Source organism: Salvelinus fontinalis, chromosome 4, assembly GCF_029448725.1.
Source record: "Salvelinus fontinalis isolate EN_2023a chromosome 4, ASM2944872v1, whole genome shotgun sequence".
Taxonomy (NCBI): Eukaryota; Metazoa; Chordata; class Actinopteri; order Salmoniformes; family Salmonidae; genus Salvelinus; species Salvelinus fontinalis.
This window is the reverse complement of record NC_074668.1, coordinates 39,563,597-39,707,775: the sequence shown is the minus strand read 5'-3', so window position 1 is coordinate 39,707,775 and position 144,179 is coordinate 39,563,597. Positions and strand designations below refer to the sequence as shown.

Here is a 144,179-nt window from a genome sequence, read left to right as displayed (position 1 = left end):
TTGAGACTTGTCCCAAAGCAACTCCTGCGTTGTCTTGGCTGTGTGCTTAGGGTCGTTGTCCTGAGCGCTCTGGAGCAGGTTTTCATCAAGGATCTCTCTGTACTTTGTTCCGTTCATCTTTCCCTCGATCCTGACTAGCCTCCCAGTCCCTGCCGCTGAAGAAAATACCACAGCATGATGATGCCACCACCGTGTTTCACCGTAGGGATGGTGCCAGGTTTTCTCCAGACGTGACGCTTGGCATTCAGGCCAAAGAGTCCAATCTTGGTTTCATCATACCAGAGAATCTTGTTTCTCATGGTCTGAGAGTCCTTTAGGTGTCTTTTGTCAAACTCCAAGAGGGCTGTCATGTGCCTTTTACTGAGGAGTGGCTTCCATCTGGCCGTCTGGAAGATTCAACCATCTCCACAGAGGAACTCTGGAGCTCTGTCAGAGGGACCATCAGGTACTTGGTCACCTCCCTGACTAAGGCACTTCTCCCCCAATTGCGCAGTTTGGCCGGGCGGCCAGATCTAGGAAAAGTCTTGGTGGTTCCAATCTTCTTCCATTTAAGAATAATGGAGGCCATTGTGTTCTTGGGTACCCTTCCCTAGATCTTTGCCTTGACACAATCCTGTCTCGGAGCGCTACGGACAATTCCTTCGACCTCATGGCTTGTTTTTTCCTCTGACATGCACTGTCAGCTGTGGGACCTTATATAGACAGCTGTGTGCCTTTCCAAACCATGTCGAATCAATTGAATTTACCACAGGTGGACTCCAATTCAGTTGTAGAAACATGTCAAGGATGATCAAAGGAAACAGGATGCACCTGGGCTCAATTTTGAGTCTCATATCAAAGGGTCTGAATACTTATTCAAATAAACTATTTCTGTTTTGAATTATTAATTAAATTTCTAAAAACCTGTTTTTGCTCTGTCATTTTGCGGTATTGTGTGTAGATTGATGAGATTATTTATTTTTTTAATCCATTTTAGAATAAGGCTGTAATGTAACAAAATATGGAAAAAGGGAAGGGGTCTGAATACTTTCCAAATGCACTAGATAGTATGTGCAATGTATATGTAATAAGTCAAATGTACAGTATATAACAAAAAAAAATGTAAAAAACACCTGGGGGGGGTGGAGGATGGGTTAATATATATATACAGTGGAGCAACAAAAGTATTTAGTCAGCCACCAATTGTGCAAGTTCTCCCACTTAAAAAGATGAGAGAGGCCTGTAATTTTCATCATAGGTACACTTCAACTATGACAGACAAAATGAAAGAAAAAAATCCAGAAAATCACATTGTAGGATTTTTTTATTTATTAAAAAAAAAAAAAAAACATTTTATCCCATTTTCTCCCCAATTTTTGTGGTATCCAATCGCTAGTAATTACTATATTGTCTCATCGCTACAACTCCCGTACGGGCTCGGGAGAGAAGAAGGTCGAAAGCCATGCGTCCTCCGAAGCACAACCCAACCAAGCCGAACTGCTTCTTAACACAGCGCGCCTCCAACCCGGAAGCCAGCCGCACCAATGTGTCGGAGGAAACACCGTGTACCTGGCCCCCTTGGTTAGCGCACACTGCGCCTGGCCCGCCACAGGAGTCGCTGGAGCGCGATGAGACAAGGATATCCCCACCGGCCAAACCCTCCCTAACCCGGACGACGCTATGCCAATTACGCGTCGCCCCACGCGCCTCCCGGTCGCGGCCGGCTGCGACAGAGCCTGGGCGCGAACCCAGAGACTCTGGTGGCGCAGTTAGCACTGCGATGCAGTGCCCTAGACCACTGCGCCACCCTGGAGGCCCACATTGTAGGATTTTTAATGAATTTATTTGCAAATTATGGTGGAAAATAAGTATTTGGTCAATAACAAGAGTTTATCTCAATACTTTGTTATATACCCTTTGTTGGCAATGACAGAGGTCAAATGTTTTCTGTAAGTCTTCACAAGGTTTTCACACACTGTTGCTGGTGTTTTGGCCCATTCCTCCATGCAGATCTCAGTGATGTTTTGGGGCTGTTGCTGGGCAACACGGACTTTCAACTCCCTCCAAAGATTTTCTATGGGGTTGAGATCTGGAGACTGGCTAGGCCACTCCAGGACCTTGAAATGCTTCTTACGAAGCCACTCCTTCATTGGCCGGGCGGTGTGTTTGGGATCATTGTCATGCTGAAAGACCCAGCCACGTTTCATCTTCAATGCCCTTGCTGATGGAAGGAGGTTTTCACTCAAAATCTCACGATACATGGCCCCATTCATTCTTTCCTTTACACGGATCAGTCGTCCTGGTCCCTTTGCAGAAAAACAGCCCCAAAGCATGATGTTTCCACCCCATACTTCACAGTAGGTATGGTGTTCTTTGGATGCAACTCAGCATTCTTTGTCCTCCAAACAAGACGAATTGAGTTTTTACCAAAAAGTTATATTTTGGTTTCATCTGACCATATGACATTCTCCCAATCTTCTTCTGGATCATCCAAATGCTCTCTAGCAAACTTCAGACGGGCCTGGACATGTACTGGCTTAAGCAGGGGGACACGTCTGGCACTGCAGGATTTGAGTCCCTGGCGGCGTAGTGTGTTACTGATGGTAGGCTTTGTTACTTTGGTCCCAGCTCTCTGCAGGTCATTCACTAGGTCCCCCCGTGTGGTTCTGGGATTTTTGCTCACCGTTCTTGTGCTCATTTTGACCCCACAGGGTGAGATCTTGTGTGGCGCCCCAGATCGAGGGAGATTATCAGTGGTCTTGTATGTCTTCCATTTCCTAATAATTGCTCCCACAGTTGATTTCTTCAAACCAAGCTGCTTACCTATTGCAGATTCAGTCTTCCCAGCCTGGTGCAGGTCTACAATTTTGTTTCTGGTGTCCTTTGACAGCTCTTTGGTCTTGGCCATAGTGGAGTTTGGAGTGTGACTGTTTGAGGTTGTGGACAGGTGTCTTTTATACTGATAACAAGAGCAAACAGGTGTCATTAATACAGCTAACGAGTAGAGGACAGAGGAGCCTCTTAAAGAAGAAGTTACAGGTCTGTGAGAGCCAGAAATCTTGCTTGTTTGTAGGTGACCAAATACTTATTTTCCACCATAATTTGCAAATAAATTCATAAAAAATCCTACAATGTGATTTTCTGGATTTTTGTTTCTCATTTTGTCTGTCATAGTTGAAGTGTACCTATGATGAAAATTACAGGCCTCTCATCTTTTTAAGTGGGAGAACTTGCACAATTGGTGGCTGACAAAATACTTTTTTGCCCCACTGTATGCATACAGTATACACAATACTGATTATTATAATATGCTCTCTCTCCCTCTACAGCCCTCTCACACACTGAAGTCATTGATTTGTGGCTTCTCTAAAAAGCAATTGTACACAAGAGGGCTCCGTAAAAAAAGTTGCTTTACATAACCTCGAGTGTACAATTGCTTTTCTACAACGGGTCACCAATTGAATACGTAACTTCATTTTGATAAGTGTATTCATAGGTTACTATTTCATCCCTCAATAAAAATATAGGCCTAGTCCCGACACATCTACGGTTGCTAGCCAAGCCGGCTGGCCATTCGTTCTATAGGTTAGGTTGCCAGAGACGCGACCCAGTCGTGAACTCTTTTTGTTCTATATCTATGGACGTTACCCCAGTCGTTGGTTCTAAATGCTCCGTTGCCATGCTGGCTGGGAACGCTCTTATCCCTTTCTTGCTAGCTAACCAACTACAACTAATACAGTCAGGTCAAACAGTCCACCTAGAATAACATCAAAGTAGCTGCATTTGTGTTTGTTTAAGCTGTTCTGGATACATCCATAACAATGAGCTAATGAGGAGCGATTTCGCCTGGCATAGAAAATGTCCTCTCTCATCAGGACACTGTTCAGAGGAGCTAGCCAACTACACAGATAACTTAATCACTTCAAACTGAAGCTGATAAGACAGCAGACTAGCTGCCTTTCATGTTGTTTGACCAGTTTCTCTATTAACATCTATTTCTATATATCCATAAAAAATTATGCTGATTCATGATTTCAACTGGCTGAGAATGTCACGCCCTGACCGTAGAGATGTTTTTATGTCTCTATTTTGGTTTGGTCAGGGTGTGATTTGGGTGGGCATTCTATGTTCATTTTCTATGTTTTGTATTTCTTTGTGTTTGGCCGGGTGGGGTTCTCAATCAGAGGCAGCTATCTATTGTTGTCTCTGATTGAGAACCATACTTAGGTAGCTTTTCCCCACCGATTCTTTGTGGGTAGTTGTTTTCTGTTTTTGTGTCTTCGCCAGACAGAACTGTTTCGTGTTGTTACATTTTGTTATTTTGTCTCAGTGTTCAGTTTTTTAAAATAAATAATCATGAACACTTCCCACGCTGCGCTTTGGTCCACACCTTCTTCATATGACAACTGTTACAGAACTACCCACCACCAAAGGACCAAGCAGCGTTGGGACATGGGAGGAGATATTGGACGGTAAGGGACCCTGGAGACAGGCTGGGGAATATTGCCGTCCGAAAAAAAGAGCTGGAGGCAGCTAAAGCGGAGAGGCGGCGATATGAGGCAAGGCAGCGCAGCAGGCACGAGAGGCAGCCCCCCCAAAAAATTAGGGGGGGGGGGCACACGGGGAGATTGGCGGAGTCAGGCGATAGACCTGAGCCAACTCCCCGTGCTTACCGGAAGCAGCGTGGTACTGGTCAGGCACCGTGTTATGCGGTGAAGCGCACGGTGTCTCCAGTGCGCGCTCATAGCCCGGGGAGCTATATGCCAGCCCCCCGCAAGTGCCATGCGAGAGTGGGCATCCAGCCAGGGCAGATTGTGCCAGCTCAGCGCGTTTGGTCTCCGGTGCGCCGTTTTGGCCCAGGGTATCCTGCACCGGCTCTGCGTACTGTGTCTCTTCTCCGCCCATGCCGGGCAAAAGTGGGCATTAAGCCAAATGGAGAGGTGCGAGTGTTAAGCACCAGATCTCCAGTGCTCCCCCACAGCCCGGTTCAACCTGTGCCTGCACTCTGGAGGGGCCGGGCTAAAGTGGGCATTCAGCCTGGAGGAGTGGTGCCAAGGCTGCGCACCAGAGCTCCAGTGCTCCCCCACAGCCCGGTTCATCATTCTGTTTTTGTGTCTTCGCCAGGCAGAACTGTTTCGTGTTGTTACATTTTGTTATTTTGTCTCAGTGTTCAGTTTTTTAAATAAATAATCATGAACACTTCCCACGCTGCGCTTTGGTCCACACCTTCTTCATACGACAACCGTTACAGAGAACAGATGCCCGTCTCGTCCTGACACGTTGATTCTCAATAGGACAGTGGAGATCGAATTCCAGAAATATTCAATATATGTTGCAAAGGCTCGAGAGACAGACAGAAACATTTGTACAAACCCCCCATTTTTGCAAACAAAATGTTAGGCTAGAAGCAAGGGGAAATAATGTCTGGATGCTTTTTTACAGTGGAGATCAAGTTAATGCATTGGCTGGCTGGGCTGATGGGATCGTGGATGCTCAGGGATTTCTCATTTGGACGGATAACAAGATGCCCATTTTTGGTTCAAAGGCTTACCCGTGCTAAACCGTTTTTTTGAATATGGCTTAGAACGCGTCTCAACCAATCACAATGCTTGTTCTGGCTAACCCGTTGTAGAAATGTTAATAATGAATGGAGCGGACACGCAATAGTGTGAGGCTTTCCGTGTTTATTTATGTGTTGGAGTGAAACATGTTGCTACTCGACAGATTCCTCCTTGAATCCAATGAACAGGGTGTTAGACATTGGTTGTATCCCAAATGGCATCTGATGCACTACATAGCGCACTACTTTTGACCAGAACCTTGGGACACAGCCATCGACTCCTAAAGCATAAACTCAGAGAGAGAGAGAGTAATGGGGATTGGTTCACTGCATCTTTCAGATTGATGTGGGTGAACTTCCCCTTAAAAGCACCCAAATGTATAGACTCCTCTGGTGGTAGATCATGCCATTTTAGCATGAATATTCTCCTCTCATCACGACTGACTGCGTGGCATGATGTGATTTGTGGAAGGCTCCCCATCCTCTGAATGAGATTTGAATTCTCAACCTTCTTTGTTTGTCAGGAGTTATGTTGAAGATTTCACCAGATCGATATAGTTCTAACGGAGAGGTGGACACGCTGCCAGGACTGGAATTCACTCATTACTGAAACGTGGTTACAGGTGTGGTAGATCTATAGTAAAGGCTGCTATAAAAGAAGACAAGGGGCATTACAGAGGAAAGCTCATTCTCATAATGTACGCTATGAGATTTCATCTGTTTGCATGGTAAGCTATTCAATTGTACTGTACCATTATACAGTGCATGCAGTTAGTGGGCCCCATTTTACCAATACTTTGTCACTGAAAACATCCTGGATTAAGTTTAACTCCCAGTGAACCCCACAGCAAAACACTGAATGTCACCCAGGGATAAAACGTATTGTGTTGCTAAATCTGATTGACATTGTGAAACACTAGCTCGCCCATTGCAACCAGATCCCAGAGAAATGGCAATGTCAAATTAATTTCCCATGTGGTGCAGGACACTTGAGAGCGCAGGAACATGGCTTTTGTTTTGCTAGACGTCTACAGAGCCTGTATATGAGCTAAGAGCTAATTGATGAGAGCCTGTCACCAAGTGTAATATCTCTGCTGTAAAAGCATCTTTGTTTCCATAACCCCCTGACAGTTAATACTGCGTGCCAGGGGATACCTGTTGAATATTTGAAGCCTTTTTTTGCAGGCATCCTGTGGACTGAGATATATAAGTTATTTTAGCCCACTTGCTCTCAATTTTAAAAAGATGGCAACAAATGATAAAGCCATTAGATAATTTGTGACCAGAAGCCTATGTGTCATGTGTGTATGCAGAGTTTTGAAGATGAGCTGGGAATCATCAGACTTATCATATTGTACTGCATGTACACCTTTAGAATGGATCCCCTGCAAACTAGTTTCATTACACATCACGCCGTGTTACTGTTGCCAGGCCCAACAAGGCCCTGACTGGTGAACCACTGATCCATTCACAACACTTTATGTGTTTGCAATGTTAGGGACAGCAGAAACCATATTCACGTCTCAAATGGTGTGTATCCACCAATTCAAATTGTCAACTTAGTTGCACGTGATCAAACGCTACGTGATAGCTGTTCCCATTACATAACCTGGCACATTTATCCCTATGCTAGCCGGAGCAGGTTGCAGGGATTATTTCCTGTAACAAATTCTGCAAAGTAATTTCTACTTCCAAATTCAAGGTTGACTTTTATTCCACATGGTCTGTCACAATTCTAGTATGCCAATACTGCATGATACATCCTTTACTAGGCTACTATCTACTAACATTAAACAAAATTCACGTTTTCGCATATATGACAAAATCCCCAAAAGTTTTTGCTCATCCGTTTCACACACATCCATGTGCTTTTACAGAAAAAAAGATAAGCAGGTCTATACAACATTTAAAAGTCAAAGAGCCTTATGGTCTTGTCAAATAGCTGTCATGTACCGTCATCATCATTGCTTCCTGGTGGCACACACCACTAAAGGGTTGCCTCTAAAATGAGAGTGCACATTAACCATGGGTTCTTTCAGAAACTGTCAGATACAGCAAATGTCACTGTAAAAGTTTAAAACATTCTGACAACGCCTCCAGAGACATTTGATCAAGTTCACAATGTTTGTTTCTTTTAGAAAGGGCCTTGGCCTAATTCCAATACTTAAAAAGTATACAGCAAATAAGGGCTTTATTGTCACCATAAAAGGTGAATGATGGGCGTTTTTCATTTTAATGCTTTTTAATGCTTGTTCTCAGGACGAGTCTGATTTATAACGGGAAACATGTGTATGTACGGCGTGCACCAAGTTCATAAATCAATATATTTTTGAACGTGAGCAGTCTTCAGAAATGGCCCACGCAGACATTTAGTGTGAAATGTATGCAAATGTTATAAATGAGGCTCCTGGGATTTGAACTCACAACCTCTTGGTTCACGGCATTCCAATCTTCCTGCTATGACACCATGTCTGTATCAATGACAAATTTCACCTGTACTCCTACACTTCAAAGTAAATCTCAGCTCTCTTAAAAAATACACCCAAAACAAACAATTATATTTAGGGACAGATCACAATTTACTGGGGGGAGGTTTGGTCCAAAATAGGGGAGGGTTGCCAAACGTATTTGTTTGCTTTGGGGAGGGTTGTGTGGTCTTTTATTGGGCACAGGGAAGGGCATTACGTTTTTTTTCCTCTTTAACATTCGCTCTTTTGCAGTTTTTACAATATAATTTCTTCCATCCTTGCCAAATTTACTCATCTGCTTGCGTGTGCCTCCACTATATCAAGGTGTTGTGGTACTTCCCTTACGCACTGTGCTTTTCTGCGTGCTAAATTTTACTCTGTCACAGGTCAGTATAGTCTACCAGTCTAACAATCTATCTCACCCTTTATCCATCATTCATAGTGACAATAGTGCCAGGTGGATTGTTTGTCCAGATCTGCAATGATGTCCTGGTAACTTACAGGGAACTACACAAAGGTCCACCAGAGAACATTCCCTTGGGATCATCACTTGATGTGTCACGGCCGTTTAAAGGAGGGGACCAAGGCGCAGCGTTTTGAGCGTACATACTTGTTTATTTAACGATGTCGCCAACAAAACAATAAACGACCGACCGACCGACCGACCGACCGACCGACCGACCGACCGACCGACCGACCGACCGACCGACCGACCGACCGACCGACCGACCGACCGACTGATGCCGCCAACGTAGTGCTCACAGCAACTAAACATGGAGAACTACCCACAAAACCAACATGGAAAATGTCAACCTAAATAGGCTCCCCAATCAGAGACAACGATAAACAGCTGTCTCTGATTGGGAACCCGTTCAGGCCACCATAAAACTACATACCCCTAGACAATACAAAATTCCCATAGATAACCAAAAAACCCTAGACAAGTCAAAAAAAATAAACAAACCACCCTTGTCACACCCTGACCTAACCAAATAATAAAGAAAGCAAATATAACTAAAGATAGGGCGTGACATGATGTCCTACCATGCAAACAAAAATGAGTTGTGAGGACGTCCTCGGAACATCACAAAATGGTTGCCTGAAGTGCCAAGGAGTCAGGGCGTTGTGTCATTGTCCCCTGGATATGTTGTCTAGTTCCCGGTTTGTTCCGGGAACATCCCCAAGGACGTTTTTAGGACTAGACAAAAAGCCTCAACTAGACAAAACCTTCCAGGGGATGATGACACATTTTAAAAACGTCCTAATAACTTCCTTGGGGACGTCTCTGGAACCAAATGAGAACTACACAAAAACCTCCAGGGGACCATGACACAACATCCCAAGAACGTCCTAAAAATGTTCTCGGGGACGTCCCCGGAACAAACCGGGAACTAGACACAAGCTCCATGTTGTGACAAAGCTCTTAAAAGAAAAAGTGAAGAAAAAAACGAGAATGGAATGGACTGTACCTACCTACATGTGTACTTATCCTACTGTTTTCACCAAACAAATGTAAATTATTTGACAGCATAGTATCACTTGCGTCATGTCTCCAACATTGACGGACTGGAGAAATTCATGTTCATCCCATCACGTACCACATTAGGTCATCAGATGTCTCTGCAAAAACAAATGAATGCTAGCTAGGAAAAGACACCGCATTCATACGGATTTTCACCAAGTGGGCAGTTCGGATTTGTCACTTCAAGCCAAAATATATCATACTTTGACTAAAACAATGACTTATTGGCTTACATTGTTGCGCAACATCATGGGTAAGCTCTGGCCATTGTCTTTCACCTCGAAAAAAGTGGATTGCTGGGCATTTAAAGTGACCTAACGTTGCCTAATGTCCTTAGGACATCCCCTGTTTCCTAGGGGTCGACACCTCAGTCTACAGCAGAAAGAAACTCAAATAAAACATGATTCTCTGTCCTTATCCATGCCCAATGTCATACATTTTTTAAGAGAACTGTTTGGTCTCTCATACCCATATTGTGGCAAAGAAAGAACAACTAACTACATGCTACATACATGTAGCATGCGATGCAGACTTTTTCTGCAGATAATTGTCCTGCTTAGCTTCTGTTCTCCTCCTATGAATTCCCGAATGAGAGAAGGAGTGATGACAGATTGAAAAACATTGAGTGCCCTGAAGGCGGCAGTCCCTCGCTAAATGACAATGTCAGTGTGCGAGATCAGGCTGATAATGCAGACACCTGTCAAGTGAATGATTCTCTCAGCGGCTGAGGAATGTCAAAGTCACTGTCACTGGCCTCATTGTTGCCTGTGTTTCTTATCGTGCGGCTAAATCACCTGCCTAAAGATGTACAATCCCTTCAGCTATTTGTAGTACATTTATCCATCCTGTTGTTAATAGGGTACTGTATACCTAGTGGAATATGACAAGAAGTAGCCTAAACATGTATTGACTTCCTTTCAAATCACTATTGTGTCCCCTCCTGGCTCTGCACTTTAATCTCTGATGGATTTATTTTTGGCATTTTGAGGTGCTGGAGATTATCAGCGGCACATCAGCGATGACTATTGCAGAGGCGCAACTTCAACATTCCCTTATCGCCATTCTGCAGGGGGCATATAGTAATTGTGACGGTGCTAAGCAGATCTAACCAGGATTACTCAAACTCAGAGACCGTCCCAAATGCCTCCCTATTCCCTATATAACATACTACTTTTGACGAGAGCCCTATAGGTCCTATGGGTCCTATGGATCCTATGGGTCCTGGTCAAAAGTAGTGCACTATATAGGCAATAGGGAGGCATTCGGGACAGACTCTGAGTCTGAGTAATCCTGTTGAGCCTTCAGACTCAGAGCTATACACTCTTAACTGGCGGCCATCTCTTCATTTTTATAATATAACACTGTTCGGTTCTATCGAACCCGTGCTTACAATTTCATACAAATGTTTTTCAGACATCCATATGATCTTATCAGGGGGATAATGCCTGAAACAGAATTCCACTTACCTTTATAATTAATCAGCGGGGGTCTTAATTGTCATCTTCAGCAAAAAAAGTCACATATATTTTGAAGCAAGCCTTCCACTGGGGTCTGTATAGCTTTATTGTGGCATCACTCTTGAGAGTCTCAGAGAAGGTAAACACATGAATGTTTTACGGAAACATTTCATATGACAAATCTTTTGCTCTCTCATTAAGTTACTTTTAGTGCCAAAACCCAGGGCTGTCAAATAAAGCGTGGAGTTATTAAATTACACTAAGTATGCTTCCCACTGAGTTTTTAATCATAAAAGTGTTTATCGGATTACAACAAAAGCGATCTTTTTACAGGGGGGAAATGAAAATATGATTCAGTCCGAGAGGAGCGAAAATATATTCGATTCAGATAACTAATCAGAGCGCAGCGTGTGTACTAAGATGAATAGCACAATTGTCTTCTTGCCCACCACGACTCTCTGTAGATGTTTCTCTTAAAGTGAAGGGTGACTTACGTGTACATGTATGTAGACAATGTGGGTCCAATTTTTAACAATACAGTAACGGATGGTCCAGCTGTGACCGTTGTTGTTCATTTTTTATATTTTTATTTATTTTATTTTTTTTCTTTTGTTGTTCTATGCTTAGATAATTATGCACCTAACCCACTGGGCATATACTGGTTGAATCAACGTGGATTCCACATCATTTCAAGGAAATTACGTTGAACCAATGTGGAATAGACGTTGAATTGACGTCTGTGCCCAGTGGGAATTTAGCTCACATTTGCCTCTTGCATTTGTCCCTTTGCTCAATCAAGCACACACGGTACCATGCAGTACCACCAGTTATATTAATACTGCACCAGTCACTTTGGTCAACCCTGAAACATCCCGAAGAACAGACGACAGACACGCATGACAGTATGTTTTGCTCTGTTCATTTCCACAGACAGGATCAGGGATGTGACATTCTCCATATTCTCCCCCAGCCTAATTAAGTCCCACACCCCCTCCATGCGTGTTCTCCTTGTAAAGCAGCTCATTAAAGATGCATGAGATTTATCCGCCACTGGTGTGCCAAACTTGGCTACATGTGGTCTCTCCATCGTTCTTTCTCTTCATGCTTCTTACTCTCTCTTTCTCTCTCATCTTTCTCTCTCTCTTGCCTTCTTTCTCTATCCACATCTCGATCTCTCTTTCTCTCTGCCCCCTGGATGTCGTCATTCTGTGGGCCCAGGAGAATGAACCTGCTCTGCGCTCCTCTCTTCTCCCCCGAGTTCTCCCTCAGTCAAGCCGATCAAAGGTTTGAGCGACAACAATGTGAAACAGGCCCCAGGCATCCACCACACTGGGGAATTTCAACACCCTCTCTCTCTCTCTTTTCACATACAGTGCCACTATGCATTGATTGCCTTGTAAGAGTGAGAATTGGAGATGATGATCATTGATTAGTAGTGCCTGGCCTGTGTCTCATAATATTTCTGTTGTCACGAGAAGTGATTCAGAATAAAGACACGTTTTGTAGAGATCCTGCCTCTGTCTGGCAAATATGTCGGAAGGGGTAGTAGTTGATGGAGTTTGGTAGAAGGGTTTTGACGTGGGTGGTGATTGTGCTGAGCCTGCTGGCAGGGTCAGCTCCCAGCCGTAGGCCAAGGTTGTGCTGCTCCTCCTACAGGCAGGGATCAGGGTTGAGCTGGACCGCCACTGTGCAGGAAGCCTGAAGGGTGACTCAATGGGGAGGACGGGGTAGTGGGTCAAAGGATCAGCATAACCTGCAGTACGACTGTTTGTTGGGCAGAAGTACAAAGGAGTGAAGATGGATGCCGTTTATTAAATACTATGAGGGTGGTTGATTAGGCAAGGGGATTCAGGCGAGCGGGGGGGGGATTTTGCATCTTAAAACGACATGAACAGTGTTTCTTTTATGGTTAAGAAACAGGGACGTTTCTAAGTGAGTAACACATCCCACTGGGCACACCATTTGGGTAGTATTTGACTGAGACATTGATCAATGAGATTAACCTTTATTCACACACAAAGACAGACAGACGTTTGTTGAATATCCTATGTTTTATCACTATGCGTTCAACCTTCTAAAAGCACAACCAAATTCCAATGGAAAAACAATGTCAGAATTTTTGTTTAGTTGACATCTAAATGTGTTATCACTGTGCTTCATCTAATAACACAACCAAATGACCTGGATGGCAGTTGAGATTACATGAAAATGCAATGTGCAAGTGATCAATGTACAGATTATTAGAGCAACTGTGAAGATCTCCACAGACCTGCGACCTTTGCATGCTATATTGAACATGCACGCTTTCTATGATTACATAATCAGACATTTACAGTTCTAGTAACCTCAAAACGCGGCCACGGATGTGTTACTCATTTTAAGGTTAAATAAATACTGTTACATTAGCATGTATTATAGCCTTAACTTTAGGCTATCTACTGTATTACAAAAGTCATATTGAATTGTGTTTCATTGACAACCAAATACAAACATTTAAAGGAGATACCTAATGCTTGGATAGTTTCATTTGAGCCACTGGCTTAATCCTTTTCTTTAACTTACATTTTTGGTTTAGTTGGAGAAGATTTCAACAAAATATTTTTCCTTGTTTACTATATGTAACAGTATAACTTTAGTCCGTCCCCTCGCCCATACCCAGGCTCGAACCAGGGACCCTCTGCACACATCAACAACAGTCAGCCACGAAGCGTCGTTTCCCATCGCTCCACAAAGGCCGCGGCCCTTGCAGAGCAAGGGGCAACACTACTTCTAGGTTTCAGAGCAAGTGACGTAACTGATTGAAACGCTATTAGCGCGTACCCGCTAACTAGTTAGCCATTTCACATCCGTTACACTCACCCCCCTTTCAACCTCCTCCTTTTCCGCAGCAACCAGTGATCCGGGTCAACAGCATCAATGTAACAGTATAACTTTAGTACGTCCCCTCGCCCCGACCTCGGGCGCGAACCAGGGACCCTCTGCACACATCAACAACTGACACCCACGAAGCGTCGTTACCCATCGCTCGACAAAAGCCACGGCCCTTGCAGAGCAAGGGGAAACCCTACTTCAGGTCTCAGAGCAAGTGACGTAACCGATTGAAATGCTATTAGCGCGTACCCGCTAACTATTTCACATCCGTTACACTCACCCCCCTTTCAACCTCCTCCTTTTCCGCAGCAACCAGTGATCCGGGTCACGGCACCAATGTAACAGTATAACTTTTAAACCGTCCCCTCGCCCCGACACGGGCGCGAACCAGGGACCTTCTGCACACACCAACAACGGTCGCCCACGAAGCATCGTTACCCATCGCTCCACAAAGGCCACGGCCCTTGCAGAGCAAGGTGCAACACTACTTCTAGGTTTCAGAGCAAGTGACGTAACTGATTGAAACGCTATTAGCGCGTACCCGCTAACTAGCTAGCCATTTCACATCCGTTACATATACACTTTATTAGGTACACACAGTTTATTTGGTACCCCCATCTAATAATGGGTCAGAGCCCCCTTTGCCTCCAGAACAGCCTGAATTATTCAAGGGGAATGGTTTCTCAATTGGTATCAAGGGACATAACGTGTGCCAGGAAAACATGCCTGGCGCCGATGATCATACCACACTCAAAGTCGCTTAGGTCACTCGTTTTGCCCATTCCAATGTTCAATTGAACAGTAAGTGAATGCCTCAATGCCTGTCTGTGTCACGCCCTGACCTTAGAGAGCTTTTTATGTCTCTATTTTGGTTTGGTCAGGGTGTGATTTGGGTGGGCATTCTATGTTAATTTTTCTATGTTTTGGTATTTCTTTGTTTTGGCCGGGTATGGTTCTCAATTAGGGACAGCTGTCTACAGTTGTCTCTGATTGGGAACCATACTTAGGTAGCATTTTCCCACCTGTGTTTTGTGGGTAGTTATTTTCTGTTTAGTGTTTTCTGCACCTGACAGAACTGTTAGTTGTCGTTTCTCGTTTTGTTATTTTTGTTCTAGTGTTCAGTGTTAATAAAAATCCTGAACACTTACCACGCTGTGCTTTGGTCCGATCCTTCTTCATGCAACGATGACCGTTACAGTCTGCCTGCTTTATATAGCAAGCCATGGCCACGTGACTCAGTGTCTGTAGGAGCGTTCACTTTTTGTGAACATGGTGGTGTACCTAATAAACTGACTGTATATTTTATACTTGGAATAATACTGTGAAATTGTGAAAATTATGATAATGCCCTTATAGTGTAAGAGCTGTTTGAAAAGACTGACATTTCAGCTTGTTTTGGTGGGATGGAGTTTTGACCTGCCTGGTGACATCAACAGGTCATAAATTAGTTAATAGACCAATAAAAATTATTGCATGAGGAAATGTTCTTCGCTAAAAAGCTATTTTTGTTTCTTTTTGACAATTTCAATTGAAAACAATCACAGTTTAGGTACTTATTTGTTACCCAGAAATTATTTTGATATTAAGATAAAACCAGATGCATTGGACCTTTACCTTTTTGACAAGTTAATAGGGCATTTACTGTATTGCAAGAGTTATGTTTTTATTTAACCTTTATTTAACTAGGTAAGTCAGTTAAAGCACAAATTCTTATTTACAATGACGGCCTCGAAACAGTGGGGCAGAACGACAGATTTTTACCTTGTCAGCTCAGGGATACGATCAAGCAACCTTGTGGTTACTGGCCCCACCCTCTAACCACACTAGGCTACCTGCCGCCCCATGTTAAAGTGTGTTTGGTTGTCAACGCAACCAAAAATCAACATTTGAAGGAGATGTATCTTTTGTGCCACTGACTTAGTCCAGCTTTAATTCAGTTTGTCTAAAGAATATATATATAATTGACATGTTGGAATCACATCTCCATCTCAACCAGAAATGTTATTGGATTTTTTCTTCACAGAAGTAGTGCACTGGGCCTGCACAAACCACGTCTGCTATAGAGGGCTCTCAAGTTGATACCCAGGCCCAGGTCCAGCTTTCGTTTGAAATGCATGGAAGCTTATGAGCGTTATGACAAAATGGGACGTTTACATTAGCAAATATTTTAAATTGTTAAATCATTTAATGGTGCATTTGACCTGGAAAGCAACAGAGCCCAGGAAGACAGGGCTTGACAATGGGTGAATTGCTTTATTAAAGTGATTCCCTGGTACTTTTGTATACTTTTTAGCCAATAGTTCTAAAAGTAGCACTCACGAGACAGAACTAAAATGGTGAGGGAAAGTTACTTTCCCAGAAAAAGTTACTTTCAAACTAGGGATTTATTGGCTAATTGATGTAAGACTGTAATTCTGCTCATAGATTATGCATGTATGAACTATTGTACACATTGCCACATCCAGCCCAAAGCTGAAGGTATGAAAAAATACTTGGTGGTTTCCAATGTTCCGGAGCATGTCTTAAAATGTCAGTAAAACCTTTTTAACACATGAATAAACAATCATGGATAGAATTTTGAGATAGGCATTCAGTGCTTGCCAAATTGTGAGCCTACTAAGATCAAATCAAATCAAATGTTATTTGTCACATACACATGTTTAGCAGATGTTATTACGAGTGTAGTGAAATTGTCACGTTCCTGACCTTATTTCCTTTGTTTAGCCTTGTTTAGTTGGTCAGGATGTGAGCTGGGTGGGCATTCTATGTTATGTGTTTCTATGTTGGGTTCATTGTATTAGCCTGATATGGTTCTCAATCAGGGGGCAGGTGTTTTACGTTTCCTCTGATTGAGAACCATATTAAGGTAGGCTGTTCTCACTGTTTGTTTGTGGGTGATTGTTGCTGTGTCTGTGTTTGTTCACCACACGGTACTGTTTCGTTTCGTTCGTTCGTTTGTTCCTGTTCGTGCGTTCATGTTTTATGTGTTCTCAAGTTCAGGTCTGTTAACGTTGTTTATTATTTTGTAGTTTGTTCAAGTGTTTTTCGTCTTCGTTATTATTATTAAAATTATTATGTATTCAACCCACGCTGCGTTTTGGTCCGATCCTTGCTCCTCTTCAGACGAGGAGGAAGACGAGCGTTACAGAAATGCTTGTGTTTCTAGCTCCAACAGTGCACTAATATCTAACAATTCACAACATTATACACAATACACACAACCTAAAAGTAAAACAATGTAATTAAGAAATATATAAATATTAGGATGAGCAATGTCGAAGTGGCATTGACTAAAATACAGTAGAATAGAATACAGTATATACATATGAGATGAGTAAAGCAAAAATATGCAAACATTATTAAAGTGACTAGTGTTCCATGATTAAAGTGGCCAGTGATTTCAAGTTTATGTATATGGGGCAGGAGCCTCTAAGGTGCAGCGTTACGTAACCGGGTGGAATAATGGTTTATAATGGTTTATAATTGGTTGCTTGAATAATGGTTTATAATTGCACCTAAAATGGTCATAAGGCAACCTCTTATTTCATCAGGTAAACTTGCAAGGGTTTCACGGTTGAAGAACATTCTCACTTTTAGATGGGATGCATTGGTGCACGTATTTATTTAGCCCAAGAATTAAGGCATCAATCACATCAAGATCTGCCCATCTGTGCAACGCACTCGACTGGCTTTTCCATTTCAAGAAGCTTCAACGGTAAACTTGACCCCGCCCTTATAAAATCAAAATCAAATACAGGTGGAGAAGTATCACGTTATTCACTTAGCCTACCACAGAGATTAGAGATGAGAAGCGTTTTCCCCCCACTTTTTTATGGAAACCCAAAGGAGTCATACCTAACCGCCGAGTGGCTTTCCATAGCCCCCTACAGACACCGCGGCGCACCTTGTCCATTGTGCTGATGTAGCACAGTGGAGATACAGACTTCTCTGCTCACTTCAAGGCTAGCAACACTAAACCATGCATGAGAGCACCAGCTTTTTCCGGACGACTGTGTGATCACGCTCTCCTTGGCCGATGTGAGTAAGACCTTTAAACAGTTTAACATTCACAAGGCCACAGGGTCAGACAGATTACCAGGATGTGTACTAAGAGCATGCGCTGACCAGCTGGCAAGTGTCTTTGCTAACATTTTCAACTTCTCCCTGACCCAGTCTGTAATACCTGCATGTTTCAAGCACACTTTCACACTCTACATGTACATATTACCTCAATTACCTCGTACCCCTGCACATTGACTCCTTGTACTGTATATAGTCTCGTTATTGTATCGTGTTACTATTCCCTTTTTTATATTTAGCCATTTTTCATACTTTTTAACTCTGCATTGTTGGGAAAGGGTTCATAATTAAGCATTTCACGGTAGTCTACACCTGTTGTATTCTGCACATGTGACAAATCAAATTTGATTTGATATTGAAAATACTTTCCCTGCCTTGACAGCTAAAGTTAGCTAGCTAGCTACCTAAAGCGGGCAATTGTTTTGCGAGCTGGGCTCGATGATCTCTTCCTTGAACCTTGTTCTCAGGGTATCTGTACCCAAGAGTATTACGTGAGACACAACCAGCATGTTAACGTTAGCTAGCTAGCTACTTGTGTCAACACACCAATGAGTAGTTCATTTTCAATGTAAGCACTACCTAGCTTATTAACGTTGGCAAGCACTATTATTAGTATAATGTTAGCTGGATAACAACTAGGTAGCTAGGCCTTAAACGATAGAAATCATGATAATTATGATTACAGAGATGTTGGATGTCACGCAGTATAAAGGATTTGGAGACAGGCGCATGAATAATAGAGGTTTTTAATACACCCAAAACAAACAGGTATACAAAAACACTGGGCTGTACCCAAACAAAAGAGCGAGGGTAAACCTCATTGAACGACACGGGACGATACCCGTAATACACAATGTATAAAGCACGCAGCATACCAGCTGCACCAACGCATAGGTACTCACACGACCAATGGACATGGGAACAATAACCGAGAAAGACAGAGGGAACAGAGGGCACATATATAACATACTAATCAAGGGAAATGGCAACCAGGCGTGTGTAATCAGACAAGAGAGTCCGGGGTTGATTATGATGAATCCCGTTCAGTGAAGCCTAGAAAGCCAGTGACGTAGACCTCTGGAACTGGTGAACAGAATGAGCAGCAGTACCGGTGGGATCCGTGACATTAGAGGAAGTTCCCTATAATATATCTCATTATAGCTAGCCAGTAGGTTAATTTTAGAGTGTCCTTTCCTAAATTGTCAAACATTCTTCTACTTTACAGATTTCCACAAGGTTTCAGACTCCAGGATGGGAAAATGCTTACAAGAAAGAAACAGATAAAGACACAGATGTTGTTGATTTCCATTGTTACTAAGTAATGGTGTATAAAGGGGAGAACAAGACAATCCCATTTTCTCTGAATTAGCTAGCTAGCTACCAAGGCTACTCACCATAGGGCTGCAGATTTGAGTAAATATTTATTTTATGTTATTGAGTGGGCCTATGTCTTTGTTAATTCTAATTAATAATTTTTCTTATCCAACAATACAAATCCTTATTATTTTGTAAGGAATGTTTTTACATGTTGCAATAACATTGACTAAATTAGAAGCTCAGCTTTTCTTTTGTTTCCACTTTGTAATGAATAGTAAGTAAGCATATGATAATTACTCATAGGTAACTACAGTGCCTTGCAAAAGTATTCAGATCCCCTGTATTTCTTCACATTTTATTGTGTTACAAAGTGATGTTTTTTCTTCTACAAACTACACAAAATACTCTTTAATGTCAAAGTGAAAGATATCTATATTTTTTGACACATAAAACAAAATATATAGAACTAAAATATGGTCATTGCTCAAGTATGTAGACTCTTTGTTTAGGCAAGCCTCATAAAGAAGTGCAGTGATTAGTAGATGGGTAACAATAACAAATCAGACGGCAAAAAATAAACAGCAATGGAATAAACTTTTTGGCCTAAATGCGAAGTCTTATGTTTGGGGCAAATCCAACACATCACTGAGTAGTAAAATGCTGGGGAGTTTTTCAGGATAACAATAAATTGGATGGAGCTAATGTAACAGTATAACTTTACGTCGTCCCCTCGCCCCGACACGGGCGCAAACCAGGGACCCTCTGCACACATCAACAACAATCACCCACGAAGCAGCGTTACCCATCGCTCCACAAAAGCCGCGGCCCTTGCAGAGCAAGGGGCAACCCTACTTGAAGTCTCAGAGCAAGTGACGTAACTGATTGAAATGCTATTAGCGCGTACCCGCTAACTAGCTAGCCATTTCACATCCGTTACACTCACCCCCCTTTCAACCTCCTCCTTTTCCGCAGCAACCAGTGATCCGGGTCAACAGCATCAATGTAACAGTATAACTTTACGTCGTCCCCTCGCCCCGACACGGGCGCGAACCAGGGACCCTCTGCACACATCAACAGTCACCCACGAAGCGTCGTTACCCATCGCTCCACAAAAGCCGCGGCCCTTGCAGAGCAAGGGGCAACCCTACTTGAAGTCTCAGAGCAAGTGACGTAACTGATTGAAATGCTACTGGCGCGTACCCGCTAACTAGCTAGCCATTTCACATCCGTTACACTAAGCACAGGCAAAGTCCTAGAGGAAAACCTGCTTCAATCTGCTTTACACCAGAAACTGGGAGAGGAATTCACCTTTCAGCAGGACAATAATCTACAACACAAGGCCAAATCTACACTGGAGTTGGTTACCAAGAGGACAGTGAATATTCCTGTCTAGCCATGCTCCCCAACATCTTGACAGAACTTGAAGAATTTTGAAAAGAATAATTGGCAAATATTGCACAAGGTTTGCAAAGCTCTTAGAGACTTACCCAAGAAGACTCACAGCTGTAGTCAATACCAAAGGTGTTTCTAACATGTATTGACTCAGGGAGCTGCAACAACTATATTTTTGTTACAAAAGTTGTATCAATCAACAACAACAAAACTCTACCACTTTGACATCACAGATTATATTGTGTAGATTAGAGACAAAAAAATTACACTTCAATCAGTTTTAATCCCACTTTGTAGCACAATAAAATGTGAAGGAAGATAAAGGGACTGAATACTTTGCAAGGCACTGTATCAACAGTTTGTAGGTAATGTACTTACTTGTAAGGATAATTACAAGTACCCCTTACGATACAGTTCATTTTAAATTGTTAGTATCTACATTGTGCTTAGGCAGATATTACATGTACTGTGAGGTGTACTAGCGTGTTTATCTTCCCACTTGGATGGTGCTTCCAGAAGCCTTAAAATGAGAGCCAGGATGTAAGGATGAGTAATGTCTTATATAAGTACACACTTATTAAAAGTAAGTACCCCTCACGATACATTTAATTTGAACTTGCAAAATCTGTGTAACACCTAGTACTTATGCAGATATTACTTGTACTCTCTGGTGTACTAGTTGGTTTATCCTCCTGCTTGGATGGCAAGTAGGTTCAGGTTGTCATAATGGGCAACATAAACATTCAGTATAAGTACATGTTTAAATTATAATATTTAGTCAACTCAACCAAATGAACCCAGATTACTGCTACTGTAGCAACAACATTGAGTAGAGATTTTGAAGAGTGCACATTCACAGGTAGGTAATTAGAACCTATTGAGCCTCCAACCTTTATAATATTGGACACCCAGATCATCTGTCCACGAGAGATTACAACCTTGTGACAGTTGTTACTGAATCGGATGCAGCTCTGAGAAGAAACAAAAAACTAAATTGGTGATTTTATTGGGAACTTTCCCATTTGTAACAAGCATGGTAACACACATTTGTTGTTACAGTGTAACTATAAAATCTTACAATGAACTACAATACATGTTACAGTGTAATTCCATATGTAATTACACTGTAATAAAGACCCCTTAAAATGAAATGTTACCGAGATCTCTCAATAATCATTCTCATGATAGCACATTGGTAGTAGTCAGTGACATATTAAGCTTGGCTGGGCTTGGTGTAAACCCTGGATGGGAGTCCAAATGGATAGCTGTAGATATAACAACTCTCCAGTAGGAGGCGCTGCCCTCCCTGCCTACTGTTTTTTTAGATCTGACATTATTTCAATGGTACAAATTCAACATATTTTATACACGTTTGTTTATGTTGGAAATTGTTAACCATGATATCATAATGCTGTGGTTTCCTAATCGAATCCAAATTGACAAATTACGTTGAAACAACGTTGATTCAACCAGTTTGTGCCTAGTGGGGTGTCAACGTGAGAATTGGAATTCATGATCATTGATTAGTAATGCCTGGCCTATAAATTCCCATCTGTCACATGAAATGATTGAGATGGTGGTTGCTTCTAGAGAATGAAGACCACCCTCTAAACAACGCGATACAGCCTCTTCTTCTGTCTGATATGTTAAGAACATGTATGATAGCAATCTGAACCCACTGGGTGCAGAAGTCAGTTCAATGTCTAGTTTTGATTCACATTTGGCTGAGTTGTCAACTAATGTGAATTCAATGTCAAATCAACCAAAACGACCCTGTCATTGGATTTAGGTAAAAAATTGGGTGAAAAATACAAAATTCCCTTACGTTGATGACTTTTTGCAAATGCAATCAGTTTTTCACGTTGACTCAACATCATCACGTTGCATTTTTGGTTGAAATGACGTTGAACCGACATTGATTCAACCAGTTTTTGCCCAGTGGGAATGTACACGTATGTTAATGACGAGTGTCATGCAGCAGTCTTCTCATGGCCTCTATATGGCACAATAGGACCGGGCTTTAGATGTGTATTATCTGGTTGCATACAGTGCACATTCCATGACAATATTGTTGGCTCGGCTGAGTGGGTGTGTGTTGTTATTTTATCCCATTGCGTGTGTTAGTGAAGCTAAAAGCCTGGTGTGATTGAGGGTAGTAGCATGAGAACAAGCATAAGCGGTTGAGTGCATAGTGCCCTTGCAGGATGACCTGAGCCTGTAGGCGTTTGTGAGTTTTTGCTTCCTGTGGCTGATGGCTCCATGAGCGGCTCAGCATAATGGACTTAGACAGAAGCACTGCAGGGGGAGGCGCATGCGGGCAATCTTTTCTGAGTCAAATGTGAAATGAGGTCAGACTAGAGGACAAATTTGAGATTTGTTTTAATGTTACTGAGATACAGGGTGGATGTCTTGACTTGAAATGATCATCCCTCACTGCATGACATCTAAACTAACTGTTCTTCTACTACTGAGAAAAAAATCAATAATGTGTTAACATTACCCCATCTCCTGTTAGTTATATTCTATTCTATTCTATTCTAAGTTAGAACAATGTGTAGTGTCACGCGACAATGTTACAACAACTGTCAATACATATTACAGATTTAAAAAAACACATTGTAGACCACTCCGAGAGTTTAAGGCACTTTAATCCTGTTTCTACCTCCACAGAGAAGACAATGATAATCAAGATGTCTCTTAAAATGGGTGTTTCTTACAACAGCCATTGTTTCAGCTGAGCACTCACTCACGCAGAGGAAAACACTTTTCACCCCTCTTAACAATTCCCCCGAATCTTAAAAATGTGGATCAAGCGTCCACTATACAGACAGCATAATTATATCCATTTCCTCTGAGTGAATATCTGTGTTCACATCTGAGATCTGACAGTCACTATGCCTCATCTCCATACAGATGGCTTTGCTGGAGACTGCTGGAGACACAGGTCGCGTCACAATTGGCACCCTATTCCCTATATAGTGCACTAGTTTTGACCAGGTAGTGCATTATGTAGGGAACAGGGTGCCATTTGGGATGCACAAGCTCAGCTCTCCCATAGTGATTGGTCTCCACCACTAGGCAGGCGCAGCCTCTGGCAGCAAAACAGCAATTAAGGGAAAATAGCCATGTCAAATTAAATGACTATATTTCTGGTCGTCTTGATAATCATTTCATGTCTTGGAAAACCCCACAATTCCGCCTGCTCAGCAAAGAGGCCGTGTTGTTTCAGAGAGAGAAGTACTCGGAGAGGACAACAGGGAGATAAAGATAAATAAAGAACAGTCCAAATACTGTCATTAAATTACCAACAATAAATAAGACTTCAATATCTGTCCTCTATAGCATTACGATAGCTAGCCTCAGGCAGTGGGCCAACACTGTAAAACCACTGGTGAACATTGTCCACTTCCGAAATGGTATCCTATCCCCTAATATAGTGCACTACTTTCAACCAGAGAGACACCCTCCCTAGGCCCTCTGTTGCTCAGCTCTTCTATAAAGGTACCTTCCCTTTTTAAAGAGGGCACTTGCCCGCAGTTGTGTGTGTTCAGTAAACATTGTGAACAGCTGGCCTTTAGCTGGGGCCTTGAATGCACCGTGCCCTAGGGTACAGGAAGCAGTACAATGACCTAAACATTGTCCCAGCCCCAGTCCATGCCGTAGCCCTATAGCAGCAGCATATATGGTGAAAGTGTGTGTACATGTGTGATAGTGTGTGTGTAGGTGTGTGTGTGTGTGTGGCGTCAGCATGCGCGAGTGTGTGTGTGCGTTGTGTGTGACAGTGTAAGTGTTTGTGTGGGAGTGCGTGGATCGAGACCTGAGAGTGTGCATAGAGTCCGTGCAGATTTGATCAGTGCAGATGAGGGGATAGCAGCCATTGGTTAGCTATTCAACAGTCTGCTTGGAGACAGAAGCTGTCTCTGAGCCTGTTGGCCCGAGACCTGATGCTCTAGTACCCTTTTTTCTCTGTCTACTCTGTGACCTTTCACTATTTCATGTGTATTTCATTTTTTTCCAAATGTCAACATATTGTCATTGTCTATTAAGCCAGTTGTGCTAAACATGATCTGAAGTTCAAGTCACCTCTTGGGATCAAATAATGGATGTAGTGGACAATACATGTTTGTTAAGTAATCGTGACTCCCCCTCCCCCCTTTTGATAGGTTGAAGAAAACGAAGAAGAAGGCATGGTTGTTCCTATATCCTCTCCTGTGTATTAAAAGGGTGAGTCGCACGTGGAAGTTTTCATGCTCTTTCTTGGATACCTTGCTTCCGTATGCTAGGTATGTCATTGTCAAGTTCTAACCACAATGACCTTGTAACAGTGACCATTGAAAACAGCACCACAACATCTTGACTGAAGTGTAAAGTATGTGCAGCGTGTCAGAAACAGCCAATCAGAAATAGAGGAAATGTCATTCCCAGCTCTTCTGGGAACTTTGTTTATTGTCTTGCCCAAAGCCTGAAGTATGTGCTCAGAACAAGTGATGGGATATTATCGTCTGGATGCAGACTTTTGTTTTGTTTTTCAATGAATAAACTTCCATTCTTATTTCATAATAATATATGATCAAATGGTGTTAATATGTATGCTACTTCTGTACTGCACATGCCTGCTATTCCAATTCCTGTACATTGCAACTAAAGATGCAGTGTGCAGTTTGACCACAAGATGGAGGAATGGTGCAAAGAAAAATAAGTTGCAAATGGAGAAAACAGTACGTGGGAGGGAATGTAGCACAATCAATAGTTTTTTATTTATTTTATTTTTTATTTGACTTTTATTTACTATCAATGGTAGTGATATACATCCCATGGATTTCAACTTCCATTAGACATTGCCCTTTCATCTGTTTAGTATGTCAATTATTAATAGTTCATCAAAATCGGGTCAAAAATCACTAGAGATTTACATCGGAAGTCATCTGTAACACACAGTAACTGAACATACAATAACTGTGCATCCTTTTATAAATGCTCTGTAGATGAATGATGCTTTGACCTTTAGCCCTGCAACAATTACACAAAAACACCAAGGTTGTTTCCCAAACGGCCCTATATTCCCACTACTTTTGACTAGAGTAGTGCGCTATACAGGGAATAGGGTGCCATTTGGGACGCAGTAGCTGCTCTTTTCCGGGGAAATTATGAAGATAAGGACTGCATGCTGAAGAATGTGGACATTGTTATCATCTGGAGCTGCTGTCGTGCACTGGTTGATGGGATACATTAACTAATCAGGAACATATGGCAAAAACCTGCATGAATGAAAAGAACAGACTCAGAGGTATATGAATATGTACTATATAGCCTATATATATGAATACGTTAAAGAAAAAAGTTAGAGAAGATAGGTAGAGGTACTGGAGGTAGAGGTAGAGGATAAAGATGTCATACAGGACACACACACTGGGAGGGAAGGAGTGCCCGGGGTTCAGAGTTCATTGTAGCGTGTCCTGGTGACCTGAACTGGCAGGAGCACAATCTGTTCCGGCCGGGTGGACTCATTAAATCCAGCCAACTACTCGTTTGTTTACTTGTTTGTTCATTTAAACTACAATTCCATACAAAGGGTTTGTTTGTCCCCTAGTCTATCACCAGTAGAGGATGTTTTTCATTTTAAAACGGTAGCAAAGCAAGATACGCTAATACACAGATAGCGCTACGTTCTCCAAAAGTGCACTGACAGCATATTAGACTATAGATGGTGTGTGTGTGTGTGTGTGTGTGTGTGTGTGTGTGTGTGTGTGTGTGTGTGTGTGTGTGTGTGTGTGTGTGTGTGTGTTGTGTGTTGTGTGTTGTGTGTTGTGTGTGTTCTATATTGCTCTACAGTGTAGGGAAGGTAGCCTAGTGGTTAAGAGCGAGTGGTCCAGTAACCGAAAGGTCTTTGGCTCGAGTCCCCAAGCTCTGGGTGAAAAATCTGTCAATGTGCCCTTGAGAAAGACACTTAACTATGGATAAGATTGTCTGCTAAATGACTCAAATGTAAAATATATATATATATATAAAATGTGTAGGGGAAATGCATAATTTGGTCAGTAGATGGAGCTCTTGACATATAAAGTTTTGGTTGTGATTTCCCAGTCCAGTGCACTGCTATAAAAACTTGAACAAATACAATCAGGTGAAGTGAGTAAACACACACTCAGCAGAGCACAAGCAGACTGGCTCCGTTCCAAAGGGCCCTATATAGTGCACTACTTTTGAGCAAAGCCCTATGGGCCCTGGTCAAAAGTAGTGCACTACATAGGGTGCCATTTGGGATGCAAAAACTGTGACTGATGTTATCAAAGAGTCAATAGACATTTCTTTGTTTTCCAGTCCATTTTCCAGCCCGTGTTCGATAGTGTGGCAGGCTCTAGGATGTACTGTAAGAGACGTTGGTAGAATGTGTGGGCATGGAACAAAGCTCTGGTGCGTCAACAACAAGACAAAGCAAATGTCACAAATACACTGCAGAATCACACTGCCTTAGGCCTCTCTCTCTCTCTCTCTCTCTCTCTCTCTCTCTCTCTCTCTCTCTCTCTCTCTCTCTCTCTCTCTCTCTCTCTCTCTCTCTCTCTCTCTCTCTCTCTCTCTCTCTCTCTCTCTCTCTCTCTCTCTCTCTCTCTCTCTCTCTCTTCAGCCATATTTTTCTCTGCTGCAAACACACACACACACACACACAAATACACACAAACAAATTAAGGCAATTAGACTCTGTAGTCAAATGACACATGAACACTACTGGTTGTGGGTTTGTGAGGAGCCGTTGGGTGGGAGGAGAGATGCTACTACTTGGAGACAGTGTGCCCCTGTCTGGTGAGAGAGCTTGACTTTGACAAATAAAACAAGATAAGCAGGTCTGATTTAGCCTGCTGGAGGGTTCTGGGTCATTCCCCTAGTTGACAACAACCTCTGTGTGTTTACACAACAACAATACATGTAGTACACAGCAGCTCGATCTGTGTTGCTTTCTACCCAGACTGCTCTTCCATAGTGTGTGTATGCAGAGAGGTCTTTGGACTGCTCACTCCCTCGACTGATTGGCAATAAGTGGTGAAGTTTATACCCAGCCAGACCAGTGTTGTAAAATAACCCCCTGCCTGCCTGACTCGGGAAACCACCTGACTCCTCACTGTGAGCAATAAGCAGCTTAGCGTTTCCATCCATGCTCCTGTTACCTGTTGTTGTTTTTATTTACCCCATTTAAGAGTCATTTGAAAGATGAATCGTGCCCGCATTAACTTTCAGTCACACCTGTATCCATTTTATCCTTGGTATTTGGAGAAAAAGCTGATAGGAATTTGCAAGGATTGATCTGAGACTGACTCGGTCACAAGGTGCTTTTGGCATTGTTACGAGAGACACTGAATTGGATCTGCTCACCAGAGTGTGACAGAACAGCTTCCCTAAGCACATGTAGGACAAAAATACGATACGATACGGCTCTGCGTAGAAAACGAGCCAGAGCTTGAAATGAAATACGAGGTTACGCTTTTCTTAATGCATTAATGTTCTTAATGTCTTTATAATATTTAAATGTTATAAAATGTAAATGTTTTATTAAAATGGAATATGCACTGAGTAAAACCAACATTAGGAACACCTTCTTAATATTGAGTTGCACCACCCCCCTTTTCATTTCAGAACAGCCTCAATTCATCGGAGCATGGACTCTACAAGGTGTGGAAAGCGTTCCACAGGGATGATGGCCCATGTTGACTCCAATGCTTCCCACAGTTGTGTCAAATTGGCTGGATGTCAATTGGGTGGTGGACCATTCTTGATACACATAGGAAACTGTTGAGTGAGAAAATCCCAGCAGCTTTGAAGTTCTTGACTCAAACCGGTGCGTCTGCACCTACTACTACACCCCGTTCAAAGGCACTTAAATATTTTGTCTCGCCCATTCACCTTCTGAATGGCACACATACACAATCCATGTCTCAAGACTTAAAAATCCTCCTACACTGACTGAAGTGGATTCAACAAGTGACGTCAATAAGGGATCAAAGCTTTCACCTGGTCAGTCTAAGTCATGGAAAGAGTAGGTGTCCTTAATGTTTTGTACACTCAGTGTATAATGCATTGTAAGACCTCCTAAGCATGTATGACCCACTTATAATATACTATAATCATTTCGTAACGATCCTGATTAAATACTTTCCATTTTAAGTCAGTTGATATTTTGAAGGTGCTTAGCTAGATGGTAATTGTGTCACTGTACCACGATTTCACCTGCTGCAGTGAGTCATCTGTGTTTTGGTCAGGCATGGGTACGGCACGGTCATCCATCCTGGCAGGCTGACAGATGAGCTGCTTATGGGCTTTAAGTGTTAGGCTTCCGCCCGTAATAAGGTGGCCTGTCTAGCTGGCGTACTCTCTGACACAGCGCCCTCTCCAACTCACTCTGACTTGACTTGCTGTGTTAATCTGAACAGGTTTCAAACTGGTTCTTTGGCTGCGGTAACCAAGCTCAAGCAGCTCTGGTTCGGGTTTACCGACTGCTGCTACTACTTGGGCCAGATACAGTGTGATACGGTGTATGTTCTCTCTCTGCACAGCCAGATGTGTAGTTACTGTCTACTCAGCTCTGGGTGTCTGTGTCTTAGATGTTATTTAGACATCTGCTGGTCCTTTTCTAAGAAGCTCTCTGATGTTATTGTCTGTCAGACCCAGAGGTTATTCTGGGGTTTGTTATTTTAGCCATCCTCTCAAAAGCTTATCCAAATATCATCATTTCCAAAGTGTCTGTTATTTTGAACTCTTTCAAAACGTTGCCTTGTCACACAACCAATGTTGATGTGATGATGAACTCTACTCTAGTATTGACATGGCGTCATTGGGAGAAAAGTACTGAGGTGAATCCATTGTTTCTTCAATAAATGTGCAGAAACCAACATGTACTTTTTCATCGCAACACAGCAGGAGCCGCTGAAACAGTATAGGAGTGGGGAAACAAAGAGCAGTGAGACAGAAGAACTCAAATCGCCAGTGACATCTTTGCTCTCATTTATGGATTTAAAGTTGCCCTGGTTTGCACACAGCATGTAGACATATGGAGCTTTTACACTGACTCTACCCTTTTGTCCCCCTTGGCTGGAGTTCAGGTGTTAGTTTAGTGTTCGTGTTATATTGACGAGTGGGGGGCTGCATTGAGTTGAGTTGCATTGACCCAGCGTACTGAGCACTAACCCCTTTCCTCACAGTACTGTACGTTACCCGATGGGTGTGCCCCAAACGGCACCCTAGACTCTGATCGAAAGTAGTGCACGATAGGAAAAGGACTGACAGGGAAAGAGAGAGACTGTTTCTTTCGCTGTTTCCTGCATTACTGGTTCACTTCATGTAGACTGAGGATATACAGAAGAGGAAGTTCCTTCCCTGAATAGAAAGATCCTATAGTACAAAGAGTTCAGTAAATACTTGAGTTGTTTATTGTTCAGTCAGAGACATCATGTGATGATCAATATGGAGGCCCAGATAGTGTGTCCTGGATACGTGGCTGCATTATAGACCGCAAATCAATCCTATAGACACAAGGAACTTTGTTTTCCACTAAAATACCTTTCCATGTATGCAATGAATAGTAAACTAAACATACAAACGAACGACCCTTCATGTCCGCACAACAGATTAGGAAGCAGTCATTTACAGGCCTTAAAGATCTGACTATACGAGAGACAAGAGAGAGGCTAACGTTAGCCAGGCCTGAAACGGATCAAGCCGCGAAGCAATAGAGGCTTATCAGTTCCCCTTTCCCTTATCAAGTTCCTGTCTGAACTGATGGATGTGAGGCGAGTCTGCACAGGGAGAGAGCCATTGGGCTAGATTCTATCCGATTCATGCTAGCCGACACCCACATGGTGGTTGTTTTGGAAGTGTCGGAAGTGGAACTGCGTTAGAGCTGCCAAATCCACAAGCGGCTCCCGGGCATTATACCTAAAGCGGACATTGCCATTTGCTGTATGGAGTCACATTAAGAGAAATCCCATTCAGCCTTGTTTACAAGCGCGAACACTGGAATGTGAGAAGTGTAATCTACACCCCAATTAAAATGATAGAAATCGTCAATATTTTGTTCAATGATTTTCAAATTAAGCGTCATTATTTCTATATAGCCTATACTTTCTCGTTCCGAACTTCTAATGCGAGTGGGATGGGTGTGGCTTTGTGACAATGATCACAAGAGAATCTGCTCACTGATTTGACAGTGCAGTTACACCTCTGACACTGCCAAAACATCAGCTGTGCAGATGTTGGCTATCGCCGCCTTAACGCTTGATCTGATTGAATCTAGGCCAGGGATGGACAACTGTCCGCCAGTTCCCCCTTTTGTAGGCATGCGATTCATATTTTTTGGTCGAACTCAGTCAGGGTCTCAACTTAGTGTTGAGAGTTAAAATAGTAGAATACACAAGGTCAGGGGCGTCATGCACCCCAACAATCTGAGGGGGGCACAAAGTAGGTGTTGTTGTAGGGAGGTGGTCAGAGAATTTTGCCATAATCATTATACCGAATTGTTTGACATACAGTTGAAGTCGGAGGTTTACATACACCTTAGCCAAATACATTTAAACTCAGTTTTTCACAATTCCTGACATTTAATCCTAGTAAAACTTCCCTGTCTTAGGTCAGTTAGGATCACCACTTTATTTTAAGAATGTGAAATGTCAGAACACTAGAGAATTATTATTTCAGCTTTAATTTCTTTCATCACATTCCCAGTGGGTCAGAAGTTTTACATACAGTCGTGGCCAAAAGTTTTGAGAATGACACAAATATTAATTTTCACAAAGTCTGCTGCCTCAGTTTGTATGATGGCAATTTGCATATACTCCAGAATGTTATGAAGAGTGATCAGATGAATTGCAATTAATTGCAAAGTCCCTCTTTGCCATGAAAATGAACTGAAACCCCCAAAAACATTTCCACTGCATTTCATCCCTGCCACAAAAGGACCAGCTGACATCAAGTCAGTGATTCTCTCGTTAACACATGTGTGAGTGTTGACGAGGACAAGGCTGGAGATCACTCTGTCATGCTGATTGAGTTCGAATAACAGACTGGAAGCTTCAAAAGGAGGGTGGTGCTTGGAACCATTGTTCTTCCTCTGTTGACCATGGCTACCTGCAAGGAAACACATGCCGTCATCATTGCTTTGCACAGAAATAGCTTCACAGTCAATGATATTGCTGCCAGTAAGATTGCATCTAAATCAACCATTTATCAGATCATCAAGAACTTCAAAGAGAGAGGTTCAATTTTTGTGAAGAAGGATTCAGGGTGCCCAAGAAAGTCCAGCAAGCACCAGGACCGTCTCCTAAAGTTGATTCAGCTGCGGGATCGGGGCACCACCAGTACAGAGCTTGCTCAGGAATGGAAGCAGGCAGGTGTGAGTGCATCTGCATGCACAGTGAGGCAAAGACTTTTGGAGGATGGCCTGGTGTCAAGAAGGGCAGCAAAGAAGCCACTTCTCTCCAGGAAAAACATCAGGGACAGACTGATATTCTGCAAAAGGTGCAGGGATTGGACTGCTGATGACTGGGGTAAAGTCATTTTCTCTGATGAATCCCCTTTCCGATTGTTTGGGGCATCCGGAAAAAAGCTTGTCCGGAGAAGCTAAGGTGAGCTCTACCATCAGTCCTGTGTCATGCCAACAGTAAAGCATCCTGAGACCATTGATGTGTGGGGTTGCTTCTCAGCCAAGGGAGTGGGCTCAAAATTTTGCCTAAGAACAAAGCCATGAATAAAGAATGGTACCAACACATCCTCCGAGAGCAACTTCTCCCAACCATCTTGGAACAGTTTGGTGACAAACAATGCCTTTTCCAGCATGATGGAGAACCTTGCCATAAGGCAAAATTGATAACTAAGTGGCTCGGGGAACAAAACATCGATATTTTGGGTCCATGGCCAGGAAACTCCCCAGACCTTAATCCCATTGAGAACGTGTGATCAATCCTCAAGAGGCGGGTAGACAAACAAAAACCCACAAATTCTGACAAACTCCAAGTATTGATTATGCAAGAATGGGCTGCCATCAGTGAGGATGTGTCCCAGAAGTTAATTGACAGCATGCCAGGGCGGATTGCAGAGGTCTTGAAAAAGAAGGGTCAACACTGCAAATATTGACTCTTTGCATCAACTTCATGTAATTGTCAATAAATTCCTTTGACACTTATGAAATGCTTGTAATTATACTTCAGTGTTCCATAGTAACATCTCACAAAAATATCTAAAGACACTGAAGCAGCAAACTTTGTGGAAATTAATACTTGTGTCATTCTCAAAACGTTTGGCCACGACTGTACACTCAATTAGTATTTGGTAGCATTGCCTTTAAATTGTTTACCTTGTGTCAAATGTTTCGGGTAGCCTTTCACAAGTTTCCCACAATAAGTTGGGTGAATTTTGGCCCATTCCTCCTGACAGAGCTGGTGTAACAGACTCAGGTTTGTAGGCCTTGCTCGCACACGCTTTTTCAGTTCTGCCCACAATTATTCTATAGGTTTGAGGTCAGGGCTTTATTTTTCCACCAGCACAGGTTTCATAAATTCACAAATAGCGATTCAATATTCACTTCCTTTTTGAAAATCTTCCTCTGATTTGTCATCCAAAGGGTCCCAGCTATAACATGTAGTGTCATTTTGTTCGATAAAAAACATCTTTATATCCCAAAAAGTCTGTTTAGTTGGCGCCATCGATTTGAGTAATCCACTCGTTCAACATGCAGAGAAAGGAATACAAAAATCTACTGCTAAACTTTGTTAAAACAAGTCAAACTACGTTTCTATTGACTCCTCAGATACCCTAAAATGTAATCAAACTATAATATTTCATATGCAAAGAAGTATGTTCAATAGGAAAACCATATTAGCAGGTGCGTCTCCTCTTCGTCGCACACGCATACACGAATTTCCTAGACTGTGTCACTGTAGTAAAACTCATTATTCTTACTCGTTTTGGAAGAAACAAGACTGAAACCTTGAACATTGAGTGCTGACACCCAGTGGAAGCCATAGGAATTGCATACAGGGAGCTAGATTGAATTATTTCCCCATACTTTCCATTGTAAGAGCAAGGGCTCTCAAAACAAAGAAAATTCCGGTTGGTTTTTCTTTTGGATTTTCTCCTACCATATCTATTGTGTTATAGTCTTCTGCATTATTTTAACATTTGTACAAACTTCAAAGTGTTTTCTTTCCAACGATCCCAATTATATGCATATCCTGGCTTCAGGGCCTGAGCAACAGGCAGTTTACTTTGGGCACGTGAGTCAGGCGGAAATTGAGAAAAAAAGACCCTAGCCTGAAGTTAAGCCATTTTGCCACAACTTTGGAAGTATGGTTGGGGTCATTGTTCATTTGGAAGACCCATTTGCAACCAAGCTTTAACTTCCTGACTGATGTCTTGAGATGCTGCTTCAATATATACACATAATTTTCCTACCTCATGATGACATCTAGTTTATGAAGTGCACCAATCCCTCCTGCAGCAATGCACCCCCACAACATGATGCTGCCACCCCCGTGCTTCACGGTTGGGATGGTGTTCTTCGGCTTGCAAGCAGACCAGACCAGAGGACATTTTTCCAAAAAGTATGATCTTTGTCCCCATGTGCAGTTGCAAACCGTAGTCTGGCTTATTATTGCCGGTTTTTGAGCGGTGGCTTCTTTCTTGCTGAGCGGCCTTTCATGTTATGTCGATATAGGACTCATTTTACTGTGGCTATAGATACTTTTGTAACTGTTTCCTCCAACATCTTCACAAGGTCCTTTGCTGTTGTTCTGGGATTGATTTGCACTTTTCGCACCAAAGTAAGTTCATCTCTAGGAGACAGAACGCGTCTCCTTCCTGAGCGGTATGACGGCTGTGTGGTCCCATGGTGTTTATACCTGCGTACTATTATTTGTACAGATTAACCTGTTCGATTGCAATTTTATTAATGATCCACATATATTTTTAAGAACTGTAATGCCTTAGGAGTTTAGTAATACTGCCACACTGGTATATGGTATTATAACCCAAGAATGAAAGCAATTTTGTCAATTGTGTATAATTGTGTACATAGCCACAGGAAGTCGGAGTGCTGAGGGTGCTGCAGCAACCCCTGAAAAAAAAAATATATATATTTTTTTTTATTCTCACAAAAGTAATGGACTGGGCCTTTACAAATCCTGTATTAGCGGACTGATATAGCCGTTTGTAGAGCAGCCAACCCCGCCCCTCCCCCAAGCTTGATCAAATTAATTTACAAACATACAAACGAGTCCTGCCCATCACGTTCACCGACAGTTAAAATCAAATCAAATGAGGTAGGTCTCATTCTAGTCTACTACAAAGATGGTGGATAGTATACTTTTACTCTGTGAAGATAGTCAACTCAGGCCATTTACCAGTGAAGTTCCGGTCTACTTAACTTCTTATGGCTGGGGGCAGTATTGAGTAGCTTGGATGAATAGGGTGCCCAGAGTAAACAGCCTGCTACTCAGTCCCAGAAGCTAAGATATGCATATTATTAGTAGCTTTGGATAGAAAACACTCTGGAGTTTCTAAAACTGTTTGAGTGATGTCTGTGAGTATAGCAGAACTCATATGGCAGGCAAAAACCTGAGCAAAATCCAACCACGAAGTGGGAAATCTGAGGTTTGTAGGTTTGCCAATCCAATATACAGTGTCTTTGGGGTCATATTACACTTCCTAAGGCTTCCACTAGATGTCAACAGTCTTTAGAATCTTGTTTGATGCTTCTACTTTGAAGAATGAGGGAAGGATAGCTCTTTGAGTCAGGTGTCTGGCATGAGCTGGTCATGCGCGCTCCCGTGAGAGCGACCTGCGTTCCATCGCATTTCTGAAGACAAAGAATTCTCCGGTTGAAACATTATTGAAGATTTATGTTAAAAACATCCTAAAGATTGATTCTATACATCGTTTAACATGTTTCTACGAACTGTAAATGGAATTTTTTGACTTTTCGTCTGACCTGCGCGTCATCAATTTGGATTTTGGAACTAAACACGCGAACAAAAAGGAGGTATTTGGACATAAATGATGGACTTTATCGAATAAAACAAACATTTATTGTGGAACTGGGATTCCTGGGAGTGCATTCTGATGAAGATCATCAAAGGTAAGTGAATATTTATAGTACTATTTCTGACTTCTGTTGACTCATGCGGATATCTTCATGGCTTGTTTGGGCTCTGAGCGCTGTACTCAGATTATAGCATGGTGTGCTTTTTCCGTAAAGCTTTTTTGAAATCTGACAGAGCAGTTGCATTAAGGAGAAGTTTATCTAAAGTTCCATGTTTAATACTTGTATCTTTTATCAATGTTTATTATGAGTATTTCTGTAAATTTATGTGGCTCTCTGCAAAATCACCGGATGTTTTGGAGGCAAAACATTACTGAACATAACACGCCAATGTAAACTAAGATTTTTGGATATAAATATTAACTTTATCGAACAAAACATACATGTATTGTGTAACATGAAGTCCTATGAGTGTCATCTGATGAAGATCATCAAAGGTTAGTGATTAATTTTATCTCTATTTCTGCTTTTTGTGACTCCTCTCTGGCTGGAAAAAATGGCTGTGTTTTTCTGTGACTAGGTACTGACTTAACATAATCGTTTGGTGTGCTATCGTCGTAAAGCCTTTTTGAAATCGGACACTGTGGCTGGATTTACAACAAGTTTATTTTTAAAATGGTGTAAAATACTTGTATGTTTGAGTAATTTTAATTATGAGATTGAATTTGGCGCCCTGCACTTTCACTGGATGTTGTCAAGTCGATCCCGTTAACGGGATCTCAACCATAAGAAGTTTTAAGGGGAGTGCTCTCCCATAGACAATAATGAGATAGAGGCTGAGTCTGGTCAGACATGAAGAGGCGAAGCAAGAGGGATAACTGGGCCCAAAATCTTCTCCAGCAGGCATGACGCCTCTGCACGAGGTACAATTTCTACATTTGGCTGTGCATCAGCAGTTTTACTCTTGTTATGTCAGTCACTGACAATCACTGAATTAACACATGCCAGCTAACATTTTTGAATTGTTAAGTTAGTCTAGCCAGCTATCTAAACTTATAGTAACCATGGTCGAATTACCGATTGATTTTGTTGGTCACTCTCACTCAAATATCATTCTCAAAACTGCAAACATTTCTCTCCGCCCCATGACAAAATGTGTAGAAATAAAGAAAACTTGTTTTAAAACCCCACAACGCCTGGGTCAAGCACCCATTTGCCTATAACTCTATCAGTCTCTGTGTAGGCATTATCAGCTAAGCACTTTCGCCTGCATTATACGAAGTGTCAATTATGGGATCTGTCTGCCAATGTACTCGCCATATTCTCATAGCATGGATGTTATGTGTTATCTGTGGTGAAGATTGCACCTGACCAGCACTGATAACAATTGACCCTCGTAATGGCTCCAATATTCAGCCATTACATCAAAGCTACTGTAGCTTATGTTCACTTTCCAGGAAGAATGTTATAACATGTCAATCATGGTGGGTTTCGCTTTTCAAAGATCAAAGACAATCGAAAGACAGAAGTATCACAGTGTACCATATACAGTGTGTACGCCACAACCTAAGAAAAATGACATTGGGAAATTCCTGACACTGTTGGCCTTCTTCATCCACAGTGCAGTGGGGCAGAAAATACTTATCATTCACCTAAGAACCTTTTCATAACCCATCGTTACAAAATCTTCATCAGTGAGGACCTAAAAGTGATATATAAATAGAAGCTGGGATCTGCCATTGTCTATGTCTTGGCTTAGCTTCCTCCTCATGCCTATAGTCCAGCTGCACCTGCAGGGCCAGGGGCAGGGCAAGGTGGGGAAAGGGCACTGGGGGGTTGGCGTGAGGGGCGGAGGGGACAGGACGAGGGAGTGAAGGAGAGAACAATGGCAAGGCCGCATGGTGGAACTGGAGCGAGACAGCCAGTCTGCTTGGCCAGCCCCAGGAGGAACCTCAGCGCCACACAGGAAAAGGCTTCTCTGGAACAGCCCCCCCCCCCCCCCCCCCCCCACACACACACACACACACACACACACACATAGACAGACAGACAGGACAGACAGACAGACACACACACAGCCATCCCAGGTCTACAAGCCCGGCCCCGAACATAACTCCAGCTCCAGGGACTTAACGCACCCACCCGAAAGAACAGGAAGTCCTGTCAGAGAGGGAGGGGAGGAAGGGAGGAGAGAAATGGTTACGAAATGTTAGAAGAACTGCTCGGCATGGAGAGATCCCCCACTAAGCCCTGTGCGGCGTTGATGTAGTGCTGAGGTGTACAAGATTACTGCTCATATCAACACCCAATATCTGTGGGTTGAGAAAATAGTTATTCAACCCATTGTGTTAGGTTTAAAGGCCTAGCCTTTAATGGGGACAAGCACAGTGCTTGATTTGGGCAGGAGCTAACATTAGCTGAGTACTGGAACCTCAAATGTCTACTGCTTGTGCTCCTGTTCCTCTAGTAGAATATAAGCTCAAACGTATTGTGGAGCACCTGCACCTAAATATAAACAGTACCGGCACCTTTTTAAGTCCAAGTCAAGCACTTGACAAGCTGACCTGAATGGGACAACCTGGTTATGAAAATAAAAGTTAAATAAATAAAATACATGCAATTCAGTCTGAGGTCCTGAGCTCTCGGTAGCAGGTTTTCATCAAGGATCTCTCTGTACTTTGCTCCGTTCATCTTTCCCTCGATCCTGACTAGTCTCTGAGTGCCTGCCGCTGAAAAACATCCCCACAGCATGATGCTGTCACCACCATGCTGATGCCAGGTTTCCTCCAGACGTGACACTTGGTAGTCAGGGCAAATAGTTCAATCTTGGTTTCATCAGACCAGAGAATTTCTTATGGTCTGTGAGTCCTTTAGATGCCTTTTGGCAAACTCCAAGCGGGCTGTGCCTTTTACTGAGGAGTGGCTTCTGTCTTGCCACTCTATCATAAAGGCTTGATTGGTGGAGTGTTGCAGAGATGGTTGTCCTTCTGGAAGGTTCTCCCATCTCCACAGAGGAACTCTGGAGCTCTGTCAGAGTGACCATCAGGTTCTTTATCACCTCCCTGACCAATGCCCTTCTCCCCCAATTGCGCAGTTTGGCTGGGCGGCCAGCTCTAGGAAGAGTCTTGGTGGTTCCAAACTTATTTAATTTAAGAATGATGGAGGCCACTGTGTTCTTGGGGACCTTCAATGCTGCAGACATTTTTTGCTACCCTTCCCCAGATCTGTGCCTAGACACAATCCTGTCGCGGAGCTTTACCCGACAATTCCTTTGATCTCATGGCTTGGTTTTTGCTCTGACATGCACTGTCAACCGTGGAACCTTATATAGACAGGTGTGTGCCTTTCCAATGCATGTCAAATTCAATTGAATTTACAGGTGGACTCCAATCAATGGAAACTGTATGCACCTGAGCTCAATTTCGAGTCTCATACCAAAGGGTCTGAATGCTTATATAAATAAGGTACTTCTGTTTTTTATTTTTAATACATTTCTAAAAACCTGTTTTCACTTTGTCATTATGGAGTATTGTGTGTAGATTGATGATGAAAAAGTGTAATTTAATCCATATTAAAATAAGTTTTTAACATAAAAAAATGTGGAAAAAGTAAGGGGGTCTGAATACTTTCCAAATGCACTGTATGTGTCCCCACTGACAGATAATGGACTTTTCAAGTCAACACCCGTAATAAATCCATGGCAACAGGAAGAGACAGTAGAGTGATGCACAGCAGAAACGGACCAAATGTTTTGTTTGGGAAGTGAAAGAAGCATCAGTGTGTCTCCATGGTTCTCCTCTGGGCTCATGACGGGCCAGCAAGGGTCAGCTCAAACGGAACTGACTGACGCAACAAAAACACACACACACACACACACACACACACACACACACACACACACACACACACACACACACACACACACACACACACACACACACACACACACACACACACACACACACACACACACACACACACACACTGGCCTCAATCTACAGCCCTGCAGGACCAATCCTACACAAATTGCACCAAACACAACCAATACACTGATTCATCCAACAAGGCCCTCAGACTAGAGTTAGTTGTGTGTCGCTGTCTACGACATAATGCCAGTGATTAACAACCACAAGAATGTGCCAAATGCTAGGAATCCCCTCTCAGAGATTCCAGAACTGGAACCAAGTCATTTCTGTGTGATTCTATTGTGTTCCCTTTATGAGGTTGTCAGTACTGCTGATGCGCTTGGCTGGCTGGCCCCCTTTGGGAAAAATGAATGAGTCAGACTGTAAGACACACAAAGGAAAACTATTGGTCAGTTCCTGTTTGTCTTCGTCTTTACCTCTAGCAAATTCCTGTCTTTCCTGTATGGAGCCCACTTTTTCGTCCCATTTGACCTTTAGGAGGTCACTCTCTCTCTCTCTCTCTCTCTCTCTCTCTCTCTCTCTCTCTCTCTCTCTCTCTCTCTCTCTCTCTCTCTCTCTCTCTCTCTCTCTCTCTCTGCCAGCCAGCTGCTTTTGACACATAAGATTGACTGAGAAAGAAGAAAGGTTGGCCACAGCAACTGAGTGCTTAGGTCAGAACCATCAAAGTCAAGACGTGTGAGACTAAGAACTGAGTGGTATGAGCGAGTGAGTCAGTATTTAGGCTATTGAGAAAAAGGGGTGATTGAGTTTTAGAGCCGAGTGTGACATAGTTATTCACTGTCTGTTTTCAATTGTGTTTTATTAACCTCCTTTTCATTAGACGCCAGTAAATATGTAATTGCATTGTTGTGGGGAACACTTGAAACCAAATTAATTTTTCAGTAGATGGGATGCATGGTTCACAGAGTTACCAGAGCAAATACCAGAACAAACCAGCTTTTTCAATCCTTTATCAAGAGAGAAAATATGAGTCATGAGGGTAACTTGCGGCTGTTATAGATAGGATCTTCCCAGCTAATGCTGACTAATATTAACAGCCAGCTCACTCTTAGTTCCTCTTCTAAAGAGCATGATTAGAACCGGTCCACACTGGAATCAGAGGACAGTCCTTCTGATCATAAAATCCCGCCTCTGCTCCCCTCTCCCGCCTCTGCTCCCCTCTCACTCTCTCACTCTCTGTCACCGTGGCAATGGCACCAACACAGAGGCTAGACGGCTGTCTGCCATGAGTGTCTGTTGACATCAAAGCGATGCAGCACTGAGCTGTATAAAAGGGAGGAAGACGGCGGGAGAGGAGGACAGCCTGAGACTTAACATACAGTATCACCCAGCCACCAAGACAACCAAGAAAATTGGTTAAAATATGTAGTTTGCTTTTTCTAAACAAATGGATAGCCTTAAAAGGAATATAGGGAAATAAATTATGTTCTCTGCAAGATGATACACAGAGCAACCGAACCAGAGCAACTGTTTTGTAAAAACCCCAAAAATGTACTCTAAGTAATTTGAACATAAACCTATAACAATCATGTCAGGCACATTTTTTCAAACCGAGATGGCCAGTTACTTTTTAGTGTGTTTATGAAGCAAAGAGCTGTGTTTGATTTTCACAGGTTTTAAAAGCAGATCGCTCAGACACAAAGAACATGATCTAGTCAGTGCTCTATTTAATCCGTAGCGCTGAAGATCTGATTTATAGTGCGATTGACAATTCAAGTCAATGTTCCCACGGTTACGGAGACTGCATTTACAGTAAATGCTGCATATGTTAGCTCAATCGGAAATTACCTTTATATTTAAACGCAGATCCTCTGCGATACGTATGTGTGTGTGTGTGCATTTGTGTGTGGGTGAGAAAAAGAGATAGAGAGACAGAAAGAAAGAGTTTGTGTGGTGTGTTTTACGACGACCTAGCGTCACCGTGCCTGTAGGGTCTGGCACAGGTAGATATTTTCATGAGAAATCCCCGCCCTCAGGCTAGAGGCAGGGTTTCCTGTGTCTGTGGCAAGCGGCGGCCAGGTACAGTCAGATGTCAGACAAATCATCCCTCGCCTCTGGTTTGAACTGGTTTGAACCGGCAGAGAGACTACCAAAGCAATGAGATTAGCAGACTCTCACTGATCCCTATGACGCCAGCTAATCCAACCCGTAGCAAAACCCTGATAAAAATGACAGAACTGATTAAGACCCCAAAAGTGTGTGAAAAGATGTAAACTGTTATTAGACGTTTTAATAGGTGATATTGTCACTGATGAAAGACAGGTAAATGCAGCGTATTGTAGAACCTCTAACACAGCAGACCTAAACCCTGTAATACTAGTCAAACAAGCTCTTATCTGCAGAGCGGGGATGATGAGATACACCTTAGACAAACACTGCTGTGCACTGCAGCAAACCTCCCCAGCAGAACTGGTTTGCACCGGTCTGAAGTAAGCCACATCAGAGGGAAACCCGATGAAGGTTAATCACATCAAGCCATGTGTAAGTCCCCCCCCCCCCCCCCCCCCAGTGTATTTACAAACTAAGGTGAAAGCAGGCCTATCAGAGAGGCTTCAAACAAAGTAATGTGATGTGGAGTCATTTGAAATGAGAGCAAAGAGAATGGACATTATATTTCAATAATAATTTATTAAAGAAATTGCAAAAGGACATTTCATAAATGCATGTCATTATGTTGCTGTAACATTTGTGTTACAAATACATTTGTGACCACTAATAAACCGTGTTTATAGCAGGTATCACAAAGTTGAAATGATACAGAGACAAGGCATATGTTTTCACCGGAACAGACATTTTCAGGCAGTTTCTTCGGCAGTCTCTTCTTATAATTACAATGTACCAGCAAATAGGCACCTATAAGGTACACATTGAATGTGAAGCATTCGACAGAATGCATAGTCAGTCAGGGAGAGCATCATGTCTCCATGTTTCTTTGTTCGGGACAACAACCTTCGGTATTCCATTCCCTCCTTCTTTCTCCATCCAGCACGACGTATCCAAACGAACATACCATTACGCATGGAGTGCATCTTCATGGAATAGTCACACTTTGTTGCCTTCGAAGCAAGTGACTTGAATTTAGGCTAAATCCATTCGAGGACGTTTCTTCTCCATGACAGGTCGGCATTACCTGACCAACCGCTGCAGCGACATTCTTGGGCAATTCAATTCAACTCGTTCAGCAGAGCCGAAAGAGAATGTTCAACGCAGTTTCAGCATGTTGCGAACCAGGCCCACGATCTGGAAGAACTTGTCCTTCTTTCGCTGCTTGAGCGCCATCAGAGCTTTGGCCGTCTCCGCTGGGTCCTGCGTGAAGGAGAAGATGCTCCTCACCCTCTCCTCCGCTTTCTTGTCCCCGGTTTTCTCGAACAGCCTCATCACCGCGTCCTGGTTGACGTTCTCGAATATGTTGGGCACGGCCTTCTTGCGGTAGGCAGTGTCGAATTTGTTCCCGTGGACCGATGGGCTGACACGGCGAGAGTCGGAGGATACAATGTAGCTAGTCATCTTGATGACTCTCTTGTAACGGCTGCGGTGCAGTCTCCGAAACTGGTCCAGCAACTCCTTTGACTGGCGTTGTAGGAGAGGGAGAGAGAGCACTACTCGCCTGAGAGGGATTGTTGTGAGTGAGAGCTGTGAGCGCTGCCCGCGCTATTTAAAGGGATTGCAGGGAAGCTCATGCAGTCAAGCCCCAGTTACAGAAGTGACATCACTGGTTCCAGGGAACGACTGACTCTCTACGCCGACTGCAACAGTAAGCTACTTACAGTGCCTTCAGAAAGTATTCACACCCCTTGATTTTTTCCAAATTTTGTTCTGTTACAGCCTGAATTTTAAATGGATTCAATTGTGATTTACAATGTCACTGGCCTACACACAATACCCCATAATGGTAAAGTGGAATTGTGTTTCAGAAAGTTTTACAAATTAATAAAAAATGAAAAGCTGAAACGTCTTGAGTCAATAAGTATTCAACCCCTTTGTTATGGCAAGCCTGAATAAGTTCAGGAGTAAAAATGTGCTTAACCAGTCACATAATAAGATGATAATGACAACCTCCTCTCTGTACCCTGCACATACAATTTTCTGTAAGGTGCCTCAGTCGAGCAGTACATTTCAAACACAGATTCAACCACAAAGACCAGGGAGGTTTTCCAATGCCTTGTAAAAAAAGAAGCAGGCGCTGAATATCCCTTTGAGCATGGTGAAGTTATTAATTACACTTTGAATGGTATATCAATACACCCAGTCACTACAAAGATACAGGTGTCCTTCCTAACTCAGTTGCCGGAGAGGAAGGAAACCGCTCAGGAATTTCACCATGATGCCAATGGTGACTTTATTACAACAGTCGCAGAGTTGAATGGCTGTGATAGAAGAAAACTGAGGATGGATCAACAACATTGTAGTTTCTCCACCATACTAACCTAAATAACAGTGAAAAGAAGGGTGCATGTACAAATAAAAATATTCCAAACCATGCATCCTGTTTACAATAAGGCACTAAAGTAAAACTGCAAAAAATTTGGAAAATAAATTAACTTTATGTCCTGAATACACAGTGTTATATTTGGGGCAAATACAACATAACACATCACTGAGTACATCTCTTCATATTTTCAAGCATGGTGGTGGCTGCATCATGTTAAAGGTATGCTTGTTATCGGCAAGGACTAGGGAGTTGTTTAGGATAAAAATAAATGGAATGGAGCTAAGCACAGGCAAAATCCTAGAGGAAAACCTGCTTCACTCTGCTTTCCAACAGATACTAGAAGACAAATTCACCTTTCAGCAGGACAGTAACCTAAAACACAAGGCCAAATCTACAGTTGCTTACCAAGATGACATTAAATGTTCCTGTGTGGCCTAGTTACAGTTTTGACTTAAATCGGCTTGAAAATCTATGGCAAGACTTGAAAATGTCTGAATTTTACTCTTCCTGGGGTCCAAACAGGAAACAACACAACAAATAAAATACAAAATATACATAAATAAACATACATAGCACTGCATTTACATTACAATTTAGCCATTCAGCAGACGCTCCCTTCCAGAGCGACCCACAGCTAGTGAATCTTTTTTTAATTATATGGTTTTATTGCTAGTTTGAGTTACCTGGGGTGGCAGAGTTCAATTTAGTCATGGCTCTATTTAATATTGTGTGTTTCCCAGCCTTTGTTCTGGACCTAGGAACTGTGTAGAGACCTCTGGTTGCATGTCTTGTGTGATACCGATGAGTGTCCAATCTGTGTGCCAACTGCTTGAACAGACAGTTCGGTACCTTCAGTACATCAACACCTCGCACAAAGACCAAAAGTGATGCAGTCAATCTCTCCCCAACTTAGAGCCAGGAGAGATTGACATGCATGTCATTGACATTCACCCTCCATGTAAATCTATGTGCAATGCGTGCTGCTCTGTTTTGGAGCAACTACAATTTGCCTTTGTCCTTCTTTGCTGCAACTGACCACACAACTGGACAGTAGTCCAGGAGCGACAAAACTAGGACCTGTTGGACTTTTCTGATTGACTGAGATAGTAAGAAAGCCGAGCAACGCCTTATCAAGGACAGACCTCTTCCCATTTTAGTAACCATTGAGTCTATATGTTTGGACCATGATAGCTTGCTATCTAGGGTGACACCCAACAGTTCAGTCTCGTGATCTTATTACTGTTACTGTCAGTATTATTACTGCCTTTACGTTCTAAAATATAAAAACAGGTTACATTTAAACATTCCAGTTAGTAGCACTATAAACCCCCTTCGCTACGTTTTCCAAACCAGGGGGACGTTTTTTTTTGGGGACTGGCAGGTCTGACTGGGAGGAAGGGGAGCATCCTGAGAACCAGCTCCATGCTGATGATAACAGCGTGTGCATCCCAACTGGAACCTTATTCCCAATTGGCCCTGGTCAAAAGTAGTGTAGTATATAGGGAATAGGGTGGCATTTGGGACGGAGCCAGAGAAAGGCGTTCCTCTTAAAAACATTGGAATGTATAAACTCCACATACTACGCAAACGTCCAGGGCATATAGCTTGTAAATACTCACTGCGAATGTTCATTGAGCTTGAAGCCTCAAGCTGCACCCATTCCTTAGCATGTATGCCCTGCCTGGACTGAGGGAAAGTTCCCACTGCCCTTTGTTATGTAGTTCACTCCCCTCATTGATGTATACCCTCCCTTATATGGAAACAAAGGTTCGAGACTGTTACCTCTCTCAGCAATTGTTCTGCTATGTGTCTCTAGAGAAGTTGTTTAGAGAGTTGTGCCAAAGTATGGAATGCTGGTTATTTTGTCATTGTCTGTCTGTGCTGAGTGAAACAATGTACAATACATAACCCCTCACTTAAACTCTGTTTCTGTACTGAGGCCCCAGGGCTGTCTGTACACTGTCTCGCCACAGGATACATGCCTGTCTCGAGCTGGCATGAGAGTAATGACTGAGGACACAGAATATTAGCCAGCTTCCGGAAAGTTTGCGTCAGCAAAATGGCATATTTATGACCCAAAAGTACTTCAGAGCAGAGACACGGTCATGTGCACAAGTACAGTGAAATGCCTTTCTTGCGAGCTCTAAACCCAACAATGCAGTAATCAATATGAATATAGTACTAAAAATAACATGAGGTAGAACAAAATAGATAGAGGTAGATATGTATGTATAGGGGTAAGGTGACTAGGCATTGGGATATACGATAAACAGAGTAGCAGCAGCGTACATGATGATTGCATGTGAGTGTGTGTGCATGTGTATAAAATCAGTATAACTGTGTGTGCACGTTATGTGTGTGTGAGCAAATGAAGTGTGTGTGTGTGTGTGTGTGTGTGTGTGTGTGTGTGTGTGTGTGTGTGTGTGTGTGTGTGTGTGTGTGTGTGTGTGTGTGTGTGTGTGTGTGTGTGTGTGTGTGTGTGTGTGTGTGTGTGTGTGTGTGTGTGTGTGTGTGTGTGTGAGCGAGCGTGCGAGCATGTAGAGTCCTGTTAGTGTGCATAGAGACAGTGCCAAAATACAGTATGGTAAACTCAGATAGTCCGTGTAGCCATTTTGTTAGCTATGGCTTGGGGATAGAAGTTGTTCAGCAGCTTGTTGGTATCAGACTTGATGCACCGGTACGCTTGCCATGCGGAAGCAGAAAGAACAGCATATGGCTTGGGTGGCTGGAGTCTTTAACGATTTTCCAGGCCTTCCTTTCACACCGCCTGATATAGAGGTCCTGGATGGCAGGGAGCTTGTTCTCACCACCTTCTGTAGCGCCATGTGATCGAGGGCGTTGCTGTTGCCATATAAAGCAGTGATGCAGCCAGTCAAGATGCTCTCAATGGCGCAGATGTATATTTCTGGGAGGATTTGAGGGCCCATGCCAAACCTTTTCAACCTCCTGAGGGCGAAGAGGCGCTGTCGCACCTTCTTCATGACTGTGCGGGTGAGTGAGGAACATTTTAGACTGTGAGACACATTCACAGACAGCCAGCGCTGCACAATGAGAACTCTTGGTGCAGCCAGCGGGGAAACGGAAGTAGGAGGGTTCGGGCCATTTACCCCGTTCTCTGATGCAGACAAGTGTCCCCGTATTAATCACAACAAAAGGGCGCTAAATTTAGCGAGGGTCAAAGGTCTTGTCATCATTCTTCCCCTTGGGGTCAACTCTGTGGAGACAGTCTGTGGAGTCTCCTTTTCCAGACATAAACTGTCTCCGCTTGCTTGGCAGAACAGTTTGTTCCTGTCTGAATCATAAATGTGTACTAGACCAACACGGTCAATGTCCTTCTGTAGCTAACTCTATCCCCTATACCCATGTCTTGGTCTTGTCTGCATCTTGTTTTATGATGGTATCTAAGATGCACTATATGACAGTATATAGTGCCACTGATAACCACTATCTCCTCTATCACTAATATCAGTCAAATTCAATAATATGGCGTTATGGCCAGTGTTATGAGCTGGCATTCTGGTGGTTTAAATGAGGTAAACTGATTTTCTTTTAGTTCTTCTCCATCCTGTCTGTGTGTGCATGGCTTACCTAACTCTGTCACAGCTGGAGTTCGAGTTGCACCATTGTCGGATATTCTTGGAACTCTGTCTGGAGTGGATGATTTCATGCATTGTAGTTTGGGATATGATGTCAACCAGCCAGTTAACGTGGCCGTGTCTTATATTAATAATGTAGGGTGTGGGTGTTGACATTTCTATCCAGTATTATCTTAGTGAGGCTTTATGACAGAGTGAGCAGTCTAGGATCCCTCTGCGTCCCAAATGGCACCCCATTACCTATTTAGTGCAGGTTATTGCGTGTCACTCAGATAACTTTGTTAAATAATGGTCAAATAAGTATGTCAAGCTGTGTGTTGTTTACTCGGCTACTGTCATTCAGACGGGCACAGTTATTGTCACGTTGGTATGAATGATTCGGGAGACAGGCGCAGGAATGCGTAATATGTTTTTTTATTACACCCAAATTAAGGCGTGCCGTGTAAAGGCACGGGTACGAAGACCAAACAAACACTATACAAAACACAGGGTAGAAACCCAAAACAAAAGAGCGAGGAGTACCTCGAATAAATAACACAAGCGCACAATGATTAACACATGGGACGAGACCCGTAATCATCTGCGCAATCCACAATGGCACGAAAGCCAAAACACACAGCACTGTTACTCACATACACCAACGGACATTGTAACAATAATCGACAGGACAATGGTAAACCAAGGACACATTTATTCAATTACTAATCACTGGGAATTGGGGCCAGGTGTGTGTGAGATCAGGTTGTTCTGTACTGATTGACACAGTCCTCTTATCATATAGGGTGGGACAATTACAGTTCTGCTGTATTCACTGGGGGAGGGTTGCATTTTCATTATTGGACATAAAAAACTGTACGTAAGAACACCAGGATTTTAATTTTGGAAATCTGTTCCCAGGTATTTCCACGCATAATAGAGAGACACGTGATCATATACAAATGTAAGTAAGGTTTGAAATTATTATGTTTTAGTCAGATATTATATCTGTTTGGGCTTCTTGCAGTAAATGTGCCGTACACAAATGATTAGTAATTATGTTCCGGCCCCCCGACCATCCGCTCAAGAAGAAATCGTCCAGTGGCTGAATCTAGTTGATGATCCCTGCCTTACATGAATCTGTGGTGCAGGCAGAAATCATCCCATATCCATGACCCAATGCCACCTTATTACGTAATTCTGAGAAGGGAATTTGGGAGAGTGAATGGGAAGTCTCTTTCCATGGGCCCTGGCTGTGATTATAACAGATCTTACACATGGCACCTCTCCAATGGCAGTAGCAAGCCAGCATCTTTTTATTTTTATTTTTTATTTAACCTTTATTTAACTAGGAAAGTCAGTTATGAACAAATACTTATTTACAATGACGGCCTACCAAAAGGCAAAAGGCATCCTGCGGGGACGGATGCTGGGATTTTAAAAAAGTATATATTTTTTTAATATAGGACAAAACACACATAACGACAAGAGAGACACCACAACACTACATAAAGAGAGACCTAAGACAACAACATAGCATGGCAGTAACACATCAATTCCAATAGCATGAACCAGGCCAGGCCGGCATACCAGACATATTCCTGCTTCTAACTGGCAGTCTGGAAGGGGCTCAGAGGGATGGAACACGGAAACAGGGCACTGGAACACCGAAGCACTGCACTACCGAGGGATATAAACATTATCAGAGTTTAACCAACATTACTGGTGTGTGTGTGTGTGTGTGTGTGTGTGTGTGTGTGTGTGTGTGTGTGTGTGTGTGTGTGTGTGTGTGTGTGTGTGTGTGTGTGTGTGTGTGTGTGTGTGTGTGTGTGTCAGGCCTTTATCAGACCTCTTTCAGCATGAACTGACATGTTGTCCACCCGATCAAAGGATCAGAGAACTAATCTAGTATTGACTGCATAAACTACAGCTAGCTCGCACTGCAGTGCATAAAATGTGGTGAATTGTTGACTCAAAAAGAGAGAAAGACAATAGTTGAACAGTTTTGAAATAATGTATTTCTTAAAAAAATGAAGAAGCAAAAGAGAGAGAGCTAGCTGTATTTTCTTGTCTTTTTTTCACTTTCACTTACTTAGCTAGCGAATGCAGCTAGTCAGTTTAGCCTGCTCAAACATAGAGGGTTGCCATGTTAGCTAGCTGTCTATGGCTATCCAACACTGGTGCTTTTCCAAGATAAGCTTTTGGTTTTGTTAATTTATTGCTACCGAGGCCCGCCGGCGTAACTGCTAAACTACTTGACTGTACACTGTGCTGCATGATTGTAGCGGGTTTACTAACGCGTTAGTTCTAGTAGCTATGTTGACTATGGCGTTAGCTAATATGATGACAACGATGTAGGCTGTGTGAAGCGGTTACGATGGTTTGGCTTGCAAAGGTTTTTTCACCTGGTCACAGACAGCTGATGTGTTGTGCACTGAAGTCCACAAGCATTGGGGAAAAGGTGAGAGGAGGAGAGCGTGTAGATGCGAGAAGGAACACCTAGCGTCGATTTCTGCGGCCCCGTGGAAACCAATCAGCATAATAAAAAATTCACCTGAAAAAAGTGTCAGTTTAAGTTAGAGATATTGTTGTAACACCGCATCCGCCGATGTCTCATTTACGAATCTGAGGTGAAGGTAACAGAGCTAGAGCGGTGTTTGTCAGACTGTGAGACGAAAATCGATCTTCACACAAAATATATTGTAGCGTCCGAAAAGTTTGGCCTACAAACTATTGTGAACCCTCTATGGAAAGATGAGACTCTCACTAACACGATGGTGTTCTCAGTTCTCCACAAATGTCTTGGGATTGGTCTGAAGTTGGTACAGCCGATCTGCCAACTTCTGTCTGTAGCGTCCGAACAGTTTGGGCTACACACTAACCTTTCCACCCCTCTGTGGGAAGGTGAGACTCTCACGAATACATTGGTTGTTTTGCTCTAGGGCGCCCACAGGCCTCACAAGACTCGTATGAAGGTCTCCCCGTACCCGTTGAAAAGATTTATGGAAGTATATATGGAGACTATTTAGTGCCAAAAACAAGGGGTTACCAATATGTAACAAAAAAAATCATGATCTTTCTTATATCTCTCAGATATAGATATAGACACTCCCGAACAAACTTCCTTTCAATTTATTTGGGGGATTTTCTGTTATTCAATGGGTTTTTATGGGTCAAATAAAAAATGTTATCTCAACAACAAAAAATCTGATACTGTAAGGTGTTTTAAAATTCAAAATCAAAAGCTAAATTATCCTGAGTATGACCTTCTTAAAACAATTCCACACAGCTTAGTAGAACCCCCCTCCCCCAGCTTAGACAGGGCGCATACTGTAGAGGGATTTATTAACGAGCAAAGTGATCATGCTGTTTGTATGTGGCTGCTATGAAGGTTACAGTTAGTGTTAGGGTTAGAATTAGCTTTAGGGTTAGGGTTAGGAGCTAGGGTTAGATTTAAGGTTAGGGTTAGGAGCTAGTGTTAGGTTTAGGTTTAGGTTTAAGGTTAGGTTTTTGGGTTAAGGTTAGGGTTAGGGTAAGAGTGCAGGTTAGGGTTAGGTTTAGGGGTTCAGGAAAATATAATTTTGAATGGGACTGAATTGTGTGTGTCCACAAGGTTACCTGTACAAGACTATGTGTGTGTGTGTGTGTGTGTGTGTGTGTGTGTGTGTGTGTGTGTGTGTGTGTGTGTGTGTGTGTGTGTGTGTGTGTGTGTGTGTGTGTGTGTGTGTGTGTGTGTGTGTGTGTGTGTGTGTGTGCATGTGCGTGTGCTTGCGTGCGTGCGTGATCGCCTGACGGTAACACAGGTGCATTCATCAGTTCACTCATTGGCCTGTGACTGAAAAACACACAGCAACGCTTGACTGACTTTTAAAGCCTATTATAAAGAGGAGCTCTTCAAGGGGGGGCCGATCCAGTTTTAGTTTCAATACAAGTCTAATACCTACAGTTATGGGAAATCGGCTTAATAAATCATCCAGTGGAGTAGGGTTTACCAGAAAAGCTTTTGTGTTTTTGATGACAAAAATGGAAAAACAAAAACAAATAAGCTTTTTCAGTTTTTCTGGGATGAGTTTTATAACCCTCAGGGAGCCTGGCGCAGAAGGCAGGCAAGAGAGATCGGTGAACTTTTGGCCAGAGATTCTGGAGGCAGCACTGGCACGCACAGAGCAGGCAGAGCTATAGAGCTTGTGTTTCCTCTTTCTCTCTTTCTCCCTTTCTCTTCCTCTCCCCCAGGGACAGGCCTGAACATGCAGATTAAATGACTGTGCATCGCTCCCACACACAGCCTGGGCACACAGAACCGGCTCAAACCGGCCGCCGCCGGCTCGCCTCTACCTCTGATCACGGCTGGTTGCACTAAGACGGCCACTAGTGCCATGGCGCATCTGTCTTCACATCACTATCCAATCAGAGTCTGAACGCCAAAGACACATCAAGGAAACACATGATCAGGTACCTCATTAGGGTCACTGCATGGTCCTGGGGGGTCAAGGTGACATTCCAGACTAGGGCACCATCCCAAATGGCATCCTGTACCCTATATAGTGCACTACTTTGGACCAGAGCACCTGGTCTAAAGTAGTGCACTATGTAGGGAATAGGGTGCCATTTAGGATGCATCCTAGATACTACTGCCTACTGTAGTGTACTGTACTCTGTACCTTCCTTACTCAAGCTCAACACTCTGTCGAGTGCTCCAACTTCTTTTTACCTCAAGTTAGTCCTTTTGGAAGTTTTTCTTGGTAAGCCATTCTCATGAAATGTGTTAATGTTGTTGAGCAACCCTCCTTTCCTTTGTTTGCTGAAGCGCGAAGACCCACCTGAACTCTGCTAGGCATGTTCTACTTCTCCTTTGGGTCACCTTTCACCTCAATTCTCTTTATCAATCCCTCTTTCAATTGTTTGGGAAAAAAGGGAAGAATTTATATGAATTATACAGATCAGGAACATAAGAGTGTAATCCAGTGAGGAGGCTGAAAATATATGTGCCGATTCCTTTGTCTTACACAGAAGTCTAAACATAAACATGACCCTTGACTTTGTACAGTTGCCACCAGAGGAGGCTGGTGGGAGAAGCTATAGGAGGACGGGCTCATTGTAATGGCTGGAATGGAATCAATGGAACACATCAAACATATGGAAACCACGTTGGACTCCGTTTCATTTATTCCAATCCAGTCATTACAACGACCCTTCCAGAGGAGGCTCCTCCCACCAGACTCCTCTGGTTGCCACATAACCACTCAACCACGAATTATAGGTGTGAATATTGTAGGACTGTACCAAATCGGGTCAGAAGTTAAAAACAAAGTTGCTTTGTCTTGCATGGAACACACAAGAACATAAACAAGTATCAGTCAAACTTAATGTCTCTTGATATCGTACAGTTTCAGTTACAACATAATAACCACTAAAACCAGAACAAAAACGGACACATTGTTGCTGTCTATGAGTATCATTACAGATGTTCCGGTTTTCAGGGGAAATGGAAAGAGAGCCTGTGACGCGACTTTTGCTTATGGATGTTAACAAGGCGACACTCCATCTTAACTTGTCCTCCACATTTACTGGATTGGTTGAACTGTGCAGACGAGAACCTCCCCCAACATGTATTTTCTTCGCGTCAAGACCAGTATGTAGGGGATCTAGTTTCAGGCTTTTCTTTTACACCTGCTAAGTTAGGTTAGGTTACCTGTGACGAACACTGTTGTTGTGTCTTTGAGATCACCTGTGGGTCATGTGCCTTACTTACCATCTCCATGGCAATGCAGGGACACGAACAGGAAAGGTGAGGGGGAAGGGATTTCCAACACTACCCCACGCTGAGGTGACAACAAGATCAGGTGAATGGGGGAGAGGTGAGAGTGGGAGGGGGGAGGGGTGCGAGAGGGAGTAGGAGGGTAGGGTGAATGACATCAGCACGGTCGACTGTGTCACCAATCACCATAGTAATGCAGTCCCACTCACAACTTAGTCAGAATGGTTAGTACATTAGAATGTGGCTTCCTGTCACAGTGGCAAATGGTTTTGGCCATTTTGTCCAACCATATCAGAGGGATATGGCATCTCTTTCTACCCACTTATTATGTAAGTGGTTTTGGATAAGATGTTGGCAAGTGGGCGGTCACGTGTGTTTAAAAGGCAGAGGATCTGAGATCGAGTACCAGTAAGGACCTTTGAGGAAGGAAGCTATACTGTTAGGCACGCACAGGAACACCAGTTACAATAGCAATGGACACATTTACTTGAGTAACAATCAAACTGACAGCATAGGTCCTCCCAAGAACAATTTTATCTTGCATCTGTCCTATTGGCCCTGCCGACCTAACATTGAGCCTACAATCCCATGGGGAGTCGTTTGGACTGGCGCCAGGTGAAGGACAGGAAAGTTCCAGAGGAGAGCGGGAGAGGCTCTGGGAGGGACAGGCTCATTGTTCATCCTGGCTGGAGGACAAGGTCAGAGCAGGCAGACTTGAGGCTGGTGCTCCCTCCCCAGGGCTCAGTCTTGCCGACTCCCCTCTCTCCACCCCATGGCTGGGGCCTCCACACTCTCCACTCCTGGAGCTCCCTCCCCCTGTCCTCACGACTAGAGCCTCCCAACTCCTTATACTCTCCATTTCCCTCTCCCCACGGCTGGGGCCTTTGACTAGCTCCCTCCTCAGTGGTGTAAAGTCCTTAAGTAAAAATACTTTAAGTAGTTTTTGATGGTATCTGTACTTTACTATTTATATTTTGGACAACTTTTACTTTTACATCACTACATTCCTAAAGAAAATAATGTACTTTTTACTCCATACAGTTTCACTGACATCCAAAAGTACTCATTGCATTTTGAATGATTAAGCAGAACAGAATTTATTTCCAAATTCACACACTTATCAAGAGAACATCCCTGGTCATCTCTGCTTTGTTTGTAAATTATGTCTGAGTGTTGGAGAGTGCCCCTGGCTATCCGTAAATTTAAAAAACAAGACCATTGGGCCGTCTGGTTTGCTTAATATATGAAATTTGAAATTATTAATACTTTTACTTTTAATACTTAAGTATATTTTAACAATTACATTTACTTTTGATACTTAAGTATATTTAAAACCAAATACTTTTAGACTTTTACTCAAGTAGTATTTTACTGGGTGACTTTCACTTTTACGTGAGTAATTTTCTATTAAGGTATCTTTACTTTTACTCAAGTATGACTTTTGGGTACTTTTTCCACTACTGGTCATACATGGGGTGGCAGGTAGCCTAGTGGTTAGAGCTTTGGGCCAGTAACTGAAAGGTTGCTAGATCAAATCCCTGAGCTGTCGTTCTGCCCCTAAACAAGGCAGTTAACCCACTGCTCCTAGGCCGTCATTGTAAATAAGAATTTGTTCTTAACTGACTTTCCTAGTTTAAAACAAATACACTAAGTGTTTTGGCTGGGAAGAATGCAGATGCCTTTAATCAGCTGCTAGTGTCTGTGGTAGCCCTTACCTACTGAGAGCAGCAGAGTATGCTGTGTGCCAAAGGACACATTTGGACTGGGAGCATTGGGCCAAGGGCCCTAGAACCAACAGATTGGCTAAGGGACAACATTACAGCACTTATTTACAGTAACTATCTGGCAGACTTTGACGGAAACCCTGGCTAAAGCTTGGGATATCCACATCAGCACTTTCAATGGAAAAGCTAGCGCTTCTGAACTCTAAAGAGTAGTGTTGCCCGGTGCTACAAAACAAAACCAATGTGTGGTTTTCATTGGTGTAATGGGAAATGATTATGAATTATTTTCCTGTATGTGATTTACTGTTGATATGGATTGATATGTATTAAACATGAACGTATGTGCGGGAAGACGCAGACAGATGCATTCCCCTTGGGAGAAGGAAACCAGGAGTTAACCATTTATGTTTACGCACCATATTTAATTAAGTCGTTTTCACTTGTTAGTCTACAAAATCTTTGACCTTTGACCTGTTTAACTGCCAGTATCAAATGTCTGCCAGTGTTGAATGTTATGGTTAAAGTTTGACGCCAGACTGGATTCAAGGACACACTGATAATGTATCTGTGACAGTGTGTGATTCTGTAGCAGCTGATGTTGTGACTTCCTACAAGGCTGGTGTTTACAGAACATTTGGTACTGTGTGTTTAATATATAACGGTCTTCTCAGAGAAGGCTCGTTAGACATTTCCTCTGCTTCTGTTCTGGAGGTGTCTCCCTGTTGCAACTTGCAATAAACCAGATTTTTTTATTGATATTATCAGCGACTGCTCTTCTTGTCCACCTGAAAATCCCCTTTACAATCGGGCAATGATCAAAGTGGAGCAAACCTAGTGTAGTGGAGGTCAAGTTGCTAGTGTAGTGGAGGTCAAGGTACAGGTCAGACATTCTACAGCTGTTCTACAGCATAACGGAAAGTGTGACAAATGTTAGTGTCTGTATTGTTTCTATAAAGAACGAATGATTATGACCCACATTTATTACCATTCTCCACACAAAAATGTGATAATTATAGTAAATAGGTCATCCAACCAGACAGTACCTCATATTATACAACCTGCAGTGGGGTGCATTTATTCAAATGCAAATCCTACAAAACACCAATGAGATTTACACATAGTAATACGTAACAATACTCGAATAATAAAAACAGAAGGATTGACCACAACAGAGCTGTCTTGCGACTGGCCCCGCAGGAAACAGTGTGAGCTCAGAGAGGTTTTATTGTGCTTAGCGTGGCTGCTTGGATGAGGAACTGAGAGCCGACAGCTCGGCCAGGCACTAACCAGGGCCTAGTGCAGTCGGTTCTATGCTGGTTCAAACTGGTCAGCCGGAAAAAATAAACCAATCTTGCAGATGACTTAACTCACTTACAAGGCAGGGCTTTGGATATCCACCAGCATAGCATCAGCTCTGGGGCCAGATAATGGAGAAAGCAGGTCAGAGAGGTCCAGCAATATCAGTATCAGCAGCTCACCATGCAGAGAGAGACAGGCAGGGAATAACATTCAACCATACCAACAATTATTCTCCCGGGCATCTCAAGGATGATTAGAAAGTGCACAAGCTCTCCTGGAATTGTGTCATAGAATGACGGATGGTGAGGAAAGAGAAGAACAGAATTAGGTCAAACAGACATGACTCTCCAACTCCACAACGAGATGAATTCTATAAAACCATTCACGTGTGTTTTACTCTTTCTAAATGTAGCCGAGAAGACCGAAATGGTTTATTGTAAGAGATATGTGTTTTGGAGCAGAATAGACCATGTGTTGTTGTAGGCAACATTATCCCTGCTCTATTTTTTAAGTCCCACACGTGCAGTCGGCTACTCTAGCCCAGTGGATCATTCCAGTCTAGCGTGAACTGTCAATCTCTTAGCTGACTTCTGTTGTTTCCTTGTTCTGGAGTTCCTCCTTTTCAGCGATCTTGGTCGAGGCTGCATCTTCCAATCTGGTGACATTAGCAAAACTCCACAGTAACCGCATCTGCAGATCAGTACCACAGACAGACAGAGCCGAGCTGTGTTTGATAACATCCATTGTAGAATGGACGGATCGACAAATCACATGAGACTGAATAACATCTACAAAAACGCCACCTTGTATCCTCAATAACTCAATCACGTTTTGACAAAAGTCATGCTATCTGACGTAAGACAAAGCACCACAGAGCCTCGTTTGTTTTTTTTACTGCTCAGCCCACGGCCTCGTGTATTCTTGTTATACAAAAAGAAATAGACAGTGAATACAAATGAAGGCTCTACTGAGCTTCAGTCATATCATTAATAATCATGCAAATTCTGTAGGTTAAATTATAAATCCCCTAGTTTCATAGCTTTAAAAGGATGCTTAATCTAAGTTATTTATATTGAAGCTGTATTCTATTAAGAATTCAACCTGGACCACACATGCAAATGTTTTCTGCAGTGGCAGTTCCTCATTTGTATGGTTCCTCATAATGACTTTCAGCACCGCAGTCTGCACCAACACGTATTAAACCAAGCAGCAATAAAATACATGCATAGACAGCTCTCGTTTATCATGATAGCAATAACATAACATGGTAATCCGTTTTACAGGACAGGCTACAGCTTCAAAAGGCAGATTTAACCTCCTTCTGCAGAGCCAGGGAATCATGAATCATGCAACATGGTGCATATTGGAGAAAGAGTTCCACATAAAAAGATCCAATCACAAATTCGAGCATAATCTCCCTGTCTCCCAAAATTCTCTGAGATTTTTCTGATTTGTCTTTCTTTATTGGTGGCATGCATTGTAAATGGTGCATACAAATCCAATTATAAAACAGTGGTGCACAGTCCTGCCACACACTTTCCCTCTGTCATCAAGGACAAAAAAAAACAAAGAACAGATTGCCATGTCCCTGGCAAGGCTCCAACCACATAGATGAGCACACAAACCCAGCCAGCTGTCCTCTTTTTGCCCTGTGATCATATCTGCCCCGGGCAGGCAGGCAGGCAGAGCAGAGAGACAGGCAGAGAGGTAGGGAAGAAGGGAGGTAGGCAGAACAGAGCAGGCAGAGCAGAGACGACATGCAGAGGCAGGAAGAGCAGAGAGACAGGCAGAGAGGTAGGCAGAGCTACAAACTCTCACAGTCTCACGTCAGAATTAGACGTTCATCCATGTTTCTCAAACGTCAAATTTCAAAGTGGTTAAGGTTATGTTTAGGCATTATCTTCTAATTTGTAAAAGTGAATCATTCACTCTGAATGGTTATGGTAAGGGTTAAGGTTTGGGACAGGCTTAAAGCAAAAATATGAAAACAACTTTCTATCACTGGATTTGAACATGCAACCTTTGCTTGCACCCATCCTCCATCCCTGTCCGCAACGCCAAAACCTACTTGAAGGTAATGGCACCCACTGATGCCCCTAGTTGCTGAATTCCACATCAACTTCCGACGTCCTCAGACATGGATGGACGTCGAATACTGACTCGTATCACGGGTGACCTGCCTGGGCAGAGAGGCAGGCAGGGAGGCAGAGCAGGAAGAAAGGCAGGCAGAGCAGGCAGGCAGCTGAGCTGAGCTCCACTGTGGACTGCAGAGATTCACATGGCTTGAGAGTCTGAGGTATTATGAGGAGAGATTGCCCTCTTGTGGTGGTATATTTTATCACAATTTTGTATTTATTTTACTCTCAAAGGTTAGTTTCTCCTAACAGACAAAAACAGCTTACCGGAAGTCAGGACTCACATGAGTAAAATAATATAATAACATCTCAGGCTTTTGCTCTGAAATGAAGATGACTCAGTGATTGGTCAGTGTGATAAGTGGTGAATATTGCTTACAGGTAATTCAAATGTTCTGATTAAATGTGTCCGATGTTTTGAAAAATATATCGAGATAGATACCAAATCAAATGTCATTTGTCATACGAGCCAAATATATATATTCTCATTGTACCCTTAGTCACAACATTACAGAGATTAACTAAGTAAATACATTTGTTCATACAGTACCTTTCACTTTATGGTGCACTACTGGTCAAAAGTAGTGTACTTTATAGGGAATAGGGTGCCATTTGGGAAACACTGACACAGTAGCAAGTCATGTGTACACTAGCTATGACTAACAGGAAGTGGCCATGAAAACCACTGGACCATGAAAAACAAACTCCATCACTGACAGGCTGGGGCCGCCCAATAAGGTGTGGCCTGTAGATAGTATCACATGAGCATGCAAACAGGTAACCCATTAAGCCCCTCAGACCATCACTTGTGTTTCAGTAGCTGTCTGCACTTTGACAATGACACATAAACTTCTATTGTGGATCTTTACCCTAACTGCCTCCCACAATCTCTCAGGTAAGCCATTTGATACACCCGTCTCCTCACAGCACAATGACACAGCTTAAGCCCTAGTCAGCCATATTCAAAGGGCACTTTATTCAGACTAGTTGCACTAACAGTACAGTGAGTGTATAGATATAGAGAGAAAAATCGCTAAATTGCAATCGGGATTTTTCTTTACTGCTATATTGATAGTAAATGTTGCAATTGTATAACAAGGGTACAACATTCCCACCTTTTCATTGTCAATAATTCAATTTTGCCCATATTCTTGATGTTAATAAGCTCACTGGTTAGAGACCACAAATCAACCAAATCCGCTGAACAGCACTGCAAATAGCTCTATATTCAAAATACTGACTGAAGAAGAATTGTTCAGAGATTCAATTATTTCATCACTCTCTACTGTGTTTTTGTGGTTTAAGTGAATATTTTTTACTCAGACACCCTCAACCCATTCAAAACCTCCAAATCCACCAGTCAAGAATCACTGATTTATAGTCATAGATCCTTAGCTAAGTCGCATTCTCACAGCGACTATTGGGAAACATCCATTTAGTAGTGTTAGTAAGTGTTGACACACCAGGTACAGTGTGGATGGAATGACAAGGCAGAGATTATTGCATTATCTGGTCAACTCAAACTGATTGTGGTGGACATCGCCCATATGTCAAAACCTTGTGCTGTGGAAGTGTCTGGAAACGAGATGACCAATTTTAATGACATAATTCCCAATGTTCCTCTACGGCCCAATCATGGCTCAATGGGCCAAGGTCAAGTACAAATCAAACAGGCCTGACAGAGAACAAGAAAGGGTAATAAGGAAAGACAAAACAAAACATCTATCCACGTGTCAGCCCTTGATATACACTCTCTGACAAAACAGCACCTAGTATAATGATCACATACGAGGGTCAAACAGCCTGTGTTCATCATGTATCTGAGCTATTCATACTGTAGTTTTAATGAATTAATGAAATGCATTGAGTATAAGGAAAGCCGGGGTTATACTGCTGCGGTTCAAGGGTAAAACACTGCTATACTGCCATATGGTCCCGTGTGGCTCAGTTGGTAGAGCATGGCGCTTGCAACGCCAGGGTTGTGGGTTCAATTCCCACGGGGGGACCAGGGTTCAATTCCCATTGGGGGACCTGGTTGAATATGTATGAACTTTCCAATTTGTAAGTCGCTCTGGATAAGAGCGTCTGCTAAATGACTTAAATGTAAATGTAAATCTGACTGTTCCTTACCAACGGACCAGTCAATGCCTGAAAACAAAGTTCAGGTTTTGACACGTTTGGAATAGAATGGAGACAGACAAAGATGGTCCATTCTTGAATTCTCTCTATCCCTCATCGTTCTCTCTCCTTCTCTCCCCACAGTGAGTCATGGTCCTCTTGAAGGGGTGAGGGACTATGAGGTAGTCCGACCCATCAGACTACATACTCTGCAGAAAAGAGAAACCGAGGTAGATTCGTCTCCTGTTCTTCCTTCCTGCACAGGAGCTGTTTTGCTGTGAATTACTCTGTAGACATCAATGCCAACCTATTCTTTGTTAACAATTGTGTTTACTGCTTGTAACAAAGTGGTATAAGAGACCATGTTAATATACTGAGGAGAGATTATGTCTATGGTATCAACTAATCCTAATCCTCTCTCTCAGTCATCCAGGCCAGAAACGTTGAAGTATGCAATGAGAGTGGGTGGGAGAGACATTGAGATGCATCTGGAGAAGAATAGGTATGTACTCTGGCAAAAGACTCCTATCTCATTCTCCAAAATGTTAACTTCTCACACAAGTAGGCTTATCACATGCTTCTTCTTTCCCCTAAATAAGGAACGGCACTATGTGGAGAACTGTCTTTCCACAGTCTTATCTTAGTTCCCATTTGTAGCCACACACTGCATCCTCAAATATATATTTTAAAAAATCATGAATTTTGTTATCACCTCATGAATTCCTTTGAACATGTAGGTCAGTCTAAGGAAATGATGTAATAAATAACTTAATAAAAAAAAAATCCCCTCAGGGAATTATTCACGAAAGACTATAGTGAGACTTACTACACTGAGGATGGCACACCAGTCACCTCTACGCCTCAGGATATGGTAAGTGAGTAGAACATACCCTTGATAGGTAGGCTGTTTACAAGTGTCTTGATTGCGGCCCTTTAACCTCGCCTTCTACTTAATTCTCTTCTCCAGGATCACTGCTACTATCACGGCAGTATTGTGGATGACAGTGAGTCTACGGTCAGCATGAGCACCTGCGATGGACTCAGGCAGGCAGCCCTACATTTCTATTAGTCCACAGTGAAACACTATTTCATCCCCTAAATCGATTGTATAATGTCTATTATGTGTTTTTATTTTAGTGGATATTTCAGAACGGCCGCCCAAAGGTACCTGATTGAGCCCCTGTCAGGGGGGGATGATGGTGATCACGCAGTGCTGAAATACGAGGACCAGAGCCCCAAGCCTGTGGTGTGTGGAGTCACTAATACTACCTGGAACGAAGACTACCCTTCCATTACTGGCAGGAGCCGTTCTCGAGCCTCAGTAAGACATCCAATCTATGAATACACCTAAAATGTCCCTAGTTAAATATAGTCTGATATTCCCTAACAGGAAATGATGTGTTCTGATGAAGGCCATTGATGGCCGAAACAACACCTTTTTAACTTTGCGTGAATAAAACATTTGAGTTTTTAGTGGTGAGCGAGCGTTGAGCCTTTTCAATGATGATCCCAATAGTTTTTTGGTTGCACCTCAACTCACGTTGGTTTAGCGCCCTCCACTTCTAACCACAACGTTTTCCTGTTTACTAGGGTCCATCTATACTTCAACAGCAAAAATATGTTGAGCTTGTCCTCGTTGCAGACAACCGTGAGGTAAGAACTGACAATACACCAGAAACACAAGCGCCTCACCTCTACCCGAATCAACACAATAAACTTCAACATTTCATTCTTATCATTTATCTGGCCAATATTTTGACCAAATAATATTTAGGAAAGCAATGTAATATCTATAAAATAATTGTAATAATCATATCTAATTAGTGAGTAATGCATTGTGACAGGATGTCCGTTGTTCTCGTGCGAACACTAAAAACATATTGCATCCATCCCGTTTCAGTACAAGAAGATGGAGAGTAATCGGGGAGAGCTGCGTAAAAGGATATTTGAAGTGGTTAACTTTGTCAACATGGTGAGTCAGTCACATGGTGATGCCAGCTTTACATACCTATAAGATCCCCTTACAGCACCATGTCCCTGCTGGCCTGGTAACCGAATATCAAACACCTTCATATATAATCCGTTTCTCAGAACTCTTTTGTCTTCTGGCTCTGCTTGTACAGTACTTGTTTGCTTCTCTGCCTTAATGAAGGTCATTCAACTCAAACCTCTCTATTTTTTAATTGCTTTCCAATGAACTGTAATGGTTTCCAGGATACCGATTAGGAGTAGTTCTGGTAAACCACCTCTAATTGTTTTAATGCGGAGAGTCTAACCTAACCAGGAAACAAATTTGCCTGCAGGTGTATAAGCCTCTCAACACCTTTATTGCCCTGGTTGGTCTGGAGGTGTGGTCAGACAGCGATAAGATATCAGTGACCGCCCCTGCTGGTGCCACCCTGGACGCCTTTACCACGTGGAGGAACAACGACCTGGTCAAGACTAAGCCCCATGACAACGCACACCTCATCAGGTAGGCCATGACGGACACACCTTATTAGCTAGGCCCCAACACAAACCTCATCAGGTAAGCCATGACGGACACACCTTATTAGGTAGGCCCCAACACAAACCTCATCAGGTAAGCCCCAACTCACACCTCATTGGGTAGGCCTGGACATACACATGTCATCAGGTAGGCCACAACGCAAATCTAATCAGGTAACTATAGGACTCGGCCAAAGAAATTGAATTGTTGGGGGCCTCCCGGGTGGAGCAGTGGTCTAGGGCCAGAGTCTCTGGGTTCGCGCCCAGGCTCTGTCGCAGCCGGCCGCGACCGGGAGGTCCGAGGGGCGACGCACAATTGGGCTAGCATCGTCCGGGTTAGGGAGGGTTTGGCCGGTAGGGATATCTTTGTCTCATCGCGCTCCAGCGACTCCTGTGGCGGGCCGGGCGCAGTGCGCGCTAACCAAGGGGGCCAGGTGCACGGTGTTTCCTCCGACACATTGGTGCGGCTGGCTTCCGGGTTGGAGGCGCGCTGTGTTAAGAAGCAGTGCGGCTTGGTTGGGTTGTGCTTCGGAGGACGCGTGGCTTTCGACCTTCGTCTCTCCCGAGCCCGTACGGGAGTTGTAGCGATGAGACAAGATAGTAATTACTAGCGATTGGATCTCTGACTGGTTGAAATGTTTCATCTCTGTGAGGCACTCATAGTTGAGTATAAGGTAAACAGTGAATATAAAATAAGAGGCAGATAACATTCACTTTGAACATGAACGCAAGTCCTCCAATGTCTGCCAAACCATGAAATGTTTGGTTTGGGGACACTCTTTTCACGCCACTTCGACACAGCTACGACCGGAAGTGATTTTTGTAGCAGGTTAGGTGATCATTTTTTGCTGACTATAATTCTCCTAACCTGCTACAAAAAAGGTAACTTCTGGCCGTAGCGGTATCGAAGTGGCGTAAAAACAGTTTTTCTCATATAGTGTGTGCTTGTCAGACATCTTTATAGGGTCAGCTGATGGTCACCTGATTAGGCCATCTTGGTTTGGAACATTGTTATTCTTGATAGACTCATATTGAAGAATTCATAACATGGGTATTTGACATCAGAATCAGAATCTTCTTTATTCACCAAGTACATTAAAGCAATAAGGCCTGAGGACGGGTGGTATATGGCCAATATACCACGCCTTAAGGCTGTTCTAATGCACGACACAGTGCCTGCACACAGCTCTTAGCCGTGGTATATTGGCCATATACCACAAACCCCCTGAGGTGCCTAATTGCTATTATAAACTGCTTACCAACGTAATTAGAACAGTAAAAAATATATAGAATTGTCATACGCGTGGAATACGGTCTGATATACCACAGCTTTCAGCCAATCAGCATTCAGGGCTCGAACCACCCAGTACATAATTACACATACCCAGTCCACAGACATCCTACAGATACAATATCAGTATTTCGGTGACTGAGGACAAAAGTTTGTGAACAAAAACAGCTGGCAATGTGTCTCTAATATTCAGTAGCTCATCCTGAGTAAAAGTAATCCGCATTCGTCGCAAATCCATGAGTAAACAAACAAAAACAACGAATACATGGGCAGCACAAAAACACTGTGGCTGACATGTATACATACGTATGTGGGGTTGATATGTTTCTTGTTCCCTGTGTTTCAGTGGCATTGACTTTGAGGGATCGACGGTGGGTCTGGCCTTCATCGGGACTCTATGTTCAGGTCATTCAGCTGGGGTGGTGCAGGTAAAGTACATTCATTAGGTCTACATTTGCCTACACAATAAGCTGCCATTGTTTGAAATGTGGTAGTAGGATCGTTTTTGCTTGAGGAATTGAACAAGTAAAATGGGACAATGGAGAGGTTCTACCAAGTCTTCAAACTGTGACGTTTACAAAGCAGAAAGAGTGAAAGTTGAATTGCAAGATTAACTTCTTTAGAAAGTTCTCACATAGTTGTGAGAAAAATGGCATGGTAATGAAATGTACTTTACGGTCTCGTGTGGCTCAGTTGGTAGAGCATTGTTCTTGGGTTCAATTCCCACAGGAATACAAAAAAAGTACAAAAAATGTATGCACTCACTACTTTAAGTCGCTCTGGATAAGAGCGTCTGCTAAATGACTCATGTGAAAAAAATGTATGAAAAGTGTAATCATTAGCCCCAGAGAAGTCATTAAAGAGTTATCTGGGGCTAGTTAGGGACCATCAATAAATTACACAATGTAAATGGGACAATATTTTCATGTTGCACACCTTTAGTTGTCTCATTAAATGTTTTCAATAATTGTTTATGAATTTCTACAACTTATAGTTGGTTTGAGGTTTTTAAGTCATTGAAATTTGGAGCTATTGACATCATTTTTATTTCCCATGTACATTGTGTAATTTACTGATGGTCCCTAAATAGCCCCATAAGGATATCGAATGTCATTGGGCATTACGATCAGGTTGCATGCAGCTGCGCTATTAATTGATGATTACTTCAGTGCTGTGGGCATTTGGGCAGTATTTAAACAAACCCAATCCAAGGGGGGGAAAAGTACCCTTTATTCTGTGACATACAATTGTTTCATAAATCTCAGTTTTGGACGAGACTGATAATATGAGCAAAAGTATCCTATTTACACTTTGTAGTAAATTTTGACAGTAGAATAAATGTTTCTGACTCATATCAATGCAACGTAGGAATTTTCAAAAGGAGAAGTTGCCTTTTGCTTTTTAACTTATCTAATCAACCATCATGCAGAACAAGATGTCTAAATCAGAAAAATGAAGCTCGATTAGATCTTAGCACATTTTGAGAGAATGAGACAATGACAGTCATTCTATATCAATTTAATCTCTAATCTATTCATTCAGGTTAGTTTCACTGATAGAACATGTCATCAAACACAGTCAATTCTATTTCATGTTAACTATTTACTTCCTTACAGGATCACAACCCCAGGGCCATAGCTGTGGGGGCAACATTGGCCCATGAGATGGGCCACAATCTGGGCATGAACCACGATGACTCCAGTGCCTGTGCTTGTTCTGGGCATAGCTGTATAATGGCTGGGGCCCTCAGGTAAGGACTGTTATTATGAAACGTTTCAAGATATACAGTATAATGTTGTGACTAGATTGGAATGCTGTCAATGATAAACCATATGATTGATTGCGGTTTACAAGCAAGAGGGAACTTGTATTCAAGAATACTTACAGGCATTGTTTTCTCTGCTCATAACACACACAGAGCAGCCATACAGTACTGACCCCTTGGACAGCACAGTGGTTTGTATTACAGTGGTTATATTGAAAGTCAGTATATGACCTTATGGGTAACTTAATTGTTTTTTTCTTTCAGCTGGGATATCCCAAAGTCATTCAGTAGCTGCAGTAGTTCGAGCTATGACCAGTTCCTGAATAATCGTAACCCTGAGTGCCTACTGAACAAGCCAGACTACCGAAATGTGGAATCAACCCCAGTGTGTGGGAATGGCTTTCTGGAGAAAGGAGAGGAGTGTGATTGTGGCTCCCTGGAGGTGAATTAACCTTCTCATTCTATTCCATCGACCCACCATTTAGATCAACAATGTGGCAATCAAATCAGACCAAAGTTGGTTCTCGTGGAGTTAATACAAGTGTGTCAAGTGATTACATTGCTTTTCTGGGAATGGCATTTAAGTTTTACCTGCGTGGTCTTGCCTGTTTTCCTTAACTAGGGTCAAAATGGAGAATGCCTTTGACAAGCACAGGCCTATCCTGACATATCTAGTCATGGCTATATGGTGATCTGGTAGAGGAAACTTTGAAAGTAACAATCCATGAACACCTGTTTACATTCCAGTCAGAGGGAGTTAGGTGTGCAGAGCAGTCAAGTCAATCTGTCCAGACCTGTTAGTCAGTCGGAGAAGATACCATCTTTTTGTGTACCTGTCTTGCTAAACTACACCTCTCCTGCCAAGTCGTGTTTGATTCAGATGCTTGTAATTCCTATTTATAGCCTACTAAGGTACAATGTTGGTTTTACTTAGTTAGAGTGTCTTACTGCGGTATAATACTCTAGAGGTAAACATGGAGCGGGGAAACCCCTTGTTATCTAGTTAAAGCCTACACATACATAGTGGCTTGACTTTGAGACTTTTACACACTGGTACATTATGTTCTCATTCCTTACTAACTTTCTGATCTCGTCCTAGCATTATCATAATGACATGTAGGATGTTGATGTTATAGGAGTGTACAAACCCTTGCTGTAATGCCACCAGCTGCACACTGACCAAAGGCTCCGAGTGTGCTGCAGGAGAGTGCTGTGAAGACTGTAAGGTGAGACCCGACCACATATCAACCATGCCTCTGTCTGCTCTAGATATCCGTGTCAGGACCCGGTGAGAGAAACAGTCACTAATAGTTGGCAGAACCCAGAAGATGAGGCAGACTCAGCAGTACTAGAGATAATGATTTAATAAAAGGACAAGATCTTCAGGCAAAGAATATAAATCCACCACGTCCAAAATAAAGCCAAGAGGCACAAAAGGATATCCTCCAAAATACAAAGAAACTCCACAGTGGTAAAAACAGCAGGGAAAAACAAACCTCAAAAGACTACTCAAAAATACACAAGAACTAAACCAGAGAACCTCTGGAAAATCCAATAAGAGAAATATATGTTTCACACAAAAAGGCTTGGGCTGGGGCTGGGTGCTAACATACAAACACTGAGCAAAGAACTGAGGAACACACAGGGTTTAAATACAAACAAGGGAACGACACACAGGTGCAAACAATAATAGAGCAAGGAAAAAACAAAAGGTTCAAAAAAGGTGCAATGGGGACATCTAGTGACAAAAACCAGAACAGTCCTGGCCAAAACCTGACAATCCGGATGTGTTCCTTTGATACTACAGCCCTCTTGAGAACATGCAGCAGACACGTATAACTATGTCAAAGGGTTTTTATGACTCATGTGTATTGAAGACATTTCACTTGCATTCCTTTGTTTAATAAAACTTAAAAAGGAATGGAATTAGTGGAAGCAAAATATTTTCCATGTCATCACTTGAAAACAAATCCTCTTGAATGCGTATTTTGTTCAGAACTAGTCTGGCAAAAGCAACTTGCGGTGTACACGTGGATCTGCGCGTCAGCCAGGCAAAATGAATCTTCTATTTCGGCAATCTGAGTGGATTCAGAGTACAGATGCAGCCTCACACCTCCGTCACCAAGCTAATAGACTATACTGTAACGACCCTGGGTTTATAAGCACGGAAATCGACTCTCCCGCACGAGCATGCTTTTGCGGAAGAGTCGATAGCGCGCCGGACCTCGGGCTAGAAGGTCGAGGGTTGCTGTTTCATTACATTGGTGTCAGAAGTGATCGGACCTTGCATCCACGACGCGCTCTTTGAAAGGAGGGAGTAGTGTAACGACCCTGGGTTTATAAGCGCGGAAATCGACTCTGCGGCACAGTCGATCGCGCGCCCGACCTCGGGCTAGAAGGTCGAGGGTTCGAGTTTCATTACTGCTGTTTCATTACAATACATTCTATACTCATGACTGTCGGAAGACTAGCAAGCTAGTGATAGTGAACATAGCAACAACCACTCTCTCCACAGATCATGGCCTCGTCCACAGAGTGCAGAAGGAAACATGATGACTGTGACCTAGCGGAGTACTGTACAGGGAATTCAGCCGTCTGTCCTGAGGACGTCTTCTCCGTCAATGGGATCTCCTGTGACAGAGGGAGGGGCTACTGCCGCAACGGCCAGTGTCCACAGCATCACGACCAGTGTGTGAAAATGTATGGCCCATGTAAGTGTGAAAGCATTTCCCTCTGGCTCGTCATCACGGAGTCACCTCTCATCAGATCAGGTGATGTAGGTAGCTAGCTCTTCTGGTTCATCTTCTCATGCTGCAAACTTTCTGTTGCTTGTCTTTTTTTTTTTAGATCCATTTTCTGTCATGAAATGGTCAAGTCAAGTGTATTCTAATGCATGTTTAAAGTGTGGACACAATAGTCACTTTTGTTGTTGCAGCAATTTTGACACGTGATGATTCAGCCCAGAAGGGAAACACGAGCGTGGTCGTGTCAGCAGATTTTGCACCAATTTGATTCAAACTCTACTTACATGCTATTTAAATTTGACCAATTCTACAAATGCTTCTTCAATGCCGGATGTCATGCGCAACCATGCCCTGGTGTCTCTTGCTACCTTTGCTGCTGTAACTAGCTGTTACTCGCTATGCTTGCGGTTTCTGATATCCCACCGCCACCACCCCAGTCCACCCCCCCAGAACCTGTGGGTTCTGTTTCTTCCGTCGGGATATTTGATATAGCACATCGTGCTCATTGCCTGTAGTTATATTATCATCTTCATATGACGCTTCGCTCTGGCAGATACCCTGAAAGAGCAGAGCCCTAACGCCAAGACTATGCGTTGTAATATTTTCTAATACATGGTTAAACGTACACGTGGTGTTTCCTTTCCGAACTACTCTAATGCATTGTGTAACATTGGGTGTTATTCCCTCCTCAGCTGCTGAAAAGGCCACAACGTACTGCTATAACCAGAACACCAGAGGACTGTACTACGCCTACTGCAGACGGCCTTCACAGGACCAGTTCATCCCCTGCCAGAGCCAGTGAGGCCGAACAAGCAATACCATGTCATTTCAATAGGCTGCTTTTACTACTCAGATTGTGGTGTTGCTTATTTAAGCGGCATGTCACTGATAGACCTCCCTCCTGTGGCTCTCCTCTGTAGAGATGTGCAGTGTGGGAAACTCTTCTGCAAGAACGGTAACGATGACCCCAACTATGGTCGCATGGTGAAATTCTCCGACTGCAAAGCCACATTCTACGGTGATCACACCAGTGACTTTGGACAGGTGAACACGGGGACCAAGTGTAATGATGGGAAGGTAAGGTTACTTTTTGTCTGTTGCTGCTGGGGCTACCTCTAGTTTTTGTCTGTTGCTGCTGGGGCTACCTCTAGTTTTTGGAAATTAAATCAAATTGAATGTGCGCCGTGTTATTTTCTCTTTTATTCTTGTGCCCATTCCTGTCTTCTATTCTAAGGTGTGCAGCAAGAACGAGTGTGTGGATCTTGAGACAGCCTACGGACCCAAAGCCACCAATTGCTCAGCCCGGTGCAAAGGACATGCTGTGAGTACAGCACCCCCGGTCTCTGGTTTGGTATTTGTGAGCTCAGGATGAAACACTGCTATAAGGAGCATAGGCTCGGTTTGAGGCAAGATTCGGTTTGAGGCAAGATTTTCCAGGCCTCACCAGTTGAGGCTGCTTTCTGTCATCTCTGCTAGGACGTCTCCCCTCCAAGTGTTTCTTGGTTGCGCTTTCTTTTTTTTCTCTTGGGGATGAAAACTGGTAAAAAGGCAAACTCATTTTGAATTACATACCTACTGTAGGAAAAAAAAGGATAATATTTTCTTTCTAATGATGTCAACTTTTTAATTCTCAACTCCAAATATTGAGCAAATTACACTCATTGGAGCCAATTGCACTCACTGGATTATTTGACATAGGCTTTGAAAACGCACCCGTGAATAGGCTACCGTTACGGCAATTTGCTGCTGGTAAGCTTTCTTGACTTGGACATACATTTTTTCCAACACATGGCTAACCTTTGTTTAACCAGCTAAACAGCTGCTCTTAGCAAAAATGTGTTTGGGGTCACCTTTAATGCTAGTGTTTGATGTTAGAGTTTACACTTCCTCTTCCAATTTGTATGTGGGAAGGTCAAAATAACAAAACTATCTACCAAATCTATTCATTTTAAAATATTGATTACTTCGTCTTCCCATTATCATTCACCTTTTTGTTAATGCATTATGGGGTTGCCGGTTTGCCCGGGAGGGGGTTCCCTAGGCAAGTAAAGGTTGAAGACCCCTGCCTTTATTATAATGTATGCATTTCTGTGTTGTGACACTGCAGGAGTGTAATCACAGAATGGAGTGCCAGTGTGAACCTGGATGGTCACAGCCAGGCTGTGATACAAAGGATGGAAGCTTCACGGGCCTCTCCAGAGGTAAAGACATAAATCAGAAAATTGTGTTTAAAAAAAAAATACAGTTTCAATTGATACAAGGGATAAGCCTTTACTTTATTTACATGTTACTACAATATTGCTAGAGTAATTAGTGTTACTACAGGTATTTGAGCATCGTTATGTAACGTTTTGCCAATAGGTATGGTCTGTGTTTTCATTGTATTCAACTTCTGTATAGACCTTTCCTTAACCTTGCCAACCTCTCTATGTGTGATTGTAGAAGGAGTGATTGGCATTGCAGTGACAGTCTCTCTGCTGCTCCTGGCTGCTATTGCTGGGGCAGTGGCTGTGTTCCTAAAGAAGAGACGACAGTCCCCCACTCTGCCTAGGTTAGTCCACCACGTGGGGCATATATAAACATTCACTGCCAAGATTATTCTTTGATAAATTAAGATGTACTCAATTGTCAGGTCTCCATTGTAAAATACGTATTCTGACATCAATGGGACTTCCTGGATAAAAATAGAAATCTGTCTGCTCATCCACCAGCCACCATACCCAGAAGAAAATCCATGAAGTGGACAACCACATCCATAACCAACTGCCAATCCCCAGCCAAAACAAAGCTATGCCACAGCAGGTAATGAAATACCTTTTGATTTATACAGTATCATCTCAATGTTGGTCTTGGTTGATAAGATTCTTGTGTCCGTGGACTGTTGCCTATTTATTAATCGCTTTACTATTTCCAGCCCAAGCGACCAAAAGTAGCTCCGCCCCCACCCCCTCCAGCTGCTAACCAATCACAAGCCCCGGTCTATGACTTCAGGGCCGTACGACAGGTAAGAGACTATTAGCATAATTTCAGATATTACAAATGGCACATAGGTGAATTAATCCATTTAGATATGAACGGGAATAACATTTAGTATTAAGTAAATATTTCTCTCTCTCTCAGGCTCTGAGACCACCACCACCACGTGTCTGATGTCAACATCTAAAGGAGAAGAGTGGAAACAGGAGGATCTCAAACCTTACCAAGACCTCAAATGTAGGGTCACAACTGCCAGGCCAGCCAGAGCACAGTCAGTCCAGAGACCTCACTTCTTTGGGATCATTTTACAGAACCCAAGACTAGAGACAAGTTGGCTCTGCCACCACTTCTGAAAAAGCCTGGTCCCAGATCTCTTTGTTCTCTGGCCAACTCCATTGCTCATTGTTTGGCATGACAATGAGTGACAAGGAATTGGCATGATGGCACAAACAGACTGGCACTCAGGCTACCTATGAAGCTCAAGGAATGTGTTTGTGCCAATGATGTGCAAACTCAGTATAGTGACAAATATGGAATGGACTGAAGAGTCCTCTTTTTATGAGGAACGTCTTAAAAAAATTACACTTTTTAGTATTAATTTTATACCTGTAATTTATTTGTCACTGCCATGTGAGGGAGTGAGTGTTCAGTATGTGATAATATGCCATTTATTTTTGTACTATTACATTTGTCAATGGTGACTGTTTATTCCCGACTTTGGCTGAGTACTGAGTCTACAGTAAATATTTTTTATTAATTCAAAGTATTACTGAGGACAGCCATTGCTGACTAAAGTTCTGTATAAAAAAAAAAAATACACATGCTCAATACTGATAAAGTTCCTGAATTTTAGATTGAGTAAGTCTAGTGAGCAAGAATTTACATTTTATTTAAAAAAATAATAATAAATAAATATATATATATTTTTGGGGGGAGGGGACATTCTTAAATGCTGCACAACTAACTGCAACTCTGCAGCCACAGTCTGTGACTGAGAATACAACTGCAAAACTATTCAGACCCCTTGGATTTTGTCACAAAGTGGGATTAAAATTGATTTGTCATTTTGGCAATCAATGTATTTCTTAAGATTAATAAAAATGTAACTAAAATAGTCATTGCATAAGTATTCAGCTCCCTGAGTCAATACATGGTAGAAAAACCTTTGGCATAGATTACAGCTGTCAGTCTTCTTGGGGAAGTCTAAGATATTTACACACCTGGACGACTATGTATCTAGGTGATTTAATACAAAAATCCACAGCATTATATTAACCATGTTTAAAGAGATATTCAATGTCTGGTAGATGGGTAACAAACAAATCAATCACTGCCCTTCTTTTAAGCTTTTTAAAAGCTTCCTGGTCTCTGTAGTTGAATCTGTGCTCGGAATTCAATACTTGACTGAGGGACCTTAAATGTATGAATGAGGAAGGAGGAAGGGTTAGTCATTCCAAAATCATGTCAACCCCTATTATTGTAACTTGTGATTTGTTAAGCCAAAATGTACTCCTGAACTAATTTAGGCTTGACTAAACAAAAGGGGTTGAATACTTATGCAACAATATTTTAGTACTGAATTTATAAAAAATAAAAAAGTGTTCTGAAATCCAAGGGGTCTGAATACTTTTGCAAGGCACTGTATCGGTGTGTGAAAATGTCTGATTACTTGAACAGCATTTCCTGTAATCACAATCTCTCGGATTGTAAAAAGGTGCCACCTGATTACCATGTCAGGCATGTTCTTTAAATATTTTTGACACGACTGTCCTGCTTATGTAGAACTTTGACATTTATAAAACAACTATTCGGTGCTCAACATTTAGACACTGAAGTCTACCAGAGTACATGCATCCACCCATTCAACCAGACGTGTAGAGAATATATTAGCAACATGTAGTATAATTCAGATCAAGAGAGACCTAGAATGTAGGCCTAACACGAGCAATTGAAGCGAGAAAGCATCTGGCACGCCATCCTCAATTCTGCAGAGCTAAAAACTCCAGACAGCCACGACAGGGAGAACAAGAAACATTGCATTTCAATTTTATTTTTTAAGTGATACATCTACATAGATTTCATGGCCTCGCATGACAAGCACTGTACTTGACAAAATTATTTTTCTCACCCTTTTTACAGCTATTAAGAGACTTTAATTACAAATATCATTGTACATTCGAGATATGTTTAGAAACTGACAAGTGGTGAGAAAAACGGCCCTCCCACGGGGCCTGTACTTGCTCTAACTCGGAGCACAATACAGTGAAGAGAAACAAATCACATGTTTAAATACAAACAAAAGCATCTGGGCCATGACACAACTCAGATGAACCTGACCCATGTTGAGTTGAAACAGGCTCCAAGATCTCTCCATGACCACTGCTGAACACAAGAATGGGACATTCTGATTTCCCTTCTCCTCACCAGTCACACACAGGTGTCGGCGTGTGTTTTGGTAGTGGCATGGCACATAGAATGCAACTCGTTTAAAAGCCTTACAATATATATTATAAAAGGGAAAATTCACATGAGAATAAAAATCTTAAAAGCTTTTCTTGAATGATAAAACAAAATAGAATAACTACATGTGGCGCGACGGGAGGAGTGTCAGACAAGCAGTTGTAGCCCCCAAAAATCTAGAGCTAAAACTAAGCACCGGTTCATCGAGTCACAAGTCCTAAAGAATCAAGTCAACCCATAAAGGGTTGAGAGTGGGTGTTATAAAAGTAGTGTCAGTTCCTGCCATGGAGGAACAATTACTATGTACCAAAAAGGTGTTAAGACCATATAATGCTCACAATCAAATTCATTCAGAAGAACCATCAGACATTACTACATGATCAATGTAGAGACACTGTAGGTCCTCAGCTTTGCTCTACCACAGATAGTGAACACTGTGTCATAGGGAGCGATAACTCATGATGGACAAAGAGCCACTAAAGAGAATGGAAATTCCGATAACATCAAATCTTCACAGCGTCACACTGAAAGACTCAATCCACTCCTCTTCAGGGTACTGCTTTCCTCAAACCGCTAGCAACTAAAACACTGAATTGGAGCCATTTTGGAGGCCAGGTTTCCCTCACGTTAACAACATTGGAGTCTTTCGAACGCATCTGCATCAAATCAACAGTAGATGGAGACATTGACACAGCTTTTGCCAAGAAACGCCCCAAATATTCATTTATGTAGCGTTGACAAGAAAAGCAGTATGAAATCAAACTAAGCGGCGTTATTATTTCAACAGAGAAATCTTATCTAAAACATAAAATAATGAACGCGCTGAAGCTTCAGTTCATTTTGGGACATATCTGTGGCGTTACCATTTGCTCCGTGGGAAAGATTTCTCCACCATCTTGTCACGGAGGGCATTGAGAAGACGACACCACTGGTTGCTCTTCCCTTGTGTTTAGTATGTTTCTTCACCATGAACCATGATGACTTTCTTCCTTCCACATTCAGCACATCACTCTCAAGAAGAGTAGGCCGCTCCCCGCTCAATGTCCCAGAAAAGCTAACCAAATGGGGGCACAACACACCCAAGGTACTGGTGGCTGTCTTCAATACATACCGTCGGCCTATATCCCTTTTGAATCAGACTTTGGTTTTGCAGAATATCTACACCGAGTGTACAAAACATTAAGAACACCTGCTCTTTCCATTACATAAACTGACCAGGTGAATGCTATGATCCTTTATTGACGTCACTTGTACACCCACTTCAAATTAGTGTAGATGAAGGGGAGGAGGCAGGTTAAAGAAGGATCTTTAAGCCTCGAGACAACGGAGACATGGATTGAACGAAGTATGGTAGTAGGTGCCAAGCGCACCGGCTTGAGTGGGTCAAGAACTGCAACACTGCTGGGTTTTTTCATCCTCAACCCGTTTCTCGTGTGTATCAACAATGGTCCACCACCCAAAGGACATCCAGCTAACTTGACACAACTGTGGGAAGCATTGGGGTCAACATGGGCCTGCATCCCTGTGGAAGGCTTTCAACACCTTGTAGAGTCCATGCCCCGACGAATTGAGGCTGCTTTGAGGGCAAAAGGGGTGCAACTCAATATTAGGAAGGTGTTCCTAATATTTTGTACACACAGTGTATATATTATATAACCCCCCCCCCCCCAAACTGACCTCAGTTAAACACACTGGTAGTAACTGTCGGTTAGTGACAGCTTGCAAACAACTATCAAAACACTATGCAGAACACCTAACACTAGAAAAACGAATCACCGTCCAATGATACATCACATCAATGATCGTAGCAAACTAGGATCAATTCTTCCATAGTCTTTTTTTCCATTCTTTGACAAATCATTTGGAAATTCTGGGCAGTTGCTCAAGGGTTGACTAAAGGCTGTCAAATTAAATCCCGTTTAACCTACCTATAAAATAGAGGAGCAACAAGTTGACCCAAAGCAGCAGAAATAGCATTCAGTGGTTTCAAGGTTTTTACCAAAGAAATTGGACAAAAGAACAAAACAGTTCTACTGAAATTCTGCTGGAGGTATAAAATAATCTTCTGCAATGGTGTCAAATCGTTCCCTTCATTATTTTCTCTCTACATAACACACATAATATTTTTTTAAATGGACAAACATGTATGAGAGCACACAAACTGTAGATAACTGTAGATTCAGTCAACTTTCCCTTGCAAAGCACATAAAATAACAATAGAAACACTTTAATTGACTAATAAAGGATAAGGTCTCCTTTACTAGCTACCTCAATCATCAACTCAAATTTACAAAATGGTCTTTATCTTTGACATTTACCATAGTTATATGCTTATTTGAACATCTTAGAAATGTATGCTTTCACTCAATTGTAGCCTTACATAATATACCTAATATACTTCATTTAATAAATAAAATCGTTTTTTTGGTTTATTTTCATGGTTGTACTCTGTGGTGGCTGAAACCATTCTCCCAGTGTGGTGGAGTCTTCCCTACCTACATGTCATGTGCTTGTCCAACTATAGGCCAGCTGGGTGAAGAGTCACAATGGGACAGAGAGAGAGAGAGAGAGAAATAAAGAAAGATAGAGGGAGATATAGAGAGAGGGAGAGATAGAGAGAATGAGGGAGATAGAAAACAGAGAGCGAGAGGAGATAGTTTTGGTGTATGAGACAGGGCCATGGCCTGGGTCTGGTGGGGATGAGAGAGGGGTCACTCTCCGGGCCTAGTCTGTGCCATTCTTGGGGGCGTTTGGGTTGACCGGCTGCTGGCCATCCTTGCGTGGGGGCATCCTCTCGTTGACTTTGTCCAGGCTCTGCGCCTCCGCAAAGTCCTTGATCTTCCTCGTGGGAGAGAAGCCTTGAATAGCTGGAAGGAAGAAAAGAGGGGAGAAATTAGAAATCACAGGGAAAAAATGGTTTGAATGCTTCAACTTGAAATGTTTGTGAAAAATAGTTAGCCATCTCTTTTAAGGATCTGCAATAAAGATCTTCAGGTAAAACCTGCAAAATTAACCCATTAGTTTTGCCTTTATTGTGTCAAATTGTATGTCCTTAGTAAACTCCAGTTTCTTATGCTTACAAATGCAGGTAATAGCTGACAGTCCTTAGACAAACAGTGCAGACATACAACAGCTGTACGTACGGTGAATACACAGTCCTAGTACTGTTGACAAAACCACAGCACAAGCTACAGTACAACACCTCACAGTGAATGTGGGACTTACTGTAAAATTCCAAGTGCCAAGTAAAAACCACAAAGAAAACATGGGCAAACGAGAGATATACTGTAAGTAACTATTCAACAACAACAAAAAAACAATAAGGCAAACATTTAGAATAAGAGGAAAATATGGACGTTTTACAGTTGACAATAGGAGAATGTGATCAATGAAACTGCACTCATAGAAAACAGATCTGCAATTTTAAATAACATCTTAAGTTAGTTGGTCTGTTAATGAGAAATGGATCATTGCAAGGCAAACATTAGTTGTAGTTGAAGGTGGACTACGCAGAAATCTGAAATTGCAAAAATTCTAATAGTCGCCTAATTTCCGTGGCAAAACAAGCAAGTATATTGTAGAGAATCATTGTACCATCTAAACTGTTGTGAAATATCTCTTCCATAAACGAAAATATAGTATTTTCAGCTGATGTACAAAACCGAAGGTAAAACACGCAAAAAAATTAATCTGGAAGCCTAGATATAGGTCACCTAGAACAAATCTACCGCTTCTTAGACTTGCTTTCAATGAGATAGAAATGTGAGTTATGGATCTGTCAATGTGAATTTGGTCAACTTGCCCAAAAAGCTACATATTGCAGCTTTAATAGGTGGCTATAAATCAGGGGTCTTCCCCAATCCGGCCCGCGGGTGGTTTGAGTAAAAAAAAAGACAATAATTTAACTACATTCATACAGTTTCTTGACCATGTCCAGCTCGCTAATAATCATCTAAATGAAAGTCAGACAGTCAGGGAGCATCGGAAATTCTAAAATCCATATGGCTAGAGGACTTTCTTCAGAACATGTTTACAGAGAGGAAATAAACTTTCAGTGCGGCCCTCCGGAACCTCGTTGAAGATTGAATGTGGGCCCCGGGCCAAAATGAGTTCGATACCCCTGCTATTAAACATGCTCTGACATCAACAAAATATATTTTGACAGAAACCAAACGACCTATTACTAGTCCAAACGTGTATGCGATCAAAGAGGGTATCTGAATGCTAGAACAGTAACATGCCAACAGAAGCAGACAGTGACAGAGTAGCAACAGCCAAGCAGCGTAACAGGATTAGACTCTGAATATATCCCTGGATAGCCAGGAGGAGGAGGGAGGTGCTCCCTAGGCTAGCAGAGTCTTAGCTGGCTTTGCTCAGGGACGAGCTGCCTGCAGCAGTGGCAAGGAATCTAGCTCTCACCCATGTGACCTCTGCCTACAGCTGTTTGTTAACAAGTCTGTTCTAAACATGTCACTGCTAGGCCAAATGCCTGACTCTCTGTATCGGTATCTATATCTGTAGCCTATCGGTGAAGACTGTGTTTAGGCTTTGCCCTTATGTTATCATTATCAACATAGTGTAAATAGGACCCAGGAACCCAGGAATAATGTAACTATACAGTGCATGTTGAGGTTCAAGCTAAAGTCCTTCCTGCCAAATGGAGTGCCCACTGCTTGGGCATTTAAGTCCTATCATGCATGTACAGTAGTAGCAGGAACTGGTAATGCAAGAGCAGCAATTTTGCAAAGTGAAGTACACCAATCCATGACAAAACTCAAACACACACAGTGAATATACAACAATAACAAAAGGAACATTTAAAAAGGGGACAACAGGGGTGCATAAAGAATGAGGGCCCTGTTGGAAGGGTTAAAAGTAACAACACACTGAGGGAGGGATCCGGGGACCGCTTGCGTACCTTTTGCCTCCGCTGCCTCAGCGGCGGCTATGTAAATGTGAGTAGTGGTGAGAAGGAGAAAAGTGAGTCATCAATGCAAAGAACCAGAGATCATCAACCACAGAACAGACAGTCCGAATCATCCAAACAACCAATCATAGATGAGATCCCCCATTATCACCATCACAAATCAGAGAAAACAGGCAGGCAGGAGAAAAACATCCCTGACAAACAGACAGGAATAATAATAATAATAATAATAATAATATAGAATTAGGTCGTGCTTACAGTCTATTCGGAAAGTATTCAGACCCCTTGACTTTTTCCACATTTTGTTATGTTACAGCCTTATTCTAAAATTGATTGAATATTTTTTCCCCCTCATCAATCTACACACACAATACCCCCTAAATGACAAAGCAAAAACAGGTTTTTAGAAAATTTTGCAAAAAACAAAATGATATCCTTTACTCTGTACTTTGTTGAAGCACATTTGGCAGCGATTACAGCCGAGTCTTCTTGAGTATGACGCTGCACCAACCTGTATTTGGTGAGTTTTTCCAATTTTTCTCTGCAGATCCTCTCAAGCTCTGTCAGGTGTTTGATGTTTGATTGGGTTCAAGTCTGGTCTCTGGCTGGGCAATTCAGAGACTTGTCCCGAAGCCACTCCTGCGTAGTCTTGGCTGTGTGCTTTGGGTCATTGTCCTGTTGGAAGTTGAACCTTCGCACCAGTCTGAGGCCCTGAGCGCTCTGGAGCAGGTTTTCATCAAGGATCTCTCTGTACTTTGCTCCATATATATTTTCCTTGATCCTGACTAGATTCTCAGTCCCTGTAGCTAAAACACATCCCCACAGCATGATGCTGCCACCATCATGCTTCACTGTATGGATGGTGCCAGGTTTCCTAAAGACGTGACGCTTGGCATTCAGGACAATCTTGGTTTCATCAGACCAGAGAATCTTGTTTGTCATGGTCTGAGTCTTTAGGTGCCTTTTGGCAAACTCCAAGCGGGCTGTCATGTGCCTTTTACTGAGCAGTAGTTTCCGTCTGGCCACTCTACCATAAATACCTGATTGGTGGAGTGCTGCAGAGATGGTTGTCCCTCTGAAAGGTTCTCCTATCTCCACAGAGGAACTCTGGAGCTCTGTCAGTGACCATTTGGTTCTTTGTCATCTCCCTGACCAAGGCCCTTCTCCCCTGATTCCTCAGTTTGGCCGAGCATGCAAGCTCTAGGAAGAGTCTTGGTGGTTCCAAATTTCTTCCATTTAAGAATGACGGAGGCCACTGTGTTCTTGGGGACCTTCAATTCTGCTGAAATTTCTGGGAACCCTTCCCCAGATCTGTGCCTCGACACAATCCTGTCTGAGCTCTACGGACAATTCCTTCGACCTCATGGCTTGGTTTTTGCTCTGGCATGCACTATCAACTGTAGTACCTTATATAGACAGGTGTGTGCATGTCCAATCAATTGAATTTACCACAGATGGACTCCAATCTTGTTGTAAAAACATCAAGGATGATCAATGGAAACAGGATGCACCTGAGATCGATTTCAAATCTCATAGCAAAGTGTCTGAATACTTACGTAAATAAGATTTGTTTTTTATTTGTAATACATTTGCCAAAATGTCTAAACCTGTTTTTGCTTTGTCATTATGGGGTATTGTGTGTAAATTGAAGGGAACTGATTTCCTATGAAGTCAATAAAGGCGCCTCACTACGTCTCACATTGTCATAATGAAGTGTGTTTAGGCTCAGGTTTCAAGGGAACACATACATGTGATGAAGACAGATGAGAACTGTGGTGAGATGACAGCTTTAATCTTTCTATTCGAGTTGTTCTTAATGAGGTGCTTTGTTACTGGTGTCAGTCACAGAATAACTGGTGGTGAATCCAGCTATAAGACCGTCTTTCATTTGTTATAGTCATACAGGCAGCAGGTAGCCTAGCGGTTAGAGCTAGGGGGGTGCAAAGTACGGCCCGCCGGGCACTTCAATCCGGCCCGCGAGACATCATTTTATCCTTTTTTCACCCCAATTTCGTGGTATATTATTGGTAGTTACAGTCTTGTCCGTACGGGAGTTGCAGCGATGGGACTCGGGAGAGGCGAAGGTCGAGAGCGGTGCGTCCTCTGAAACACGAACAAGCCAAGCCGCACTGCTTCTTGACACAATGCCCACTTAACCCGGAAGCCAGCCGTACCAACGTGTCGGAGGAAACACCGTGCACCTGGCGACCGTATCAGTGTGCATGCGCCCAGCCCGCCACAGGAGTCGCTAGAACGCAATGGGACAAGGAAATCTCTGCCTGCCAAACCCTCTCCTAACCCGGACGACGCTGGGCCAATTGTGCGCCGCCTCATGGGTCTCCCAGTCACGGCCAGATGTAACACAGCCTAGGATCGAACTCTGGTCTTTAGTGATGCCTCAAGCACTGCAATGCAGTGCCTTAGACCGCTGCGACACTCGGGTGGCCCCCGCAAATTGATTTAACAAACAATTAGTCCCTCAAAAAATGTGGCCCTCCGTTGAATTTCAAAATCAGCAACCGAAAAGTCGCTGGTTCTAATACCCAAGCTGACAAGGTGAAAATTTTAAAAATGAAATACAAATCAATAAAAATCAGTTGATGTGCCCTTGAGCAAGGCATATTTCGATGCAGCTATCCGGTGTGTGTGACAATAAAACATCTTAGAAGGAGTGGAATAGAAATAGCTCGGCTAAGGCATTTCCCTTAATTTGGCACGGCAGGTTTTTAAAGAGCACTGCAGTCAAAACTGGACAGCGTACCCCTAAAATGTCACTAGAGCAGTGCTAAGAAGCAGTGAAGAGAAACAACAAACAGGGGATGTAATGAACCAGAGCACACATCTGACTGGAGGGGCTGACAGACACAGGGTGCGTCCCCGAAATGGCACCCTATTCTATATATAATGCAATACCTTTGACCATTGCCTATAGGGCTCTGGTCAAAAGTCGTGCACTCTATTGTGAATAGGATGCCATTTAGGACGCAAACACAGACAATGTCATTCTGGTAAAGGTCATGTCATGTGGTTTCCGTCCCAATGCTTACAGCTCTAATCCTATACGCTACACCTCTGCCTCGCCTGGGAGGAGACCAGCCCCCAAACCCCAGCATTCCCTTCTCTCCTCCCTGCTGACAAACCAGGTCCTCCTGCGCCGTGTGTGTATTCCCCCAGCTGGCTGGGCTGGTTGACCTTTAGATGGGCTGGTTGACCACATCAGTGACAGGCCTCTTCGGTCTAGCCCCCCTCCAACCGCACGCCCACAGCTCAGTCCCCCTCCTCTTCTACCCAACTAGTCTCGAAAACCTGACCCTAGGCAATACAGTGACTAGGGTCTGGTTTCAATTACTCTTTTGGCAAAGAAAAACTACGACACTGCCTTCGTTACTACTTTATCGGCTTTAATAAAATACTAAATAGTAGCTAGCAAGATGGAGAACAAAGAGGTAATTTTTTTACGAGTGCATTAAGTGGCTAGTTCGCATTAAATCAAATTTGTCACATGCGCTGAATACAACAGGTACAACACCTTACAGTGAAACGCTTACTTACAAGCCCTTAACCAACAACGCAGTTTTATGAATATACCCCCAAAAAAGAAATAAGAACAACAAATAATTAAAGAACAGCAGTAAATAACAATTGCGGGGCTATATACAGGTGTACCGGTACAGAGTCAATGTGCAGGGGCACCGGTGTCGAGGTAATTGAGGTAATATGTCCATGTAGGTAGAGTTATTAAAGTGACTCTGCATAGATAATAACAGAGTAGCAGCAGCGTAGAAGAGGGGGTGGGGGGGCAATGCAATAATCTGGGTAGCCATTTGACTAGATGGCACATCAGCTACAACTAAAACCACAACAAAGGTTTTGCCTGCAAACTTTGGCTTTGAATCGCGATGCTCTGGCATGTCTGCTTCGTGATTTGTCGGGAAGATTCCCTGTATTTTAGGCAGTGACGTAGTTCCTCTATGCCAAAAGAGTCCGTCATTGAAACCATTCTCTGTTGCCTCGGGTCGGGTTTTCGAGACTACTACCCAAAGTGGACGGCTGGCTTGACAGAGCCCCAGACAGACAAAGGCTGCGTCCCATATGTAGGCTTCAGTGGCATTGATAGTTTCCCTCTCGACTGCATAATTGAAAACGGAACGCAGAGGAGCAGGGTCTATGATTTGTTTTCCATAACGAAATGTAAAAATGGCAAAACGTTCAGTGAAGCGTACATCCTTCAGTTTACCGTGCGGTTGGGCTAAGCCTGTGTTAGCGCAGGGAGAATGGCACAGTGTTAAACGGCACCCCAAGGCCCTACTAGGGCATGGGGGACAGGGGGAGAGGGGGACATCAAAGAGATAGAGCAAGACAGCGACAGCAGGGTGGGGGAGGAGAGGGGAGTTTGAGGGGGTGAGAGACACGTACCGGTATGCAAGGTCTCTTTGCCCCCTGACAACACTCCTAGAGGCAGCGACCCAGTGGGGGTCAGTCCTTTGAGTGTCAGCACACTCTCACTCTCCTCCCTGAAGAAAGAGAGGGGAGAAAGAGGGAGCGAGAGACACAAACACCTTAGAGATCTAACAAAGCTTTTAGGAACTAAACTCAGCAAAAAAAGAAACATCCCTTTATCAGGACCATGTCTTTCAAAGACAATTTGTAAAAATCCAAATAACTTCACAGATCTTCATTGTAAAGGGTTTAAACACTGTTTCCCATGCTTGTTCAATGAACCATAAACAATTAATGAACATGCACCTGTGAAACACTCGTTAAGACACTAACAGCTTACAGACAGTAGGAAATTAAGGTCACCGTTATGAAAACATAGGACACTAAAGAAGCCTTCTACTGACTGAAAAAGACCAAAAGAAAGATGCCCAGGGTCCCTGCTCATCTGCGTGAACGTGCCTTATGCATGCTGTAAGGAGGCATGAGGACTGCAGATGTGGCCTGGGCAATATATTGCAATGTCCGTACTGTGAGGCGCCTAAGACAGCGCTACAGGGAGACAGGACGGACAGCTGATCGTCCTTGCAGTGGCAGATCACGTGTAACAACACCTGCACAGGATCGGTACATCCGAACATCACACCTGCGGGACAGGTACAGGATGGCAACAACAACTGACGAGTTACACCAGGAACGCACAATCCCTCCATCAGTGCTCAGACTATCCGCAATAGGCTGAGAGAGGCTGGACTGAGGGCTTGTAGGCCTGTTGTAAGGCAGGTCCTCACCAGACATCACCGGCAACAATGGGACTATGGGCACAAACCCACCGTCGCTGGACCAGACAGGATTGGCAAAAGGTGCTCTTCACAGACGAGTCTCAGTTTTGTCTCACCAGAGGTGATGGTCGGATTCGCGTTTATCATCGAAAGAATGAGCGTTACACCGAGGCCTGAACTCTGGAGTGGGACCGATTTGGAGGAGGAGGGTCCGTCATGGTCTGGGGCGGTGTGTCACAGCATCATCGGACTGAGCTTGTTGTCATTGAAGGCAATCTCAACGCTGTGCGTTACAGGGAAAACATCCTCCTCCCTCATGTGGTACCCTTCCTGCAGGCTCATCCTAACATGACCCTCCAGCATGACAATGCCACCAGCCATACTGCTCGTTCTATGTGTGATTTCCTGCAAGACAGGAATGTCAGTGTTTTTCCACGGCCATGAAGAGCCCGGATCTCAATCCCATTGAGCACATCTGGGACCTGTTGGATTGGAGGGTGAAGGCTAGGGCCATTCCCCCCAGAAATGTCCGGGAACTTGCAGGTGCCTTGGTGGAAGAGTGGGGTAACATCTCACAGCAAGAACTGGCAAATCTGGTGCAGTCCATGAGGAGATGCACTGCAGTACTTAATGCAGCTGGTGGCCACACCAGATAGTGACTGTTACTTTTGATTTTGACCCCCCCTTTGTTCAGGCACACATTATTCCATTTCTGTTAGTCACATGTCTGTGGAACTTGTTCAGTTTATGTCTCAGTTGTTGAATCTTATGTTCATACAAATATTTACACATGTTAAGTTTGCTGAAAATAAACGCAGTTGACAATGAGAGGACGTTTATTTTTTTGCTGAGTTTACATATGTTAAAACACTCATAATTTCTGCTCATACAGAGCTGTGGCAGCTGCAGCATCCCATAATATCTCTGTATATGGGCCACTGTGGAAGACAGCCTGCTCTATATAGAAATAGGCCTACTTCTAGAACAGACTTGAATTATAGGATCTCTGTGCTGATCTACATATCTCCCCATTGCAGTTGTGTGGCAGGCTAATCACAGAGACAGCATCAATCTGGAATCATGTCTAATGGCATTATGCAGCCTCACCGTGTGCTGCCTCGTGACTCACTGTTGCCTGTTCATTCATCCTTATCGAAAAGCAGCACTGGGTTTTCAAACATGAAGTCATTGTGCACTTTCAAACTGACTTCACTCATTTCATAAACTAGACTCATTCTAGTCTCAACTAAAAATAGAGACTCCAGTCTATTCCCATCCCTCTCTGCTCCATTCCCTCCAAGTCTGACTTTCCCTTTTCAGTATGGTTGTGTCCAAAATGGCAACCTATTCCCTGTATAGTGCACAACTTTTGACCAGAGCCCTATGGACCCTGGTCAAACGCAGTGCACTATATAGGGAATAGTGTGCCATTTAGTTCAGCTTTTATGCTGTCGTGTGTGATGACGAGACAGAGAGAGCGAAAGGCTTTTTCACCTGAGAACAGAGAAGACTCTGGCCATTTTCCCGATGGCTCGGATCTTGTTCCGAATCACCTCCTTGCGCACTGCTGGGATTCCACCGTCTTCTCATAAAACACAACAATAAAATATTCTAAGCATTTGGTTGGGCATTATAATGCTTTCTACTGCTTGAAATAGTCTGTCAACATCATAGAGCAGAGGAAGGTGGAAAAAAATGAGAAAAGTAAGGGAACAGAGGGAAGAAAGGAGAGTAAAGAGGAGAAAAGGAAGGAAGTAGAGGGGAACAGAGGAGGCGGAGGACAGGGAGCGGAGGGGAGAGGAGTAAAGGAGAGGAGCGTACAGTGGAATGTCGTGTTGAGCTCCGTCAGATCTCTAGTGACTCCTGAGATGTTCTAGATGATCTCCAGACATGAGACTGCGTGTGTTTGTCTGACAGAGCTGTTATGACACGCTGTGGATGAACCAGCTGTAATGAAAAATGAAGCTACCAGCTTTACCTTCTTAACACTCGTGATAATGTGGAGTTAGGAGGGGTGCTGGGGACTTAAACGTGCCTCATTAAATCCTGGCTGTTCCTCTTACCTCCACACAGGTCGTCTCCTTCGGACATGAGTTCATCATCTGAGCAGATGTTCAACACGTTCACCAGCATCTCTGTCACTGTGCGGAGAAGGGAGGTAATGCCACAACTCAGTTAGCACCACCACCAAAAAACTCTTTGCTACATCTTTAAGGGTGCAGACCTAGTACTGTTTTTTTTTTGTAGTTGCATTTTTAGCACCAAAACACACCCCTCTCTCATGCTAGAATGTTCCAATGCTCATTCCTGGAATTCTACTGGCACGTTCTTAACTCTGACAAAAACACTGATTATGGACAGGGAGCACATTACATACCTTTCTCTCCAACAAAGGGCAGAGACCAGGTGAAGACGTCCATGAAGTTGGGCAGCCAGTAGGGGTGGGGGGAGCAGTTGAACTGCCGAATGTTCATCACATTGTTCTCATACTTTAACACAGCAGCTGGAAGTTGGAGTGAGATGTAAAGAACAAAAGAATGATCAAGTTAGCCATTCTGACGAACAGACTAAATGTGTCACCTGCAAACAATACGAGCCAAGTGTTGTCATATTTTGGGGACAGCCCAAGTGGACCTGGAGGGGCGGAAAGGTCAGAGAAGGGAAGGGAATCAAAATCACAGACTTGTGAAACCTGAACCCGTGGTTGTATGCCAGCCAGCAGACAACAGCTATAGACCCATTTCCCGGCCCCGTCATGAATAGTTGGCCACACGTGTGCATCAGAAAGTTTGTTTACGTGGAAGAGGATACGATCACATGCAACTTCAAATTCAGTTCGCGCAAGTTAACAAACATGTAATCAGATGGTTATCATCTACAACATCGCAGATGTCGTCAAAAGGGTTGATTACCTAGCAAGCCAGCAACGCAAAGTAAACTATCACAAATAGAGCTAGATAAAGCCAGAAGAATAATATACTTGTTGAACATAGCTGGTGGCTAACCAGTCTTGCATGTTTTCATTGTCTTCACTCACTCACTGGAAGTTTGTCAAGGTCCCGACATCAACGTTAGCTATCCTGTCACAGAGATTTTTGATGTAGGGATAGGCGCCTCACTCGAACGTGACGTTTGATGGTAAACAGAAATTGGCTCTTTACAACAGCAGAAAGGCACGTACTACACTATGCATATAACACATCACAGTCTTGATATAAAGAGTACACGAACCTTTGTTGTTGTATACATCTAGGTAATTTGGTGCTGAGAAGATTGTAATTAATGAAGGAAAGCCTGTAGTCTGGCTTTTTCTGTACATCCGATACCTGGGATGAGAGACAAAATTACCTTAGTTTGAGAAATAAAATGGTGAAGAGAGAGCAACATTTTTTTGTAAGGCCATACAAATGTAATGCACTGTACAACAGATGCTTCACATTTCTCAAAATAGTAAAAAAAAAAATATATATATATATATATATAAAATTGAGCGAATCATTTAATTAATATGACTCGATTCTTAACAATTCTTTTTGAGAAATCGAAAGATTCGCTTTGCCATTGTAATAGTTAGAGTTCTGTTCAGTCGAGGTGAATCAAATAATTTGTGAATCGCAAACGGTAAAAGGAAAACATGTTAGCTGTAGCCTTACAGATTGTTGTCGCTGCAAAAAACGTATTTTGTAGATACTTTAAGTTGATTTGGACATTTATGGAACATTGCACCAATAGATGCCAGAAGTCAGCCCGAGGTAAACACTTCTTAAGGTAAGATACAGTATATATAGGGCCCTATAAAATCTACAATATGGAAAAGCATGCCAAAACAGTAAATTCTAAAAGGTTATCCTTAAAAAGAACATGCTAATTAAATGTAGGTCCTACCTTGCAGAATGATATCATGATGCTTGGTATCAAAATCGGGTGCGCAATAGCCTTTATTTCTGCTAATAGTAACACAATGGCCTCTTGCTAGGAGGCAGTTCAATTAATTTTTATTTAACCTTTATTTAACTACGCAAGTCAGTTAAGAATAAATTATTATTTACAATAACAGCCTAGGTACGGTGGGTTAACTGCCTTGTTCAGGGGCAGAACGACGGATTTTTACCTTGTCAGCGCGGGGATTCGATCTAGCAACCTTTCAGTTACTGGCCCAACCCTCTAACCACTAGGCTACCTGCGTGGTTAGGGGAACTACTACAGAATAACTACATTCGCTGAAGAAAAGGTGTGCGCTTGCTTCAGCCGTCTTATTTGTACGGTAGTGGGAGACGTGTCGAATTCAAGCTAAATAGTTCAAGCAGAAACTGAAGCAGCTCAGTATAGTAAGAACACGTCTGATTAGTTTAGTAGACTGCTATCAGCAGCACATCAACTATTAAAAATGGTCGATCTTTGCACCTGTGACTAAAACTGGATTAGTGGATCTAGTGGATCTGTCATTCCAAAACCATTATACTATCATGATCCTCGCTATATGAGCAGCGTTACAATTGCCACCAAGAGGTTTTACCCTCTGGCCTTTCACACCAGTGACCCGGTTTTGATTCCCTGCCACGCCGTTTGCTACACTGGTGGCAGAAGTGGGAAGACGGCCGTGAGGGTATCGGAACGAACGCACGGCCAGGACGTACTAGGGTGCCGAGTAGTCAAAGCGCAGGGACGTGCCTCCCGTTCGGAAAGGGCACTGTAGCGATGCTCGCTATATGAGCCACTTTATAATTCCCACCAAGTAGATTTACCCTTTTGGTGCGATGTGTAGGGTGTTGGCCTTTCACAGCAGCAAACCATGTTCTAGGTCGCTAGGTGTTGTCCTAAGATTGTTTAATATTATTACAAGCGGTACAACTTATACATTTTATATATTATTATTATTATTTTTTTTTCTTCGCCGTATGTAAATCCGTTATACGGTTAAATGTATTACTCTGTAAACAGTGAAACTTACCCTGCATCCTGTGCTTCGTGTGCTCTTATTACCGACAGCAAGTTATTATTTATCAAAAAGTCACATACTGCCGGGTAACTGCAAGGCAAGAGAGAGAGAAAAACAGCCAATTAGAACAGCCAGTGGAGTGAGTTTAAAGCTGGACCTCACAGAGTCAGTCTGGCAACCATGTAGTGTGAGATATGACCAACATTCTTTGAGGAACAGCGTGTGGCCATTAGAAGCATTTTTCTGGCTGTTCTTTACTTTTGGAAATACATTTGGAATTCCTGTCAGTCTCTTGCCCTCTGGCCTGGGAGGTAGGGAGTGTTTAATTGAACCACTGAGGCCAGAGCAGAACAGTGCCAAGGAAGGCTGTGGTATTTATGGACTCTTATAGCTGCTCCAGAGGCAGCCAGTAGGCCACAGCCACAGGAGAGCAGACTTGGTGTGAATCCCAAATGGCACCCTATTCCCTAAACAGTGTGCTTCCTTGATCAGCGCTCTATGGGCCGTAGCCGAAGGTAGTGCACTATATAGGCAATAAGGTGCCATTTGGGAAGCAGCCCATCTATGTGGCTGACCGGCTTTTACTTGGGTTTCTACAATGACCCCACCAGCCTACTCCACCTCTCATCAAAGACTGCTCGGGCAATTAGCCGGACACCTGCATTTAGTTAGCGTGGCAAAAAGCCATCAACAGCGGAAAGAGATATACAGTGCATTCGGAAAGTATTCAGACCCATTCACTTTTCTTACATTACAGCCTTATTCTAAAATGGACTAAATACTATTTTTCCCTCATCAATCTACACACAATACCGCATAATGACAAACCAAAAAGGTTGAAAAAACTGAAATACCTTCTTTACATAAGTATTCAGACCTATGAGAGCTATGAGACTCAAAATTGAGTTCAGGTGCATCCTGTTTCCAATGATCATCCTTGAGATGTTTCTACAACTTGATTGGAGTCCACCTGTGATAAATTCAATTGATTGGACAAGATTTGGAAAGGCACACTCCTGTCTATATAAGATCCCACACTTGACAGTGCACGTCAAAGCAAAAACCAAGCCATGAGGTCGAAGGAATTGTCTGTAGAGCTTTGAAACAGGATTGTGTCGAGGCACAGATCTGGGGAATGGCACAAAAACATTTCTGCAGCATTGAAGGTCCCCAAGAACATAGAGGCCTCCATCATTCTTAAATTGAAGAAGCTTGGAACTTTCAAGACTCTTCCTAGAGCTGGACGCCAGGCTAAACTGAGCAATTGGGGAAGAAGCGCCTTGGTCTGTGAGGTGACCAAGAACCCTATGGTCACTCTGACAGAGCTCCTTCCAGAAGGACAACCATCTCTGTAGCACTCCACCAATCAGGCCTTTATGGTAGAGTGGCCAGACGGAAGCCACTCCTCAGTAAAAGGCACAGGACAGCTGACTTGGAGTTTGCCAAAAGGCACCTACATGACTCAGACCGTGGAAAACAAGATTATTTGGTCTGATGAAACCAAGCGTCATGTCTGGAGGAAACCAGGCACCGCTCATCACCTGACCAATACCATCCCTGCGGTGAAGCATGGTCGTGGCAGCATCATGCTGTGGGGATGTTTTACAGCGACAGGGACTGGGAGACTAATCAGGATCAAGGGAAAGATGAACAAGGCAAAGTACAGAGAGAACCTTGATGAAAACCTGCTCCAGAGCGCTCAGGACCTCAGACTGGGGCGAAGGTTTATCTTCCAACAGAACAACAACCCTAAGCACACAGCCAAGACAACACAGGAGTAGCTTCGGGACAAGTCTCTGAATGTCCTTGAGTGGCCCAGCCAGAGCCCGGACTTGAACCGATCGAACATCTCTGGAGAGACCTGAAAATAGCTGTGCAGTGACGCTCCCCCTCCAACCTGACAGAGCTTGAGAGGATCTGCAGAGAAGAATGGGAGAAACTCTCCGAATACGGGTGTGACAAGCTTGTAGCGTCATACCCAAGAAGACTTGAGGCTGTAATCGTTGCCAAAGGTGCTTCAACAAAGTACTAAGTAAAAGGTCTGAATGCTTATGTAAATTGTGATATCAGTTTTTTATTTTTAATATTTTTAATACACTTGAAAAAAAATCTAAAAACCTGTTTTTGCTTTGTCATTATGGGGTATTGTGCGTAGATTAATGAGGATTTAAAAAAAATCTATTTCAGAATAAGGCTGTAACATAAAATGTGGGAAAACTTTCTGAATGCTAGTACAGCTAGGGAGGCAATGGACTAGAGCTTCCTAGGGTCAATACCTTACAGTACACTCCCAAACTGGACAGTGCAGGGGCCTATACTTCAACTAACTAAAACACAGATCTATCCCTGGTGGGTTTCCAGTAGCAAACCGTATTATTTTCAACTTATGGCCAGTATTATTGGCCATATAAGTTTCTTATGTAGCTGAACCTTGATATAGAGCAGGTAGCATACCTGAAAAAGTAGGAGCAGCCTCGAACAGAGTTGTGGTTGAAGTGCTCTGCTGTCTTCTCACTGCCGTAGTCCTCTCCTGGGTCAGCCCAGATCAGGTCACACATAGGGCCGAATGCTGGAGGCTCCTTAAACCTGTCTAACTGTGGAGCGCAGACACACACGCACAGCACCGTGAGTCAAAGAAAGTTGATTGATCACACATTTTTTAAATCTACTAAACTCAGCAAATAAAGAAACGTCCTCTCACTGTCAACTGCGTTTATTTTCAGCAAACTTAACATGTGTAAATATTTGTATGAACATAAGATTCAACAGACATAAAACTGATCAAGTTCCACAGACATGTGACTAACAGACATCGAATAATGTGCTCCTGAATAAAGGGGGGGGGGGGGGGGGGGGGGTCAAAATCAAAAGTAACAGTCAGTATCTGGTGTGGCCACCAGCTGCATTAAGTACTGCAGTGCATCTCCTCCTCGTGGACTGCACCAGATTTGCCAGTTCTTGCTGTGAGATGTTACCCCACTCTTCCACCAAGGCACCTGCAAGTTCCTGGACATTTCTGGGGGGAATGGCCCTAGCCCTCACCCTCCGATCCAACAGTTCCCAGACGTGCTCAATGGGATTGAGATCCGGGCTCCTCGCTGGCCATGGCAGAACACTGACATTCCTGTCTTGCAGGAAATCACGCACAGAAAGAGCAGTATGGCATTGTCATGCTGGAGGGTCATGTCAGGATGAGCCTGCAGGAAGGGTACCACATGAGGGAGAAGGATGTCTTCCCTGTAACGTAACAATGTGTAAGTCGCTCTCCAATTTGTAAGTCGCTCTGGATAAGAGCGTCTGCTAAATTACTTAAATGTAAATGTAATGTAATGCACAGCGTTGTGATTGCCTGCAATGATAAGCTCAGTCCGATGATGCTGTGACACACCGCCCCAGACCATGACGGACCCTCCACCTCCAAATCGATCCCGCTCCAAAGCACAGGCCTCGGTGTAACGCTCATTCCTTCGACAATAAACACGAATCCGACCCATCACCCCTGGTGAGACAAAACCGCGACCCATCTGTGAAGAGCACTTTTTGCCAGTCCTGTCTGGTCCAGCGACGGTGGGTTTGTGCCCATCGTTGTTGCCGTTAATGACTGGTGAGGACCTGCCTTACAACTGCCCTACAAGCCCTCAGTCCAGCCTCTCTCAGCCTATTGCAGACAGTCTGAGCAATGGAGGGATTGTGCGTTCCTGGTGTAACTCGGGCAGTTGTTGATGCCATCCTGTACCTGTCCCGCAGGTGTGATGTTTGGATGTACCGATCCTGTGTAGGTGTTGTTACACGTGGCCTGCCACTACGAGGATGATCAGCTGTCCATCCCGTCTCTCTGTAGAGCTGTCTTAGGTGCCTCACAGTACAGACATTACAATTTATTGCCCTGGCCACATCTGCAGTCCTCATGCCTCCTTGCAGCATGCCTAAGGCACGTTCACGCTGATGAACAGGGACCCTGGGCATCTTTCATTTGGCGTTTTTCAGAGTCAGCAGAAAGGCTTCTTCAGTGTCCTAAGTTTTCATAACGGTTACCATAATTTCCTACAGTCTGTAAACTGCTAGTGTCTTTACGACGCTCCACAGGTGCATGTTCATTAATGGTGGTGTATGTTCATTGAACAAGCATGGGAAAGTGTTTAAACCCTTTACAATGAAGATCTATGAAGTTATTTGGATTTTTACGAATTATCTTTGAAAGACAGGGTCCTGAAAAAGGGCAGTTTCTTTTTTTGCTGAGTTTAAATTCATCCAAACTTAGTTTGTAGTCAAACACGCACTTACTTTCCTAATGTCGTCTAGGCAGTTGATTTCTGGTGAGAGCCCACCATGTACACACAGGAACTGTTGGTTGAGGAGAGCAGCGAGTGGCAGGCAGTCAAAGGCTTCCATGCAGGCATCGTACACACGCTCTGAGTACTTGATCTTACCTAAACATGGAACAGGGGATTCACATAAGATATGGTTCATTATCGCTTTGAGAGCATCTACTTGCGCTTGCTAAACTCTTGATTAAATGAGGCAGTACCACTTCAATTGTAACCAAGGTCAAGCTAAGCTTCACTAGATGCCAGGTTTTTTCTGCATAAGTGAAAGTGTAAAAAATACATATATAATTTTTAATATATTTTCGGGATTGGAAAACAATTTCAGTGTAAACTTTATGACCAAAATCATATATAAAGTATGTAGAAAAGATAATGGACCTAGATACATAGTGTACAAAATATTAGGAACACCTTCCTAATATTACGATTTTTTTTGCCCTAAGAACAGCCTCAATTCGTCGGGCATGGACTCTACAAGGTGTCGAAAGCGTTCCACAGGGATGCTGGCCACGACTCCAATGCTTTCCACAGATGTGTCAAGTTGGCTGGATGTCCTTTGGCTGGTGGACCATTCTTGACACACACAGGAAACTGTTGAGCGTAAAAAACACAGCAGCGTTGAGGTTCTTCACAAACTCAAACCGGTGCGCCTGAATTCAGGAGATTGATTTTGTTATAATGTTTAAGCATTGAATTGGATAAAAAAGCTCCATGGCAAAATGTGTAGAATTGCAAAAAGTTTGCTTTAAAAACACAGAAATGGGGGCCTCAATAATTGGGGCCGACCATTGCCTCCACCCACCACCTAAGCCACTTTTTGATCCAGAAAAACCATGCATGCCAAAATAACTGCTAGGGAATCATCTCAATTAGCTATAGCCTGGGTTTTCAGAGGGTGTTGTTGTTTTGGTTTGTGGCTCCCACATCCGTCATTTGGGCCTGGTAACCTATATGTTTTCAACCACTACCTCCACAGTTACAAGCTACTCCGCAGGGGATGTCGTGTCCTCCTAGGTGATTGCTTAAGCTTCTTTTATTTCAGGCCTAATAGACAAGTTTTATCAGATTGAGTGTAACTTGTCTTTCACAACACTGACCAGATGAAAGCCCCACCCGAGAAATCAGGAGCGCGATAAGTTCTCTTGGGCCCAAAACCACAGCCTGCCTTGGAGCATGGAACGTCCGCACCATGTTTGAAACTTCAAAATACAATACAATCCATCCACCTGACAGGTGTGGCATATCAATAAACTGAATAAACAACATGATCATTACACAGGTGCACCTTGTGCTAAGGACAATAAAAGGCCACTCCGAGATGTGCAGTTTTGTCACACAACACAATGCCACAGATTGACATACTGACTGCAGGAATGTCCACAAGAGCGGTTGCCAGAGAATTGAATGTTAATTTCTTTACCAAAAGTCGCCTCCAACATCATTTTAGAGAATTTGGACCAACCCGCCTCACAACCGCAGACCACGTGTAACCCCGCCAGCCCAGGACCTCCACATAGGTCTTTCTTCACCTGCGGGATCGTCTGAGACCAGTCACCCGGAGAGCCGATGAAACTGAGGAGTATTTCTGTCTGTAATAAAGCCCTTTTGTGAGGGGAAAAAAACGTATTCTGATTGGCTATGCCGGGCTCCCACCCATGGCTGCACCCCTGCCCAGTCGTGTGAAATCTATAGATTAGGGCCTAATGAATTTATTTAAATTAATTGTTTTCCTTATATGAACTGTAACTCAGTAAAATCATAGAAATTGTTGCGTTTATATTTTGATTCAGTATAGATGAGAAGGCTGGGCAAAAAACTGCTGAGCGAAAAATCCCCCAGGCTGATTGTGCGAGCACAGCAAGAATACAAGACCATGGACAAAGAGATAAAATGAGTGCTTGAAGGGATAAGAGAGCCTTTGTCCAGGAATTGGCCTGTAAGGCAGAACAAGCCGCAGCAAGAGGAGAACTAAGCACTGTATATAAGATCAAAAGACAGCTCTGTGGCCAAGTTAGCAACCACACAATGCCAGTCAAAGACAAGGTAAAATGTTAACAACCAAAGAGGAACAAACTGCAAGATTGAGAGGTCCTCAACTGGCCAAAGCCTAATGATCCAGCAGACCCACCACCCTCGGATGAGATTGATGGTATAGACACCGACCCACCAGTTGAAGCAGAGGTCCAAGCAGCCATCAAGGCTATGAAGAGTGGCAAAGCACCAGGGATTCTCTCAGCAGGCTGAGCTACTTAAAGCTGATGACAACACAGCTACCAAGGTGCTGACTGATCTCTTTAGCAAGATCTGGGCCAAAGATCGGAAACCTCAGCGAATGTGACAACTGGCGAGTTATAACACTTGTTTCCACCCACAGCAAAATCTTTGGTGGACATTCCTGCAGTCTACATGCCAATTGCATGCTCCCTCAAAACTTGAGACATCTGTGGCATTGTGCTGTGTGACCAAACTGCACATTTTAGAGTGGCCTATTGTCCCCAGCACAAGGTGCACCTGTGAAATGATCATGCTCTTTAATCAGCTTCTTGATATGCCACACCTGTCAGGTGGATGGATTATCTTGGCAAAGGAGAAATGCTCACTCACAGGGATGTAAACAAATGTGTGCGCAACATTTGAGAGATAAGCTTCTTGTGTGTATCGAAGATTTATTTTTTATTTCAGCTCATGAAACGAACACTACAGGTTGTGTTTCTATTTTTGTTCAGCATAAAATGCTTAGTGCTGGACAGGGGCCATTCTCAATGAGAGCTCAAGGAAAGCAAGATAATCTGTGAGTCCCCGGGGTGAGCGAGAGTAGCATTCAAACTATTCCAAGGTAGGGAAGGGAGAGAGCACGGCACAGCACTCCCTTCATTTGGCCTTCAGGGTTTGAAGTCAGTTCGTATGGAACTCGTGCTTCCTGATATGGTTCAAATGTTCAGAGGCCTTTCTAGCAACATAGAAGTTCATGTATCAGTCTTGCAATAGCCTTGCACAAACCCAAAGGCTGAAGAACCAACCAAAACAACAACAGTCAAACAGCAAGTCTCTTTGAAATAACAGGGCTAGACAATAGCCCAGCTAATTTAATCTACAGCTAAAGATGTAACCGATCAAGTGAAAAAGCCATGCATCTCCCCAAGGTGAATAAAGAACCCAGAGCTAAACTGTTGTCAGTTACATGAACTCCTGGCTGCGTAAGAAGGACATCCGGAGAGGAGAAATAATAAGGTCCTGACAGATGGGGCTGGACCAGGGTGGATCAGTACTGCTGTTACGAGACCAGGCTTTAGTAACAACAGACAGACACGCACTGACTGGGCTCAACGGTTAGGCGCACTCTGTGTCCCAAATGGCACCCGTAGGGCTCGGGTCAGAAGCAGTGCACTACATAAGGAATAGGGTGCCATTTAGAACACGCCCTGTGTCTTAGACCTGTCCCTTCTCAAAATGCCTGAGAGACATACAGGCACACACACTCTCTCCGGTGGTGTTCCAGGTCATCTTTTCTCAGATGATCCGATCTCGCAACACCTGGAGAAACATCCCAGAAACCACATTAACATGATCTAGAAATCTTCGGGTGTGCAGCGTGACTGCTAAACGACGACCTGGAACGTCACCTAAATCTAAAGCAGGAGAGCAGCAGTCTATTTTTACAGTATGTTGACTTTCATCCTGAAGAAAAGAGCAACACTTATCAGTGGTGCCATCTGCTGCTTAATGCTAACTGCCTCTGTCAGCCCAGCGCTTGTCAATTAGTTTAAATGCATGCTAATGAATGCATTCATTAGAAACTAATTAGACTGAAGCATCTTTCTTTCCAATAGGTTCTTCCCATTCAAATGCTGTTGGCCAATGTTGTTGCTGCCTCTCCTGCCCTGTCCGCCAAAGTAAGGTTGGTTTCTTTGATGAGGTTTGCATACTAACGCCTCACACCTGTGCCGCCACTTGAATGCACAGCGATAAGTGTTCACGCACACATACCCATACGCGTGCACAAAACACACACCTTGTGGGTGTGTCAGCTCTCTTTCATTGTGTGTAACTGTCTGAATAACGTCATCTGCATGGCTGGCTGCTCTCCATGCCTCAGCAGCTCGCCGCCTGGCTGCACCATGAAGAGGAGATGTGGTCTCTATGCACGATGGATAAAGACATCTGAACAAATGAGATGTTACTATTGGGAACTGTGACTGACAGGCTTCCTGATCCTGATGTGGCATTGTAGAGGGAGGCTGTTCAATCAGGGAGACAGCCACCGGGCACAGGCAGGGAGGGGTCTGTCTGTCTCTTTGTGCCTGTGTGCGTGCGTGCGTGTGTCTGTCTCTGTGAATGACTCCGTCTGTCTGTCTGAGTGTCTGTTTATCGCTTGGTTTGTCTCTTTTGTCTGTCACTGAACGTTTGCTAAACTCACCAGCCACAAATAATACTGCACTACAATAAGAGCGTCAATAAGCCATCGAGCTAGGGGGAAGAATGTCCCCTTCAAGTATGTACTTTATGTCTGTTTGCAGAGTAGGGCCAAGTCTGCTTCTCTCGGTTGCAGAGGGCCTTTGATCTCTAAGTAGTACCCTACGGTGTTGCGTCACATTAGGCTTGGCCTCATTGGTGTGACATATCATGCTGCAGTGACAGTATACTTACATTCCTGTTTGAAGGTGAAGTACTCTGTGAGGTGCCGGCACTCGTGGTTCCCTCGCAGGAGGAAGAGTGTGGTCGGGTGATTGATCTTGAGTGACCAGAGGTACAGCACACACTGTGAGAGGAGAGAGAGCGAGAGAACGAGTGAGGGACACAAGGCAACCAGGGCATGAAAGTCAAGCACACAACCCCAGCATAGATCCTGAATGGCCAACATGAATTATATATCACAAATCGCTATACAAAATAAACATTTACATTCTGTTGAGGCTGAGAAGGTCAAAAAACACAAAATGATAGAAGAAGCACAGGACCAGGCCCCCCAGATTGTAAGGACGAGGAGAATTGTCAACTGCAACAGGTGGTTTCAAACGGATACGCTCCAGCCAAAGGTTTGCCTACACCTCTTCAACCAACCAGATGGCCTGTGTCTACAGTCCAGTGCAAAAATAAAAACAATAAAACAGCGCATTAAAACTGGGGCCGTATCCACAAAGTGCCTAAGAGTAGAAATTGGTTGTAAGTGTTGAGAATAAAGACTTTACATCTATCCTTATGGGTAAAAATAAAAGCTATACATTAAGCCTCTTTAGTCATAAGAGTCCCACCTAGGCGACAGATACTGTATTTAGGACACCTCACGAGCAGTTAAGAGTTACTGTACCAGCAGGTGTCTTGAAAATAGAAAAATGCAGTGAGTCAGTGGTTTGTGTGCCACACGCAATTGCTTTGGAGTTGTTAAAGGGCCAATTTAGCAATTTTTATCTCAAAATCAAATAATTAGTGAGTGTTATTTTTTAAAATATTAAAATGGTTAAAAACAGCTTCTTAGCAAATAGCAATTTCTTAAGCAAGAATTTTGCTACAAGCGGGAAGAGGACTCTTGCGGGTTCTCATTTGGTTGTTATCAGTTGTGTACAGGCAACTGTCTTATGAGCGCTGAGCAGCAGCCAAAACGAGCAGTTGCTCGGCTCCTCACACGCAGAGCGCCTGTATCGCATTAGTGGAAACAAAGACTTCTCAGGGAATATCTTCCGGTTTTGACTATAAGAAGTGACTTTTCCTTGCAGGTTAGGAGAATTAACGTGGTAGGTTGGGATAATTAGGTTAAGGTCAGGAAAAGGTTAGGGTTAGCTCAAATTGTCTCCAACGCGACTCGAAAGTATCTAGCTACAAACAGGCTGCGCATAAACATTTGCATGGGTCGGAAGTGATTTTTATCGGGATGGGACAGACAAGTACGTGAAAAAGTTTGACAGGACAAGATGGATATAATTAATAATAATATTATAATTTATTTTCACTCCTGGGAGTGGTCTGAGATATGGGCCTAATTGGTCAAGCCTAATGAGAGGGATATGTAACCAGGAAACTCTGATATTGGCAGAGGTTTGAAACTCTTTGTTATTGGTATATTAACTTATACCGCCTGGTGATGTCACTAGCAGGCCAAAACTCCATCCCACCAAAACAGGCTGAAATTTCAGGTATTTTCAAACAGCTCTTACACTAAAAACGGCATTATCATAATTTTTACAATTTCACTGTATTACCCCAAACTCAGTGTGGAAATTTGCGCAGAGTACACCAAACATTAGGAACACCTTCCTAATATTGAGTCGCGCACCTTTTGCCCTCAGAACAGCCCTTAACTCATCAAGGCATGGACTCTACAAGGTGTCGAAAGCATTCCACAGGGATGCTGGCCCATGTTGACTCCAATGCTTCCCACAGTTGTGTCAAGTTGACTGGATGTCCTTTGGGTGGTGAACCATTCTTGATACACACATGAAAAACAGTTGAGCGTGAGAAAACGTGCAGCCTTGCAGATCTTGACACAAACCGGTGCACCTGGCACCATACCCCATTCAAAAGGCACTTAAATATTTTGTCTTGCCCATTCACCCTCTGAATGGCACACATACACAATCCATGTCTCAATTCTCACAAGGCTTAAAAATCCTTAATTAACCTGTCTCCTCCCCCTCATCTACACTGATTGAAATCTATTTAACAAGAGACATTAATAAGGGATCATAGCTTTCACCTGGACTTACCTGGTCAGTCTGTCTCATTCTTAATGTTCTGTATACTCAATGTATATAAAACTAAGGTAAATGACATTTTTGACTGCACTGGGCCTTTAAAATTATGTTTTGATATTTCTATATATGATCAAGCCATAAATAATCTAGATCTACATGCAACAGTATCTCTTGCACTTTGACAGCGATGTCACATGATATGCAATGTTGTATGCAACATTATCAGCTAGTGACTTGATGTTAATGTGTTGATATAACAGTAAAAGTCAAAATTCTGCTTTTAACAACCATCAGAATAGGGTAAAAAACAAAAATATGCCAACATACTGTATTTGTCAATAATTAAGAGTAGGCAAAGTGATGATGTCAGGTGAAAATTATATCAAATGTTTAAAGGGCCAGTGCTGTCGAAAACATGATTTTCATGTGGTTTAAATATATTTCCACACTGAGGTTGGACTAGTACTGTGAAATTATGAAAATTATGATAATGCCCTTTTAGTGTAAGAACTGTTTATTTGAAAAGACCGCCTGAAACAGCAGCCTGTTTTGGTGCGATGGAGTTTTGGCCTGCTAGTGACATCACCAGGCAGTAAAATGAGTTAATAGACCAATATGAAAGAGTTCCAAATCGCTCTGCCAATAACAGCTAGTTTCCCCCTCTCCACCCAGACCACTACCAGACAGTTCTAGCAACATTTCTGCTTGAGAAATTGGTCTTTGCTAAGAAGCTATTTTGTTTATTTTTTACCATTTCAATTGAAAACAAATCACAGTAAGGTACATAATTGTTACCCAAAAATGATTTGATATTGAGATAAAAACAACAGCATTGGACCTTTAACCATTGCAAAATTTGATGTAGTCACATTTACCGTGGTTGTCTGAAGCGTGCTATAGAGTTCCCAGCTGGCGATGCCTCATCACAATTGGTTATTCCCCATAATTTGCAACAATGCCAATGAGCATGATCACAATCTTTCCTTTGCCTCAAACTACAGTGACTACCATCTGAGATACACTTTTATGAGTTGATTTTACTCCTGGCTCAGAGTTTGTCTGGGCAGTGTCTTAGCATCACCCTAAAACCTACTCTGAGACAAAAAAAAATTGACGTCAAAACAGGTTTTAACAGGATTCCAAGGACCTTTTTTGCGCTGATTTGTGGCTACGGGCCCAGGTCTCCTCTGAAAAGCAACAACAGACTAGTCATTCTATCCCCGTTTAGGGCTCTCAATGGGAGAGGATAAAAAAACACCAGATTCAATCAAAATTAATTTATCCTCAGACACTCTTTGATGCAGTACCGTAATAGAGTTCGGGCCGTATTTAATGTGTGACGACAATATGAAAAGCGGGCTACATTTACAATCCAAATGAGATTGCTTCCCCTTCCACTTTCCAGCCTCAGACGACAGACAAACAAGGTAGCAGCACTCATTAGTCTCCACTTGGCTTGCCACTCTCAGTCTCCCTCTCTCAGCCCCCTCACTCTTCATCCTCTACTTTAAAATACAGCCAGGCAGGAACACAACCAGAGCCCTACATTAAGTCCTGAGAACAGGATGCCAAGGCAACCAAGGCCAGCAGGTGTCCATTCAAATAATACACAATAGAGAAGTGGGGATTGCGCTACCCACAATTCCGGAGTTTCTAGGAAGGCTGGGATGTTACGGAGCTGGGAGGGAAGTGCAGGTAGGGACTTGGGATTGTTTGTGTCATCATCATGCCAACTCCTTGTCATTCTTTGGCATGTCAAACATGGGTTAACAATGACTGGGGACTGGTTGACCATGGGGAGAGGTTCAGGCCAGGGAGGGAGCCAGGGTGAGGAGAGGGTCAGTTTAGAGTCAGTGAAAGGACCTATAGTCTGAGTGAGGGGCTTTGAGTGGAGTGCCTTAGGCTGAAGGGCGATTTAATGAGTCTCTCCCCCCCTCTCTCCTCTCTCCCTCCCTGCCTGCGTGCGTTGAGCGGGGGAGGCAGACAAAGGCAGCAGAACAGCACGTTGTGTGTCAGACAAGTGGCTGCTACCTCCCTCACCTCGAAACACACATACTTCACTTCAGCCTAAGACAGCAGTGTGCTGCCTGGGGGTGGCTGGAGGCTGGGAGGGGTCCATAGGTTAGAGCACTTTCCTGCATCAAAGAGGGAGAAAGGAATGAGAAGGCGGTGAGGCAAAGGAGGGCCAACAGGAGAATCAAATGGATGGCTCACACATCCTGAATTTAGACCGAGCAAATGTCTGGCCTGAAATGGTAATGCTACCTACCTTCTACAAAAGGATAAGGTCAATCTTTCCATTCTTGGCCTTCATATGGAACTACAACACAGGTTTCTGAGCCCATTTACACTAAATCAAAATCAATCTGGGTGTACAGATACAAGTAACTGCCAAAATAAAGAACATACCAACAAGTGCCTTAACAGGGCGTTGGGGCACCACGAGTCAGAACAGCTTCAATGCACCTTGGCATAGATTCTACAAGTGTCTTGAACTCCGTGCGACACCATTCTTCCATGAGAAATTCCATCATTTGGTGTTTGGTTGATGGAAAATTATGTCTCAGGCGCCGCTCCAGAATCGCCTATATGTTTAATTGAGTTGAGATCTGGTGACAGACGGCCATGGCATACGGTTTACATCGTTTTCACGCTCATCAAACCATTCAGTGACCATTCATGCCCTGTGGATGGGGGCATAGCCTGGTAGCCAAAATAATGACTCTAAGCATGATGGGATGTTAACTGCTTAATTAACTCAGGAACCACACCTGTATGGAAGGACCTGCTTTCAATATACTTTGTATCCTTTATTTACTCAAGTATCCATTATTCTGGCAATTACGTGTAGAGCTCACCATGTGTCTCTCTATTCCATATGTAGTGCACTACTTTTGACCAGAGCCCTATGAGTCCTGGTGAAAAGTAGTGCACTACATAGGGGGAAAGGGTGCCATTTGGGACGCATCCACCCATAAATCCAGTGAGTTATGCTGTGGTCCAACTCTGGCCCACGTCCAATGGTAGATCTCATTACTGGCCTAGTCAACACACTGGTTTAATTTACGCAGCACATCAAAGAGCGGTTCTCTTTGCCAGTCCTTCTAGGAGGGCAAGGCACTGGCAGAACCCTCCTCCTTACCCCTAGACTAAGGCACAGTCGGTCATTATACTAGCAGATATTTGATGTGTAACAGAAAGCACATGGAGTCATTTCATTCTTGTCATTTTAACCAGGATAGTAAACTAAGTAACACTTGCCACTGTTAGGGCCCTACAAAATGTGTGTTGCAGAGAATGTGGACAGAATCAAGACATTAAAACTGAATTTTAATTCATACATTTTCCCAAGTTTATCATAAGACATGAACAAAATACATCGTATTTTACTTCAACTTTGTGAAGAGGCAACAGCACAGGAATGCCCCAGTCTGTTTGTCTACTACTTTGTGTAGCCTATAGCGATGATGCTAATTTAATGACAATCGTCTTCTGGTAAAGGTTCCCAAAAACATTCTCAATTAAATGATAACTACAAAGTAGCCTATGGCTACCTGGCAGAATGATATCATGATTATTTGCATCAATCCAGTGGCCATTTGTTTTGCAAACTCTGCAACCACAAGCGCTACAGAAACACTGCTAACCAAACAGTCTCTGGCTGGTGCTCAGCTGCATTAAAGGTTAACACCTAAAATAAAAAAAATCTGATTTTTCACAGACCTCAAAAGTGGTCTCCTGATGGTTTAAGCATTGTTGTGGACTTGAACATCCATTTTTGGTGTTTTTCTATTAAAGTGTGATTTTGGAAATTTGGGAGAAACAGAACGAAGTCGGCAAAATAAAATAGATTTTAATTAGGGCCTTACACTGTTTTCCTGGGAGTAAAGTGAAAATCAAGTGAACACCAAACAACGCAGGCTACACAACTACACAATAAGCGTTTCAAAAACTTTTTGGGTGAGTGAAATGAGCCTTGATTTTTACAGGCACATAACTCCATTGTGCTTCCAGAGGAGTCATGGATGGACATTAGCCTACCTATTTCCTGTGAGTCCTGTCTGGTTATGAGGGGACGAGAACATTTCATCTAGAATAGCTGATCAATGGCCCAGGAGTCACCTGTCATTCCCTATGCTCTTTCACCGACACCTTTTCATCTGTGACATTTCACCTACTGCCTCCCATCAAAAGCCCCCCAGAACCACAGACAAAGCAGGTCGATGCTTAGCCCAGTTAGCCGTCCAGGCCCTACAGCCCCGTCGACTCTTCCATTCAACACCCACAGGTCATAACTCAGCCAGCCCAGTTCTGCACCCTGAGGACCAGTCAGACTCTGCAGAATTTTGTATTCAATACCAGGTTTAGTATCACAATACTCAATACCATTACAATACTCAAAAACAAAAAAAAGCAGGCTTATTAGACAAAGTTACAGAATGGTGCTTGAGCCAGACAGATCTTTTGAGTTGAATATCATTACATTTGAAATTTTTATTTTTATGTATGCCTTAATTAATCAATTACACAATAATAAAATCAATATGACTTTGTTGTTTACCAATCTGACTACATAATGGTAATCACTTATTTGAATAGTACATCTCTAATGATAAACTCAGTAAATCAAGCTGTAGGCCAGCCTAGGCCTATTACCAATACAGGTGGGAGTACATGTATTGAGTTATTGAGCTCGTTTTGGCTGGTTTCATGGGCTATAGATGAAACACAATTTGTTTCCTTTCCATTGGGGACTTATTTATTATACTGATCAACAATATTTGCATAGAAGAAGCAATCTCTTATTTTATGAAAGTGTCAGTTCGAGGCTCGGACAAAGATCATCTTGAAAAAGGTAGAGACGCGAGGCGGGGGAGACGAAGTGAATGAATAACGTTTTTGGTGACAATCAGCTTTAAAATCAGCAATATTTTGCTGATACTAGGATAGTGAATTGATGTTAGCTTCAGCTGTATGCAAGCAAGGAAAGTTAGCCTACAAAGCTGGAGGCTACCTGCATCCTATTGCATTAAGTGTTCTAGCCTGTAATGGATATGCTTGTGTGAACAGTAATTCCGTAAAAAAAGAAAGAAAAGACATGCAGCGTTACATTATGCTGCAATTAACACACTTAAATAAGTGTTGCATGTGAATCAGCCCAGACTCCCAGTGAGTGCAGTGGTTCATCAGGACAGGCTAGAGCTAGGAACGACTAAGAGGAGCAGGCACGGTGCACTCGCTAGGGTTGAATATTTTCCCGGTATTTTACAAATGTTCCATCCCGACAATGAAATCACTTTTCTCCCGGGTAACCCTCTATTCCTGCCAAAACCCGAAGTGTCATTCTAAAGCATATAAATAGGCTTGTCTGGATTTGATTAGAGCTTTGATAGAAAATTCAAGCCTGATGTTAAATGAGCCTGATGAGCCATACAATAAATACATTTTATGAGCCCTACATTAAAATACATTTAATGAGCCCAAGCCCAAATGTTTGTGCCGTTATCCAATACATTACCAGTCAAAAGTTGTATAATACCTACTCATTCAAGGGTTTTTCTTTATTTTTACTATTTTCTACATCGTAGAATAATAGTGAAGACATCAAAACCATTAAATAACACATATGGAATTACGTAGTAACCAAAAAAAGTGTTAAACAATTCAAAATATATATTATATTTGTGATTCTTCAAATAACCACCCTTTGCCTTGATGACAGCTTGGCATTCTCTCAACCAGCTTCATGAGGTAGTCACCTGGAATGCATTTCAATTCAACAGGTGCGCTTTCTTCAAATTTTTTTTTGTATTTTCTTTCCTTCTTAATGCGTTTGAGCCAATCAGTTGTGCTGTGACAAGGTGGGGGGGTATACAGAAGATGTTGTTTTACCAAATAGTTCTAAGTCCATATTATGGCAAGAACAGCTCAAATAAGCAAAGAGAAACAACAGTGCATCATTACTTGAAGGTCAGTCAATACGGAACATTTCAAGAACTTTCTTCTAGTGCAGTTGCAATAACCATCAAGCACTATGATGAAACGGGCTCTCATGAGGACCGCCACAGGAATGGTCGACCCAGAGTTACCTCTGCTGCAGAGGATCAGTTCATTAGGAGTTACCAGCCTCAGAAATTGCAGCCCAAATAAATGCTTCACTGAGTTCAAGTAACAGACACATCTCAACATCAACTGTTCAGAGGAGGCAGTGTGAATCAGGCCTTCATGGTCGAATTGCTGTAAAGATACCACTACTAAAGGACACCAATAATAATAACAGACTTGCTTGGGCCAAGAAACACGAGCAATGGATGTTAGACCGGTGGAAATCTGTCCTTTGGTCTGGAGTTCAAATTGGCGACTTTTGGTTCCAACCGCTGTTGTCTGAGACGCGGTGTGGGTGAATGGATGATCTCTGCATGTGTATTTCCCACTGTATAGCATGAAGGTGGTGGTGTTATGGTGTGGGGGTGCTTTGCTGGTGACACCGTCTGTGATTTATTCAGAATTAAAGTACATTTAATCAGCATAGCTACCACAGCATTCTGCAGCAATACACCATCCCATCTGGTTTGGGCTTAGTGGGACTATCATTTGTTTTTCTACAGGACAATGAGCCAACACACCTCCAGGCTGTGCAAGGGCTATTTTACCCAGAAGGAGAATGATGGAGTGCTGCATCAGATGACCTGGCCTCCACAATCCACCAGCCTTAACCAAATTGAGATGGTTCAGCATGAGTCGGACTGCAAAGTGAAGGAAAAGCAGTGCTTTTGGAAAAGCTGACCACGACTCCATTTTGTTGCTTCCAGCCTACAAACAGAAACTAAAACAACAAGCTCCCGCGCTCAGGTCTGTTCAACGCTGGTCCGACCAATCTGATTCCACGCTTCAAGATTGCTTTGATCACGCGGATTGGAATATGTTCCGCATTGCGTCCAACAACAACATTGACGAATATGCTGATTCGGTGAGCGAGTTCATTAGAAAGTGCATTGACGATGTCGTACCCACAGCAACGATTAAAACATTCCCAAACCAGAAACCGTGGATTGACGGCAGCATTCGCGTGAAACTGAAAGCGCGAACCACTGCTTTTAACCAGGGCAAGGTGACCGGAAACATGACCGAATACAAACAGTGTAGCTATTCTCTCCACAAGGCAATCAAACTAGCTAAGTCCCAGTACAGAGACAAACTAGAGTCGCAATTCAACAGCTCAGACACAAGAGGTATGTGGCAGGGTCTACAGTCAATCACGGATAACAAAAAGAAAACCAGCCCCGTCGCGGACCAGGATGTCTTGCTCCCAGACAGGCTTAATAACTTTTTTGCTTGCTTTGAGGACAATACAGTGCCACTGACACGGCCCGCTACCAAAACCTGCGGGCTCTCCTTCACTGCAGCCGAGGTGAGTAAAACATTTAAACGTGTTAACCCTCGCAAGGCTGCAGGCCCAGACGGCATTCCCAGCCGCGTCCTCAGAGCATGCGCAGACCAGCTGGCTGGTGTGTTTACGGACATATTCAATCAATCCTTATCCCAGTCTGCTGTTCCCACATGCTTCAAGAGGGCAACCATTGTTCCTGTTCCCAAGAAAGCTAAGGTAACTGAGCTAAACGACTACCGCCCCGTAGCACTCACTTCCGTCATCATGAAGTGCTTTGAGAGACTAGTCAAGGACCATATCACCTCCACCCTACCGGACACCCTAGACCCACTCCAATTTGCTTACCGACCCAATAGGTCCACATACGACGCAATCGCAACCACACTGCCCTAACCCATCTGGACAAGAGGAATACCTATGTAAGAATGCTGTTCATTGACTACAGCTCAGCATTCAACACCATAGCACCCTCCAAGCTCATCATTAAGCTTGAGACCCTGGGTCTCGACCCCGCCCTGTGCAACTGGGTCCTGGACTTCCTGACGGGCCGCCCCAGGTGGTGAAGGTAGGAAACAACATCTCCACTCCGCTGATCCTCAACACTGGGGCCCCGCAAGGGTGCGTTCTCAGCCCCCCCCTGTACTCCTTGTTCACCCACGACTGAGTGGCCATGCACGCCTCCAACTCAATAATCAAGTTTGCGGATGACACTACAGTGGTAGGCTTGATTACCAACAACGACGAGACAGCCTACAGGGAGGAGGTGAGGGCCCTTGGAGTGTGGTGTCAGGAAAATAACCGCTCACTCAATGTCAGCAAAAGAAAAGAGATGATCGTGGACTTCAGGAAACAGCAAAAGGTGCACACCCCCTATCCACATCGACGGGACAGCAGTGGAGAAAGTGGAAAGTTGTAAGTTCCTCGGTGTACATATCACCGACAAACTGAAATGGTCCATGCACTCAGACAGCGTGTGGTGAAGGCAGCGCAACAGCGCCTCTTCAACCTTTTGGCTTGTCACCAAAAACCCTGACAAACTTTTACAGATGCACAATCGACAGCATCCTGTCGGGCTGTATCACAGCCTGGTACGGCAACTGCACCGCCCTCAACCGCAAGGCTCTCCAGAGGGTAGTGAGGTCTGCACATTGCATCACCTGCCCTCCGTGACACCTACAGCACCCGATGTCACAGGAAAGCAAAAAAGATTGTCAAAGACAATAACCACCCGAGCAACTGCCTGTTCACCCCGCTTCCATCCAGAAGGCGAGGTCAGTACAGGTGCAGCAAAGCTGGAACAGAGAGATTGAAAAACAGCTTCTATCTCAAGATCATCAGATAGCACACAGAGGTGACTGCTTATCTACAGACTTGATAACATTGGGCACTTTAATGAATGGAACACTAGTCACTTTAAGAATGTTTACATATCTCGCATTACTCATCTCATACGTATATAATGTATACTGTATCCTTCACTATCTATTCTTTATAGTCTATTGCATCTTAGCCACTCTGTCACTGCTCATCCATATATTTTATACTTATATATTCTCATCCCATTCCTTTACTAGATTGTGTGTATTCATTTTGCTGTGTTATTTGTTAGATATTAGGTTTTGTTGTGGAATTGTTAGATATTACCTGTTAGATACTGCTGCACTGTCGGATCTAGAAGCATAAGCATTTAGCTACACTTGTAATAACATCTGCTAACCATGTGTATGTGCCCAATAAAATGTGATTTGACTTCAAGAGCTAAGGAGAGTGTAAGGAGAGGCCAGTGGAGCACATGTGCATGCATATTGTGCAAGAGACAGAGGCTCTAAGTGAGAAGCTTATTATGCATAACCCATCATTAATTAGCTAACAATAAGGCTAATACTGCAGTGAATGGATTACCTGGAAGAGGTAAGCTGGGACATCTGTATATAGGGTTATACAGTATATCAACTAGAACAGAATTATCTATTTCTGATGCAATTTGAATGGAATTGATGAGAGCACAAGACTGCGAGAGCGCGATTGTGTGTGCACTGGTTTAAAGCAACGATATATTCGAGTGATGAGCTGTTTTAAAATAATGCTTTTTAAAAATCTTTACAATAAACAAATTAGGTGACCCCCAAAAGTCAGATGGAGACGGGTAAATTAGACACACATTCAATCTTTATATTATAGACTATGCTGCAACAAATGTAGGCCTACCTGCCACAAGAAAAAAAGTTACCATGATGAGATGATTGATCTACACATTCTGAACTGCGCTCCAATCTGAGATGGGCTGTCTGTCCCCACCCTGAGCATTGATGATTCATCATGCGGAGGCCGTAGAGAAGCCAGATTTAGACAACGCATTTCATTTAACAGTTCCATTTCACGCCATGCTGTTCATATTAATAATATATTATAATTTATTGGTTTCTTGCAGTTATTTATCCCGGGAAAGGGGAGTGGTTTTGAGCAGTAAATGCCGGTAAATCTGTTACCGCGTTCCCGCCATTCAACCCTAGTGCTTGCGTTATAAAAAGGGAACATTGGCTGCGCTGGTAGACAGACTTGATCCCCTCTCAATCAGTAGACGACGTGAAACATTTGACATAAGTATCAAAGTAACAAAAATTCTAGTACCAAACTGTTTTTCATGTTCTAGTATCGAAACAGTTAAGACGTTTCGGCATACAGTGCAACAGTACTCTGCTGTGAGGATCCAGGTTTCCACTCTAGGGGTCAAGTCTACCAGTTTCTGCTCTTCTCATTAGTGGCTGCAAAATCCATTATTTAAATCCTCTATCAACGTAATAATGAAAATGCTTTAATCCACTTTACATGACAACGGCTCCTGGACAGAAATGTTCGTTTAACACTCTAATTTCAAACTGACAGAAACGCTAAATCATGCAGTTACCATGATGACCATTCAGAGAGCACAGGAAAGCAGCAGAAAGAAAACCCATTAAAAAAAAATCTAACAGCCGTCTCATTTTCGTTTTTTTCTAGTTTCAGCAGACCCAATTTCAGGAGGCCACAAAAGCTATATGGGGATACAAAAATGGGTCTGATCTACATTAACCAAATCTGTCACGGCAAAACATGTCAAAATCAGCACTCAATAGTAAGCTTGGGCTGTAAGAGGATACATCCTAAATGGCACCCTATGCCCTATAGTGCTGGAATTCGTTTCCTAAAGCGGCATATTACCCATTACTCGTTACTTCAATCAAAGTAACATGCTACGTTACAAAATTACTTTCTGTGCAGATGAATGAGTTATATTAATTGTTATATTACTTATAGTAAAATATAACCGAATATAAATGAATAAAATTGAAATAATATATTTTTCAACTTGAGGAAAGCATGGAACCCCAGTTATTCTACAAAGAAGTGATATTTTTAAAATAGAGCCAATCAGATCATTTTGTTGTTGTTGTTGTTTAGAAAAATGTACGCAGGGCTCCAGACTAGGGCTGTGGCGGTCATGAAATTTCGTCAGCCGGTGATTGTCAAGCAAATAACGGTCAGTATCACGGTAATTGACCGTTAATTAACAAACACATTTAGCATCTCCTGGCTTCCACAAATAGCCTACAAGCCATTTTAAAAAGTCAAATAAATCCATGTAATATAGCCTACACCTTCACAAACAATCCATTATTTATTTTAGACAAGTCTAAAGAAACATGATATGAAAAAAAATGTAGTCTATTTCAGGAGAAAAGAATTGCATACTATGAGCTGTCCTTATGTTAGGTCCTGATGTGGCTATGCCAAATGACTGTGGGCTACACCAGTTGCTTTAGCATACAATATTTGCTTATAATCTGTGGCATTATAGTATGAATACAATTAATCAAAATTTTAAATATAGATTTTTTTCCAAACATGCGGCTATTCTGTGTTGAGCTGCTAACAAATAAATATGTACTCCTATATGCTTAATTTAGAGTTATTAATGTAATTTTAGTTGTTCTACAGACATTGGGCTATATGTTTAGATTTTTAATACATTGTAAGGCAGCATGATGAGATGAAAGATTATTTGAAAAAAGTTGCTTGAAAGACATGAGCTTTGTATATACAGTGCCTTCGGAAAGACTTTTTCCACATTCGGTTATGTTACAGCCTTATTCTAAAATTGATTAAATTGTTTTCCACCCCCTCATTAATCTACACACAATACCACATAATAACAAAGCAAAAACAGGTTTATAGAAATGTTTGCTAATTAATCAAAAATAAGACAAATATGGCATTTACATAAGTATTCAGACCCTTTACTCAGTACTTTGTTGAAGCACCGTTGGCAGCGATTACAGCCTTGAGACGTTTGGGGTATGACGCTACAAACTTGGCACACCTGTATTTGGGGAGGTTCTTCCATTCTTCTGTGCAGATCCTCTCAAGCTCTGTCAGGTTGGATGGGGAGCGTCGCTGCTACTTTCAGGTCTCTCCAGAGATGCTTGATTGGGCTCTGGCTGGGCCACTCAAGGACATTCAGAGACTTGTCCCGAAGCCACTCCTGCGTTGTCTTGGCTGTGTGCTTAGGGTTGTTGTCCTGTTGGAAGGTGAACCTTCACCCCAGTCTGACGTCCTGGAGCAGGTTTTCATCAAGGATCTCTGTACTTTGCTCCGTTCATCTTTGCTTCGATCCTGACTAACACCCAGTCCTTGCTGCTGAAAAACATGTAGGGATGGTGCCAGGTTTCTTCCAGACGTGACACTTGACATTCAAGCCAAAGAGTTCAAGCTTGGTTTCATCAGACCAGAGAATCTTGTTTCTCATGGTCAGAGCCTTGAGGTGCCTTTTGGCGAACTCCATGCAGGCTTTCATGTGCCTTTTACTGAGGATTGACTTCCGTCAGCCACTCTATCATAAATACCTGATTGGTGGAGGGCTGCAGAGATGGTTATCCCTTCTGGAAGGTTCTCCCATCTCCATAGAGGAACTCTGGAGCTCTGTCAGAGTGATCATCGGGTTCTTGGTCACCTCTCTGAATTTAGGCCCTTCTCCCCCGATTCCTCAGTTTGGCCGGGCGGCCAGCTCTAGGAAGAGTCTTGGTGGTTCCAAACTTCTTCTATTTAAGAAGGATGGAGGCCACTCTGTTCTTGGGGACCTTCAATGCTGCAGACAGTTTTTGGTACTCTTCCCCAGATCTGTGCCTCGACACAATCCTGTCTCGGAGCCCTAGAGACAATTCCTTCAACCTCATGGCTTGGTTTTTGCTCTGTCAACTGTGGGACTTTATATAGACAGGTGTGTGCCTTAACAAATCCTGTCCAAACAATTTAATTTACCACAGATGGACACCAATCAAGTTGTAGGAACATCAAGGATGGTCAATGGAAACAGGATGCACCTAGGCTCAATTTCGAGTCTCAAAGCAAAAGGGTCTGAATACTTATGTAAATGTTCCAAAATTTCTATAAACATGTTTTCGCTTTGTCATTATGGAGTATTATGCGACAATGGTGCGACAAACAAGAAAAATCCAGTCAGCGGCAGTCCTGTGGCCGAAAACAGCTCGATGATGAGAGGATGAAGGAGAAGCTAACAGCCACAAATGCACAAGTAACGGCACAGTACAACAGTGGTGTGCAGAACGGCATCTCGGAACGCACAACTCGTCGGCCCTTGTAACAGATTGGCTATTGCAGCAGGAGACCACACAGTGTTCCATTTCTATAAACTGAAAACAAGAAGCGGCTCCAGTGGGCACGCGATCACCAACACTGGACAATTGAGGAGTGGAAAAACATTGCCCGGTCCGCCGAGTCCCGGCTTCGGTTGTGTCATGCTGATGGCAGAGTCAGGATTTGGTGTAAGCAGCATGATTGGTACAGGTACAGGCTGGTGGCGGTGGTGTAATGTTTTCCTGGCACACATTAGGTCCCTTGATACCAACTTTAAATCCACAGAATAATTGAGGCAAAGGGGGGGGGGGGGTTCAACCTAGTACTGGATGAGTGTACCTAAAACTGGCCACTGAGGGTATATAACACACTGGCAGAGATATGATTCTGAAAGTATAATTGAAAAAGTAACTAATTATATTATCCAATTTTAAAAAGTGACATGTTATATTACTGTTTTAAAGTAATCTGATTACTGTAATGCGTTACACTCAACATGGATGCCATATATAGTGCACTACTTTTGACCAGAGCCTAAATGGGCCTGTAGTGGTCAGCAGGGCTGTCTAAGAAGTGCTACAGCTCATTAGGGTCAAAACCCACCACTATCTTGCTCTCTCACCACTGATGCACTAGATTCCAGACACAGGCAGGCTTGAGGGTGGATAGTCTGTGTGTCTGTCACGGAGGTGGAGGCCTGATTATACAAAGACAGCTGGTTCAGTGAGAGGCAGCCAAGGGCCTCAGACTTAGCTATGTGAAACTCTTTTAATGCACGCACAGCCAGTCTCCTCGCACACAGACAGACACACACACACACACACACAACCATTGAACCCTACTTAGAAGCAAACACAAAAAAACTAGTCTACACTAGTGGCAGACCTGCCAACCCTGTCCAACTTTTTAGAGTACCAGATACGGGCGGGGAAATAGGAGATGTAACACTCGCTGAATTGGGGTTCTTTACCCCCGCCGATCACAAACTGGCAACACAAAGCTTAAGTAGGCTACCGCGAAGGGAATCTGAACTCTGAACACTGTTCGCTAGAACAGTCCGGTGTTTCAGCCTATGTAAAGGTGCCTATTGTATTTCTTTGCAGCGCATACATTTCAGATTTTCGAAATTGATAACATCTCAAAAACAAGTGCAAAGGCATTTTAGAAGCATTGCCTCTATAGCTAATACCGGACACTCATTCATTCCTTACAGCGCAGTCTTCGAAACTCCCGACTCCATTTAAAGCCAAGATGTTTATATTTATTTTTGATTATACTTTTGTAATGCTTTTTGTGACGTGGATCATAATTACAGTTACAGTCTATTGATCCTCGTAATGTTACGTGGAAAATACAACTAATGGGACACCTCGCCTTTTCCTGTAGTCCACAATCAGCTCATTTGTCTTGCTCACATTGAGGGAGAGGTTGTTGTCCTGGCACCACACTGCCAGTTCTCTCACAGACTCCCTATAGGCTGATCATGCCTACCATTGTTGTGTCGTCAGCAAACTTAATGATAGGGTTGGAGTCGTGTTTGGTCACGCAGCGGTGGGTGAACAGGGAATACAGGAAGGGACTAAGTACACACCCCTGAGGGGCCCCAGTGTTAAAGATCAGCGTGGCAGACATATTGTTGCCTACTCTTACCCCCTGGGGGAGGCCCGTCAGGAAGTCCAGGATCCAGTTGCAGAGAGAGGTGTTTAGTCCCAGAGTCCTTAGCTTAGTGACAAACTCCGTAAATGTCTGTGTGTTACAGCTCGAGAATCGGGATGTTAGACTTACTCAGTGGATTTCTTTTTTATTCAAATGTAATGTATATAAAAAATAATAAAAAAATAAAAATAAAAATCAGGCCCTATTTATTTATGCGTACTTTTAACTCGGATCTCGTACCTGCGTACATCGACAGAGAATCGTGTAGTTGTTACGCAAAATGTGTGCATGTTGGCAGGTCTGCAGTGGTTCCTAAACAGTGGGGCTAAGAACTCAGTCTGGCTTTCAACTTACTCTTGAAAGTTGTAATAGCAGAATACAAAGTGCCATTTGAAATTGGGTAGTGGATCATCAGTTTTTCTCTTGTCATGTCAATCATTGCATACCTTAGAGCTATTTATAACTTGTCATAAATGTCCAGACTAGCCCATGTCAACTAATGTTTCTTTAGTCCATAGATGTTGAAATAATGTTCGAGTCGCTAAAACATCACATGAATACACAGACATGGCAAAATGTATAGAATTGCAATTCAATTTGCTTTAAAACTGCAACATTTTCTCCATCAACAAGAGGGGTGTGAACAGTTTGTGTAATCAACAGTGTTCGTGCCCATAGAAATAGACGTGGCGCTCGCAGGAGGGGATCTGAGTGAAAACGTTTGAGAACCCCTGGTCTATACCATAGAAATATAATCTACAGTGCCATCAGAAAGTATTCACACCCCTTGACTTTTTCCACATTTTGTTGTGTTACAGCTTTAATTTAAAATGGATCACTGGCCTGCCTACACACACACACAATGTCCAAGTGGAATTCTGTTTTTACAAATTGCATTTTTTTAAGGATGGAATGTCTTGAGTCAACCCCTTTGTTATGGCAAGCCTAAATAAGTTCAGGAGTAAACATTTGCATAACAAGTCACATAAGTTAAATGGTCTATAAATTGCTTAATAAGATAGTGTTTAAAATGATTTAATGTTAAAACGTCTCTGTACCCCACACATACAATGCATTCAGAAAGTATTCAAACCCCTTGACTCTTTTCACATTTTGTTACGTTATAGCCTTATTCTAAAATTTATTAAAATACAAATTCCTCAATCTACACACAATAACCCATTATGACAAAGCAAAAACAGGTTCAGACATTTTTGCAAATGTATTACAAATTAAAAAAACAGAAATATCTTGTTTACATAAGTATGCAGACCCTTTGCTATGAGACTAAAAAAATAAAAAAATAAAACAGTACAAAAAAGTATGAATGTATGTACTTGTAAGTCGCTCTGGATAAGAGCGTCTGGTATATGACTTAAATCTAAAATTGATCTCAGATGCACCCGGTTTCCATTGATCATCCTTGAGATGCTTCTACAACTTGGAGTCCACCTGTGGTAAATTCAATTGATTGGACAAGATTTGGAAACGCACACACACGTCTATATAAAAAGGTCCCACAGTTGACAGTGCATTTCAGCACAAAAACAAGCCTTGAGGCCGAAGGAATTGTCAGTAGAGCTCAGAGACAGGATTGTGTCGAGGCACAGATCTGGGGAATTGTACCAAAACATTTCTGCAGCATTGAAGGTCCCCAAGAACAGTGTCATCCATCATTCTTAAATGGAAGAAGTTTGGAACAACCAAGACTCTTTCTAGAGCTAGCCGCCTGGCCAAACTGAGCAATCGGGGGAGAAGGACCTTGGTCAGGGAGGTGACCAAGAACCCGATGGTCACTGACAAAGCTCATCTGTAGAGATGGAAGAACTTCCCAGACATACAACAATCTCTGCAGACCTCCACCAATCAAGGTAAGGTATGATAAAAGGTATACCTTACAATCAAGGTAAGGTATGATACAAAAATTGTGGGAGCTTTTTAATTAGACTTCAGTGCATTTTTTGACATCATTGATCATAATTTGCTGCTGGAAAAACGTATTGGCTTTATTGGCCCATCTGAACAGAACACATAAGATATTCTTTAATGGAAGCCTCTCCAACACAATCCAGGTAGAGCCAGGTATTCCCCAGGGCAGCTGTCTAGGCCCCTTAATATTTTCCATCTTTACTAATGACCTTGCTCGAATTAAAGCACGTGTGTCCATGTATGCTGATGACTCAACATGTCAGCTGCCACAGCACGTGAAATCATTGCAACAGTTAAGAATGAGCTGCAGTCAGTTTCAGAATGAGTGGCAAGAAATAAGTTTGTCCTAAACATTTCATAAATGAAAAGCATTGTATTTGGGACAAATCATTCACTAAACCCTAAACCTCATCTAAATCTTTTAACGAATAATGTGGAAATTTAGCAAGTTGAGGATACTAAACTGCTTGGAGTAACCCTGGATTTTAAACTGTCATGGTCAAAACATATTGATGCAACATTAGCTAAGATGGGGAGAGGTCAGTCCATAATAAAATGCTGCTCTGCCTTTATAACACTATCAACAAGACAGGTCCTACAGGCCGTTGTTTTGTCGCATCTGGACTACTGTCCAGTCGTGTGGTCAGGTGCCACAGAGGGACTTAGGAAAATAACAACTGCCCCAGAACAGGGCATCATGGCTGGCCTTTTAATGTACATAGAGAGCTAACATTGATATTATTAATGTCAATATCTCCTGGCTCAAAGTAGAGGAGAGACTGACTTCATCACTACTTGTATTTGTGAGAGGTATTGCCATGTTGAACGCACCGAGCTGTCTGTTTAAACTACTAGCACACAGCTCAGCCACCCATGCATACCCCACAAGACATGCCACCAGAGGTCTCCTCACAGTTCCGAAGACCAGAACAGAATATGAGAGGTGCACAGTACTACATAGAGCCACGACTACATGGAACTCTATTCCACATCAAGCAACTCATGGAAGCAGTAAACACAGCAACAACAACTAAAAATACACCTTATCGAACAGTAAGGCTCCCAAGTGGTGCAGCATTTTAAGGCACTGCATCTCAGCGCTAGAGGCCTCACCACAGACCCTGGTTCGATTCCAGGATGTATCACAACCGGCCATGATTGAGATTCCCATAGGGCGGTGCACAATTGGCCAAACGTCATCCGGGATAGAATTAGGCCGTCATTGTAAATAAGAATTGGTTCTTAACTGACTTACCAAGTTAAATAAAATAAAAAATAAAAAATAAAATAGGGACTGCGTAGAGAGACACACAGGCACACGACAGCATAGATTATGTGTTGTAGATATGTGGTAGAAGGGTAGTGGCCTGAGGGCACACACCTAATCTATTGTGAAATGTAATGTAATGTTTTTTTAATTGTATTTAACTGCCTTAATTTTGCTGGACCCCAGGAAGAGTATGGGGATCCATAATAAATAAATAAATAAATAAATAAAAATAAATAACATACAAAATGGCTGTCTAGCAATGATCAACAACCAATTTGACAGAGCTTGAAGAATATATATATTTTTTTTAATTGCAAATATTGTACAATCCAGGTGTGCAAAGCTCTTAGAGACTTACCCAGAAAGACTCACAGCTGTAAATCACTGCCAAAGGTGATTCTAAGATGTACTGATTGACTAAATGTACAAATAAATGTTAATCAATCATTGCACCCACACTGCTCGCGCACGTGAACGAGCGTCTGCGTAGCCAGGCACTAAAATAGAACTTGGTTATATTTGTGACGCAAGAACCGCTGCAAGTCCCACCTCCTCATTGGTTTGTAGAAGCATATACCCACGTGGGTGATTGAAAGATGAACTGAGGTCCACACTCCAGTCCAGTTAGTAGTGCACCTTAATGTTGGTTGTCAACTGCCATATAAAGTCCAAAGAAGAAACAGCCTGAAGGAGGAGAGATTACTAGAAATGAACTCTGTTTACCCTTTTATCTGTGGATTAATTGTCCGAGTAGAGGACCTTGTTCCTTTCAGGTAAAATAACAACCCAATGTTTATATCCCAGGACAAATTATCTAACTGCAAGCTAGCTAGCTAAATTGCTATAAATGTTTAATGCTTTTCGACCTGTCCCCAAATTAATATAGTTGGATCACAGTTCGTTTTGATATTTCAACCTGTGTGTCCTGATCGCGTCTGGTGTGGGTGGACAAAATCAACATGCGCTCGATGGTGGACACGCACGCGATAGCGAGCGGTCTAGTAAGCATGAGTGTTATATATATATTTTTTTTTTTACAAAAGTTATAATTTTTCTTCCAGTTTCAAATGCGGATTTGGTGTAATCGTTGACAAAAAAACAATTAAATCCATTTTAATCCCACTTTAACAACAAAATGTCAATGGGTGTGAATACTTAAGGCCCTGTAGGCCATTTCTGTGGTCTACACACCCAGTTCACCCAGATTAATCAAGCTAACTAACTAGAGGACACTGACCCCAATTCACGTGCTCTGCCTTGAGAAGAGCAACAAACGTATGACCATGAACCAAAATGGCAGCTATTATTAAGGTTTTGACTATGTGATGTAACAAAAGACTTAGCAAACTTGACCCTGAGCCACGTTCAGACATGACATAACACGTGAGAGCACAGCAGAGTGGGTGTCCCTCAATGGGCTTGAGAGGTAAATACAGAGAGCGAGAGATGTCTAAATTAAACATGGCACACTAGTCCAGCAGGGCCAGACACACATCACCTTGTTATACAGTTGAAGTCGGAAGTTTACACACTTAAGTTGGAGTCATTAAAGCTCGTTTTTCAACCACGACACTAATTTTTTGTTAACAAACTATAGTTTTGGCAAGTCGGTTAAGACATCTTTGTGCATGACAAGTCATATTTCCAAAAACTGTTTACAGACAGATTATTTCACTTATAATTCCCTGTATCACAATTCCAGTGGGTCAGAAGTTTATATATACTAAATTGACTGTGCCTTTAAACAGCTTGGAAAATTCCAGAAAATTATGTCATGGCTTTAGAAGCTTCTGATAGGCTAATTGGTATCATTTGAGTCAATTGGAGGTGTACCTGTGGATGTATTTCATGGCCTACCTTCAAACTCAGTGCCTCTTTGCTTGACATTGTGGGAAAATCTAAAGAAATCAGCCAAGACCTCAGAAGAAAAAAAATAGTAGACCTCCACAAGTCTGGTTCATCCTTGGGAGCAGTTTCCAAATGCCTGAAGGTACCACGTTCATCTGCACAAACAATAGTACGCAAGTATAAACACCATGGGACCATGCAGCCGTCATACCGCTCAGGAAGGAGACGCATTCTGTCTCCTGTTCTGTGAAGGGAGTAGTATACAGCATTGTACCAGATCTTCAGTTTCTTGGCAATTTCTCACATGGAATAGCCTTCATTTCTCAGAACAAGAATTGACTGACGAGTTTCAGAAGAAAGTCTTTGTTTCAGGCCATTTTGAGCCTATAATCGAACCCACAAATGCTGATGCTCCAGATACTCAACTAGTCTAAAGAAGGCCAGTTTTATTGCTTCTTTAATCACAACCACAGTTTTCAGCTGCGCTAACATAATTGCAAACGGGTTTTCTAATGATCAATTAGGCTTTTAAAATGATAAACTTGGATTAGCTAACACAATGTGCCATTGGAACACAGGAGTGATTGTTGCTGATAATGGCCCTCTGTACGCCTATGTAGATATTCCATTAAAAAAATCTGCCGTTTCCAGCTACAATAGTCATTTACAACATTAACAATGTCTACTGTATTTCTGATCAATTTGATGTTATTTTAAATAGACAATTTTATTTTGCTTTTCTTCCAAAACAAGGACATTTCTAAGTGGCCCCAAACTCTTGAACGGTAGTGTACCTCTGCCGCTCTGTTCGCTTTCAAACACAACACAGAGAATTTCCTCCTGCAGCAGGATCTAAATAAGGCCAATCATATTTATCCTCTCCTTTTGAGTGCTCTGGAATAGACTCACCAAGCAGTCGCCAAACCTGATCCAACTTTTTATTCACTCCTCCCCCTTCACCCCAATTCAGATTCTCCTTGTTCATTGGCAGACTCAAGGAGAGGGGGAATTGGGTCAGTAGGGTATAATCACCTCAATACTGAAGTAGCCTCGGTCTACGTAGTCTCCGAGGAACAGATAACGTGTGTTGCTGGGCGAGCCTCCCACTTCAAACAGCTTCATTAGGTCAAAGAACTGGCCGTGGACATCTCCACACACTAAGGACAAACAAACAACACTGTTAGGGAAGGAAACAATAGGTTATTATCCTCTAGTACAGGAGAGACATGGTCTGATATGACAATACTTTGATATGCACAAGAGTGACAGTAATTTCAGAGTTACCCAATTCTGTCTATGACAAAGTAATCTAGTCATATGCAGCGAGGACATGTAGGCCTATTTGCATGTGATTGAGGCTGTGTGTGAGCACTAGCAGGGTGCAGAACAGATATACTAAGCTGGACCAGGACAGCAAGGACAGCTATGTGAAACTGGGAGTTCAGTTCAAAGGCATTTGATGACACCCATAACTCAAGCCAGCAAAAAAAAACACAGCACTCCAATACACCTTCTGTCAACAGATGCAGTTAACAGTTGTGTGGTACCATGGCATAGTGCCCAGGCATGTGCTGTGTTTACTCTGGGCCTGGTTGGGCACTATTCCATGGCACTGTATGAATGTCTGTCTGCTGGGTGCCAGAGAAAGAGAGTCGTGCATGTATTATCCTCACTCACTCAGCATGTGTGTAGGCCAGAGGGAGCAGGCTAGCCAGCAGCATACCACCCTGCATCCCAATGCTGGCTTCCTTCTGAAGCTAAGCAGTGTTTGTTCTGGATGGGAGACCAGATGCTGCTAGAAGTGGTGTTGGAGGGCCAGTAGGAGCCACCCTTTCCACTGGTCAAACAAATATATCCCAATTCCCCCGAGCAGTGATTGGGGACAATGCCCTGTGTAGGGTGCCTTTTTTCGGATGGGACGTTAAACGGGTGTCCTGACTCCCTGTGGTCACTAAAGATCCCATGGCACTTATCGTAAGAGTAGGGGTGTTTACCCCGGTGTCCTGGCAAAATTCCCAATCTGGCCCTCATACCATCCCGGTCACCTAACCATCCCCCGTCCTCTCCCCGATAACTATTCCCTAGGCCGTTGCTGTAGATGAGAATGTGTTCCCAGTCAACTCACCTGGTAAAATAAACAAAAAATAAAACCCTGATGGAATCAGTCTAATCCCTGCATTCTATTTCACTTGTGCAGTAAAACAATGGAGAGATCAGGCTGGTTCCACCAGCCGAGGAGAGTTTTATGAGTTGTATGTACGGGATACACATGGTATACACTGTCCAATGAAATGCTTACTTGTGGGGTTCCCTCAACAATGAAACAACAATAAGAAATTTGAAGTCGGAAGTTTACATACATCTTAAACATATACATTTAAACTCAGTTTCACAATTCCTGACATTTAATCCAAGCAAAAATTACCTCTTAGGTCAGTTAGGATCACCACTTTGTTAAGAATGTGAAATGTCAGAATAATAGGAGAGAGAATGATTTATTTCATCTTTTATTTCTTTCATCACATTCCCAGTGGGTCAGAAGTTTACATACACTCAATTAGTATTTGGTAGCATTGCCTTTAAATTGTTTAACATGGGGTCAAACGTTTCAGGTAGCCTTCCACAAGCTTCCCACAATAAGTTGGGTGAATTTTGGCCAATTCCTTCTGACAGAGCTGGTGTAACTGAGTCAGGTTTGTAGGTCTGCTTGCTCGCACACGCTTTTCAGTTCTCCCCACAAATTCTCAATAGGATTGAGGTAAGGGCTTTGTGATGGCCACTCCAATACCTTGACTTTGTTGTCCTTAAGCCATTTTTACACAACTTTGGAAGTATGGTTGGGGTCACTGTCCATTTGGAAGACCCATTTGAGACCAAGCTTTAACTTCCTGACTGATGTCTTGAGATATTGCTTCAATATATCCACATAATTTCCCCTTCCTCATGATGCCATCTAGTTTGTGAAGTTCACCAGTCGCTCCTGCAGCAAAGCACCCCCACAACATGATGCTGCCACCCCCGTGCTTCACGGTTGGGATGGTGTTCTTCGGCTTGCAAGCCTCCCCCTTTGTCCTCCAAACATAACAATGGTCATTATGGCCAAACAGTTCTATTTTTGTTTCATCAGACCAGAGGACATTTCTCCAAAAGTACGATCTCTGTCCCCATGTGCAGTGGCAATCTGTAGTCTGACTTTTTTTATGGCGGTTTTGGAGCAGTGGCTTCTTCCTTGCTGAGCGGCCTTTCAGGTTATGTCGATATAGGACACATTTTACTGTGGATATAGATACTTTTGTACCTGTTTCCTTCAGCATCTTCACAACGTCCTTTGCTGTTGTTCTGGGATTGATTTGCACTTTTCACACCAAAGTACGTTCATCTCTAGGAGACAGAACGCGTCTCCTTCCTGAGCGTTATGACGGCTGTGTGTTCCCATGGTGTTTATACTTGCATACTATTGTTTGTACAGATGAACGTGGTAGCTTCAGGCGTTTGGAAATTGCTCCCAGGGATGAACCAGACTTGTGGAGGTCTATATTTTTTTTCTGAGGTCTTGGCTGATTTTGTTTGATTTTCCCACAATGTCAAGCAAAGAGGCACTGAGTTTGAAGGTAGGCCTTGAAATACATCCACAGGTACACCTCCAATTGACTCAAATGATACCAATTAGCCTATCAGAAGCTACTTAAGCCATGACATTATTTTCTGGAATTTTCCAAGCTATTTAAAGGCAGTCAACTTAGTGTATGTAAACGTCTGACCCACTGAAATTGTGATATAATTCACTGTAAGTGACAATCTGTCTGCAAACAACTGTTGGAAAAATTACTTGTGTCATGCACAAAGATGTCCTAACCGACTTGCCAAAACTATAGTTTAACAAGAAATTTGTGGAGTGGTTGAAAAACGAGTTTTAATGACTCCAAGCTAAGTGTGTGAACTTCCGACTTCAACTGTACATTTTCGTGCATAAGTATAATACAGGAAGGCACAATTTATAGTCCAATATTTACATGTCTTTTGGGGAACTGGGGAAATTTAAATTGTGCAGTATTTAGCAATCATAAGTCTAGTAGCAGCAGTTGATGTGTGTGTGTGTGTAGCATGAATGAGTGTGTGTGCGTGCTAACGTGTGGAGAATCAGAGCAGGTGGTCAGTCCAGGTCAAGTGTTCAGCAGTCTTATGGCTTGTAGATCAAAACTGTCTCTGAGACTGTTGGTATCAGACCTCATGCTTCAATACCGTCTGCCTGACTAAGGGAGTGAACAGCTCGTGTGTGGGGTCCTTGATGCTGGAGGCCTTCCCCAAGCACCGCCTCGAGTAGATGGGTGGGAGTACGGTCCCAGTGATGTACTGGGCTGTCTTCACCACCTGCCTGAGGGCCTTGCGGTCGTGGACGGAGCAATTCCAGTACCAGGCTGTGATGCAACCAGTCAGGATGCTCTCAATGGTGCAGCGGTAGTATTTGGAGAGGAGTGGCGGTGGTGTTGGTCCATGTCAAGTCCTCGGTGATGTAGACGCCGAGGAACTTAAAGCCGCTGACTCTCTCTACCACAGTCCCATTGATGTGGATCGGGGCATGTTCCCCCGCTCTGCTTCCTGAAGTCAACAATCAACTCCTGACATTGAGGGAGAGGTTGTTGTCTTGGCACCACAAAGCCAGTTCACATGCCTCCCTCCCTATAAGCCAACTCGTCATTACTGGTTATCAGGCCTACGACCGTGGTTTCGTCAGCAAAATAATTATATCCAAATCCATATGAACTAGATGGCATCTACATTTGAGTTATTTTGCAAACATTCTTATCCAGAGCAACTATCAGGAGGAGCAAATAGCCTTGCTTAAGGGCACAGAGATTTTTCACCTAGTCAGCTAGGGGATCCGAACCAGCGACCTTTCAGTTAATGGCCAAACGCTCTTAACTGCTAGGCTACCTGCCTCCCCAAATGGCACGAAGTATATGTAGCCTAAATCCAAGACCTGGGTGTTAAAACTAACTTCCTGAAGACGGATGTTGCTTCAGGCAAAATGCAAAGGTCAGGCTTCACAAGCTAAACAACTAATGACGGGCTAAACGTTCCCATTTGCATTTGATCTCTTTGAAGCAGTTAGTGGAGGCCAGGCGACTGACTGCCTTTGGAGAAGCAGGTAAGTTCCTTCTCCTCAAGCAAAGGAAGGGAGGATACACAACGGTGTTGTATACTCAACACTATCCTCTTGTGTGAAACCGTGAAAGAAAGGGTGTTTCAAGTCAACAGCCGGTCACATACAGCAACACCAAAAAAGGAGACCAAGTTCCATCTTTCCAACCTAATGTTTGTTTGTGTGTAGGTTGTGTGTATATTGGAGGGGTTGGGTATAGCAGAAGGCACATACGTCTCAAACGGATTAATAAAGTACTAGTCTTCCCTTACCTGTGATGGGTGCCTCTACCTCCAGCATGCATTTCTCCTGTCTCAGGATGTTGGCGCCGTCGTTGATGACCCGGAGGGCCACCTCTTCCTCCAGCCGGCCCTCCTTCACTAGGTGGGTGCGGAGCGTCTCTGTGTTGGGCTTGCCATCCTCAAACAGCTCCTTCATAGAGAGACGCTGCTGGGGAGGGTACGGCACGGCTTGACAGGGGAAAAGAGGGGAAACAATATTAAGGATGTGTCCCAAAAAGGCACCCTTTTCCTATTTAGTGCACTACTTTTGAGCAGGGCTTTGGTACAACCCACAGAGATTTCTCTTGCATTTAGCTTTAATACCTCCATGAGTCAGTCAGAGTGCAGTGATCTACAACGCATTATGTCTGACAGTGTTCTACAGATTGCTCATTTGTGCTGGCAAACTGCATACTATCTAAACTCAGCAAAAAAAGAAACATCCCTTCTTCAGGAATCTGTCTTTCAAAGATAATTTGTAAAAAGCCAAATAACTTCACAGCTCTTCATTGTAAAAGGGTTTAAACACTGTTGCCAATGCTTGTTCAATGAACCATAAAAAAATTAATGAACGTGCACCTGTGGAACAATCGTTAAGACACTAACAGCTTACAGACAGTACGCAATTAAGGTCACCGCTATGAAAACTAAGGACACTAAAAGAGGCCTTTCTACTGACTCTGAAAAACACCAATAGAAAAATGCCCAGGATCCCTGCTCATCTGCGTGAATGTGCCTTAGGCATGCTGCAAGGAGGCATGAGGACTGCAGATGTGGCCAGGGCAATAAATTGCAATGTCCATACTGTGAGACGCCTAAGACAGCGCTACAGAGAGACAGGACGGACAGCTGATCGTCCTCGCAGTGGCAGACCAAGTGTAACAAAACCTGCACTAGATCATCCTAACATCACACCTGCGGGACAGGTACAGGATGGCAACAACAACGGCCGAGTTACACCAGGAACGCATATTCCCTATATCAGTGCTCAGACTGTCCGCAATAGGCTGAGAGAGGCTTGACTGAGGGCTTGTAGGCCTGTTGTAAGGCAGGTCCTCACCAGACATCACCGGCAACAATGGGACTATGGGCACAAACCCACCGTCACTGGATCAGACAGGACTGGCAAAAAGTGCTCTTCACAGATGAGTCGTGGTTTTGTCTCACCAGGGGTGATGGTCGGATTCACGTTTATCGTCGAAGGAATGAGCATTACACCGAGGCCTGTACTCTGGAGCGGGATTGATTTGGAGGTGGAGGGTCCGTCATGGTCTGGGGCGGTGTGTCACAGCATCCTCGGACTGAGCTTGTTGTCACTGCAGGCCATTTCAATGCTCTGCGTTACAGTGAAGACATCCCCCTCCTCCTTTGACCCCCTTTTGTTCAGGGACACATTATTCCATTTCTGTTAGTCACATGTCTGTGGAACTTGTTCAGTTTGTGTCTCAGTTGTAGATTCTTGTTATGTTCATACAAATATTTACACATGTTAAGTTTCCTGGAAATGAACGCAGTTGACAGTATTTTTTTTGTGCCGAGTTTACATACGTTAACACAAATTCTCCTAGAGAGCCCACATCTTAGGCAAGAAAACACAACAATAACCCATCGAGTAGTAATTTAAGACAAACTGATGGAAAACCTTTCCCATCTGCATCCAGTGTCTATCCCAGCCATTAATAGATTCTATGGCAGCAGTCAGCCGTATCCCGTGGTAGGCTAGTCAGTGTCAAATTGCGCGCCTGGCCGGGTGGTAATCTGTTCCACAGTCCATCAATCCTTTGCAGAGTGCAAAAGGTTGCTATAGTGTAAAACCCTTTATTGTTTTAGATACTGGACTCTCAGCTGTCAAAACAATAAGAGAGAAATGTCCATCTTTTGTTAAAAAAAAAACGAGGATAAATTGTAGTGACGAGGGAAAAAAATATACAGTTAAATCACAATATTATTTCGGACGATAATATATATAGATACTTTGACTATCGATAGCATTAGCTAGAGCTAGTCGACTGTACCTGCGCCAATACACCGCTAGTTGTCATCCTATAGCTTTTTCTCTTTAAATAGTGAGCCAACACGTTTTCAGCACTTATTTCCATGACTGATAGAACACTCGTTTTAAATTATGGCTCTCTCGTCTCTCGGCAGCTGACGTACACAGAGTATACAAAACATTAAGGGCACCTGTTCTTTCCATGACAGAATGGCCAGGTGAAAGCTATGATCTCTTATTTATGTCACTTGTTACATCCACTTTCAAATCAGTGTCGGTTAAGGGGAGGAGACAGGTTGAAGGGATGATTTTTAAACTTCGAGACAATTGGGACATGGATTGGGTATGTGTGCAAAAGACAAAAGATTTAAGTGCCTTTGAACGGGGTATGGTAGTTGGTTTTTTCACGCTCAACAGTTTCCCATGGTCCACCACCCAAAGTACATCCATCCAACTTGACAACTGTGGGAAGCATTAGAGTCAAAATGGGCCAGCATCCCTGTGGAACGCTTTCGACATCTTGTAGAGTCCATGCCCCGACGAATTGCAATACATATTGTATTGCCACCTAAGTGTCATGATAATATCGAATTGTGAAGTCCCTGCCAATCCCCAGCCCTACTAAATTGCGTAGCAACCCCGGCAAGCAATTAGAAAAGATTATGACAATGATGCTGCTTTTAGGTGTAGACTATCCTACTACTATACGTATGGAACTTGGAGGTGGGTCGGCAGTCGGAATACAGGAAACAACCATCTCCATTCATTAAACAGAAAAGCAATGCGTTTTCATTTTAGAATTCAACAGCCAGCCACCCAGACAGACAGGGTAGTGATAAGGCATTTGCCACATATTTGTGCCCAGGCTATCATTTCCAGTGTAGCATGTACTGCAGGTAGGGCCTAACATTCCCTTCTTCCTGGTTGTTCCATTGGTAGCAGGTGAATTGACCTGGAAGCTTTCATAGAGCCACAGTCTCTTCATCTAACCCACTACTAGCTCAGGGGAGTAAAGACTAGAGACACTGGTCTTCTTCAGAAAACAATGACCAAATCAGACACAGCGAATCAATCTTAGATCTTCTGTCTCTCAACTCTAGCCTGCAGGTGAATGGAAATATTGTATTGCTATCCCTCCTAGTATGACAAAGCATGAGCATACAATGCATCAACAATGTGCTCAGGGCTCTAGACAAACTTTTTCCAACAAAGTTTTTCAGTTGATGGCACCAGCACATGATATGGTCGCACCAATTTTTCACCGCTGCAAGGTGATTAAGATAAAATGTTATTGTCACATACACATGGTTAGCAGATGTTAATGCGAGTGTAGCGAAATGCTTGTGCTTCTAGTTCTGACCATGCAGTAACATCTAACAAGTGATCTAACAATTTCACAACAACTACCTTATACACACACGTGTAAAGGAATGAATAAGAATATGTACATATAAATGTATGGATGAGCGATGGCCTAACAGCATAGGCAAGATGCAGCAGATGGTATAGAGTACAGTATATACATATGAGATGAGTAATGTAGGGTATGTAGACATTATATAAAGTGGCATTGTTTAAAGTGACTAGTGATACATTTATTACATCCAATTTTTAACTATTAAAGTGGCTAGAGATTTGAGTCAGTATGTTGGCAACGGCCACTAAATGTTAGTGATGGCTGTTTAACAGTCTGATGGCCTTGAGATAGAAGCTGTTTTTCAGTCTCTCGGTCCCAGCTTTGATGCACCTGTACTGACCTCGCCTTCTGGACGATAGCGGGGTGAACAGGCAGTGGCTCGGGTGGTTGTTGTCCTTGATGATCTTTTTGGCCTTCCTGTGACATCGGGTGGTGTAGGTGTCCTGGGGGCAGGTAGTTTGCCCCCGGTGATGCGTTGTGCAGATCTCACTACCCTCTGGAGAGCCTTACAGTTGTGGGCGGAGCAGTTGCCATACCAGGCGGTGATACAGCCTGACAGGATTCTCTCGATTGTGCATCTGTAAAAGTTTGTGAGCATTTTTGGTGACAAGCCAAATTTCTTCAGCCTCCTGAGGTTGAAGAGGCGCTGTTGCACCTTCTTCACCACGCTGTCTGTGTGGGTGGATGCCGAGGAACCTAAAACGTTCCACCTTCTCCACTACTGTCCCGTTGATGTGGATAGGGGGGTGCTCCCTCTGCTGTTTCCTGAAGTCCACGATCATCTCCTTTGTTTTGTTGACGTTGAGTGTGAGGTTATTTTCCTGACACCACACTCCGAGGCCCCTCACCTCCTCCCTGTAGGCAGTCTCGTCGTTGTTGGTAATCAAGCCTACCACTGTAGTGTCATCTGCAAACTTGATGATTGAGTTGGAGGCGTGCATGGCCACGCAGTCGTGGGTGAACAGGGAGTACAGGAGAGGGCTGAGAACGCACCCTTGTGGGGCCCCAGTGTTGAGGATCAGCGGGGTGGAGACCAGACACCTGTGTCCCATGATGTGCCTGCATTCCATACAGAACCAGGCTAATAACGACAAGCCATATTTTAAATTAGCATGCCCTTGAAGGGCTTGACATTCAGGTAAATTTGCCAGTGGCAACCCAGGCCAGTGCCAACTGAAAGCTATTTCCCTGTATGAAAAAAATACTGCCCTGTTTGGCTAGCAGTGTTCTTGTACTGCACAATGTACAGTGTAGACTAGAGGTCGACCGATTAATAAGAATGGCCAATTGATTAGGGCCGATTTCAAGTTTTCATAACAATCTGTAATCTGCATTTTTGGACACCGCGAGGAAACTGCGTGGCAGGCTGACTACCTGTTGCGCGAGCGCAGCAAGAAGCCAAGGTAAATTGCTAGCTAGCATTAAACTTATTAAAAAAAGTCCATCTTAACATAAACACTAGTTAAACTAGTAATATCATCAACCATATTTAGTTATCTAGCTTGTCCTGCGTTGCATTTAATCGATGCGGTGCCTGTCAATTTCTCATTGAATCACAGCCTACTTCGCCAAACGGGTGATGATTTAACAAGCGTATTCGTGAAAAAAGCACTTTCGTTGCACCAATGCGTACCTAACCATAAACATCAATGCCTTTCTTTAAAATCAATACACATGTATATATTTATAAACCTGCATATTTAGTTAATATTGCCTGCTAACATGAATTTCTTTTAACCTGTTTGGGCTGCAGGGGCAGTATTGAGTAGCCAGATAAAAGGTGCCCATTTCAAACGGCCTCGTACTCAATTCTTGCTCGTACAATATGCATATTATTATTACTATTGGATAGAAAACACTCTAGTTTCTAAAACCGTTTGAATTATATCTGTGAGTCAAACAGAACTCATTTGGCACAAACTTCCTGACAAGGAAGTGGAAAGTCTGAAATCGAGGCTCTGTTCTACTTCCTGCCTATAAATGGGCATGATACGTATTAGTATACATGCACTTCATAGACCTTCCCCTGGATGTCAAGAGGCGGAGAGAGAAGAAATTTAGTGTTTATCTTGGTCTGAAGTGGAATACAAGCTCTTTGTATGACGTGTCCCCCATTTCCTGCTTTCTGGAGAGCGCGAGGAGGTACCTGGATTTGCCTTCTGTTTAGCTGCCGTTATAGGCGACTACTATCTCCGGCTTTGATTTTATTTGATACATGTGACCATATCATCGTAAAGTATGTTTTTTTCAATATAGTTTAATCAGATTGACATTTTTTCGGGGGTTTTGCCGTGTTCCGTTCTCTGACTTTGTTGACGATGGAGAGATTCGCGCCACTTGGCTAGTGTGCTTGCTAATTCAAGAGGGAAAGTGGCTGTTCTAAATCCAAACAACGATTGTTCCAGACAAAGGACCCCTTGTCCAACATTCTGATGAAAGATCAGCAAAAGTAAAACATTTTATGATGCTATTTCATATATCTGTCGTACATGTGAACTAGTCGTCGGCGCCCAACTTTTGGGTACTCTAGCTATACCGAAGCTGGATGTCGTAATGAAGTTATTTTTTAGAATTCTAACACGGCGATTTCATTAAGAACTAATGGATCTATCATTTCCTATACAACCGGTATTTTTTTGTTATGTTTATGAATAGCTATTTGGTCAGAATACGTGTGTCACTAAAAGTGTCAGAAAAATATCCAGACGTTGTGGGAAATAGTAGCTACGTTAGCACAATGTGTAACCACTGATTTCAGCTCTAAATTTGCACATTTTCGAACAAAACATAAGTGTATGTATAACCTGATGTTATAGGACTGTCATCTGATGAAGAATATCAAGGTTGGTCAAAAATTATATATCTTTTACTGGTTTGTCACGATCGCTAACTTTTACTGCTGGGGAAGGGCTTGTGTTTCTGGCTATTGTGGTAAGCTAATATAACGCTATATTGTGTTTTCGCTGTAAAACACTTAATAAATCGGAAATATTGGCTGGAATCACAAGATGCCTGTCTTTCATTTGCTGTACACTATGTAATTTTCAGAAATGTTTTATGATGAGTAATTAGGTATTTGACGTTGGTGTCTAATTATTCTGGCTGCTTTCGGTGCAATTTCTGATTGTAGCTGCAATGTAAACTATGATTTATACCTGAAATATGCAAATTTTTCAATAAAAACAGATTTATTGAATAACATGTTATAAGACTGTCATCTGATGAAGTTGTTTGTTGGTTAGTTTGGTTGGTTCTTGGTTAGTTAGGTTGGCTTTGTGCATGCTACCTGTGCTGTGAAAAATGTCTGTCCTTTTTTGTATTTGGTGGTGAGCTAACATAAATATACGTGCTGTTTTCGCTGTAAAACATTTTAAAAATCGGACATGTTGGCTGAATTCACAAGATGTGTACCTTTCATTTGCTGTATTGGACTTGTTAATGTGTGAAAGTTAAATATTTAAAAAATATATATTTTGAATTTCGCGCCCTGCACTTGAGCTGGCTGTTGTCATATTGTGGGCGGCCTCGGGCTTGCAGCCAGAAGAAGTTAACTAGGGAAATTGTGTCACTTCTCTTGCGTTCCGTGCAAGCAGTCAGGGAATATGCAGCCGTTTGGGCCGCCTGGCTCGTTGCGAACTGTGTGAAGACCATTTATTCCTAACAAAGACCGTAATTAATTTGCCAGAAATGTACATAATTATGACATAACATTGAAGGTTGTGCAATGTAACAGCAATAGTTAGACTTAGGGATGCCACCCGTTAGATAAAATACGGAACGGTTCAGTATTTCACTGAAAGAATAAACGTTTTGTTTTTGAAATGATACTTTCCAGGATTTGATCATATTAATGACCTATGGCTCGTATTTCTGTGTGGTATTATGTTATAATTAAGTTGATGATTTGATAGAGCAGTGTGACTGAACGGTGGTAAGCAGTAGGCTCGTAAGCATTCATTCAAACAGCACTTTCCTGCGTTTGCGAACAGCTCTTCGCTGTGCTTCAAGCATTGAGCTGTTTATGACTTCAAGCCTATCAACTACCGAGATTAGGCTGGTGTAACCGATGTGAAATGGCTAGCTAGTTAGCGGGGTGCGCGCTAATAGCGTTTCAATCGGTGGCGTCACTCGCTCAGAGCTTGAAGTAGTTGTTCCGCTTGTTCTGCAAGGGCCGCGGCTTTTGTGGAGCGATGGGTAACGATGCTTCGAGGGTGGCTGTTGTTGATGTGTTCCTGGTTCGAGCCCAGGTAGGGGCGAGGAGAGGGACGGAAGCTATACTGTTACACTGGCAATACTATAGTGCCTATAAGAACATCCAACAGTCAAAACGTATATGAAATACAAACGGTAGAGAGAGAAATAGTCCTATAATTCCTATAATAACTACAACCTAAAACTTCTTACCTGGGAATATTGAAGACTCATGTTAAAAGGAACCACCAGCTTTCATATGTTCTCATGTTCTGAACAAGGAACTTTAGCTTTTTTACATGGCACATATTGCACTTTTACTTTCTTCTCCAACACTTTGTTTTTGCATTATTTAAAACAAATTGAAAATGTTTCATTATTTATTTGAGACTAAATTGATTTTATTGATGTATTATATTAAGTTAAAATAAGTGTTCATTCAGTATTCTTGTAATTATCATTATAAATAAATACAAATCTTTTATTGGTCCTCCAATAAATCGGTATCGGCGTTGAAAAATCATAAATCGGTCGACCTCTAGTGTAGACTACATGCGATGGCAGAGTTTGATAAACAAATGCCCCGCGATTGATACAAATCATCATGATATCATTCTGCCAGGTACCCCTACTTTTTAGAAAACATTTAAATTGGGAAGGTTTTTTGGGAAAGCCTTTAGAAATGTTCATTCAAACAGCACATGATGACAATCGCACATCGCAAAGATTCAACCAAGACTTCGGACCAAACTTCTTTAATAAGCTACCTGGTCTGCATACAAATTGTGGCATACACATTACAGCTTCAATAAATCTTGATAATAAAATAAAGCTAATTGTGAATCAAAAACTAACGTGACCTGCAAAAAAAAAATTGTAAATCACTGGCGACCAATAAAAAATAATTGGTGTTGCACTGCCAAGTCAAAGGGACGCTAATGTGTTTTGTTCGCAGTTTTGAACCCTGCTTAACACACTTACTAGAAACTGGAACCAGCCACGCTGGGTGCGTGAGCATTGCAAAATAAATGTACACATGGGCATTTCCGTCAAAGGACCCATGAGCATAAATATGTGAAGTTCATAGGAGCATATACGAATTGGGTGTCAAGCTAAAGCAAAGAGTCTATATTTTGGGAGAATGAAGGCATGGATACATTTTTCAACCATTTTCCATCTTAAAAATGAGGCATAAGTAAAGGTTTGGTTCTGGATAAACAGATGGAAAAGGGATCTTTGAAAACATTTACCAGAAAATGTCTCTTAAACCTAAACACAATGTTGACAGAAGGAACCCTGCCAGCTAATAACACTTATATTTCGTTTTGGATACATTGTTTACCTTCAGTAAATTTAATAAATATTTCATTGTAATTCAATTACCAAAAACCCACAAGATATTTTCTAATTTATCTCCCTCATGAGGGAGAATAATGAAAGTTCCCAGACGTAACAAGTAACGGTAGAGCTACCAAATAGTGATTTTACTGATAATAATTCATAAACAAGTGATAAAAATGTGCAATTCCATTACCAATTACCAAACAAATCAGTAATTGAATTAATGCAACAATTGGCTACAATGGGAAATAAGTCACAAACCACAGTTTGGTCACCTACTACTGGCCTCCCTTCCAGTGGCATACTGTTACAGTGCAGTCAGAAAGTATTCAGACCCATTGACTTTTTACACATTATTTTAAAATGGATTAAATTGTTTTCCACACAGCATGCTGTTGCCACTACTGTGCTTCACTGTAGGGATGGTGCCAGGTTTCCTCCAGACGTGACGCTTGGCATTCAGGCCAAAGAGTTCAATCTTGGTTTCATCAGAGCAGAGAATCTGGTTTCTCATGGTCTGAGAGTCCTTTAAGTGCCTTTTAGCAAACTCCAAGCGGGCTCTCATGTGCCTTTTACTGAGGAGTTGCTTCCGTCTGGCCACTCTACCATAAAGGACTGATTGGTGGAGTGCTGCAGAGATGGCTGTCGTTCTGGAAGGTTCTCCCACCTCCACAGAGAAACTCTGGAGCTCTGTCAGAGTGACCATCGGGTTCTTGGTCACCTCCCTGACCAAGACCCTTCTCCCCCAATTCCTCAGTTTGGCCAGGCGGACAGCTCTGGAAAGATTCTTGGTGTTTCTGAACCTCTTCCATTTAAGAATGATGGAGGCCACTGTGTTCTTGGGGACCTTCAATGCTGCAGACATTTTTTGGCACCCTTCTCCAGATCTGTGCCTGTACACAATCCTGTCTCGGAAATATACGAACAATTCCTTCGACCTCATGGCTTCGTTTTTGCTCTGACATGGACTGTCAACTGTGGAATCTTATATAGACAAGTGTGTGCCTTTCCAAATCATGTCCAATCAATTGAGTTTACCACAGGTGGACTCCAATCAAGTTGTAGAAACATCAAGGATTTTCAATGGAAACAGGATGCACCTGAACTCAATTTCAAGTCTCATAGCAAAGGGTCTGAATAATTATGTAAATAAAGTATCTATTTTTTTTTAAACACATTTGCAAAAAATACAAATAAAAACTTTTTGCTTTGTTATTATGGGGTATTGTCTGTAGATTGTGGAAACATTTTTATTTAAACCATTTTAGAATAAGGCTGTAATGTAACAATGTGGAAAAAGTCAAGGGGTCTGAATACTTTCCAAATGCACTATATTTTCAACTCATAGCTGTTTTCTTTGTCTTTCTGTTGTCTGGTGGACAAACCAAGAGTGTTAAAACAGTCTTGAGTATGGACAACCACCCCCCCCCCCACCTACCCATGAGTCCCCTCGCTTTCCATGTACTGTTACCAGCATCCTCACCCACTAAGCACTGACCGACACCGTATGTCCATGGACGTTGAAATCTGGTCAGTCCACCCTGTCCTGGATAATGTCCACAGACGGACCGGACCAAATCTGAACCTATCATAGTTGTATGTTTGGATAATACAGTACTCTACAGTGACTAGAGAACAGTAGACACCAGTGCAGCACTGTACAGTGAGTAGAACACAGTAGAGTACATTCTAATACAATAACACAGTACAATACAGTACAGAAAAGTAAGGTATATTGTACTGTACTCAACTACACTAAACTCTACCATACTCTGCTCTGCTGTATTGCACTGCACTTTTCTCTACTGTGCTGTCCAAACTTGTGAAACATGAGGAGATATGCATTTGCATTTCTGTGTAGTACAGATCAGGGACCCATAATGTAATTCCTTTATCATAATTCCGTTTCCGGGTGTAAATCCACTTCCCTTCAATAACCAAAAGAGATTTTTTCAAACTCAAGGTGCCATGTCATTGTTGACACATTCTTTCTGCAGACAAAAAAATATATTTTTTATTATTAACCATAATTCTGTTACCAAAGTTGGTATCTGCACAGTTCTTGCACTAAATACATTTTAGACTTTTTTTCTGTGGAAATTGTTAAAAGTAGTCCTTGTGCATAGTTAAACTTGAAATCAATGATTTTTGTTTGGCATATATTTTAAAGTGAAAAAAAATGAGTCAAAGCTCCCGAGTGGCGCGTCACTGCAGTACCTGGTTCGAATCCAGGCTGCATCACATCCGGCCGTGATTGAGAGTCCCATTGAGCAGCGCACAATTGGCCCTGCGTCGTATGGGTTTGGCCGGTGTAGGCCGACATTGTAACAAAAAGCCACGCCTCTTTACTCCACTGGCATCTTTGACAGGTTTTGGAGCAACAAATCAGTCAAATGCAAGTCCATCCTATTCCCTACATAGTGCACTACCTTTGACCAGAGCCTTATGGATAGCCTACTAGGAGTCCAGCAGCCTTGTTTTGGTGTGCAGCACAGGACAGGTAAGGTGCAGGCTGGCTGTGTGATGAGCTGGATGGGGAATGGGGGAGGGGGATTACTGGCACGGACCTGGCTGGCCTGCAGTGGGATTGCACCAGCAGAACAAACAGTGAGCTACAACTTGGTCAGCCTATGATCAATACAAGCTGTCATGCTCTGACAAGTGTGGTATAAATAAACAGTAAGCGTTCCTGGACCTACAAGGCAGGCAACGAAAGGAACTGTAAGCTGGGTACAAGCGTTAAGAGATTAGGCAAAGCCTCTATTAGCAGGGGATTCGAAGTTCAGAGTCTGTTTATTTAGAAGCCTAGATAGCTAGCCCCACTGATGGCAAGATCCTGGCCGCAAGGATCCAAGGAAATATGGATGGATGGCAACTCAGTGACGGGCGAAGGCAAGGCAGGCAGTAGCTAGCATGTGTCAAGGGCTAGGCCTATTGGCCAGTTATTGGGATCAAAAACACCATCTCAGTGAAACTGACTGGAGCAAGAGGGCTGGATCACACGTCGCACAGATCAGCCATAGTATTCTAGGGTCACCTGCACATGATCCCAGTCTACAGTGGTGGTGACTAAATCCACTGCAAAATGAGTGTTGGAGACAAGATTCAAACTGCTATTGGTCAGGAGGACCAAGAGTTTGGAAACAAAATCATAGGTTAGGATAGGCCTACACTGTTTATATACACTACATGACCAAAGGTATGTGGACACCTGCTTGTTGAACATCTCATTCCAAAATGGACATTAACATGGACTTGGTCCCCCCTTTGCTGCTATAACAGCCTCCACTCTTCTGGGAAGGCTTTCCACTAGATGCTGGAACATTGGTGCGGGAACTTGCTTCCATTCAGCCACATGAACATTAATGAGGTCAGGCACTGATGTTGGGCGATTAGGCCTGGCTCGCAGTCGGCGTTCCAATTCATCCCAGAGATGTTCGACAGGGTTGAGGCAGGGCTCTGTGCTGGCCAGTCAAATTCTTCCACACCGATCTCAACAAACCATTTCTGTATGGACCTTGTTTTGTGCATTGGGGCATTGTCATTCTGAAACAGGAAATGCCCTTCCCCAACTGTTGCCACAAAGTTGGAAGCACAGAATTGTCTACAATGTCATTGTATGCTGTAGCGTTAAGAATTCCCTTCACTGGAAATAAGAGGCCTAGCCTGTAACATGAAAAACAGCCTCAGACCATTATTTCTCCTCCACCAAACTTTACAGTTGGCACTATGCAGTCGGGCAGGTAGCGTTCTCCTGGCATCCACCAAACCCAGATTAGTCCATTGGACTGCCAGATGGTGAAGTGTGATTTCATCACTCCAGAGAACGTGTTTGTTTGCACTGCTCCAGAGTCCAATGTCGGTGAGCTTTACAACACTCCAGCCGACGCTTGGCATTTTGCATGGTGATCTTAGGCTTGTGTGCAGCTGCTCGGCCATGGAAACCCATTTCATTAAGCTCCCGACGAACAGTTCTTGTGCTGACGTTGCTTGCAGTTTGGAACTTGGTAGTGAGTGTTGCAACCGAGGACTGACGATTTTTACACACTCTGCAGTCCCTTTCTGTGGGCTTGTGTGGCCTACCACTTCGCGGCTGAGACATTATTGCTCCTAGACATTTAAACTTCACAATAACAGCACTTACAGTTGACCGGGGCAGCTCTAGCAGGGCAGAAATTTGACTAACTGATTTATTGGAAAGGTGGCATCCTATGACAGCGGCACATTGAAAGTCATTGAGCTCTTCAGTGAGGCCATTCTACTGTCGATGCTTGCCTATGAAGATTACATGGCTGTGTGCACGATTTTATACACCAGTCAGCAACGGGTGTTACTGAAATAGCCGATTCTCCTAATTTGAAGGGGTGTCCACATACACTATGTATATAAAAGTATGTCCTTAAGATTAGTTGACTAATTAGCATGGACGTTCAATGGCCTCTTCATGACAAACGAGACAGACGACTTAATGACAAATAAGACCTACATCTCACCCAAATTGGCATGACAACAAACAGGACAAAGGGACAATATTTATTCAATCTTTGTTTCAGATTTGGATCCTGCTGGTATAGAAATAGTCCTTCTATTATTGTATCATCAAACACTCACAAAAGGGGACAATGGCACACTGAATGATTAGGCTACAGAATCAGGATGCCAGCAGCATTCCACTCTGCATCCCACTGCTGGCTTGCTTCTGAAGCTAAGCGGGGTTGGTCCTGGTCAGTCCCTTGATGGGAGACGGGAGGGCCAGTAGGAGGCACTATTTCCTCTGGTCAAAAAAAAATAAAGAAGATATTCCACCCTGTGTAGGTGGATGTTAAAAGGGTGTCCTGACTCTCTGAGGTCATTAAAGATCCCATGGCACTTATCTTAAGAGTAGGGGTGTTATCCCTGGTGTCCTGCTAAATTCCCAAGCTGTCCCTCATACGGTCACCTAATCACCCCCAACTTACAATTGGCTCATTCATCCCCATCCTCTCCCCTGTAACTATTCCCCAGGTCGTTGCTGTAAATGAAAACGTGTTCTCAGTCAACTTACCTGGTTAAAAATATGGCTCAGGTAGCTGTGGGGGGAGTTGGATATTATGTTGTCCTCCCATCCAAATTGCCCTGAACACATTACTCAGCCAAATTAGATAATTACAGTGTAGATATGGACAAAAATCCATATTACTATAAATTGCCAGAATTGATGAGTTAATGGCTTTTATAGGGCCCTAAAATATCCTTTAAAATTACTACTACTAGTTTGATGGTTGTAGACATTGATTGTCCCACTAACAATAACCCATATTAGCATACTTATTTCATTTTGAACTTCACATCTCTCTAGTATAGCCTCCATATAGTAATAAATTATATGAGCAAAATGCCTGCGATAAGTGATCAGTGTCCATCATTTTTGGCTTATCGTCCCAGCTCTAACACAGAGCGGTGGTCCTCTCTGCCACTGAGTCAGTGACATCACATGCTCTGTACACGGCACAGGACCCAGCTGGGCCTCTCCCTTTCAGGCAGGCAGACATGGTTAGCATACACTCTGGTTCAGTCTGGTTCAATTACCAAATGACAGATTTTTGAGGCTACCTCTAAACCACATAAATGAAGTGAAGCGCAAAATATCAACTCACCAATAAAGAAAAAAATATGCATATCTGTCATTTTCCATCTGGACTACAGCTGTGGTGCAAGTAGAGCACTTGTACAACACATCCCATCCAATCCACCTCTAATATTGTAGGCTATCCACAAAGGAGAGGATTTCATATTGAAAACAGAAAGTGTCAGTTTTAGTGTGAGACAAAAAAAAGGTGGATAGTACCACTATCAGAAGATTAGCAGCATCATTCTACTCATCAAGCCTCTCCTTGGCCTTGGTACAGATAAAACTGCCATGCCGGGACCCCACTGGTCCTGACTGGATGTACAAACAAATCTCTTTCTCCCACTCTTCCTCCCTACTTTGCACTTTCTCCCACAATCCCACACCCTGTGGCTAGACCATGTCAGGCACGTTACTGGGGAGATTATTACTGGGGAGATTACTGGGGAGATTCAAATAACTCACCCTCTCCCTACTGGCATACATATACATTTTGATCCCCTGCCAGGGCATTCTCTTGCTCCTGGCCCTCTCACCCTGAATTGGTGGGTAGCGCTGGGCAGCGCTGGGCTGGCCGAGGGGGAGAACTGGCTTGTGCTCAGATGAACAGACCCTTCAGCCCTTGCAGTGCTAACAAGGTCCACAACAGCTGAGTTAAGAAATCCACCTTGCCAGCCTAATCACAGCAATAGCAAACCTCTCACGGCCCGCTCTCCCTCAGTGGCCCTTGTGTTGCACACTGCACACAGTCACTACATTTCTCATGATGAGATATCATTGGCCTATCTAGACCACCCCACTGAAACCTGCCTAATGATACCAAGTACCTTACATCACTTTCCATGACCTTAGACTAAGTAGACCTCCTGGAAGAACGTGTCAGACCGCAACCACAAAGCTATGCCCTGGTGATTTAGAGCCAGGGGTCACAGGTGCCTCTTGATTCACCTCTGGTCACAGTAAAGCTTCATGGCAGGCCTGCTATAACCATGTCTTGAAAATATACTGGCCACTATCAATCCTTTCTCAAACCATTCTGTGTATATCATCGTGCCTGTTGACTTCTACATGTGGGGAGTGAGTTATACTAAATATATATTAGCAAGTTAACTTGTGTCCTACTGTTACTTAGCGAAATTGAACATTGTGACAGAACTAAGTTAAACTAAGCTAGTTACTGCAGCCAAGTAGATACAGTTCTGGTTCTTTCAATATAACTATTTACTTACTGTACCATGTTCTTACAGCTTCGTTTGGTGTAACTACAGTAACGTTACCTAACTTGTTAGCTAGCTAACTGGCTAAAATTTGGAATGTTAAAACAGAACGCTAGGTAATTTAACGTTACATAGCTAGCTAACGGTACAGTAGTTAGCTACGTTTGCAAAATCGACTCACCTTTTACGAGCCGCTCAGTTGTAGATTGTTTTTCTCCGGCGTTCTCCTTGTCTTTGTCTTTTCCAGACATGTTAGTTCCGTCTGGCCTCCACTCAGGACCAAGTTTGATGAGCTAGATTTACTAGCTTGTTTGTAGCGCCAGCTGGTTACTCCGTCTTGAAGTTATGAGAATGAATAGAGATTTGTTTTCTTCCCGAGAGGTTTGATTTGATTAGGTTCGATTGCTAACACTAACAGCGTTAATCCGTGTCAAAATGTCACAAATTGATATGGACCATAGAAAACGGAGAAGTGGTGATTGTCCCGTGTAGCAAAAATCTTGACTATTTACTTAGTGGATAAAGTTAATGCGACTTTAAGAGTTAGCTAGCAAAGTAGTTGGGTATCAGATTGACAAATCACTTGCAATCCATTTGAATGCTAATGTTAACGTTAGTCAGTAACCTCATTATCAAATTGCTTGGATTACTTAAATGATTCATCCATAAAACCTGTCGCTTTCAAACCAGCGTTTCCTCGCGGTTATCGAGCCCTGTTCCAGGTGTAACTAGCTATTGTTCCCGTTCTGACCGTAACCCCACGGATTAAACTCTAATCTGACAGCGCACACAGACCGTCGTCACTATTTACCACAACCACAAGTAATAAACCCCTCCTATTTCTAAAAATGTATATTCTTAAAATCGGATTTTAATCCTAACCATAACCCAATGCTAACTTTATGCCTAAACTTAAATTAAGACAAAAAAGCAACACAATAATAATAATACATTTTTACGATTATAGGAAATGTTGCCTTTGTGGCTGTGGTAACTAGTGGCAACCCATAGACGGATTTCCTACAATATGGCGGAGGCGGAATTGACTCCCTAACGAAATGACGTAGCTATGGTAACGTAATGCGTACACATCAAATCCAATTGTATTTGTCACATGCGCCGAAAACAGCAGGTTTGGACCTTACCGTGAAATGCTTACTTACAAGCCCTTAACCAACAATGCAGTTTTAAGAAAAATAAGAGTTTAGAAAATATTTACTGAATTAACTAAAGTTAAAAAAACAAAAGAGCAACAATAAAATAACAATAACGAGGCTATATACAGGCCGTACCGAGTCAATGTGCGGGGTACAGGTTAGTCAATGTAATTGAGGTAATATGTACAGTACCAGTCAAAAGTTTGGACACACCTACTCATTGAAGGGTTTTTCCTTATTTTTTTACTATTTTCTACATTGTAGAATAATAGTGAAGACATCAAAACTATGAAATAACACACATGGAGTCATGTAGTAACCCCAAAAAATGTTAAACAAATCAAAATATATTTTAGATTCTTCAAAGTAGCAAACCTTTGCCTTAATGACAGCTTTGCACATTCTTGGCATTATCTCAACCAGCTTCACCTGGAATGCTTTTCCAGCAGTCTTGAAGGAGTTCCCTCTGAGCACTTGTTGCTGAGCACTTGTTGGCTGATTTTCCTTCACTCTGCGGTCCAACTCATCCCAAACCATCTCAATTGGGTTGAGGTCGGGTGATTGTGGAGGCCAGGTCATCTGATGCAGCACTCCATCACTCTCCTTGGTTAAATAACCCTTACACAGCCTGGAGGTGTGTTTTGGGTCATTGTCCTGTTGAAAAACAAATGATAGTCCCACTAAGCGCAAACCAGATGGGATGGCATATCGCTGCAGAATGCTGTGGTAGCCATGCTAGTGAAGTGTGCCTTAAATTCTAAATGAATCACTGACAGTGTCACCAGCAAAGCACCCCTACACGATCACACCTCCTCCATGTTTCACGGTGGGAACCACACATGCGGAGATCATCCGCTCACCTACTCTGCATCTCACAAAGACATGACGGTTGGAACCAAACACCTAAAATTTGGACTCTTCAAGGACTGATTTCCACTGGTCTAATGTCCATTGCTCGTGTTTCTTGGCCCAAGCAAGTCTCTTCTTCTTATTGGTGTCCTTTAGTAGTGGTTTCTTTGCAGCAATTTGACCATGAAGGCCTGATTCACACAGTCTCCTCTGAACAGCTGATGTTGAGATGTGTCTGTTACTTGAACTCTGTGAAGCATTTATTTGGGCTGCAATCTGAGGTGCAGTTATTCAAATGACCTTATCCTCTGCAGCAGAGGTAACTCTGGGTCTTCCTTTCTTGTGGCGGTCCTCATGAGAGTCAGTTTCATCATAGCGCTTGATGGTTTTTGCGACTGCACTTCAAGAAACTTTCAAAGTTCTTGAAATTTTCCGCATTGACTGACCTTCATGTCTTAAAGTAATGATGGACTGTCGTTTCTCTTTGCTTATTTGAGCTGTTCTTGCCATAATATGGACCTGGTCTTTAACCAAATAGTGCTATCTTCTGTATACCAACCCTACCTTGTCACAACTCAACTGATTGGCTCGAATGCATTAAGAAGGAAAGAAATTCCACAAATGACCTTTAACAAGGCACCCCTGTTAATTGAAATGCATTCCAGGTGACTACCTCATGAAGCTGGTTGAGAGAATTCCAGGAGTGTGCAAAGCATCAAGGCAAAGGGTGGCTACTGTGAAGAATCTCAAATATAAAATACATTTTGATTTGTTTATAACTTTTTGGATTACTACATGATT

The 144,179-nt window shown here is 42.9% G+C and overlaps 4 protein-coding genes across 14 annotated transcripts in view; 2 read left to right on the top strand and 2 right to left on the bottom strand.

Moving 5' to 3' along the window:
• LOC129853761 (zinc finger matrin-type protein 4-like) overlaps positions 1–24,989 on the top strand; it is a 257,716-nt gene extending 232,727 nt beyond the window's left edge. For 5 of the 6 annotated variants that reach the window (XM_055920135.1, XM_055920136.1, XM_055920132.1 and 2 more), the window contains one exon: positions 24,810–24,966. In XM_055920135.1, coding sequence (XP_055776110.1) covers positions 24,810–24,951 — 142 coding nt within the window. In that variant the 3' untranslated portion in view covers positions 24,952–24,966. Of the gene's footprint in view, positions 1–24,809 lie in introns of all 6 variants that reach the window. The other variant, XM_055920138.1, reaches the window with a different exon arrangement.
• A 17,210-nt stretch (positions 24,990–42,199) lies between these two features.
• On the bottom strand, positions 42,200–43,235 carry LOC129853760 (transcriptional and immune response regulator-like). The gene has a single exon (XM_055920131.1). It carries the CDS (start codon positions 43,096–43,098, stop codon positions 42,793–42,795), a length of 306 nt encoding a protein of 101 aa, XP_055776106.1. The 5' UTR covers positions 43,099–43,235; the 3' UTR covers positions 42,200–42,792.
• An 8,116-nt stretch (positions 43,236–51,351) lies between these two features.
• On the top strand, positions 51,352–72,774 carry LOC129853757 (zinc metalloproteinase-disintegrin-like brevilysin H2a). Of its 2 annotated transcripts, none has more exons than XM_055920124.1 (22): positions 51,352–52,047; positions 60,774–60,859; positions 61,055–61,131; positions 61,422–61,500; positions 61,597–61,673; positions 61,767–61,950; positions 62,220–62,282; positions 62,530–62,601; positions 62,933–63,102; positions 64,754–64,835; positions 66,024–66,157; positions 66,437–66,614; positions 67,309–67,398; positions 68,688–68,883; positions 69,609–69,714; positions 69,837–69,993; positions 70,151–70,237; positions 71,024–71,117; positions 71,359–71,467; positions 71,628–71,718; positions 71,831–71,920; positions 72,037–72,774. In XM_055920124.1, the coding sequence occupies exons 3-22, from the start codon at positions 61,085–61,087 to the stop codon at positions 72,064–72,066; spliced, it is 2,136 nt and encodes a 711-aa protein (XP_055776099.1). In that variant the 5' UTR covers positions 51,352–52,047; positions 60,774–60,859; positions 61,055–61,084; the 3' UTR covers positions 72,067–72,774. The 2 variants fall into 2 exon arrangements, with proteins under 2 accessions (XP_055776099.1, XP_055776098.1); XM_055920123.1 differs by lacking the exon at positions 51,352–52,047 and adding an exon at positions 59,257–59,406.
• A 1,148-nt stretch (positions 72,775–73,922) lies between these two features.
• On the bottom strand, positions 73,923–142,364 carry LOC129853759 (serine/threonine-protein phosphatase 2B catalytic subunit gamma isoform-like). 5 transcript variants are annotated; one of them, XM_055920126.1, is made up of 14 exons: positions 141,554–142,364; positions 125,597–125,794; positions 121,214–121,338; positions 98,413–98,524; positions 93,722–93,867; positions 91,892–92,031; positions 89,450–89,527; positions 87,730–87,824; positions 86,876–87,001; positions 86,562–86,639; positions 85,993–86,080; positions 83,696–83,793; positions 79,271–79,297; positions 73,923–77,219 (listed from the first exon to the last, which is right to left on the bottom strand). In XM_055920126.1, exons 1-14 carry the CDS (start codon positions 141,621–141,623, stop codon positions 77,077–77,079), a joined length of 1,524 nt encoding a protein of 507 aa, XP_055776101.1. In that variant the 5' UTR covers positions 141,624–142,364; the 3' UTR covers positions 73,923–77,076. The 5 variants fall into 5 exon arrangements, with proteins under 5 accessions (XP_055776101.1, XP_055776102.1, XP_055776100.1 ...); XM_055920127.1 differs by having other exon boundaries at positions 73,923–77,210; positions 85,993–86,083; positions 141,554–142,363; XM_055920125.1 differs by having other exon boundaries at positions 85,993–86,083; positions 141,554–142,362.
• Positions 142,365–144,179: the final 1,815 nt, after the last annotated feature.

Bases quoted from the DNA above. Each gene is read 5' to 3' on its own strand.
- LOC129853757 (XM_055920123.1), top strand. From the start codon at position 59,349: ATGACACATAAACTTCTATTGTGGATCTTTACCCTAACTGCCTCCCAC. The intron at 69,994-70,150 runs GTAAGGTTACTT...TTCTATTCTAAG, and splicing joins CCAAGTGTAATGATGGGAAG to GTGTGCAGCAAGAACGAGTG. The intron at 71,118-71,358 runs GTAAAGACATAA...GTGTGATTGTAG, and splicing joins CTTCACGGGCCTCTCCAGAG to AAGGAGTGATTGGCATTGCA.
- LOC129853759 (XM_055920125.1), bottom strand. From the start codon at position 141,623: ATGTCTGGAAAAGACAAAGACAAGGAGAACGCCGGAGAAAAACAATCT. The intron at 93,868-98,412 runs GTAAGTATACTG...TTCCATGTTTAG, and splicing joins CTTCACCTTCAAACAGGAAT to GTAAGATCAAGTACTCAGAG. The intron at 86,640-86,875 runs GTATGTAATGTG...TTCTCCGCACAG, and splicing joins GCCCTTTGTTGGAGAGAAAG to TGACAGAGATGCTGGTGAAC.
- LOC129853760 (XM_055920131.1), bottom strand. From the start codon at position 43,098: ATGACTAGCTACATTGTATCCTCCGACTCTCGCCGTGTCAGCCCATCG.